Here is a 144,179-nt window from a genome sequence, read left to right as displayed (position 1 = left end):
AGTAAGTTTAATTATAAAAGCAATCCTATAAAATACAATGACTGGCCGTAGAAAGTGACGCTAGGTGCTGTAGTGGTGGTGGTGGTGGGAGCGGGGGGGGGTGTTAAATGTGTGAAGGAGTTGATCAACCTGGCGGATTGAGGCTTGCGAATCACACTGCGAAATAACTGGCCACTAGAGAGTCAGGGACACAGATTGTGAGTGAGCGTCACCGTTACCGGGCTCCCGGGCGGGGTCCAGCGGCTCGTTTCCGTTGTTGCTCGATTCAGAGCAACGCACACATACAAAATGCTGGAGGAACCCGGCAGGTCAGGCAGCTTCCCCCTTCCTTTCCAGTCCCGATGAAGGGACTCGACCCGAAACCTCATTTCCATATGTGCTGCCCGACCTACTGAATTTCTCCGTGATTTTGCTTTGGACTTTCAGCATCTACTAAATCGCTTGTATTTATAATTTCAGTTCAGAAATAGTTTTCCAGCTCGGGTTTTTTTTTGTTGTTTTGTTGCTGTTGCTCCCCGTTCCCGAGATGATGAGAAAATCCGGCCCGCCCCCGAGCTCCGCTGGCCGCTGTCGGTCACCGATGCGCACAGAGTGAAGCAGACTGCCGGCTCCCGGGGCGCGCCACCGGCGTGTCCGCGAACAATCTCTCAGTGTCAGCCGCACTGCTAAGAAACCACTACATTCCTCGCCGCTTTCCTGCTGAGGTCTGAACGCCGTCTTTTTAAATGAGCAGTTCCCGATTCACACCAAAGTTGGTTATGTTGCAGTGGAGGGAAAAACAATGCCGTCAAAGAGAATAGGATTGTCCGCGAGAAAACGAATCTCGAGGTTATATACGGTGACCTCCCGTACCTAAGGCAGTGGCCACTGAGTGTATGTTCAGCTGCTGTAGCCCATCCACTTCAATGCGTGCAGTGATGATCTTTTCCACCCGCTTCATCTCCCCAGTCTACCTATAAGCTAATCTTATGTATTTATACTTATTGTATTTTAATTGTTTTCTTTATGCTTATTATTTTTACCCGGAGTAACAACCATTTGCTTCTCCATTATGCTTGTGTACTTACCAATCTTCTTCCCAGAGGACCACAGCATTGTCTTAGGGTTTGGAGTCTTCCCTGGCTCAACGACCGGACTATGTAACAGTTTCTTCCCCCAAGCTATCAGACTCCTCGATACCCAGAGCCTGGACTGACACCTTACTGCCCTACTGTCCTGTTTATTACTTATTGTAATTCCTGCACTGTTCTGTGCACTTTATGCAGTCCTGTGTAGGTCTGTTCTGTTTTTTATGTAGTCCAGTCTAGTTTTTGTACTGTGTCATGTAACACCATGGTCCTGAAAAACGTTGTCTCATTTTTACTATGTACTGTACCAGCAGTTATGGTCGAAATGACAATAAAAGTGACTTGACTTGAGAGCCGTGTTGGCTGGACTCAGGGCTTTGTGCTTTGGTCCTCAGTAGGGTCACCCATGCCAAACAGGTCAAAGGGCAGAGGCCAGAATAAGAGTGGTCCACTGGGTCCTGCAGGTTCGGGGAGATTCAACTCAGGGCTAACAATCCTGACTGGTAAAACAAAATTATTATGGAAGATTCCTTCTGTATCTGAGTGTGAGGGAATCCTGAGTCTCCACCAGGGACTTGTACGACTGACAGTGGTGAAAACTGAGTGGAAGCTCCTGATATGACGAAGGAAGCCCTGAACACTGCCGGAGATGGTGGACCTTCACTGATGTCCCAAACGCCAGCGGCATACCGGGCCGCAGCTGGGTAGGTTACTTAAGAACCTTGAATGTTGCCTGGTTCCAAAACAAATCCAGCAAGTGTCATTCCTGTGGGTGAAAACGCCTTGTTAATGGGAACGGTCAGAGGAGAATAGTTCAAGCTGGCTAACTCAGATAACCTACCACACATTACAACAGTGGTGTGCTGAAGAGTGATGTGCAAAGCACACCTATCCTTGAAGTGGGTGGACCACGAGCATACACTCAGTGGCCACATTATTTGGTACAAGAGGTACTTAATAAGGTAGCCACTGAGCGCATATGTTAATAATGGTGAAGGCCATTATGATGTAGTTCTGCTGGGCATTTCAGCCAGTGCTTATGATTCATTCCCAGCATTGTCCCGCGTGGTGGCGCAATAATATCAGCGCCGGACTCCGGAGCAAAGGTTCCCGAGATCAAATCCAAGTCGGTTGAGCGTCGAGCGAGTAACTCGGCCTGGTAAAAACAAGAATAGCTTGCTACGGAAACACCGTCATGACGGTGCCCCGATAACTCCACTGCCGAGTTAAGGTCTGTTCCTCTTCTTCTTCAATACGAGCATTAGTAATGGGGTACCACGGTAGCTTGGCGGTTAGCGAGTTTGGAGTTCAGTTATGGCATCTTCTGTAAGTTTGTACGCCCTCCCCGTGAGTGCGTAGATCCCCTCCGGGTGCTCCGGTTTTCTCCTGCATTCCAAAGACGTACCAGTTGGTAGGTTAATCGGTCATTCTAATTTGTCCTGTGATCGGGCTAGGGTCCAATGGGTGCGCTACTGATCCATGTGGCTCGTTGGGCTGGAAGGGCCTGTAGCTCTAAATAAGTAAATAAAATCACCATTGCGTGAAAGGGGTCATTACAACATTATACACAGATGGGTATGTAGCGGTTAGTGTCATCACTTTCCGGCGCTAGTGCTTGCGATTGGGGTTCGCTTGCCCCTGTTGCCGGTTAAGGACGTTCTCCCTGTGACCGTGTGGGTTTCCTCTGGGTGCCTCACTCTCCTCCCACATCCCAAAGATGTACGGGTTACGGTTACCAAGCTGTGGGCGTGCTACACTGGTGTCGGAAGAGTAGTGACACATGCCGGCTGCCTCCAACGCATCTTCGGTCATCGGTGCAAACAGCGTCTTTCACCGTTGGTCCGAAGTGCATGTGACAAATAGAGCTAATCTTTAACAGAGGTAAATAGCAAAATAGAAAATGTTAATTACAATGTCTGCTGTGCAATTTGCTCTATCAAAAACAGCAGGAAAACCTCAAATATATACGTAGGGCAACTTTTCATTCCGTGGTGGAATTCTGTAGCAAGCAGCTCAGAGACCACCCAGCACTCATACGACACAAGCATTCAGCAAGCGGGGAAGTCTGTCGCAAAAAACCCATGTGGAATTGGTTATCTGACCCATTGCAGCTTATGTAAGTGATTGTGGTTGCTTTAATTAGGGCTAAATGCTCATAAAGTACAGACTGAAAACATGGCGTATAGAACTAGGAATTAAATGCAGACCGTTACTAGGACTTCAAGCCTGAGTCCCCAGGCTTCAGTGCTGATGGAAAATGTGATATCTTTTATTTAGAGATATGGCAGAGTAACGTGACCTTCCGACACAACAAGCCTTTGCCACCTATGCGATCAATGGCATGAACATCGATTTCTCAAACTTCCGGTAATTACCCCCACCCCCAACACTCCTCTCCTTCACCATTCACCATTCTTGTTTCCCTCTCACACCTTCTCTTCTTACCTGCCCATCACCTCCCTCTGGTTCTCTTCCCCCTTCCCTCTCTTCCATGGTCTTCTGACCTCTCCTTTCAGATCCCCCCTTCTCCAGCCCTTTATCTCTTCCTCCAATCAACTTCCCAGCTCCTCACTTCACCCCCCTTCCCCTCGGTTTCACCCATCCCCTGCCACCTTGTACTTCTCAATCCCATCGCCCCACCTTCTTATTCTGGCTCTACCCCACTTCCTTTCTAGTCCTGTTGAAAAGTGTCGGCATGAAACGTTGACTGCTTATCCCCATCCATAGATGCTGCCTGACCTGCTGAGCTCCTCCAGCACATCGTGTGTACTGTTCAACTGACCTGCCAACTCACAGGACTTTGAAATGTGAGAGGAAATCGGAGCACCTGGATGAAACCAACACGGCCACAGTGAGAATATACAAACTCCTTACAGATAGCAATGAAATTGAACCCTAGTCGCTGGTGCCGTTGTAGCGTTACACTAACTGTTACAGTACCATGCCACCCTGTATCAGTAAAACCACCTGTACTTCTCTCGTTGTACTTTGGAGAGTTTTCAATTAGACCTAAGATGAAGGAGCAGAATTCAGCCAGTTGTCCCACATTTCAACATGGCTGATCCATTTCCCTCTCAGTCCCAATCCCCTGCCTTCTCCCTGACCAATCAAGAATCTATCAACCTCTGCCTTAATGACTTGGCCTCCACAGCCACAGCAATTAGTCAATAGTGCTTTGATTGGTTGGTTGAATAGCAAAAGGATATTCTTGTATTTTTCTACAGAAAAGAATGCGTCTGGGAGTTCATGTACAGAATAATATTTGCTGGCTTTCTTCTGCAGAATTACTATCATTAATAGTTACCACAGCAATCAGACATGACAGAATGGTGGAGCTGACTCAATGGGCTGAATGGCCTAACTTTGTTCCTATGTCTTGTGATCCTATGGCCTTATATTTAGCAGGAACTCTATTTCTTCCTTCAACAAGTACTTCTGTGTTTCTTGGATTGCAGAATCTTTAGATAAGGGTATTAGAAACAGGACCAATGTTAACGTGAGCACTTGGCAGAAACAAGACTCAATTGCACACTGATGATGTCACCTCAACTGGCGACGAAATGTTTTGCGACCTAACCTCCAGGCTTGGCAAACAACCCTACAAACAAAACAGCCAAACCGAGCACCAATCTTCTCTTTCATTTCAGAACTTAGCAAAAAGTCACTTAGATTAGATTAATGGATTATCATAAATGCGAGAGTGCAATGAGATATCCTGTTTGCAACAGCAAACATAAATATAATAACAGTAAATATAACAATAAGTACAATGACAAGAAGATGTAATGACAAGGATGTAAGGGTGAGGTTTTATAAAACACTGAGGAGGCCCCACTTGGAGGATTGTGGGCAGTTTTGGGACCTCTTATCTAAGAAAGGATATGCTGACATTGCAGAGGGTAAAAGGAGGTTCCTGAAAATTATTCTGGGATTGAATAGTTTGTCATATGAGGAGCATTTGATGGCTCTGGGCCTCTACTCACTGAAATTCAGAGGAATTAGGGGTGACCTCAGCGAAACCTATTGAATGTTGAAAAGCCTCAGCTGAGTGGATGTGGAGAGGATATTTCCTATGGTGGGGGAATCTTAAACCAGAGGACACAGTCTTAGGGGTGTCCTTTTAGAATGGAGATGAGGAGGTATATCTTTAGCCAGAGAGTGGTGAATCTATGGAATTCATTGCCATAGGCGGCTGTGAAGGTCAAGACATTGGGTATATTTAAGGCAGATATTGAAAGATTCTTGATTAGTCCTGGCATTAAGGTATACAAGGAAAGAGCAGGAGACTGGGGCTGAGAGGGAAATGGATCAGGCATGATGAAATGGTGGAACACAGTCAATGAGCCCAAGTGGCCTAATTCTGCTCCTATATCTTGTGGTTTTATGGTCTAAGATGGAATGAATGAATGGAAGTGACGAGCCTGTGTTAGACTGTGCAGTGTTTGGACAGTCATGAGCAGAACAATTGCTGTACCAACCTTAAAGTTCAAGTTTAATTGTCATTTAACCCTACACTTGTATACAACTAAACAAAACAGGGCCAAGGTGCAAAGCACAGAACACAGCACATATAGTCACATAACACAGCACATCACCTATATAATCACGAGCACATATAGTCACATCACACATATAATCACGAGCACATATAGTTACAAAAGCACAAACAGTCACACAAATAATATTAGCACAAGTCTCTGAGTGACATGGCCTGAAGATTAATGGTTCATGGATGTTGTCCTGGAGTCATGTTTCTGCAGGAACAAGTACACAGCAGTTCCTCATCTCACACTGCGTCAGCTGCAGTTGAAAACAATCCAGCTTGTCTTCTGGGAGTGAACACTGGGAAGTAGCACCAACAGGAGGGTTCATCCCCCAACCCAGCACAGATTCCTGTACACATGCCGTGCCTCTGTTCTCTCCCGCAGCGCCTCTGGCGCCCCTATACCAAGTGGCTGTATCAAGCGACACCGCAGCCTGAGGGCATGATCCATGCAACAGTCAAGGCTGCATAGCACTCCACCTTCGGTCTTGCCAATGAACCAATGAGCCAGAGTTGCAGTATTTGGGCCTTGACCCCAGGACTCACCAGACATGAGTATGATCTTCAAGCCTTGACCACAGGACTCAACAGACATGAGTTTGACTTTTGGGCCTTGACCCCAGGACTCAATAGACTTGGGTTTGACTTTTGGGCCTTGACCCCAGGACTCAATAGACTTGGGTTTGACTTTTGGGCCTTGACCCCAGGACTCAATAGACTTGGGTTTGACTTTTGGGCCTTGACCCCAGGACTCAACAGACTTGGGTTTGACTTTTGGGCCTTGACCCCAGGACTCACCAGACATGAGTTTGATCTTCAAGCCTTGACCCCAGGACTCAACAGACATGAGTTTGATCTTCAAGCCTTGACCCCAGGACTCACCAGACATGAGTTTGATCTTCAAGCCTTGACCACAGGGCTCAACAGACATGAGTATGATCTTCAAGCCTTGACCACAGGACTCAACAGACATGAGTTTGACTTTTGGGCCTTGACCCCAGGACTCAATAGACTTGGGTTTGACTTTTGGGCCTTGACCCCAGGACTCAACAGACTTGGGTTTGACTTTTGGGCCTTGACCACAGGACTCAACAGACTTGGGTTTGACTTTTGGGCCTTGACCCCAGGACTCAACAGACTTGGGTTTGACTTTTGGGCCTTGACCCCAGGACTCAACAGACTTGGGTTTGACTTTTGGGCCTTGACCCCAGGACTCACATGGACATTCTGAATTTTCCTGGATGCCTCAAAAAGTGAACACCCTGATGCGCTTTCTTGATCAGCACATCGATGTGAAGCGACCAGTTGAGGTTGCTGATGATGTGGATGCCAAATGACTTGAAGATGTTGATCATCTCTCCAGCTGCTCTGTTGATGAGAACAGCATTGTGTTCACCCAATGCTTCCTTAGGTCAATGACCAACTCTTTCACCTTGTTGATGTTAAAGTCTGGGCTGTAGTTCTGTCACAGTGACGCAAGATTTTCATTCCCGTTCTGGTACTCCATCCCAACAACGCTGTTGATCAGGCCGATAACAACGGATTCATTGGCAAACTTAACGGGCTGGGTTGGCACTGTACCTGGCCACACTGTTGTGGATATAGAGCAGGAGACTGAGCACACAATCCTGAGGAATGCTAGTGCTGAGGGTCAGGATTGTCAAAATATTGGGACCAACTCTGGCAGTCAGAAAGTCTATAAGCCTGTTGCAGATGGGGCCCCAAGGCCAAGGTCTAGGAGTATAGAGATGAGTTTATTTGACCCTATAATATTGTTGGCCAGAAAGAATGACAATCTTCAAATCAGTGAATTCAAATGAATCAAGGACAGTGGAAGCGGTCTTTGTTCTTGCCGTGTGCTTGGGGGATGGAGGCTGCCACTTTGTGAAGACACTGTGTGGTAAACTACGTATACGTCTGGACACGCCCCCCCCCCCCCCCCCCCCGCTGACTGCTCCTGTGGCTCCTCCCACAGACCCCAGTATAAAGGCGATTGGAGCCTGGGCCCTGCCCTCAGTCTCCAGGATGTAGCATAGTGGTCAATTGCTGCTTGTTCTTTCTTCCAGTCAATAAAAGCCCATCTCTCGCCTCACGTCTCAGAGAGTTATTGATGGTGCATCAATTTTATTGGCTGGAAGTTTAAACCATGGACAGCATTTTACGTCCGGAAAAATTAGGCCTTGATCCTCGAGGCTCCGAAGCAGCTCTTGCCTTTGAACTCTGGCTTGCATGCTTCCAATCAGACTTGGAACAGATTCCAGTGACTGAGCCTGTCACAAAGTACAAAATATTACTATCTAGAGTAAGTCCGAAAGTATTCTCCCTTATCAGGGACCTACCGACCTACCAAGGGGCACTGGACATCCTCAAAAGACAGTACCTGCGGCCGGTAAGCCAGAGGGTCACCATGGCTTCTGGGTCGCATTCCACAGACATCCGGGTGGGTTGTGGGTTGGGACCTTGGTGGTGCAGGGCACAGAATATCGGAACTTTGTGCTACTGGTCATGCCTCAACTGTGTGTGCCTGTGCTATTGGGGCTGGACTTCCAGAGTCACGTCTAAAGTGTGACTATGGCATATGATGGGCCCCTCCCACCACTCACTGTCAGGAATCCTCAGTTTGGTGGGACTTCGTCATATACCCCACAACTGACCACACACACACACACACACACACACACACACACACACACACACACACACACACACACACACACACACACACACACACACACACACACACACACACACACACACACACCGACCTGCACATCCAACCCAGCACCATGCCGACAGCTGCGCTACTGACACCACTTGCAGCCTCTCCACCCTCAAGATCCCTCCCCCACCACTGTTCGCCAACCTGACCCCCGACTGTAAACCTGTGGCAACTAAAAGCAGAAGGTACAGCGTGGGGGACAGGGCCTTCATTCAGTCAGAGGTGCAGCGGCTGCTCAGGGAGGGGATCATTGAGCCAAGCACAAGTCCTTGGAGGGCCCAGGTGGTTGTTGTTCAGACCGGGCAGAAAAATAGGATGGTCGTGGACTATAGCCAGACCATCAATAGGTTCACGCAGCTTGATGCATACACCCTACCCCACATCGCGGATATGGTCAATCAGATAGCTCAGTACAAGGTGTACTCGACCGTAGACCTGAAATCCACTTACCATCAACTCCCCATCCACCCAGAGGACCGCCCCTACACCACCTTCGAGGTGGGCGGCAGGCTCTATCACTTCCTGCGCATCCCCTTCGGTGTCACAAATGGTGTCCCGGTCTTCCGGAGGGAAATGGACCGGATGGTGGACCAGTGCCAACTAAAGGCCACATTTCCCTATCTGGATAACATCACCATCTGTGGTCACGACTGGCCGGATCACAACGCCAACCTCCAACGATTTTTCCAAGTGGCTGAAGCCCTGAACCTTACTTATAACAGGGACAAGTGTGTGTTCGGTACCACCCGGCTCGCTATCCTTGGGTATGTCGTGGAGAACGGGGTCATTGGCCCTGATCCCGACCGTATGCGCCCCCTGTTAGAACTCCCTCTTCCCACCACCCTCAGAGACCTCAGATGGTGCCTGGGCTTCTTTTCCTATTACGCCCAATGGGTCCCTCATTACGCAGACAAGGCCCGCCCCTGGTCAAGTCTACCACTTTTCCCCTCTCTGCTGAGGCCTGTGCTGCCTTCAGCCGCATTCAAGGGGACATTGCCAAAGCAACGATGCATGCGGTGGACGAGACCATTCCCTTCCAAGTAGAGAGTGACACCTCCGATTTCGCGCTTGCTGCTACCCTCAATCAGGCAGGCAGGCCAGTAGCATTCTTCTCTCGTACCCTTCAAGGCTCTGAAATTCGGCACTCCGTGGTGGAGAAAGAAGCCCAGGCCATAGTGGAAGCTATTAGGCACTGGAGGCACTATCTTGCCGGCAAAAGGTTCACCTTGCTGACCGACCAGCGCTCAGTTGCGTTCATGTTCAGCAACCAACAGCGGGGCAAAATCAAAAATGATAAAATTCTGCGGTGGAGAATCGAACTCTCCACCTACAACTATGATATCCTGTACCGGCCTGGAAGGCTCAATGAGCCCCCTGATGCCCTATCCCGGGGAGCATGTGCCAGCGCGCAGCTCGACCAGCTATACGCCCTCCATGCACATCTTTGCCACCCTGGGGTCACCCGATTTTACCATTTTGTGAAAGCCCAGAACCTGCTGTACTCCCTTGAGGACATCAGGACGATGACCAGGGACTGCCAAGTCTGTGCTGAGTGCAAACCGCACTTCTACCGTCCTGAAAAGGCGCAACTTATCAAGGCCACCCACCCCTTTGAGCAACTGAGTGTTGACTTTAAGGATCCCCTTCCCTCCACCGACCACAATGTCTACTTTCTCAACATTATCGACGAGTACTCGCGGTTCCCCTTTGCCATCCCCTGCCCCGATACCACTGCCACGTCCATCATAAAAGCCCTGCGCCAGCTCTTCACTCTGTTCGGATGTCCCTGCTATATCCACAGTGATAGAGGGTCCTCCTTTATGAGTGACGAGCTACGCCAGTACCTGCTGGCTAGGACCATGAGCTATAATCCCCGGGGAATGGACAGCTGGAGAGGGAGAATGCCACTGTTTGGAAGGCCACACCCTTAGCCCTCAGATCAAAGGGATTGCTGGTTATTGATGGTGCATCACACTCTATTCTTCATTTTGTGAGCTTGAAATGCTGGGCTTAATTAGTGTTTTAAAGAAGGCACAAAGACTCTTCAGGTAATCTGCTGGACTGGAGGTCATTTCCAAATAAGGAGTTATTTGTGAGGTGTTCTTTGGTTGGCTATAACATGCAGGATTGTGAATGCCTGAGGTGATTCGATCTCATTGTTGACTGAGAACAAAGAACCATGAGTCAGCAACTGTCCCTTGATGGGAAGAGGACAATAGATGGATGCTGGCTTGGACCAGAACCAATGACCAGGTGTTAAAGGCCAGACACGTGACCTGCGGCCAATGACACGGGAATGCGACATTTGAATTGATAAGAAATGGATATAAAAGTGGGTGCTTTGTGGGTGCCGGTGGCGGTAACTTTGAAGAATAACCATCGCAGATAACAAGCGAGAAGAACCCTACGTGAAGCACGTGGAGAATGAATCGGGACCACGAGGAACAAGGAACGCCTGGCCAGCGTAAATTCTTCCGCCCGGGTAATACCTTTGCTATTCTTTGACTATCCAGGAGAGTCAGGGATACTTAGCAGGTGTGCGCACAAGGTATTTAGTGTATGAATTCACGTACTTGTTAGTTTGAACAATAAAGGTAATTGTCAGTAAATACAGATCTCCCTGTGCCTCACTCAGAATCGTTGGAAGACATAGCAGCGCTATCTCTCTCTCTCTTTCCAACAGTATGAAGGCTGAGTTGCAGTGTGTGAATAGCATCCTGATATACAGTATGTACACCACCCCTTCCCCTACCTTCTTACTCTGACTCTTCCCCTTTCCTTTTCAATCCTGATGAAGAGTTTCAACCTGAAACGCCAACTCTTCATTTCCCACCATAGATGCTCCCTGGCCTGTTGAGTTCCTCCAGCACTTTGTGTGTGCGTGGGAGAAGGCATCTTCTATAGATCAATTCTTCCACTATGCAAATGGAAAACAGGTCTGGATAGTCTGGGAGAGTGGCAATCATGGAGCTACTGGTGGGTAGTCACGGAGTGTGACAGCAGGTGGTTGAAGTGAGAGGGTGAAGGTTCAATTTAAGTTTATACAGGTCCCTGAGTATCAAAGGGGATATTATCCATCTAGAGCAGTGTTTCCCAAACCTTTTGAGTTACTGTCCCATTGGTTCCCAGACTATATCCCCAGTGCTTTCCTCTCCCTTTCTGGCCATTACAAAAGATTTTTTAAAGAATTTTGATTTACAATCCACAGTGAAAGAAAATAGAAACTCCAAATTCAAATTAGTGACAAATAATTGCAAAAATATTCAAATCTATTTAAAGCCAGAAATACAAAAATTTCTTTATTTACTTACAATAGAGTCAATTTTCATCAACAATTTTAGAGCGTGCATTAGTAGTCCATCTCCAAGAGGACTACGACCTTGTTGTTGGGTTTGGAGGCTTGTGTGCCTCAATGATCCAGAGCTATGTTGGCTGGAGTCAGGGCTTTATGCTTTGGTTCTTGGTAGGGTCACCTATGCCAAACAGGTCAAAGGGTAGAGGCCAGACTAAGTTGTCCACTGGTCCTCCAGGTTTGGTGGTTCTGCTCAGGGCTAACAACCGTGACTGGTATGTGGATGCTGTGTGTTGTCCCCGCCTCGCCCAAAAACAGACAGTACACCATAAGCGATTAAATGAGTACAATTTATAAAGGTTACTATAACTAAGTGATTAATAACGATACAGTATATATGAAGAGAAAAAAATAAAGAAAAGGCGCCAAACTTATCAAAGTCCAAACCACTTCATGCACAACCGTTGGAGCTCAGTTACTGAAGTCTTCTGGCCACCATTCGATCCCCTCCGAACTCCTCGACTCGCATCTCAGGACCCTCCAACTGGTCAACCAAGCACATCTAGCTTCATCCCCCCCTCGGAGTACCTCCTGGCCTCGGACCCCCGCTTGGGGTCCATTCCTCGCCCAGTTTACAGCATTGCGTCTTCTCTCTCAACCCCCTCGCGCCGATCTACCCAAAAGCCCGTCAACAAAAGCTTACAGACTCAGAAGAAAGAGCATTAATCCCCATTTGGTTTACAAAGGAATACAATTCTAGTTATCAATAAATTTTAACAAACAAGCTTCCAGCACTCTCTCACAACAAAGAAACATTCCTGCTTTTAACAAAACAAAGAAGCTCTTTCCCAACAGTAACAAAGAAAAAAGAAGAAACCCCCTTTACAGGTAGAACAAAATTGTTACAGAAACAATCTACCTCTGAGTGTGACGGTATTCTGGAGTCTCCACCCAGGAATTACATGACTGACAGTAGTAAAAACCAGGAGAAGATTTCTGACATGATGAAGGAAGCCCTGAACATCGCCAGAGATGGAGACCTTCACTGCTGCTCTAAAGGCCAGATACAGGCAGTAGTAGTCCAACTATTCACTATTTCATTGCATTTTCACCTTTCGATGAGGTGGATGGGCTTGGTACAGTGATATCAGCTTCTCAACATCAGGCTGAATGTCACTGAGAAAGAGAGTCAGGTCCCCATGTTCAGTAATTTGTTGTCTATTTCATTGCGTTAACATACCATTAAATATGATGTTGAAAAGACAATAAAAAACATCATGACCCTTTTCCACTGTGCAAGATAGAATTCAGAGATTCCTTTTTGTAACCCAAAGGCGATATGATTTTTTTTGAACCTCGGCTTCAGCTCAAAGTCATTTTGTAGTGAAACTAGTTCTTCCGCCGTCCTTCCTCTTAATTTCTCATTACAAGTGTTCAGGAATGGGTTTATTACCCAGTCTGGAATTGAATCAAGAGAAAATCCTGAAATCTCTCCAACATGTCTTTTTGCAGCTCGCCCAGGTTTGCATGGTAAACTTGAAGATCATCATCTGGTATTCTTTCTTTCTCTTCCAACTCAGAGAGGCTCAGAAACTGGAAAAGGTCAGGACAACCTGTCTAGCACTTAAATAAGATTAACCTGGACACAGAAATGTGGAGATGACTGATCTAACCTTGACTAGATTCACATCATCTCCTTTGCAGTTTTAGATTGACAAACAATGTCAAAGTAAGTGAAATTCAGTGTGGTTTCTGTGAAGGGAAATCTTGGCTGACAAATCTATTAGAGTTCTTCGATGAAGAAACAAGCAGAGCGGACAAAGGAGAGGCAGTGGATGTAATTTACTTGGATTTTCAGAAGGCTGCTTAACATCCTGTAGCATTGGGAAAGATACTGACATGGATAGAGGAATGGCTGACAGGCAGGAGGCAGTGAGAGGGAATGAAACAGACCTTTTCTGGTTGGCTGCCAGGGATCAGTGGTGTTCCTCAGGGGTCAGTATTGGGACTGCTTCTTTTGACACTGTTTGGATATTGGAATTGATGTCTTTGTGGCAAGGTATGTGGATGATATGAAGATAGGTGGAGGGGTAGGTAGTGCTGAGGAAGCAATGTGATTGCAGCAGGACTTAAAAATCGGAAGAATGGGCAAAAAAGTGGCAGGTGGAATAGAGTGTTGGGAAATATATGATAATGCATTTTGGTAAAAGGAACAATAGTGCAATTATCTAAATGGGGAGAAGGTTCAAACTGAGAGGTGTGGAGGGACTTGGGAGCCCTTGTGCAAAGCTCCCGGAAGGTTAGTTTACAGGTTGAGCCTGGGGTGAAGATGGCAAATGCACTGTTAGCATTTATTTCAAGGAAATTAGAATATAAAAACAAGGAGATAATGCTGAGCCTTTATAAGACACTAATCAAGCCCCATAAACTAATTGTTACGAACCCCGTAACTGGGTTACTTACCAGCAAAGATAGAGATGTCCGTTGAAGTCTGATGATACTATTTTTAACAGTATTTATTAGTAAAAATACACAAAAATAATATAAATGCTAATATACAGATATTATATGTTGTTAATACTAAATCTAAAAGTGCAGGTATAATAATAAGAAATAAGCTCTATCGTTATCTAGGGGATAATGTATTGTCCGATGGAAATATATAGTTCGTTCAGTTCATACAGGCTGCAGCTGTTGGGGACTGCTGTGTTTCAGTTGTTGGAGAGAGAGAGAGATTTGGAGAAAAACTTGCCGGCTTTCCTTTATGATTTCGATCCGTCAAGTGTCTCATTGTTGTGGCCGTTCAAGTGTGACCTCTCTTTTAGCTAAACTGTTCTTCTGTGGTGAGCCCGCCACCCCGGCAAGGGAGGACGCACACGAGTTCTCACCGGCTTTTGCTATAAAACGCTGTCACGGGATTTCTAGCGTTTCTCCTGGTGCGTCTAAAGGGATTGTTCCCCAGACCCCTCTTTTATCCTTACTCACTGGGTCTCAGATGTCAATCAGGTTGGGATGATGCAATCCCTCAACCAGACCACTCTGGTCGTCCCCTGAGGGGTTTCAATGAATAGTACAGTACTCAATACACAATTCCGTCTCCAAGAGACAATGGCCATTTTCAGTGGTTCCGTTCAGCTGAAGCCAGGACACATTCCAAACCTTGTGTATTCTGAGTGTCTCTCTCTCATTTCCTGGGTCCCAGACCTGAATTAATAGCGATCTTGCGATTCTCAAAAAGGAGGGGGCGACTTTGTACCCTTCGGCCCCTCAGAGTTGCTTCACATTCGTAACATAATCAACAGTTTTGGGCCCCATATCTCAGAAAGGATGTGTTGTCATTGGAGAGAGTCCAGAGGAGATTCACAAGGATGAGTCTGGGAATGAAGGGGTTAACATCTGAGGAGCATTTGGCAGTCTTGGGCTTGTACTCACTGGAATTTAGAAGAATACTGGGGGATCTCATTGAAACCTACCCAATGCTGGAAGGACTAGATCGGTGTACATGGAGAGGAGGTTTCCAAGTCGAGGGATCTAATTATTGACTTCAGGAGGAGGAAATCAGAGGTCCGTGTGCCAGTCTCATCAGAAGATTATTGGTCCTGGGTCCAGCACACAAGTGCAAATATGAAGAAAACACAGCAACACCTTTCTTCCTTAGGAGTTTGCAAAGATTTAACTTGACATCTAAAACTTTGACAAACTTCTATAGATGTGAAGTGCAGAGTGTATTGACTGGCTGTATCACAGCCTGGCATGGAAATACTAACACCCTTGAACAGAAGATCCTACAAAACATAGTGGATACGGCTCAGTCCATCATGGGTAAAACCCTCCCCGCCATTGAGCAAACCTACACGATGTATTGTCACAAGGAAGCAGCATCTATTCTCGGGGACCCCCTCCACCCAGGACATGCTCTCTTCTCATTGCTGCCATCAGGAAAAAGGGACAGAAACCTCAAGACTCACACTAGCGGGTTCAGGTACGGTTATTACCTCTCAACCATTAGGCTCTTGAACCAGAGTGGATAGCTTCGCTCAAGTTCACTTGCCCCATATTTGAAATGTTCTCACATTCTTCATCTCATATTCTCAATATTTATTGCTTATTTATTCATCATTATTTTTTTCTTTTTGTATTGGCGGTTTGTTATCTCTTGCACACTGGTTGAACACCTAAGTTGGTGCAGTCTTTCATTGATTCTGTTACAGTTAGTATTCTATTATGGAATTATTGAGTATGCCCACCAGAAAATGAATCTCAAAGTGGTATATGGTGACATCTGTACTTTGATAATAAGTTTAATTTGAACTTTGTTAGCTGGACTGCACAGTCTCTCAGCCCTAACCAGGTATGTTGTCCAGCCCCGTAGATTTGTATGGGTTTACCCTGGCTAAGATTCTCTTCACCTTAACTGTAGCCAAACAGGATGCCAGTTCCTCAGGAAGAGAAGGGGCTTTCCTCGAAACCACATCACTCAGTGAATGAAATCGTGCATAGGAAGCATTCAGTGTATCAGGAAGGGAGACAATTGCCGTCGTTGACACTCAGGGTAGGATTGTAATCGGTTATGGTCTGTATACCTTGCCACATGTGCTGCGTATCGCTGGTGTCATTTTCTGCGTGTGCTCAGGCTTTGCCTTCCTGAAGGTGTGGTGAGAGCCCTTGATGGGGGTGGTATGGACCCAAATGCTGGAGTATCCGAGGCTGGGATTGAGACACGATCTCAAATGGGAACAAGGAATTGAACGCAAAACAAACGCTAGCTGAAAACAGTGGTCGGCTTATGAGTGAGTGCTCAAACTACGCTCAGGTGTTCCTTTTATACTCAATTATTGGCAGTCAAAACGTGATTATCAATTAACGGGAACATCCTAAGCCCTTAAAGAGGCTATCCGCACACTCCATAGAGTTAGAGTGTTTAAATCTCAGAAGCTGCCGTGTTTGGGAGTGTCTCATACAGGTGACCTCCCTGTACGTGCTTTTGAAACTGTCCTGCAGCACTGAGGTGGCACCTTCTTACCAGGTCCTGATCCCTGTGAACTGCTTTGACTCGTTTATTCAGGGATTAGCAGAATGGATATGCGTTCTGAGTATCCAAGCTATAGCCTTGTAGGCTCCATCAACATTGGTATAAACCCAGGTCTAATATATTCTCTCTTCTGGTTGCAATGATGCACAATGTATCTTTCACATTTGCAGATATTTCATCTATTCATCTTTGAACAAAATTGTCACTGAGCAGAATCACTTTAATTATTTGGCCTGGTGACTTATGCAAAACCACACTCAGAACCTCCCTTACTGCTGGCAGAACCAGTTCTTCACCAATTGTATGGGGGTTTCCAGATTTAGCAAAGAGCAATGAAATGTTGTATGAAGCACGTAAACCATCACTGTTCTGGTGTGAAGTGCTGGCGAACATGCTTTGAGGTGTTTTCTGTTTCTGAAACTTTTCACAAAGTGACTGAAAATAAGCCAATTTTTTGTTTGCTTTATTTTGTTTGCTCTGCAAATGTTCAAGGGACTTGAAACAAAAACCTTTTTGCACAACAGGTACATGGGCTGCTGTTGGTTGCTTGGTGCTGGTATAAATCCCGATTTCAAATACTGTCTACACTTCTTTTTAATTGGGTCTGCTTCTGCTATTTTTATTATGGATTAATGACCACCCCATCAATCACCTGCTGTTTAAGTCCAACCTCAAGCACTGCAACCAATAAAGGGGAAAGTTATGATGTCATAATAGCTCAGGCAAACCCTGACTCAGCCTGAAGGGACAGAAAGTGGGGCAGCGATATCTCGGTTTGACCGTGGGTTAGAGAAATGCAGTCAAGACCATTCAAAAGAGCAGATTCTGAATTTTACTGCATTGAGTGCCACACGCTAATTCACAGGAACTGTCACTGCATGATTCGACTGTGGGAATCATACTACACTGTGTAGTGTAGGCCTCCGTTAGTCTCGATAGACCGTGGATTTGCACCTTGGAAAGTTTCCAGGGCACAAGCCTGGGCAAGGTTTTTTTTTAATGGAAGGCAGCAGTGAACAGCAATAATTGTGCTGGGCCCAGAAAACTGTAAAATAATTACTTCAGTTCAGATTTCTCATGATATGCCAAATACGAAAGTGTCACTTCTTTTTCAAAACTACTACAATGTGCTTCAGGCAAAGTCTGACAGAACAGCAGGTTAGCAAGAGATGAGGTGATTATGCGATCATTGTTATCAATTATGAGGCACTGAGGATTAAAAGCTTATAATAAGTAATTCACTTCTTAAATTAAGCCTGTGATCCTTCAGATGCCCCACTTGCTACCAAGCCCCCCCATCACCCCCATTTATCTTTATCACTCCCTCAGAAATTCCTATCATCCGGGGGGGGGGGGCATGATATTACCCACTTTGGAAACTACTGATCTCGAGGTACAGTAGATATGACCTTCACCATGGCAACTCCATGAGAAATGCAGGGAATGAAGCCAACAGCTGCATAATAGGACCAAGATCGAAAACCTTGGCTACTGTCAATCAAGAGACACGACTGAGAATCATCCTCAAAACGTGGACGTGGCTTTTATTTGTCTCCAGCTTGCATTTTACCTCATGACGCCAATGATTAACACTGCGGCAGCCCAGCAGCCTAGTGGATTGCACAATGTCGGCAACCTGGGCACAAATCCTGCCACTGCCTGTAAGGAGTTTGCACGTTCTCCCCGTGACCGTGTTCGTTTCTTCCAAAGCTCCGGTTTTCTCCCACAGTCCAAAGGCGTGCTGGTTGGTAGGTTACTTGCTCACGGTATATTGTCCAGTTGTTAGGCTAGGATTAAATCGGGGGATTGTCGGGCTCAGAGAGTCGGAATGGCCTATTCTGCACAGTATATCATTAAATAAATAAATTTGCATTATGATTGGTACTTTAATATGCAAATGGTGGGATTCAGAGTTACAAAATGTTTCTATTGGATCATATTTAGATGGATTAGGTACCAGTGTAGGAGACAGTGGCCATTCTCTTCTCATTCTGCACAAGTACGCCCTTTCCTCGTTATCTGCGGGGGATACCTTCCTCGCAGTCGACACACAGTATGGAATATGCATAATGTGAATAATTATTTAGATGGAGAAAACAGGGATGCGTCCTGGAGGACTTCCTAAATATGTTTTAATCTGCTTTACAAATGGAAGAGTTGCAACCTCTGAAAACACTTCGGCTGACTGGGAACTGGAAATAAATTCAAACAACGTTTTGTAATTTATTTACCGGCGATTGGAACAGATAAAAAAATCGAGAAAAACAAAAGCAGCGATCCTACTGCACGTAATAGGGGACAACGCAATTGAGGTATATAACCGTTTTACTTTTGAAAATGGAGATAATTTGAATTTAAAAGCGAGTTTGAAGTATTTTGTATACTGAAGTGCAATGTGACGTACGAACAGTACAAATTCTCTACATGCAAGCAGAAAGCCGGTCAAACGATTGATCAATTTGTTACTGAGTTGAAAAACTGCAGTAAAACATGCGAGTTTGCAGAGCTGACGGACTCTCTCATTAAAGACAGAATTGTTTGCGGCATTCTGGATAATGCTCTGAGAGAAAGACACTTAAGAGGACCAGACGCAAATTTGGAAAAAGCTTTGATTCTCTGGAAAGCTTCGGAAACCATTAAGTCTCAGGCTAAAGAGCTTCTTATTGAGAACTGTAATGTAAACTCTGTGAATATGCTAGAAAAAATAATGAAGCGGCAATGAAACCGACAGAGAGCAAGACGTCATCTGAAAGAAAAAATTTTTGTGGTCGCTGTGGGTGGCAACATCAGCCAAAAGAGTGACCAGCATACCGGAAAATGTGCCAAGACTGCAGTAAGAGTAATAATTTCTCACGCTGTTGCAGAAGTAAAGAGAAAATAAAACAAAGTAAATAATGTACAGTGCTTGAAAATGAATTTGAGGAGTTTTATATCGATGTGCTTTGTGAAAACAAACAAAGTTAGAATGACCAGACTGTTTCATTGCAAGTGAACCAAAACAATATTCAGTTTAACCTTGATACTGGAGCACAAGTAAATGTTCTTGCAGGATCGGAGTTTACTGCGTTAAAGCCAAGGTCAAAGTTACATCAGACGAATATAAAAGTGACTGGGTAATTCAGGCGCAGACATTCCAGTTAAAGGAACATGTGTGGCGAAACTATCACACAAAAATAGTGTGCACAAGCTTTCATTTGTGGTCATGCCAAAGAATGTACAATCAACACTTGGTTTATCTGCCTGTGAGAGACTGAATTTGGTGAAAAGAATATTAGTCCTGGATAGTGACACAGAGTTAGAATACAGAGACTTAATGAAAGAGCGACAGAGAACAGAATTTGATTCAAATGTGGCAAAAGTAAAAGAAGTCATAAAGGAAGATCCCAGACCCATCCCTTTGTTACCAAACTTGCCGGTACAGTACAATACGGATCTAAAGCCAAAGATTGACAAGAATCAGGATCCAATTGACGAAGTGAAAGCACAAATGAAGGAATTGAGAAGTTTTATTGAAATGATGAAGTTGCAGCATAAAAAAATGATTACACAGTTAATGAATGAATTGTAATTCTTTCTCAAAGACCTCAAGAACGAGCCAACTTCAGAGTTTCAGTTAACTGATGGAGACCAGACAAAACATGAAAATAACAACGAAACACAAGAACTTAGGTCTACTCATGTTTGTAAACTGCCAGAGATACTGACAGAAGCGTGTTAAATTACGCATTTGTTTTGATTAATGTTGCTAATTGTTTTTTCCTTTCAAGGAAAGGAAGATGTGGTGATAACACGTGTCACGTGTAAGAACGTGATTGGACAGAGTTTGGAGCATGCGCAAAAAATGACAGAATGATCTAGAAGTGTGGCAGTGTTAAACGTGGTTGCTGTTTGCTGTCAAGTAAAATTCCAGCTATGTTCTTCCAGAACATGTTTCTTTATGAGTAACCCACGGTACCGGTAAAGAACACAACAATGATGAGGGTGATTGATGAAGATAGAGCTGTGGACACTGTTCCTTCTCAGATTCGCGGGTGTGCGGCCACACAGTAACTGAAATGTTGCCACGCACATACCCTTTGTTGCCACTCAGACTGGAATTTTCATTTATATAATGTTTTATTAAAATGCTGCACTGTTTTTAAGCCATGTTTCCTACTCAGACCAATGGTTGGTCCACACATCTATAAACAAAATTAGAGGGAACATTGACTGTAGATGTTGTCTGCATGGATTTCAGTAAGGCATTTGACGAGGTCTCTCATGGGAGGTTGATCCAGAAGATTAAAATGCACAGGATCCATCGTGAATTGGCCACTTGGACGCAGAAATGGCTTTCCTACAGAAAGAGAGTGGTTTGTGGGCTTTTCTAGCTGGAGGTCTGTAATCAGTAGGGCGCAGCAGGGATCTGTACCGGGACTCTGCTGTTTGCGATCTATATAAATGACCTGGATGGAAATGTAGATGGGGGGGGAGGTTCGTTAGTTTGCAGATGATACAAAGATCCATGGTGTTGTGGATGGTGTAGAAGACTAGCAAAGAATACAGCGGGGTAGAGTCCTGTTGCAGATATGGGCAGAGAAATGGCAGATGGAGTTTAACCTGGCCAAATGTGAAATGTTGCACCTCAGTAGGTCAAATGTAAAGAGACAGTAAAATGCTTTAAGCAAGACCCTTAACAGTGTAGGTGACATGTGTGACCGCACTACTACTACAGGGTTGTAAAAACGTTCCATTTGTCAACAAAATAAACTGTAGCACAAATGGTTATAATCGGCTCTGGTTTCCCAGCAGATGCCAGTGACACCGCTTTAGCTACAGCGTCAATTTACACATGGTCAATTATTGTTAATCTACACTCATTTGTAGACCACTTTATTAGGTACAGCTGTGCAACTGCAGATTAATGCAAATATCTAATCAGCCAATCATGTGGCAGCAACTCAACGCATAAAAGCATGCAGGCATACTTTTAGTTCAGTTGTCATTCAGACCAAACATCAGAATGGGAAAGAAATATAATTTAAATGACTTTGACCATGGAATGATTGTTGGTGCCAGATTTCTGTAAAGAAAAGACTTGCCTGACAAATCTGTTAGAGTTCTTCAAGGAGGTAACAAGTAGGGAGAAGAAAGGAGAGGCAGTGGATGTCACTTACTTGGATTTTCAGAAGGTATTTGATAAGGTGCCACACATGAGGCTGCTTAACAAGATAAAATCCTATGGTGTTACAGGAAAGATACTGGCATGGATGTCAGAATGGCTGACAGGCAGGAGGCAGTGAGTGGGAATAAAAGGGGCCTTTTCTGGTTGGCTACTGGTGACAAGAGGTGTTCCTCAGCGGTCAGAATTGGGACCGCTACTTTTCACATTGTTTGTCAATGATTTAGATAGTGGAATTAATGACTTTGTGGAAAAGTTTGTGAATGATATGAAGATAGGTGGAGGGGTAGGTAGTGCTGAGGAAGCAATGCGATTGCAGCAGGACCTAAATTGGAAGAATAGGCAAAATGATGGCAGAAAGAATGCAGTGTTGGGAAACGTATGATAATGCATTCTGGTAAAAGGAACAATAGTGCAGATTATCTAAATGGGGAGAAGGTTCAAACATCAGAGGTGCAGAGGGACTAAGGAGTTCTCTTGCAAGAGTCGCAGAAAGGTAACTTACAGATTGAGTCTGCGGTAAAGAAGGCAAATGCAATGTTGGTATTAATTTCAAGGGGAATAGAATATAAAAGCAAGGAAGTAATGCTGAGACTTTATAAGACAGTTTTGGGGTCCATATCTCAGAAAGGATGTGTTGTCATTGGAGAGAGTCCAGACGGGATTCACAAGGATGATTCCAGATGTGAAGGGGTTAATATATGAGGAGCTTTTGGCAGCTTTGGGCCTGTATTCACTGGAATGTAGAAGAATGCACGGGGATCTCATTGAAACCTACCGAATGTTGAAAGGACGAGATAGGGTGGATGTGGAGAGGATGTTTCCTGTGGTGGGGGTGTCCAGAACTAGGGGGCACAGTCTCAAAATTGAGGGGTGACCCTTTAGAACAGGGGTAAGGAGGAACTTTTTCACCCAGTGAGTAGTAAATCTGGAATACTCCGCCACAGACTGCAGTGGAGACCAAGTCCGTGGGAATATTTAAAGTGGAACTTGATCGTTTCCTGATCAGTCAGGACATCAAAGGATATGGTGAGAAGGCAGGTGTATGGAGTTCAGTGGGATCCGAGATTTGCCATGTTGGAATGGCAGAGCAGACTCAATGGGCTGAATGGCCTCATTCTGCTCCTATGTCTTATGGTCTTATGGGGTTGTTTTTAGTATCCCAGAAATTACTGATCTCCTGAGATTTATTTATTTAGATATACAGCCTTTCGAGCTATGCTGCCCAGTTTAATCCTAGTCTAATCATGGATAAGTCACCATGACCAATTAACTTACCAACCAGAACATCTTTGGACTGTGGGAGGAAACTGGAGCGCCTGGAGGAAATCCGCACAATCACTGGGAGACCTATAAACTCTTTACAGGCAGTGGTGGGAATTGAACCTGCGTCACCTGTACTGTAAAGAACTGTGCTAATCACTACGCTACTGTGCCACAATCATGGACAACAGTCTCTAGAGTTTACATGGTTTGGGTATTCAATCCTCCATAATATTCTCAAATAACCACGTGTTACAACAGTTGTGTGCAGAAGAGCATCTCTGAATGCACAACACGTCAAAGCTTGAAGTGGATGGGCTACAGCAGCAGAAAACCACGAACATTAATTCAGAGGCTCTTTATTAAGTACAGGAGGTACCTGCTAAAATGGCCGCTGGGTGCAGTTTTCTGCTCGTCAACAAATGCTATGGGATTTTGTTTTCAGTTCAGTGATGGAGATGCTTCTGATTCTAAGTGCACTGGGCTTGAACCCTGCTCCAGACGGTCCTGCTGTGTGGAGGGGTCAGCTCTCTAATTCCTCAGTTCTGGGTGGCATCCAGTCAGACACATGCATCACATGCTCTGTGTGTGTCCGCACGGTGGTGGTCGGGGGCACCTCAAAATAACAGCTCTGGGAAACGTAAAGCCATTTCGGCTGTTCAGAGTGTTTTATATTATGTTCTGACAGACATGATAATTGCTCATTTTACTAATCTTTCTCTTTACTTGATCCTATTCTTTAAAGAAAAGCTAAGAAATTTGGCAGCACAAGAAAACAAAATGAAACAATACAACAATCCAGTTGTAAATATGTTTTCCCCTAATTTATGGAATGTAATTTTTCACAGATGTGACCAGATTGCTTCCCAGAAGTTTACAGATGACTTGGGTTTTCAGAATACAGTATATCGAAAACTTGATAGAGGTATTTAAGACAGTTTTGCACTTCAGGGTGGCATAGTAGCTTCCTCCTCTTCTTCGGTTCTCCATCGGAATCCAATGACGACGTCCACTCCATTAACGGTGAGATCTTTGATGACTGTACAGTCCTATCCTGGACCCACAAGCTCTATTGCAGGTGGGACATGTATATGAGGTAGTGGTGGCGGTCGTGATGGCAACCATGGCTGCATTTCTCCTGGCTCTCTTCTGCTGTCTTCTGGTTGTTCTTTCCATCTCCAGAACACGAACCCCGCCCCTACACAGCTGTCGCCAAGTGTTACGGTCAGCAGCAACATCCTCCTGGTCCTCGGGTCAGATCTTGCACTTCCTTAAAGCATTCTTCATCTGATCCTCATAGCGCTTCTTCGGCCCTCCAGCTGAGCGTCGACTATGATGTAGCTGGCCGTGTATCACTCTGCGGGGTAGCCGACATGGGGGCATCCTTACCATGTGCCCCAGCCACTGCAGCTGATGCTGGGTGACACTGGCACAGTAGCATAGTGGCTAGCACAACGGTTTATAGAACCAGCCACCAAGAGTTCAATTCCTGTCACTTCCTGTAAGGAGCTTGTACGTTCTCCCTGTGGTTGTGTGGGTCACAGTCCAAGACATATTAGGTCACCCCTCATTCTTCTGACTACCAGTGAATATAGTAAGCGTTTTAATCCTGGAATAATTTTTCCCAGGGCTGTTCACTCATCAGTTAATAGCTCATCAGGGGTGATTGATAAGTCTGTGGCCTGGTAGTAAGAGATGAGTTATTAACTTCAAACTTTCTGCATAATCACTCAAAGAGTTGACCTGCATGTGCATGTAATGAGAGCTGTATAACTCAACTCCTTCTACCTGAGGCCACGAACCTATCAATCATCCCTGCTGTGGACACTTGCTGGAGATCCAAGATCTGTATGCTCCACAACCGCTGGACTAAGTGTGTAAATGTAGGAGGGGACTATGTTGAAAAATAAACGTGCAAGGTTTTCTAAAATTGACTCCAACCTTAGGCCACAAACTTATCAATCACCCCTCATATTGGCCTTCATTCATTGGATAATTGTGTTGCAAAGTAATATTGCAGCTCCACCAAATTCTGCTTAAACAGCCCTTGGAATATTGTGTTCTGTTCGGGTCACCTGATCTTAGGAAGGACACAGAAGCTTTAGAAAAGATGCAGAGATTTACCAGATGTTGCCTGGATTCGAGAACAAGTCTAATGAAAGTAGTTTGAGTGATTTAGGGTTTTTCTCTTTAGGACAAAGGAAGGTGGAAAGTAACTTGATGGAGGTATACAAGATGTTAAGATGCATAGATCGAGTGGACAGCTAGAGACAATTTTCCAACGGAAACATCTAATATCTGGGCATAATTTTAAGGTGATTGGAAGAAAATATAGGGAGATGTCAGAGGTGAGAGTAATGGATGTGTGGAACGCCCTGCTGGGGTGGCTAGAGGCAAATATATTCCTTTGAGGAATATACTTTCCTGCAAATCATTTTCACAATTTGAGGTAGGTTCCAGAAAATATGGGATTGTCCTGCCCTCTAGTGGTAATAAGTATCTATTGCAGTCATGTATCCTGCTTCAGGATCATTGTAGACAAGAATCATTGTACAAAGTCTTTTAAGGAGTCTTTGAAATGAAGAACCGAGTGACTTGTACTTTTCCAAATTTGTTGTTTGACTTGTTGAATACATCAAGGTTTTCAGATGTCACCATAGTCTGTATTGTAATCAGATTAAATGTCAATGAGAGAAACAAATTGCTGTTAATTTTACCAAACTTCCTTTTAAAAATATAGTCATAGAGCTCAGAAACAGTCCCCTTGGCCCAAATTATTTGTACTGACTAAGTTGCCTAACTGAGCTAGTCCAACTCACCTGTGTTTGTCCCTTATGGCTCTGAACCTTTCCTGTCCATATACCAGTCCTTGTTGTTCCAAACGCAGGTTGGTCCCGTATATCGAGTCCTGTCCAATAAATTACCCTCCGTTTATGTTAAGCTCACCAGTCTGTTGTTCCCAGGCTTTTCCTTGTAGCCTTTCTTAAATACAGGTGCAACAATAGCCATCCTTCGGTCCTTCAGCACCTCAGTGATACAAATATGTCCACAAGCATCCCGTAGTTTCTTCTCTAGCTTCCCACGCTTAGTGAGCAAACATGACGAAATCTGCAGATGCTGGAAATTCAAACAACACACACAAAATGCTGGTGGAACGCAGCAGGCCAGGCAGCATCTATAGGGAGAAGCACTGTCGACGTTTCGGGCCGAGACCCTTCGTTGAAATGTCGACAGTGCTTCTCCCTATAGATGCTGCCTGGCCTGCTGTGTTCCACCAGTGTTTTGGGTGTGTTGTTCCCACACTTAGTTCTGTGTTCTATGCTCTGAGTGAAAGATGCTCTTAGAATATAGCACAGTACAACAAAGTTCAATGTTGTGCCGACCTTTTAAACTACTCCGAGATCAATCTGGCACTTCCCTCCACATAGCCCTACATTTTCCTTTCATCCATGTAAGAACGTTGCAGATGTCCCTGATGTACCTGCCTCTATCCACCACCACTCCTGGTAGCTCATTCCATGCAGCCACCACACTCCGTGTAAAAAAAAACCTACTTCTGACATCTCCCGTATAATTTCCTCGAAGCAAGCTCTCTTCTCACAGCTGCCATCAGGAAGAATGTACAGGAGCCTCAGGACTCACACCACCAAGTTCAGGAACAGTTGTTACCCCTCAACCATCAGACTCTTGAACCAGAGTGGGTTGCTTCACTCACCCCATCACTGAACAGTTTCCTCATTTTGAAGGACTCTTCATCCCACCTTCTCGATATTTATTGCTTATTTATTATTTTTATATTTGCACAGTTTGTTGCCTTTTGCACATTGGCTGATTGTCTGTCCTTTCATTGATTCTATTTATTGTTATTGGATTTACTGAGTATGCCCACAAGAAAACAAATCTCAGGGTTGAATATGGTGACATATATCCATGTCCTGAAATGTGTTATTTTGTGGCGGTGGTATAGTGCAATATATAAAATATACTATAAATTACAATAAGAAATGTATATTTTAAAAGACAAGAGGAGTAAAATCAGTGATGTGGATTCACGGTCCATTTAGAAGTCTGATGGCAGAGGGGAAGAAGCTATTTGTAAAATGTTGAGTGTGTGTCTTCAGCCTCCGGTACCTCCCCCCGATGCCAGTAGTAAGAAAGTGGCGTGTTCTGGGTGATGTGAGACCTTAATGATGGATGCCACCTTATTGAGGCATCATCTTTTGAAGATGTCCTTGATGCTGGGGAGTCTGAGCAGGCTGAGCTCTGCAGCTTTTTCTGATCCCATGCAGAGGCCCCCCTCCAGACACCAACATGCCAAATGTCCTCAAACTCCTAACAAAGTATAGCCCCATTGCTGAAAACTTCCACAAACTATGGACTCACTTTCAAGCACTCTTCATCTCACGTTCTTGATATTTATTGTTGATTTATTCATTATTACTTCTTTCTTTTTGTATTTGCACAGTTTATTGTCTTTTGCACACTGGTTGAATGTGCAAGTTGGTGTGGTCTTTCATTGATTCTGTAATGGTTTTATATATATATATATATTAATATATATTCCAGCAAACATCAACAATATCAAGTTTCATTAGAAAAGATTGGATAAAGGAGGCAGATCTACTAAAAGTCAGTCGTTTAAAAGAAGATCGGTCGAAAACAGGATCTAAACAACAGTTGAAGTCTCCCCCTAAAACCGGAGAATACAGACTAAAATCTGGTAAAAACAAAAATAAGTGTTCAAAAATAACCTGGATCCTGGAACAAATTACAGGAACGCAATTTCCTCATAATCCAATATTATTTTTACTAGGTGATATTGAAGGGATAAAACCGAAACTCAAACTAAATAAGTATCAGAAAGAATTTATAAAAATTGCACTGGCAGTAGCCAAAAAAGCTATTGCAGTTACTTGGAAATCGGATACACATTTAAGTATAGACTCTTGGAAGAAAGAAATCTATGGTTGTATTCCATTAGAAAAAATTACTTATAATTTAAGAGATAAATATGAAACATTTCTGAAAATTTGGAGCCCTTATTTACAAAAGACAGGATTAAATATATAGATGCTCTGAAGATGAACCAATTGGTTATTAGGGGAAAGAAATAAATATATATATTAAAGTTGTTACGAATTCCATGGAGCATGTGGAGATCTTCCAACAACCAGGTATTCTTTCTTTCTTCCTTTCTTTTTTTTTCTTTCTTACTCTTTTTTTTTCTATAGGGCAGTTAGGGGGGAGGGGGTAAGGGTTATATACATTGTTTTTTCATACTTTACTTTGTAACCATTTAAAAATGCAATAAAAAAAGTTTAAAAAAAAATAAAATAACCTGGATCATCTATATTCGGGGCATAAAAATTAGCAAAAAACATTAATTAATTATCTAATTTCCCTGACACTATAACAAAATGCCGATTGGTATCAGGCACTACATAATGTTGAACAAAAGAAACTGAATTGTCTATAAGAATCAAAACTCCTCTGGCCTTAGCCTGAAAGGAGGAATGAAGAGACAAGCCCTTGCTATGGCTGTAAAGATGTAAATTATCACATTTACAAACATGAGTTTCTTGTAAAAAAAATAATTGAGACATTCAATTTCTTAATATAATTAAATATTACGTTTCACAGGATGGTTTTATCCTTTCACATTTTAACTAAGTAAATTAATAGCATGATCCATTTTTAAATATTACTTAAAAGAGAGGTTAGAATAAAAACCACTGGAATAGATATTAAAACCAAACAATGAGCTTTAAGATGAAGCAACCAAGCAACAAATGAAGCTAAGAGAATCAAACAGCTGATAGAAAAGAAGAAATCCACTCCCCACGACCCACCCAAAGTCGACAGCTAATTCTACTTACACTACCTTCCCAAAACAACCTGCTGGCTGAGCTCCAAAAAGTTTTCAAGGCTAACTGCATTCTAACAAGAGACAACAAAAAACAGAGCAAAATTAAACTTTTTTAAAAAAAACACATGAAAAAAATATAGTATAAAATATTTTTTAAAAACTAAGAAAATTCAGAACATATTAACTTGAAAAGTATTAACTCAATGAAAACTTACTAATGTTAAATCTTTAATTTTCTAAGCAAGGAAATAAAAGTACAAAAAAATTAGATATGAAGGTAAACCAAAAGTGAAAAAAACAATTATTCATAAAAGGAAGTAATGAACAGTTAGACTGCTGATTCTAACAAAAGGATCCATCAGGCAGACGCAATATAGATTTACGTAGGGAATTATTGAACAGTTAAACTTCTGAAACTGATTCAGAAATTTAAAAATCCTGCACCTCTTGAGTCAAATGGAACCATTTCTAAGGGTCATTTTTCAAAATGATTCTAAAACGAGCAGGCTAATGAAGAGAAAGTTTAAGACCTTTATTATAGAATTCGGACATAACCTTTTTAAACTTGAAGCGTTCATTCAACACCTCGGGTGAAAAATCCTCCACAATTCTGATCTTCCGGCCTTCATAATCAATCATACCCTTCCGACAAGATTCACGAATTAAAGGTTCCTTTGTTTGAAGGTTGTGAAGACAGATTATCACTGAACAGGGTCTTTCTTCTGAAGGAGGTCTTGGTACTGGCGATCTATGAGCTCAGTCTATTTTAGGTGAAGATTTTAAAATATTCGGAAATAAATTCGGAAAAAATTCGGAAGGCTGATTGCTTTCCATTAACTCTTTAAAACCCAGAATTTGTAAATTATTTCTTCTGCTTCTATTTTCTAAGTCGATAAATCTTCTGTCTTAATTTTTCATTAACCTTTGACTGTTTATCACAGATCTTTTCCAGGTCATCAATCTTTGCATCCAACGTCGTCAAAGTGTCTTCATTCTCTTCTATCTGTTTATCGTGTTCACTTAAAGTTTTTTGAATAGAATCCAATTTTATATCCATTTTTTAAAATTCAGCACTGAATTGCCAGAATTTCTGCTGGAACTCCTCCAAAAGTTCATTTTTATGTTTCCAAAGTGCCTCCATAATAGATTCCAAAGTTATAGGAGGGTCCGCTTACTTTTTAGTAGCTTTGGAACCCCTCATTGTAAAACAATATTGTGTTTAAAAGTAAGTTTCCAAAACAAGTTGGAAACAGTAAATTAAGTAGAGTAGGAGCAGCTATAAAAACATTGCTACTCCATCGACAGCCAGTAGAGTTCTCGAGTCTGTTCATCTTGTGCAGATTTCTTCCTTCCCCTTTAGAAAACCCTCTCATTGTCCGTGTTTGTCTCTCTTCAGAGTTTCAGTGTGGAAGATTTAGTCCAGGAAAGTCGGTCAAGTCTGCAATGAAGTCCCACCAAGGGTCAGGAAGAGGCCCATCTACCGTCAAGGCTTGTACCCCTGATGCACCATCAATAACTCACACTGAGAAGTAAGGCGAGATATCGGCTTTTATTGACTGGAAGAAGGAACCAGGAGTGAGTGTCTATCATACAATGTCCTGGAGACTGAGGCCGAGCGTCAGGCCTCAGATCGCCTTTATACAGGGGCCTGTGGGAGGAGCCACAGGAGCAGTCAGCAGGGGGCGTGTCCAGAGAGGCACATAGTTCACCACAACCCCTTAAAGATCTCTGTGTACACACCAGCCAGCTGGTCAGCACAAGTCTTTAGTATCTTTAACTTTCTGTGGATTCAACTTCCTGAAGGCAGCCCGCACGTCAGTTTCAGATACTGAGATCATAGGATGATCTGGAGGTGTGGGGGTTCACAATGGTTCTTTCATGTTCTGCTGGTCAAAGTGAGTATAGAGGGCACTGAGCTCATCTGGAAGCGAAGCCCTGCTGTCTCCCATGTTGCTTGAATTTGCTTTGTAGAAGGTGATAACATTCAAGCCCTGCCAGTGCTGTCAAACATCTCTTGTTGATTCAAGTTTGGCATGGAATCTCCACTTCCCCCGTGAGGTGGCTTTCTGGATATCATGCCTGCACATCTTGCAGCATTCTTGGTCTCCAGACTTGAATCCCTCAGCAAATCTTGGATCTCATGGTTCATCCAGAGCTTCTGACTGGGGAAGACTCTGAATGATTTAGTGGGGTGTACTCATCTACAGCTGTTTTAATGAAGTCTTTTACAACCATGGTGTATTCATTCAGATCTGTAGGTGAGTGCTTGAACATGGCCCAGTCCATTGACTCAAAGCAATCCTGCAATCATTCCTCTGCTTTGCATGATCACCTCTCTGAGTTGTCCCAATTTCTAAAGCCTTGCTTTTTAGGCTCTGCCTGTATGCAGGTAGGACACAGCCAAGTGATCCGATTTGCCAAAATGTGGTCTGAGCAAGGAATGGTAGGCATTCTTTATCTTAATGTAGCAGTGGATTAGTACGTTGGGACCCTTAGTGCTACAAGTTATATGCTGGTGATAATTGAGTAGGGTTTTCTTCAAACAAGCCTGATGAAGTCTCTGACTATAATTTGAAATGGGTCGGGATGGGTAGTTTCTTGCCTGCAGACAACATGCTTGATTATAGTCAGCTGCTGGTGGTACACAAGTTACTGTCAGGATCATGGTTGAGAACTCCGGAAGGAAATATAATGGTCTGCATTTCATCACTAGCTGCTCCAAGCTGGGGGAACATGAGTTCAAGAGAACCACCCCTTCGGAGCACCAATGGGAGTTAACCATGAAACACACACCTCCTCTCTTTACCTAAGCAGTTCGGTCCATTCTGTAAATCATGAATCGTTCTGGTCTGACTGCTGCATTCAGCGCGTTTGCAGTTTCGATACAGGGAACAATTGAGATGTTTCTCATCTGCCTCTGATGGATCAGTCTTGCCCTCAGATCCTCAGTTTTAGTCTCCAATGTATGTACATTTGCCAACCAGATGCTGGGTAGTGGAGGCCTCATCCCTCTGCGTTTCAGCCTGGCTTGGACTTCCCCTCTCCTGCCATGCTTTCAGCCATGGCAATGAGCCTTAGGGTCCCTGCGTCTGACTGGTCCAGGTTCTTCAGTCAATCGTGGGATTTGAAGATCATTGAGGGATTTTAAAGTCCATTGTTAAGAGGGACATTTCAGATTGCACTGAAAGCAATTCAAAAGTATATTTGAGAGGAAGTTTGGAACAATTTGTTGCAGTGCACAGGAAGTCTATGATGATCACTGGAGCCATTTTTGGATTTGTGGGTAGAATTAAAAAACTCCATGGGTAAAAAGACCCTGATGGCGGTTATATACAGGCCTCCAAAAAGTAGCCACGATGTGGACTACAAATTACAATGGGAGATAGAAAAGGCACGTTAAAAAGAGCAATGTTATGATAGTCAAGGGGGATTTCAATATGCAGGTAGATAGGGAAAATCAGGTTGGTGCAAGATCCCGAGAGAGAACTCCTAGAATGCCTATGAGATGTTTTTTTTTAGTGCAGCTCATGGTTGAGTCCACTAGGGAAAACATAATTCTGATTTGGGTATTGTACGAGGGGTGATTGATAAGTTTGTGGCCTAAGGTAGAAGGAGTCAATTTTAGAAAACCTAGCACATTTATTTTTCAACATAGTCCCCTCCTACATTTACACACTTAGTCCAATGGTCGTGGAGCCTACGGATCTTGGACCGCCAGAAAGTGTCCACAGCAGGGGTGACCGATAAGTTCGTGGCCTAAGGTAGAAGGAGATGAGTTACACAGCTCTCGTTACATGCACATGCAGTTCAACTCTTTGAGTGATTATGCAGAAAGTTTGAAGTTAATAATTCATCGGGGTGATTGATAAGTTCGTGGCCTAAGGTAGAAGGCGATGAGTTATTGATCGTAATATGATAGAATTCACCCCAAGTTTGAGAAGGAGAAGCTAAAGCCAGATGTATCAGTTTTACAGTGAAGCAAAGGAAATTACAGAGGCATGGGAGAGGAGCTGGCCAGAGTTGATTGCAAGGGGACATTAGCAGCGATGATGACAGAATGGCAATGGCTGGAACTTCTGGGTATCGATACATCCCACAGATGAAGTATTTCAAATGGAGAATTAGGCAATCACGCCTGACAAGGGAAGTAAAAGGCATAAAAGCAAAGGAGAGGACATATAATGTAGTAAAAATTAATGATTAGGTAGAGGATTAAGAGGCTTTTAAAAACCAACAGAAGGGAACTTAAAAAGCCAAATAAGAGAGTAAAGAATAAATATGAAAAAAAGCTAGCTAATAATATAAAAGAGGATACAATTAGGTTTTTGGATATATAAAGAGTAAAAGAGACAAGAGTGGATATCACACTACTCAAAAATGTTAGATGAAGTATTGGGGACAATAACTGGTGGATGAACTTACTAAGTACTTCCCTGTGAAAGACAGCAGCAGTATGCCAGAATTTTGCGAGTTTTAGGGGTCAGAATTAAATGTTGCTGCTATTACTAAGGAATACGTGCTTAGAAAGGTGAAAGGTCTGAATTTTCCGATCACCAGTGTAGATGTTAAGGTAACATCTATACTACCATGCAGTCTGATAATACACAAGTATGTAATGTATAAGATTCAAGTGTGGAGACTGTTTATTGCCATTCTTCAGTACACGAGTGTAAAGGAGAATGAAATGATAGTTATTCCAGATCCAATGCAATTAACTGTTACATACAGTACATATGTGTATAAAATGACACTAGATTATGTGGATGTAATGGTGGGGTGGGTTAGTAGGTGGATGTGTTGATCAGCTTTGCTGCTTGGGGAAAGTAACTGTTCTGAGTCTGGTGGTCCTGGCATGGATGCTGCATTGCTTCCTCCCTAATGGGAATGGGACAAACGGCTCATCATCAGGGAGGATGCAATCCTTCAAGATGTTACTGGCCTTTTTCCAGCACTTTCAGTATATATGGTTTTGATGGCAGGTTGACTGGTCAGTTTTGTCTACCAGTTGTAGAGCCTTCTCATCTGCTGCTGTGCTTAAAAAGCTGTTAACTTCTACAGAAGCACAATTGAAACCATCCTGACCAACAGCACCACAGCCACTGAGCAAAAGACCTGCATCACGTGGTTAAGGCGGCCCAGCGAATTGTCAGGATGGAGCCCCCAGGACTGGACATCATCTATTCCAGCAGACTCAGGAGGAAAGCAATCAGCATAACCAGAGACACCACACACCCCGGCCACTCCCTATTTGACCTGCTGCCGTCCAGCAAAAGGTTCAGGAAACTGAAAGCCAGAACAAATAGACTGAGGAGCTGCTTCTACCCAAAAGCTGTGGCCTCTATCACACCACTCCCACAGAACAATGACTGAAACTGTGAGCACACACATGCACACAAATACTTGCACTAACGGCACTTTGTGCATTACTGTGATATTCTGGTGCTGCTGCAACTTATTTTCTGCTACTTATCTATTTAATATTGTTTTCTATTACTGTCATGTTTTTATCTACCGCTTTATTTAATTGCCTGAGAGGAAGCCTGAGAAGAAGCCAAACAGTTTCATTGTATCTATGTATAATGACAATAAAGATCATTCATTCAGTTTCAGTAACAGAACATCATATATAAATACAATTATAGTGTTCCGATGATCTCAATATTATACCACTTTGCCATTTAAGATTGGGTTAATTTTTATCTGGGTGTTGATTTATTGATTTATTCAGTATATCACAAATTGTTTTAAATATGTTCTTGCAAAAACATTTCAGTGCACCACATTCGACAATAAAAATGGAAACATTAACCAAATCTCAGGTTGGAGGGGCAATACCTCATAATATGTCTGGGTAGCCTCCAACCATATGGCACGTACATCAATTTCTCCAACTGCCTCTCTCCCAGGGTCTACTCTCCTCTCCTTTTAGATTCCTTCTTATCTGGCCCTTTACCTTTTCCACTTACACCTTCCCCCTTCTTACTTCATCACCTGGCTTCACCTATCATCTTCTAGCTTGTCATCCTACCACTCACCCCTCCTTATTCTGGCTGCTTCCCCCTAATGAAATGTCTCAGCCTGAAATGCCGGCTATTTATTCCTCTTAAAGATGCTGCCTCACCAGCTCAGTCCCTCCAGCATTTTGTATGTGTTACTCTAAATATACCTTAACTCTTTTGTTTATCAGGAAGTTGTTAGGCTATTAGGAAGTTATTTGGTTACAAGCACAGGAACTTCAGTTCTTTATCTGCAGAGGAAATCTGAGTTTGTAGTTCTGATACACAGCCAGCAGAGGCACCCCGAGTTGAGGTAGTGGTTTCTGTACAAATTTAAGCAGATTTTCTGCCAATGTAGAGCAATACACACAAAATGTTGGAGGAGATCAGCAGGTCAAGCAGCATCTATGCAGAGGAATAAACTGTCAATATTTTCGGCCAAGACCTTTCATCAGGACTGGAAAAGGAGTTAGAAGCCAGAATAAGGAGGTGTGGAAAGGGGGAGGAGTACAAGTCAGCAGGTGATGGGATATGAAATAAGAAGCTCCACACAGATTGCAAATGCGATGTTAGCATTCATTTCAAGAGAAGTACAATATAAAGACAAGAATATAATGTGGAAGCTTTATAAAGCACTGGTGAGGCCTCACTTGGAGCATTGTGAACAGTTTAGGGCCCCTTATCTAAGAAACTACATGCTGACATTGATAGGGTTTCAAAGGAGGTTCATGAAAATGATTCTGGGTTTGAAAGGCTTGTCATATGAATAGTTGATGGCTCTGGGCCTCTACTCACTGGAATTCAGAAGAATGAGGGGTGACCTCATTAAAACCTATTGAATGTTGAAAAACCTTGATAGAGTGTGTTTCCTTTGGTGGGGAGGTCCAAGATGAGAGGACACAGCCCTAGAATAGAGGGGTATTCTTTTAGAATGGAGATGAGGAATTTCTTTAGCCATAGAGTGATGCATCTGGAACCCTTTGCCACAAGCAGCTTGGAGGCCAAGTCATTAGGTACATTTAAGGCAGAGGTTGATAGATTCTTAATTAGTCAGGGCACAAAGGGAAATAGGGAGAAGGCATTAGATTGAGGCTGAGAGGGAAAATGGACCTGCCTTGATAAAATGGCAGAGCAGACTCAATAGGCCAAATGCCCTAATTCTGCTCCTATGCTTTAAGGTCTTATTCTATTTCATTAACACTGCAATTGCATTGAGGATTGTTTGCTTGCAGTTGAGGTGACATTGTAGTATAGCAGTTAGCAAATGCTTTACAGGAACCTGAAGACAACTAACATTTTATGAACAGCATCTTCCCTTTTGCCTCAGATTTCTGAATAGACAATGAAGTCATGTACATTATCTCACTGTTGTTTTCACCACTAATGTAATATATTTATTGTAAAGTTTTTAATTATGTATTGTAATGTACTGCTGCCTCAAAACAACAGATTTTAGGATACATGCCAGTGATATTAAATGTGTTTCTGAACAATTCACATTTTCTTTATTATTGGACCCATTGAGTTTATGCTGACTCTCAGAACAATCCTATTCCTCACTTTCACCTCTCTAACTAATTCATTTTTATGTGCTCATTTCCCAAGTTGAAAGCTACATTTTTGGGATTTGGAAAGAAACCAGGGCACTGGATGGATTCCCCAAAAATCACAGGCAGCACATGCTAATCCCACATGGACATAAAAGCTGGTGCAATCAAACCCAGATTGCTGAAGCTGTTAGGTAGCAGCACTACCTATGTCAATCCCGATGAAGGATCATGGCCTGAAATGTCACCCGTTTACTCCCCTCCATAAATGTTGCCTGACTTGCTGATTTACTCCAGTACTTTGTGTGTGCCAATTCACCAATGAGAACCATTAAACTTTCAGATATTTAATCTATATTCATTTTGAAGACATAAAGAGCAATCCCCAAAACAGGATTATTGATTACTCACTCAAACTTCTGTCAGCTTGTTGTGCAAGCTGCAGCTCCATAAAACCCTGGTTAGACTACACTTGGAATATTGCGTTGACTTCTGGTCACCTCATCATAAGAATGAAGTGGAAGCTTTAGAGAGGGTGTAGAGGGAATTTTAATAGGATGCTGCCTGGAGATGTTTCCCAAATGTGGAAATGTTTAATATGAAGGGACATAAATTTTAGCCAATTGGTGGAAAGTACAGGCAGTGTCCAAGGTAAGCTTTTTTTTAAATAAAAACAGGAAGTGATGGAAGAGGCAGATACATTACAGATATTTAAGAAACTCTTAGGCACATATAGAAAAATTGAGGTAAGTTGGACTGATATCAGAGTAAGTCACACAGTCAGTGCAACATCATAAGCTAAAGTGCCTGTATGAAGTTGAGTGTTCGATGTAAAATAAAAGACTATAAAAATGTAGCATTTATTGACTTGATAGGACAAGTAGGAAGCTAAAAGGGTGATCACATAACTACTAATACAAAAGAGACATACAAGTAGAACTCCATTAGCTTACATAATTATTGTCAACTTTAAAAAAAATATTGCATCTGAGGGGTTGTAACTTATGACAGCAAAAGAGAATTAGTCTCCACATTAACAGTGGTCTTTATAATACATAATATACAATTTTAGCTTCATAGAATGCAATAAATAAGTTAGCAATGTACTAGAATTTTATAAGTAGAAGGTAAACATAATAAGTTACATTTAAATGACAAAACTTTATAAGGAGGAAACAACTAAGAAAGTCAGATAAGTACTGTCATAAATAAAAGTGTAAGATAATGTTCAGCCAAACTACAAATAGCTGTAGATAAGGGAATAGTGATGAGACTCACGATACGATTATGTATAAGATGATGAGAGGCATTGATCATATGGATAATCAAAGGCTTTTTCCCAGGGCTGAAATGGTTGCCACAAGAGGACTTAGGTTTAAGGTGCTGGGGAGTAGGTATAGAGGAGATGTCAAGGGTAAATTTTGTACTCAGAGAACGGTGAGTGCATGGAATGGGCTGCCGGCAATGGTGGAGGCCGATACGATAGGGTCTTTATTAGACTTTTAGATAGGTACGTGGAGCTTAGAAACATAGAGGGCTATAAGTAAGCCTAGTAATTTCTAAGGTAGGGACATGTTTAGCACAACTTTGTGGGCCGAAGGGCCTGTATTGTGCTGTAGGTTTTCTATGTTTCTTAGGGCAGGTGGTAAAAAAGAAAAGATAGCATGTGGTCAGTCAGGAAGGACAGGGAGATGATAAAACTTAATTTCAGACAGTGGGATGATTATCAGTGAATTAGGGATGCAGAATCAAAAGGGGTAGCAAATACAGTACTCAGTGTTATATCTCAATGCACAAAGTACAACAAATAAGGTGGGTGATCTTGTTGCATTATTACAGATTTTCATGCATTCCTGAATCGTGGCTGAAAAAGTGGAAAATGAAATACAATGTTGGAAAATGCATAGTCATACACTTTGGTGATAGAAATAAATGTACAGACTATTTTCTAAATGGGGAAGAGATCCAAAAATCAGAGATGCAAAGGGACTTGGGAGTTCTTGTGCAGAACTACCTAAAAGTTTACTTGCAGGTAGAGATAGTGGAGAGGAAGGCAAATGTGATGTTAGCATTCATTTCAAGATGTCTAGAATACAAGAGCAGGGATCTGATTCTGAGGCTTTATAAGGCACGGGTGAGGCCTCACCTTGAGGACTGTGAACAGCTTTGAGCTCCTCAACTAAGAAAAGATGTGCTGCATTGGAGAGGGTTCAGAATGATCACAAGGATAATTCCAGGAATGAAAGGGTTATCATACAAGGAACATTTGATAACTCTGGGTCTGTACTCGCTGGAATTTAGAAGATTAGAGGACAGCTTACTGAAACCTTTCAAATATTGAAAGGCCTAGACAGAGTAGATGTGTAGATGCAGAGAAATTTCTTTAGCCAGAGTATGGTAAATTTGTGGAATTTATTATCACAGGCAGCTGAGAAGGCCAGGTTGTTGGGTATATTTAAGGCAGAGCTTGATAGGTTTTTGATTAGACATGGCTTCAGGGAGTACGGGTAGGGGGGCTGAGGAGATGGAAAAAAGGATCGGCCATGGTTCAATGGTGCAGCAGACTCGACAGGCCAAATGGCCTAATTTTGGTCCTATGTTTTATGGTTTTACACAGAATACAAGTGGTCTTGGTAATAATGAAATTAATAAAGAACTTAGGATGAATTTCCAGAGGCTAGAGTCATAACACAACAAAAGAATAAGTTCGTAATCCAGTCATTAACCTAAGCACAACTACTACTAAAATGAACTTCCTCCTACTACACAGATAATTGCACTTTTTAATTTCACTAGGTAAGCTACCCCAGCCTACATGCAACAAGACTTGGTCAGTGTAGAAGCTTGCTCAGATGCATGGTGTGAATATTAATTGCTAATGAAGTACTGGGCACTGTAACCCCCACCAAAACAGAGCTTAATTACACTCAGTGGAGGAACAACAACTTTTATTACACTTGGGTATTGTCCAACCTGATAGCATGAAAATGGATTTTCTAACTTCCAGTAATTTCTTCTCCATACCACCATCCCTCCTGCCATGCTCATCCTTTTTCCATTCCCATTCTGGCTCCCCTTTCACCCTTTTACCTCTTCCCCCTCTCCCCACCTCCCCTTCCAGTTTCTTTTACCTTCCTTTCCAGTCACGAAGGAAATCAACCCGAAACATTGACTGCTTATTCCCTTCCACAGATGCTGCCTGACTTGCTGAGTAACTCAAGATTTCAAGCATCTACAGAATCTCATGTTTATAAAGCAAATCTGAACATTTATGAATAAGCCACAATTTTACATTGTTTCCTCACATTATAATGGAGAGATACAAAGAAAATCAGCACACCAATGGGAAAGTTTGGTTAAGAGGACAAACTACAGGTATTCACACTCCTTTCACAGCCAAACTAAAGAAATCTGATCCAGTAAAGTACAATTATACCAAAAATTATAAAGGGCTATGAAATAATAAAATAACTATATTCATTGATGTATGACTTCATAAATGGAGGGCATAAATTAAATTTAAAAATAGCAAAATAACAGAATGAAAACTAATGATCAAACTCAAGGCTGTTCAGTGGAAAAAGTCATGAATACATAATCTATAAAAGCCTTGATAAGGGAGAAGGGGAGAAAAATTAAGCAGCAAAGACCGGGATGCTCTGGATGTGCAATGGGCCAAATGGTTTGCCTTTGGAGAATTCTACAAATCATAATTATCTGTACAGTTTCAATGATCAGTTGTAAAAATGGTAACAGAAATTAATAGAAAATAGTTCTCTGCAATTCTATGGTAAACAAATGAATACAAATAGATTTCACTGAAGTCAAATAGTTGTACATTATTAATAACAATCTCAATGAGAACTTTCTGATCATGCAAAACAGTAAATCTCACTAGATTATTCATAGATAAAGGTTTCAATTTCTTCCTTGATGGGTACTTCTGATCTCTCACAATGTGCATGAATATCACATTTTAAACCTATCTCACATTCACAGTTTCTAAACTTTGATATCTCTGCCTTGGCTTTTCTCCACTGTTTATTAATGTCCATTATTTTTTCCCCAATATATCGATTGACTTTATTTAATCGCTTATGGATCTCATTGTCATCTTTGGCATCTTGTCGTATTCTGTTCAGCAATTGCTCTGTAGAAGAAACAGAATTTTGGTTAGTCTCATTAATGTGAATATAAAATATCAAGTGGTCTGACTTGTAGGACTTTATCTGGTTTTGACAACAGTTCATCAGCTCAGCTCAGAGGGAACATTCTTGTCATTATCATAGTTGAAATTATGCTCAACTCCAGTACAGTGCACCTGGATGACAGACTTGAGTGGACTACCAACACAAAGGCTGCATACAAGGGCCAGAGTCACCTCTACTTCCTGTGGAGTCTGAGGTCTTTTGAAGTATTCAGGCCTCTCCCTCTTGTGTTCTACCAGTTTGTTGTCACCAGTACAATCTTCTTTGCAGTGGTTTGCGGAGGCAATGACATTAACAAGCACAATGCCAACAAGTTCAATAAACTGATTAGAAAGGCTGGCTCTGTTACAGGAGTCAAACCGGACACACTAGAGGCCATGGTAGAACAAAGGACTCTCTGGAAAATGCTGGCAATTCTGAACAATGTTTCTCACCCTTGGCATGCCACCTTGGCTGAACAGTGGAGCACTTTTACTAAAAGACTAAGACAACTGCATTGCTCCAAAGAGAACTACCTGAGGTCATTCTTACCCTCAGCCATTAGCCTCTATAATGAGTCAACCTATAGCGGGGAAGTGATGACCCTGCCCCCCCCCCCCCAAGTTAGACTGTTTGTGGGAACTTTTTTATTCTTTCTTTTCTAATATTCATATTTGTGCACTTGTAATACTACAGTGACATTGTAATTCCTTTGGGATCAATAAAGTATAATCCATCTACTTAAGCAGTGGTCCCCAACCTCTGGGCCGCGAAGCATGCGGGGCTGCAGTAGTAGCCAGAACGCACCCAGCACATCTTTAAGAAAAAAGCCAAAATAAACAAATTAATCAATTAGGTGCCACCCAGCACATAAATGTCGGCCAAGATCAGAGGCAATTGCTGATTGCGTAGAGCAAATGAAATCAGCAATCGCCTCTGATCTTCTGATCTGGGCCGACATTTACGTGCCAGGTGGAACCTAATTAATTAGCATGTTTATTTCAGCTTCATGTAACCTGGGGTCATCAGGTATTTTGGGTCTTTCAACATCAACAGCCTCACCCAGATGACCCAGCCAGGGCTGATCAGGTCCTGGCTTGTTTCCCAGCACCATTAGTCCATGGGTCACACCTCTTGATCCATAGCCATCTGGAGGCTTGCTCAGCAGCCTCTAGTTCAGTCTCAAAATGCTGGTAGAACACAGCAGGCCCAGCAGCATCTATAGGGAGAAGCGCTGTCGACGTTTCAGGCCGAGACCCTTCGTCAGGACTCACAAAATGGAGTGTTTGATGGCTCTGCACCTGTACTCACTGAAGTTAGAATAATGAGGGGGGATCTCATTGAAACATATTGAATATCGAAAGGCAAGAACAAACTGGATGTGGAATGGTTATTGCCTTTCATGGGGGTGTCTAGGACCATAGAGCACAGCCACAGTAAAAAAGGATGTCCCTTTTGAATGGAGATGGGGAATTTCACTAGCCGGAAAATGGTGAATCTGTGGAATTTATTGACTAGTATTCGGTGTTGAGACTGGTTCTTTTTATGCTGTATATCAATGATTTTGATAAGGAATAATCGAGAGAAAATCTGCAGATGCTGGAAGTCCAAGCAACACAAAATGCTAGAGATACTCAGCAGTCCAGGCAGCACCTATGAGGAGAAAAGTACAGTCGATGTTTCGGGCAGGAGTGGAGAAAAAAGATGAGTAGATTTAAAAGGTGGGAGAGGGGAGAGAGAAATACAAGATGATAGGTGAAACCGGGAGGGGGAGGGATGAAGTAAAGGGCTGATAACTGGTGAAAGAGATACAACAGTTGAAGGGACATCAACTGTCTTGACTTCCACACTCCTCTCTTCAATTCCAATCTCGTCCCTTCTGAATGCTCTGCTCTCCACTCCCTCCACACTAATCCTAACCTCACCATCACCACAGATAAAGAGGGTGCTGTAGTAGTCTGGTGGACTGACCTCTACCGTGTTGAGGCCCAGCAACAATTCTCAGAAACCCCCTCTTATTTACCCTTCGAATGCCTAAGGAGCACCACGCCATTGTCTCCCAATCACTGACCTTATTAGCTGTGGGATCTCCCATGCACTGCCACCAACCTCAGTCCCTGCACTCCACACCTTCCGTCTTGACCTCCTTCCCAAGATCCACAAACCCGCTTGTCCCTGTTGACCCATTGATTCAGTTTGATCCAGCGCCACTGAATTTGTACCTGCATACCTCAACTATATCTTATCCCCCCCCAGTACAGTCTCTTCCAACCGACATCCGTGACACTCAAACACTCTGGGTCTTTTCAATGATTTCAAGTTCCCTGGCCCTGATCATTATCTTTTCACTGTGGATGTCCAGCCCTTAAACACCTCCAAATCCCACCAGGAAGGACTCAAAGCTATCCATTTCTTTCTAGACACCAAACCCAACTGGTTCCTCTCCACTACTGCTCTCTTCCGCCTAGCAGAACTTGTCCTCAGTCTTAATAATTTCTCCTTGGGCTCCTCCCACTTTCTCCAAACAAAAGGTGTATGGACCCCAGCTCTCTGCCTTTTTGACAGTTACATGGAACAGCCTATGTTTTGCTCACCCCACCCTGCCACCTTATCAAGGAGATGGTTCCTCTTGTCCTCACCCACCACCCCACCAGCCTCAGCATCCAGCACAATATTCACCAGAACTTCTGCCGTCTCCAACGGGATCCCACCACCAAACACATCTTTCCCAACCACAATTTCTGCTTTCCACAGGGATTGCTTCCTACACAACTCCCTTGACCAATCGTCCCTCCCTCCTGACATTTAGCCTTGCAGGCGGAGCAAGTGCTGCACCTGCCCCTCCGTCACTACCATTCTGTCCTCGAACAGTCCTTCCAGGTGAGTTGACACTTCACCTGCAAATCTGTTGGGGTCATAGACTGTGCCCATGCTCCCAGTGTGGCCTCCTGTGTATCTGTGAGACTTGACGTAGATAGGAAATACACTTCGCCCAGCACCCACGCTCCGTCCTCCAGAAGAAGGGATATCTCCCAATGGCCATCTATTTTAATTCCACTTCCCATTCTGATATGTCAATCCATGGCCTCCTCTACTGTCATGAGAACACCACCTTGTATTCCATCTAGGTAGTGTCCAACACGATGGCATGAAATTTGATTTCTAGAACTTCTGGTAATGGCCCCCCCTCCCCTCTGCCACCAGTTTGCATCCCCTTTTACCTCTCTCACCTTATTTCCTTGTGTGCCCATTGCCCTCCTTTTCTTTCTTCCATGGCCTTCTGTCCTCTCCAATCAGATTCCCTCTTTTCCAACCCTATATCTCTTTCACCAATCAACTTCCCAGGTCTTTACTTTCTAGCTCCCCCTCTCGGTTTCACTCATCACCTTGTTTCTCCCACCCCTCCCCCATCTTTTAAATCTACTCATCTTTTTTCTACAGTCCTGCCAAAGGGTCTGGGTTCAAAATATCAACTGTACTTTTTTTTCTATAGATGCTGCCTGGCCTGCTGAGTTTCTCCAGCACTTTGTGTGTGTTGCTTAAATGATGGAATAGATGGCTTTGTTGCCAAGTTTGCAGATGATATGAAAATTGGTGGAGGGGCAGATAGTGTTAAGGAAACAGGAAGGTTGCAGAAGGACTTAGATTAGGAGAATGGGCAAAAAAGTGACAAAATATAAATTTGGAAAATGCATGGTCATGCACTTTGGTACTAGGAATAAATGTGTAGACCATTTTCTAAATGGGGAGAAAATCCAAAATTCTGAGATGCAGAGACTTGGGAGTCCTTGTACAGAACATCCTAAAGATTAACTTGCAGGTTGAGTCAGTGGTGAGGAAGGCAAATGCAATGTTAGCTCTCATTTCAAGAGGTCTGGAATATAAGAGCAAGGATGTGATGCTGGGACTTTATAAGGCATTGGTGAGACCTCACCTTGAGTATTGTGAACAATTTTGGGCTCCTCATATATGAAACGATGTGTTGGCATTGGAGAGGGCTCAGTGGAGGTTCATAATGATGGTTCCAGAAATGAAAGGGTTATCATATGAGGAATGGTTGGCTCTGGGCATGTACTTGCTGGAATTTAGAAGGATATGTCGTGGGGAATCTCTTTGAAACCTTTCGAAAGTTGAAAGGCCTAGACACAGTAGATATGGAAGGGTGTTTCCCATGGTGGGGGAGGCTAGGACAAGGGGGTACACTCTCAGGATAGAGGGGCATCCATTTAAAACAGAGATGCGGAGAAATTTCTTTAGCCAGAGGGTGGTGAAATTGTGGAATTTCTTGCCAAAAGCAATTGTGAAGGCCAGGTTGCTAGGTGTGTTTTGGTGTATTTAAGGCAGAGATTAATAGGTTTTTGTTTGGCCATGGCATCAATGGTTGCAGGGAGAAGGCTGAGGACAGGGGGAAAAGGATCAGCCATGATTGAATGGTGGAGCAGACTCGATGGACCAAACAGACTAATTTTGCTCTTATGTCTTATGGTCTAAAAATAAAGAAAGAAGAGCTTGGACTTGAGGTATATTATGAGGGTAGCAGAGTTGTTGAACTCCAGTATCTGGTCTGTGTTGATGTAAGCTACTTGCAGAAGATGTGGAATTGTTCTTTAAAAATTGTACAGGTCTTCATTCTTGCAGTGTGGGATACCAGGAAATGAGAGGTCAGAAGAGTTTGTGCTACATACAAATAGAATTTTGAGTATAATTTTGAGCTGAATGGGGATGTTCTGCAAGGCAAATAACTAATATGCCTTTTGTATCCCCATTCTTTCAATTATGAGCAATAAATACAGTATGCTAATTTCAAAGGAGAGCACAAAATTATTTTGCTTGCAAAATACATTTGAAGTCATTGGCAATGGAATATGCAAAGGTAATGCATGTCATTCTTTGTATAAGCAACTATTGTTAGCTTAAGGGCTGAGTTGTGGGGAGTGGGTGAGGGGTTGTGATGCTGGATGTTGATTGTTGAGGTTTCTTTTTAAATGGTTGGTTTGGGATTTAATTTGTACATCCATCATGAGTTGTAGCCTATTTAAATGCTCTTGAAAGGGAATTTATTGTGATAGTTGGTGTCAAGTTTGTGTAGAAGGCACTGTTATTAAATTGCATATTTTTTGATCAGTTACCTCATAACATCCTGTAGAATTTCTTCTGGCCCATTTATACATTAAGTGCTGATAGCATGTTCCTTTCTGCTCTGATCAAACTATTACTCATCTTACTACAGCCCAAAATCAGTTAACTCCAATGTCGGGTAGGAATTGGATGTGTTCTCTAAATCGCAGTTTCACCCCATGTTCTTGATTGTTAAAGATCATTTGCCTCTAGCTTTCACTCTCCCTTTAAATTCCCTGTCGATTTCTAACACGTCCCTTCCCTTTCTCTATCTCTTTCTCCATCTCTGAAGACAAGCTGTCAATTGACATTTTATGAACTTAACAGTACCCACAATTATCTTGACTATACCTTTTCCCTCTAAGTTTCCTATAAAAATGCTATTCCCTTTCCTCAGTTCCTTTGTCTCTATCACATCTGTTCCCAGGATACTGCTTTCCTTTCCAAGACATCAGAGATGTTGACAGCATGTTCCTTTCTGCTCTGATTAAACTATTACTCATTTTCATAACAGCCCAAAATCAGCAAACTTCAAAAATCAAAGATGTCCTCCTTCAAAGAACAGTTTCCCCTCCACCACTGATGTTCACTCGAATTTCCTGAATGTCTGCATTCACCCCATCTTGCTGCTGCCTTAAGTGATAGATTTCCTCATCCTTGCTTATCACCCCATGAGCCTCCACATCCAAAGCATCATTTTCTGCAACTTCTGCCATCTCCAAAGGTATCGGACCACTAATCATATCTTTACCTCCCCCTCTCTCTGCTTTCTGAAGGACCTGTGATTCTCCTGTTCATTCATCCCTCCCAGCACTTATCCCTGAAGTGTCCAAAGTGCTACATTCACCTACAAATCTGCTGGGGTCATTTTTTGTATCCAGAACTCTGAATGCTGCCTCCTCTACACTGGTGAGACCCAAGGTAAATTGGGGGACCATTTTGTCAAACACCTCCGCACCATCAAATGTGGAACTTCCTAGTAGTGGAACATTTTGATTCCAACTCCCATTCCCATTCCAATGTATCAATCCATGGACACCTCTTTTGCCACAGCGAGACCATCCTCAGGGTGAACCTTGTATTCTGTTGGGGTAGCCTCCCACCTGATGGCATGAATATCAATTTTTCCTTCCGGTAAACATATTCTCCTCACTGCTTCCTCTATCCCTCACTCTGACCTTTTACTACTCACCTCTTTTTAACATCTCTATGGTCCTCTCTCCTCTCCTTTCAGATTTTTTTATATTTCCTATCTGCTTAGCTTCATCTATTGCCATGTAGCTGTCTTCCTTCCCTCCCCGCCCCCCCCCCCCCTCAGCTCTTATTCTGTTGTCTTCCCCTTTCCTTTCCAGTCCTGAAGAAGGGTCTTGGTCCAAAACATTGACTTGCATAGATGCTGCCTGATCTGCTGAGTTCCTCTAGCATTTTGTGTGTTGCTTGTAGTACAAAGATTTGAATAGTATCGAGCTTTTTCATGAATCCCTTTTGGTGTTGTCCTGGTTTCTTGTGCCCCACAAACAACCAGGAGACGCAGAAGATTCTTCAAGAAGTGTTGAACTTTAATTTGCAAATCAAAGCTGAGACAGTCAGTGAGCTAGTCACTGCCCACCGATCCTTGTACATAGCATTTTTTATAGCAATCTCCTAGTTTAGTTGCATTAGCATATCCAATCGGTCTACAGTTGCTTATCACCAGTACATCAGCTCCCGACTTCCCACTATTGTTTCTACCCATTAACTTAATCATGTTCTAATCTACTTTTTGGGCCAAGTGTTACCTCATCCCTGGCCACAGTTATCTCTTAGCTAGCCTCTCATTAACACACCATTACCTTCTTATTTGGCTACATTCTTAAGTCACAGATGTGTTCTCATTAACACACCATTATCTTCTTATTTGGCTACATTCTTAAGTCACTGATGTGTTCAATAGTACAGAGACAATACAGAGATTACATTCTCCTACAAAATTGGATACATACATAGCAAATAGCAAATACAAAGCTGACTACATAGTTTTGGTTACACAGCAAACAATGTAACTTTATACTCCAATAGTGTCTAAAATGCTATTTAGATCATGCTTTTGGAGGTGCTGTGGTGTGTTATATGCATGTCTACTTTTATCTTGTCAGGAAAGGTACAGTTTTGAAATCTGTTTTGTCACTGTGTGGAAGGGGGGATATTTTGCTATGTTTATCCAAAAACAGTCAGTATTGTACAACTAAAAAATGGGTCCTTTGGCCCATTTGTCCATGCCTTTCACACTAACTTCCTGAGCTAGTCCTGTTGGCTTGTATTCCCCCCTAATACTTACCTGCCTTTCAACCTGTCTAAATGTCTTTTAAACATTGTAATTGTACCCATCTCTACCACTCATTCTTGATACCCATTATCCTCTAGCAAAACCTGTCATTGAGATACCCTTTTAAATCTATATCCTGCTCTCTTTAAGCCTACGCCTTTAGCTTTAGACTCCCTCTAGGCTGGGGAAATGGGCTGTGACCATTCATCTTGTCTCGGATTCTCTTTATTTTAGAAAGATCTATAAAGTCATCCCTTAACCTCCTATGCTCCAGGCGGCAATATCCCAGCGTATCCTTGTAATTTCAGCTCTATAGTCCCTCAGTTTATAAGCTCAAGTTCTTCAGTTTCGGTATCCTCAATGGATACATCCGAAAGTGCACACCACCAAGCTCAAGAACAGCTTCTGCCCTACTGTTATCCATCAATTGAACAATTCCCTATGATATGATGGACTCTTGACCACACAGTCTACCTGGTTATGACCTTGCAGTACACTTTTTGTACTCTTTTATACTATCTTGACATACTGTTGTTGTGAATTGAGCTGAATGAACTATATCAAGATAAGTTTTTCCCCTTACCTCAGTACATGTGGCAATAAGAATTGATTTGCCTCTAGGGCTCATTGTCCTACAACCCTGCATAGGGCCCTGTCATTTACCGTGTAAGTTCTGGACAATCTAGTGTATACAAGAGACACTCCTGAACAATCAAAGAAAAATATAGTCATCAGAACTGAGAAGTCATTTTTATCCATACTGTTTATATAAATGTGGATTTCTCTCTTTGTAGCAGTTACATTTTAGTCATGCTGTCATATAGCATGGAAACAGACCCCTTGGCCCATTGTGTCTGTACCAGCTCTCAAAGCCTCAAATGCACACTGCAAGGTTCAAAACTTATCTGCTGCCACTTAGTGCTGCACTATTCTGAAAGGTTTGTTTCTGGTTTTGGACCGTTAGTCATTTTAATCTGATCACTTTATTAATTGTTTGGTTATGAAGGTCTCCATGCTCTGTTGTGGCTGCTTTGTGTTTATTGATCGAGGTCTTTTCAGTCATTTAATGAAATTCTGCCTGTTTTTGGCAAGGTGGCTAGCATTATCTATAGCTTTTACTGATCTGAGATTAGTATAATTGGGTATTGAAAGAGCTTTGGAAGACCTTTTACTATTTTGCTTGAACTGTTTGTCTTTGCTGTAAATTAATCTTCAAAGATTCAAAATACATTTATTGTCGAAGTATGTATGTTGCATACAACCCTGAAATTCATCTTCCCCATAGACAGCCATGAAATAGAGCTATCGAACCAATCCGTTCAAAGAAAAACAAAAACATCATGGCCCCCCCCCCACCCCTCCAACACCAGCAACCTTGAATAGGGTAACTAGCGTTGCTGTGCTACGCACTGTAGCAGTCAGTCAGTTTTCTTCCTTCACTCACCCCACCCACTCACATCACCATTGCTGTCCTGTTTCATAAATTTCATAAGGATATTATGACAGATGAAAGATGACCTTGAAGCTTATACTTCTAGCTCCTCTAAAGATGAATTACAGAGAACACAATTTCTTTAAAGAAGGCACTGCAGTCAATTTCTGGTAAAAATATCAAAAAGTATATTTAAGAGGAAAATTGGTACAGCTTTCTGCAGCGTGCATAGTGTTGCCCATGTTGTTTTATGCTAGTTATTTATTACTGTTTATTTGCATTTGCATTTGCATTTGTTGTCCATTGATCCTGTCTACAGTTACTGTTCTCTAGATTTGCTGAGTATGCCTGCAGGAAAAGAATCTCGGGTTGAATGTGGTGACATATATGTTGAATAAATTTTGAAATATCCTATCTTAACTAAAGGCTGATAATCAACCAGGCACGACATGAGACAAATTTGTACATTTTTACCCTTTCTAATTTTATGATCTATGTATTTTGTTTATTTTAAACTTATTTTCATGCTAATTAGTAGTTGTTTGTAAGTTGCTTAGTTTTTTTTCTGTCACTTGGTTAATGTTTGTCTGCTTATCTATTAATTCTTCCATGCATCATTGCTTTTTGTTTTGTCTTTGTAGACTTTGTATTCTCCTCCAGATAGTCATTGTCTTCGATTCAAACAACATAAACAGTCCCTGCAGCCCACCATTTCATGTCAACCATTAAATACAAGTAAATTATTTCCATTCAATATCACTTGGTTTATATCCTTCCATGTCTTGGGGATTCAAGTGTTTATTTACATGCTGATATTAGTTGTGAGTGCTGTCTCCATCACCCACTGAGCAATGCCTTCAGATTGCATTCGCCCTCTTGATGGAAAAAGCTCCTTCTCAGACCCTTGTAAACCTCATTCTGTTCTGCTCCTTTCTGTTAAAAACACTGGCCCACACCTCTGTTCTAAGAAAAATATATCCATAGAACTTGACTCCCCATAATTGTCCATTTTCCCAACTGAACAGTCTTGCTGTTCCTTACAAATACCTCCTTCCAAATAATTTGTTTGCAAATTTACTGATCATCCCTCCTATACTAGTATCTTAATTTATTGAAATACATAGCAACATAATGAAGATTCTTTACTGATCCTTGTGGTGAATTTCTGATTACAGGTTTCTGGTCACAAACACTCATTTGTTCCCTGAATCAGTCTCCTCTGGACCCTCTCTAGTGTCTGGACATCTTTCTTTTAGATAAGGAGCCCAAAACTGTTCACAATGCTCCAAGTGTCTTATAAAGCCTCAATATTACATCCTTGCTCTTATATTAGACCAAAAGCCACAGGAGCAGAATTAGGCCATTTGACCCATCAAGTCTGCTACACCATATAATCATGGCTGATCCTTTTTCCCGCTCTTCAGCCCCACTCCCCAGCCTTCTCCCTGTAACCTTTCATGCCGTGTCCAATCAAGAACCCATCAATCTCTGCCTTAAATACACCCAACGAACTGGCCTCCACAGCTGCCTGGGGTAACAAATTCCATAAATTCACCATTCTCTGGCGAAAGAAATTTCTCCACATCTGTTTTAAATGGTCACCCCTCTATCCTAAGGCTGTACCCTCTTGTCCAAGACTTCCCTCACCCTGGGAAACATCCTTTCGACTTCCACTCTGTCTAGGCCTTTCAACATTCGAAAGGTTTCAATGAGATCCTCCTCCGTTCTTCTAAATTCCAGAAAGTACAGACCGAGAATTCTCAAACGTTCCTCATATGATAACCCTTTCATTCCCGAAATTATCCTTGTGAACCTCCTGAACCCACTTCAATGCCAGCACATCTTTTCTTAGATGAGGAAAGTAAAAATGTTCACAATACTCAAGGTGAGGTCTCACCAGTGCCTTACAAAGCCTCAGCATCACATCCCCACTTGTATTCTAGACCTCTTGAAATGAATGCTAACATTGCATTTGCCTCTTCAGCACCAACTACCTGCAAAATAACCTTCAGGGTGTTCTCCCAAGTCCTTTTGCATCTCAGTTTTTTTGATTTCCTCCCCGTTTAGAAAATAGTTCATACAATTATTTCTTCTATCAAAATGCATGACCATGCTTTTTCCAATATTTTATTTCATTTGCCACTCTCTTGCTCGTTCTCCTAATCTGTTCAAGTCCTTCTGCAGCCTTCCTGTTTCCTCAACACTACCTGCCCCTCCACCAATCCTCATATCATCTGCAAGCTTGGAAACAGAGTAATGTATTCCATCGTCTAAATCATTGATATATAGTGCAAAAAAAAGCGGTCCCAACATCGACCCCTGCGGAACATCAGTCACTGGCAGCCAACCAGAAAAGGATTCTTTTATTCCCACTCGCTGCCTCCTACCAATTAGCCAATGCTCCAACTATGTTGGTAACTTTCCTGTAAGCAGCCTCATGTGTGGCACCTTGTCAAAGGCCTTCTGAAAGTCCAATTACACAACATCCCCTTTATCTATCCTACTTGTAAACTCCTCAAAAGAATTCCAAAAGGTTCGGCAGGCAAGATTTTCCCTGAAGGAAACCATGCTGACTTCGTCCTCTCCTGTACTGTATCACTAAGTACTCCATAACCTCATCCGTAAATGACTCCAACATCTTCCCAACCACTGAGGTCAGGCTAACTAGTCTACAATTTCCTTACTGCTTTCACCCTCCTTTCTTACAGTGAAGGGGACATTTGCAATTTTCCAGTCCTCCAGAACCATGCAAGTGTCCAATGATTCTTGAAGGATCATTAGTAATGCCTCCACAATCTCTACTGCTGCTCCTTTCAGAACTCTTCAGATGCAGTTCATCTGGTCCAGGTGACTTAAGTAGCTTGTGGTCTTTCAACTTTTTGAACACCTCTCTTGTAATAGTAACTGCAGTTACTTCTCCTCCCTCACACCCTTTAATACCTTACACACTGCTGATGTCTCCCAGTGAAGACTGATGCAAAATACTCATTTAGTTCACCTGCAATCTCCTTGGCCCTCGTTATTATTTCTTCAGCCTCATTTTCTAGCAGTCCTATATCTACTCTCATCTCATTTCTATATACTTGAAAAAGATTTTTCGATCTATCTTGATATTGTTTGCTGGCTAGATTTCATATTTAATCTTTTCCCTCCTAATTATTATTTTAGTTGCTTTGTGGTTTTTAAAAGCTTCTGAATCCTCTATCTTCCCATTAATTTTGCATTGTTGTATGCCCTCTTACTTTTACATTAGCTTTGACTTCCCTTGTCTATTTTGCCATTTGAGTATTTCTTTGGTTTTGGAATACATCTATCCTGCACCTTCCTCATTTTTCCCCAAAGCTCAAGCCATTGCTGCTCTGCTGTCGCCTCTGCCAGCATCCCTTCCAACTTACTTTGGCCAATTCCTTTCATATCACCATATTTTCTTTTACTCCACTGAAACACTGCTATGTGTCTTTACCTTCTCCCTAGGAAATTTCAAGTTGAATTCAATCATATCACTGTCCCCCAAGGGTTCCTTTACCTTAAGCTCCCTAACCACCTCTGGTTCATTACATAACACCATGTCCAGTATAACTGATCCCCTAGTAGACTCAACGACAAGCTGCTCTAAAATGTCACATCATAGGCATTCAACAAATTCACTCGAGATCCATTACCAACCTGATTTTCCCCCAATCGACCTGCATTTTTTCCACTAACCATTATCTTTTGCCTTGCAAAATGTTCGCTCAACTTTTAATGTTTGAAGTTCTCAAAAATCTTCACTGATCTAAAATCTTAACTGTTTCTTTCTCCACGTTGTCTTTGCCTCAGAATTTGCAGTAATTTGATCAGTTTTAATTTTCCCTAGCATAAATTAGCTTTAAGTACCTTTAATATTTTTATTATGAAGAGAATGCTAGACTTTTAACTAAAACCAAGATGAGGAAGCGTATCACTCCTGTCCCTGTTAATCTGCATTGGCTTCCTGTGTCTTTTTTTGAATGTAACATTCTCTTGTTTTTAAAGCTCTCCATGGTTTGGGACCACAGTGCATCACAGAATTGCTTCTGTTTTATAACCCGGCTTGAGCTCTCAGGTCTTCTTTCATCGGTCTCTTAACTTTAAACAATCTCTCTCAAGATAATTGACAAGTCTGCTTTCTTATGAACTACACTACACCGGAATACCTAAAACTAAAGGGATGAAGACTCCGTTTACACTTTTAAACACCGGATCGAAGTCTATTTAATGCTTTTAACTTTGCTTTTAATTAACATACTTGTCTTATTTTCATGTTTGCACTTTATTCCATTGAAAAAGCACTTTGACCTGCTAGAAAGTTTGTGAACCCTGTAGAATTTTGTCTATTTCTGCATTGATGTGATCAGACTAGATCACATTTAAATAAAGAGAACCTAATTTAATAACAAAAAAATTAGACTTGTTCATTTATTGAGAAAATCCAATATTCCATGATTTGTTAGCAAAAGTATATGAACCTTCGCAATAACTTCAACCAAACATTTCCAGTAACCGTTGATCAGTCCTGCAAATCGGCCTGGAGAAATTTTAGGTCATTCCTCCTTACAAAACTGCTTCAACTCTAGCATGCTGGTGGGCTGCTTTGCATGAACTGCTTGCTTCAGGTCCTTCCACAACACTTCTATAGGATTAAGATCAGGACTTTGACTCAGTCATTCCAAATGTGAAATTTCTTCTGCTATAACCATTCTTTGGTAGACTAACATGTGTTTAGGGTCATTGTCTTACTGCATGACCCACTCTCGAGCTTTACTTCACTGATAGATACCCTGATATTTTCCTGTAGAATTTTCTGGTACAATTCAGAATTCATAGCTCCATCAATTATGGTAAGCCACAGTGATCCTGATGCAGCAAAGCAGGCCAAACCATGACACTGCCACCACCAAGTTTCACAGCTGGGGTGAAGTTCTTATACTGGAATGCAGTGTTTGTTTTTAGCCAAACATAATGCTTCTCATTTAAGCATTGTCACACCTGATTGTCATCCTATTGATTGAAACACCTGACTAATTTCCCCCTTAAATGAACTGATAATCCTGGAGGTTCACATACTTTTTCCAAAAAATACATATAATACTGGGATCATTTTTTTCAATAAATAAACAAGTATAATGCTTGTGTGTTATTTATTTAATTGGGTTCTCTTTATCCAGTTTTAGGACTTGCATAAAGATCTGATCATATTTTAGGTCACATTTATGCAGAAATAGAGAAAATTCTATATGGTTCACAACCTTTCTAGCACAATTATACATCGTCTGTATGAAAAATGCACTATAAATTAGTTATTTTTGTTTGATAAAATAAGCAGAGGTGATATATCATTTTGTTTAGTTTTAAAACAAAGTGCTGATTACAACTGTTTCTGAATTTTGTTGCAAATTTAATGTTTCATTTGCAAGTAATCTGAAAATAGACACACCTTCACATGTAGTCATTTATAATGGAAAAAGATAAAAAGTGATTCAAAAAAATTGTGGCACCATCCTCATCAATTTGATCTGAAGCAAAATGACACAATTATGTTTCGATGTACATATGACAAATAAAGCCAATCTTATAAAACAAACTAAGCAATAGAAAACTTTCCTCAAGCTTACCTTTAATAATCTGTACTTTGTAGGGAGAAAGAGGTGGTTTAGGGGATGATTTTGTTGAATTGCATGCAATTCCAGTGACACTTCTGTCCTTCAGGGTATCCACTCCCCACACAGCTACAGCCAAACACTTTGTAAATCTTGAATCACTTGGCTGACGTTTCACTGTTTCCCACTTGTCCTCATCAATCCATATATTAGCTCCTATGTGAACCTATAAGCAAATAGTGTTAAAACAATAAATTCAACTTGCATGTGCAAAACACAGGCTTATGTAACAGAAATATTTTCTATTACCTTGCCATCCTGAACAGAATAAACACTGGGCTGGGCCATAGCAATAGCTTGTGTTGCAGCCCATGGACATGACACCATGCTGTTTCCATTTTCAGTCTGACTCTCCAGGTGGTCACTAGTACTTGGAGCTGGAAGGAGAGGATGAGGACTTTTCTTGCAGGGATAAATTCTTTGTTGCATGTTTAAATGGTCCTGCAGAATTGAAGTCACTGGAGGACTGGAAATTAGCTGATGGGCAGATGTGTTTTCAATCAACTCCTCTTCGGGATTGGAACCATGGTACTGTTCTGGAACTGAAAATGGAAAAGCAAGCAAATATGTTTTAATGGTTAATCAATTACTAGTTCAAGAAATACATTTAATTCTGCTTTTGCTGTCTTTTCCTTTAACAGTTAAAATAAAAATAGAAAAATCTATATGGACTGCAAACACTCGATTTAAAAGGACTAATGAAAAACACTTCAAATAGGATAAGGGGAAGAAAACCAAGGATGGAATAGAGAACCGAGTATGCCACAGCAGTCTGAAGCACAGAACCACTAACAACTTAATATCTTCCCAAATGGAAGCTGCTGTGAAAAATTAAGTCACAAAGAAAATGCCCGTATCATTGAGCTTCCCATGGAGCTCAGCCAGACATACTCACACAAACCAATTTCTTACAACCCAATTGTACAGAAGATTAGCTATTTACAAAAATGTTCCAAATACATTAGTATGGGCAAAAGGAAATTTAATCTCAGCTAAATTCACATAGTGGTGCTAAAACATTTGTGAACCCTGTAGAATTTTCTCTATTTCTGCATAAATGACCTAAAATGTGATCAGATTTCATAAAACTAGTCAGAGAACTCAATTAAATAAATAGACACAAAAGGGAAAAGTATGTGAACCTCTGGGGTAATGCCTTCTACTAATACTATTTGGAGTCTGGTGTTCCAATCGATGAGATGAGATTGGAGGTGTATGTTGTAGAGGTGCCCTGCCTGTATACAAAAAAAGACAAAGTCAGGTTCTAAAGAAAGACCTGTTTATGTGCACTATGCCTTGAACTTTCATAGAGATGTATGAAGTTGGAAAAGGCTACAAAAGCAATTCTAAAGACCTGAGTTTTCATCAATCCACAGTAAGAGGAACTGTTTATAAATGGAGGAAACTCAGTACTGTCACTACTCTCCCTAGGAGTGGGCAACCTGCAAAGATCACACAGAGCACATGATGCAATATTGAAGGAGGAGAAAAATAACTCAGGGGTAACAGCAAAAGACCTGCAAAAATATCTAGAACTGACTAAAGTCTCTGTTCATGTATCCACTATAAGAAAACACTGAACAAGAATGGTGTTCATGGAAGGACACCACTGCTCTCCAAAAAAAATATTGTTGTATGTCTCAAGTTTGGAAAAAACCACCTGGATGTTCTACAATGCTTCAGGGACAATGTGGATAAAAGTTGAACTTATTGGCAGAAATGCACATTGCTACGTTTGGAAGAAAAAGGGCACTGCACACCAACACCAAAATCTCATCCCAACAATGAAGCATGGTGGAAGGAGCATCACTGTTTGGAGCTGCTTTGCTACCTCAGGGCCGGGACAGCTTGCAATCATTGAGGGGGCAATACATTCAAAATTATATCAAGACATTTTACAGGAGGACGTCAGGGTAGCAGTCTGTCAGCTGAAGCTTAATAGAAGGTGGATAATGTAACAAGATAATGATCCAAAAGACAAGAGTAAATCAATACAGAATTGTTTAAAAAGAAGAAAATTGTGTTTTGGAATGGCCAAGACAAAGTTCTGACCTTAATCCCATAGAAGTGTTGTGAAAGGACCTGAAGCAAGCAGTTCATGCCAGGAAACCCAACAACATCCCAGGGTTAAAGCAGTTTTGATGGAGGAATGGCCTAAAATTTCTCCAAACAAATGTGCAACACTGATCAACAGAAACCAAAAATATTTATAACCATATAACCATATAACAATCACAGCACGGAAACAGGCCATCTTGGCCCTCCTAGTCCGTGCCAAACCCTTAATCTCACCTAGTCCCACCTACTCGCACTCAGCCCATAACCCTCCACTCCTTTCCTGTCCATATACCTATCCAATTTTACCTTAAATGGCACAACTGAACTGGCCTCTACTACTTCTACAGGAAGCTCATTCCACACAGCTATCACTCTTTGAGTAAAGAAATACCCCCTCATGTTTCCCTTAAACTTCTGCCCCCTAACTCTCAAATCATGTCCTCTAGTTTGAATCTCCCCTACTCTCAATGGAAACAGCCTGTTCACGTCAACTCTATCTATCCCTCTCAAAATTTTAAATACCTCGATCAAATCCCCCCTCAACCTTCTACGCTCCAATGAATAGAGACCTAACTTGTTCAACCTTTCTCTGTAACTTAATTGCTGAAACCCAGGTAACATCCTAGTAAATCAAATTTGGTTCACATTATTGCTGTACAGGGGAGGGGGAGGTCACACCAATAGGTAATAGGTGCAGAAGTAGACCATTCGGCCCTTTGAGCCTGCACCACCATTCAGAGATCATGGCTGATCATCTACTATCAATACCCGGTTCCTGCCTTGTCCCCCGTATCCCTTGATTCCACTATCCATAAGATACCTATCTAGCTCCTTCTTGAAAGCATTCAGAGAATTGGCCTCCACTGCCTTCCGAGACAGTGCATTCCAGACCCCCACAACTCTCTGGGAGAAGTTTTTCCTTAACTCTGTCCTAAATGACCTACCCCTTATTCTCAAACCATGCCCTCTGGTACTGGACTCTCTCCTTAATTCCGGCGTGTACAAGCCCAGTCTCTCTAACCTCTCTGTGTAAGACAGTCTGGACATCCCAGGAATTCACCTTGTGAATCTACACTGCACTTCCTCTACAGCCAGGATGTCCTTCCTTAACCCTGGAGATCAAAACTGTACACAATACTCCAGGTGTGGTCTCACCAGGGCCCTGTACAAATGCAAAAGGATTTCCTTGCTCTTGTACTCAATTCCCTTTGTAATAAAGGCCAACATTCCACTAGCCTTCTTCACTGCCTGCTGCACTTGCTCTTTCACCTTCAGTGACTGATGAACAAGGACTCCTAGATCTCTTTGTATTACTCCCTTACCTAACTCTAAACCGTTCAGATAATAATCTGCCTTCCTGTTCTTACTCCCAAAGTGGATAACCTCACACTTATTCACATTAAACGTCATCTGTCAAGTATCTGCCCACTCACCCAGCCTATCCAAGTCACCCTGAATTCTCCTAACATCATCACGTCACACTGCCACCCAGCTTAGTATCATCAGCAAACTTGCTGATGTTATTCTCAATGCTTTCATCTATATCATTTATGTAAATTGTAAACAGCTGTGGTCCCAATACTGAGCCCTGTGGCACCCCACTAGTGACCACCTGCCATTCCGAGAAACACCCATTCACCATTACCCTTTGCTTTCTATCAGCCAACCAGTTTTCTATCCATGTCAATATCTTCCCCCCAATGCCATGAGCTCTGATTTTACCCACCAATCTCCTATGTGGGACCTTATCAAATGCCTTCTGAAAATCAAGGTACACTACATCCACTGGATCTCCCTTGTCCAACTTCCTGGTTACATCCTCGAAAAACTCCAATAGATTAGTCAAGTATGATTTGCCCTTGGTAAATCCATGCTGGCTCGGCCCAATCCTATCACTGCTATCTAGATATGCCACTATTTCATCTTTAATAATGGACTCTAGCATCTTCCCCACTACTGATGTTAGGCAGACAGGACGATAGTTCTGTTTTCTCCCTCTCTCCTTTCTTAAGAAGTGGGATAACATTAGCCATTCTCCAATCCTCAGGAACTGATCCTGAATCTAAGGAACATTGGAAAATCATTACCAATGCATCCGCAATTTCCAGAGCCACCTCCTTTAGTACCCTAGGATGCAGACCATCTGAATCTGGGAATTTGTTAGCCTTCAGTCCCATCAGTCTACTCATCACCATTTCCTTCCTAATGTCAATCTGTTTCATTTCCTCTGTTACCCTATGTCCTTGTCCCATCCATACATCTGGGAGATTGCTTGTGTCTTCCTAAGTGAAGACAGATCTAAAGTTCTTATTAAATTCTTCTGCCATTTCTCTGTTTCCCATAACAATTTCATCCAATTCATTCTCCAAGGGCCCAACATTGTTCTTAACTATCTTCTTTCTCTTCACATACCTAAAAAAGCTTTTGCTATCCTCCTTTATATTCCTGGCTAGCTTGCGTTCGTACCTCATTTTTTCTCCCCGTATCGCTTTAGTTAAATTCTGTTGTTCCTTAAAAATTTCCCAATCATCTGTCCTCCCACTCACCTTAGCTCTGTCATACATTTTTTATATAAATGCATTGCAATCTCCGACTTCCTTTGTCAACCACTGTGGCCCCTTTCCCCCCTTTGAATCCTTCCTTCTCCGGGGGATGAACTGATTTTGCACCTTGTGCATTAGTCCCAAGAATACCCGCCATTGCTGTTCCACTGTCTTTTCTGCTAGGATATCCATCCAGTTAACTTTGGCCAGCTCCTCCCTCATGGCTCCATAGTCTCCTTTGTTCAACTGCAACACTGACACCTCCGATCTGCCCTTATCCTTCTCAAATTGCAGATAAAAACTTATCATATTATGGTCACTACCTAATGGCTCCTTTACTTCAAGATCGCTTATCAAATCCTGTTCATTACACTACACTAAATCCAGAATAGCCTTGTCCCTGGTCGGCTCTCGTACAAGCTGTTCCAAGAATGCATCCCGTAGGCACTCTACACCAGTTACTGAAAGCAAAGGTCCGCATGCTTTTTCCAACAAATACATGTAACATTGGATCATTTTTCTCAATAAATAAATGGACAAACAAGTATAATTTTTTTTGTGTTAATTAGATTCTCTATCTAGTTTTAGGACTTCCATGAAGATCTGATCACATTTTAGGTCACTTATGCAGAAATAACAGAAAATTCTACAGGGCTCACAAACTTGTAACATCATTGTAAATCAGCTGAGTTCACTTATTTTGCTTCCTATTCTGGCAAGAACATAACCCCAGCTCATGAGATACTGCTATTTTTATTTTGCATTTCAACAGAACAGATGAACTAGCTGGATTAATAAGAAGCCCTTTTTAAATAAACACACTCCAACGTGTCTATTTAATGTTAAAGCCATTAAGGTCACCTGGCACAGATTCTTTGGAAAATTTCTATGGCAACACTTGTTTGAAGAAGCATTTAAAAAGCAAACAGTATGTAAACCGTGTTGGAGTATCCTATATTCTAGTTCTAGTCAAATAAAGGAATTCTGTGCCTGCCACATTATTGCACAAGGATAACCCTGGAAGGAAAACTTCTTCATCTTATGATTTAAGCCACTGTTTGCACAAAGTATGCACTCTTTAGTTACTAAGAGATTCAAACCTCCTCTGACACAAGTCCAGAAAATGAAAGGCATCCTAGTAAGACTTGGGGACTATCCTCTATGTTCATTAAATAGGTATTTCAGAATCAGTTTTAATATCACTGGTATATATTGTGAATTTTGTAGCAGCGGTACATTGCAATATATAACAAAAACTACAAATTACAAAATGTGCAAAAAGAGATGGAAAAAATACAAAAGTAGTGCTCATGGGTTCATTGTCAATTTAGAAACCTGATGGCAGAAAGGAAGCTGTCCTTGAAAACTTTTGTGTCTCTCTTCAGCCTCCTCTTTGATGGTAGCAATAAGAAGGCATGCCCTGGGTGATAGGGGTCCTTAATGATGGATGTCATGATAATTATACTTTAATTATCAGAGTAACTATAGGTCCTCCCCAGTTTTGGGCAGCCTGTATATACATGTTACAGCCTGCAAGGATTTTCTACCAGGTATGGGCAGAATGGGCATTCACAAATGACTTCTTTCCTCAAATCACACCACAAACTGCAAGAATCAAATTGACAATAGACAATAGGTGCAGAAGTAGACCATTCGGCCCCTCGAGTCTGCACCGCCATTCTGAGATCATGGCTGATCATTCACTATCAATACCCAGTCCCTGCCTTGTCCCCATATCCCTTGATTCCCCTATCCATCAGATATCTATCCAGCTCCTTCTTGAAAGCATCCAGAGAATTGGCCTCCACCGTCTTCCGAGGCAGTGCATTCCACACCTCCACAACTCTCTGGGAGAAGAAGCTCTTCCTCAACTCTGTTTTAAATAACTGACCTCTTATTCTCAATCCATGCCCTCTGGTACTGGACTTTCCCAACATCTGGAACATATTTCCTGCCTCAATCCTATCAAATCCTTTAATTATCTTAAACGTTTCAATCAGATCCCCTCTCAATCTCCTCAATTCCAGCATGTACAAGCCCAATCTCTCCAATCTCTCTGCGTAAGACAGCCCTGCCATCCCAGGAATCAACCTAGTGAATCTACGCTGCACTTCCTCAATTGCCAGAATGTCCTTCCTTAAACCTGGAGACCAAAACTGTACACAATATTCCAGGTGTGGTCTCACCAGGGCCCTGTACAAATGCAAAAGAACATCCTTGCTCTTATATTCAATTCCCCTTGTAACAAAGGCCAACATTCCATTTGCCCTCTTCACTGCCTGTTGCACTTGCTCATTCACCTTCATTGACTGGTGAACTAGGACTCCTAGGTCTCTTTGCATTTCTCCCTTACCTAACTCGACACCGTTCAGACAATACTCTGCCCTCTTGTTCCAGCTTCCAAAGTGGATAACTTCACATTTATTCACATTGAATGACATCTGCCAAGTATCTGCCCACTCACTCAGCCTATCCAAGTCTCCCTGTATTCTCCTAAAGTCCTCTTCGCATGTCACACTGCCACCCAGTTTAGTATCGTCAGCAAACTTGCTGATATAGTTTTCAATGCCCTCATCTAAATCATTGACATAAATCGTAAAGAGCTGTGGTCCCAATACAGAGCCCTGTGGTACCCCACTAGTCACCTCCAGCCAGTCTGAGAAACACCCATTCACTGCTACCCTTTGCTTTCTATCTGCCAACCAGTTTTCTATCCATGTTGAAACCCTGCCCCCAATGCCATGAGCTCTGATTTTGCTCACCAATCTCCTATGTGGCACCTTATCGAATGCCTTCTGAAAATCTAGGTACACAACATCTACTGGCTTACCCTCGTCTAACATCCTTGTTACACCCTCAAAAAACTCCAATTTGCGTTGGTGGGAATGAACGGAGAACAGCCCTCACTCAGTTAGTGAGGCCAGCTGACAGTGCCTCCTCCAACTCCTGCTCACTTTGTTCTTATGATCCTCTCCCTCACTCTGCTTTTGTTCACTTCCAGGTTATGGACAGCTCTCCAGAAAAATACCCTGTCATATATGGAAGAGGGTCTGTACAGATCCGTCTATGTTATAAATTGCTGGTTGTTCAGAAAAATAACAATTACTTGTTTTTAATACTGGCATCTCGGACCTGAAGTAGAAAACTGATGCCAGCCTCCAAGAACATAATCTGCTGTGTTCGCTACAAGTCTGGCTAGCAAGTTAAACACAAACAGCGTCCCAACTCTCTGTAGCCATGTTAGAAGGTGTACTATCAAAGTGTAAAATTTCAAATGTCCAAAGTCAGGCATGTCAAATAGAATAAACCTCAACCACTGAAAGATACTTTCTATGTCTTTTGCAGGTCAATCACATTTAACTTGTCCATATAATCCCACCTACATTTTCAGCAGATACAAGAAACTCCTGAAAACTAGAACATAGAAATTTTTCTGCAGCAATTATTAAGTACACTGTCCACAAGTGCACAAGCCAGACACTTCCAAATGGTGATTCTGTTAACTGAAGGGATGAAAATGAAGGAACTGCCTGAGGCTACATCCACACTAGACCGGATAATTTTGAAAACGCTGGTTTCACATAAAAACGATAGGCGTCCACACTATGCGTTTTTGAAAATATCTCTATCCACACTGAAACGGAGATTTCGGCAATTCTCCTCCTACTGGGCATGCATAGGACACATCTAACGAAAACAAGTGACATGTTTGGTACCAAATCTCGCCGTAAAGTGCGCATTTGTGTAGTTGCAGGCTAGAAAAACCTACGATGGACTTACGTGCAGGAGAACTTAAAAGTTAAAAAAAAACAAATACTGGAGCATAAGGAGGCAACTGACAGGGAGTTCACTGACTGTATGAAACTGGCTGATGACGAACACTGAAAAACTGACTAACTGTTGCATTAATAAAGCACCTTGTTAAATGTATAAAACATGTCTGCATCAGTGTTATCTTGTATTTCCATACAATGTTACATTAGGCTGTTACACATCTATTGTCAGAGAAGTACTTGCATAAATAGATTAACCACCTTTATACGAGCAAGGACAGAAAACAGGGCAAAGTGAGTACACTTATTTATTCAGTAAGTTATGGGGCAAAGACCCATCTTTGGTGAATACATTTCTAACTCATCTGGCTTCAGTCTCATTGCTGTCTGTTCTGTAATTGTTAGGTTGCGTTCAAGAAAACAATGAAATAGCGCGTTCCCATCTGATAGCATTTTCAGATTTCTCCGGTTACACCGTCCACACTGATCTGCCCAAGCAGCGTTTTCAAAAATACCCAGCCTGGAAAGCGTTTCTGAAAAGCTCCGATTTCGGGGGATGAAAACGCCGTTTCAGTATGGACGGAGGATAAAAATGAAGAGAAAAGGCTTTGGTTATGGATTTATCCGGTGTAGTGTGGACATAGCCTTAGTAGATTGTGTTTGGTACCAGGTTACAAGCGCAAGTTCTAGTGACTGAATGCAACTTTGATGACAAGATTAATACTCCATCATAATCAAGGGACTACATTCTGCAATGGAGTTCAGAATCATCTTCAAAAACTCACTGAGTTCAGTGGATTACAACATTAACTGCATGTTCAATTTTAGTTACCACTGTTAGTTACAATAAACTTGTACAATTTATATTATATGGCATGATAGAACTCTGGTGTAACAAGGTAAACATCAGTTTACTTTTCCCCACTCTACACTAAAAATCTCATGACTCACTGTATAAACATATCAATTCAAGTTCAAGACTGTTACTGAAGATAATTAGAGGTCATGCTTCTTTGACATTTTTGATTTTGTGATAACATTCAACGTTGACTATGCCAGCTCTCAAAGTAATCCTATTACCCCTCGAATTTCCCCAAAACCCATTTGTCCCCTGCTTGCCAATTAATTCCCTCAAATCTACCTTCCCTACAGAAGGGATAATTTACAATGCCCAATTAACCCTACAACCACTCACACTTTTGGGATTTTGGACGAAACCTGGGCGCCGGCAGAATATTGTAGTACATTACTGCGTCAAAACTTACTTTCCAATAACAGCCTTGTTTTGGGCCACATACAAGGACAAGCCATTTGACTCTCCAAGCATATTTAGCCTAGACATTTTATTTCAGTTCAAATTCCATTATTTTCTCCATTGTAGAAAGGAGTTAGGAAAAAAACCAATGAAATTCCAAATTATTAAATGTAGCATGTCCTTTCTTTTTAAATAAAATTGAATATTTGGTAAATAACAAGAATGCAGTCAAAAACAGTGCTACAAAATGATTAAGGGAAGCCTTTGGAAGATAGCTGGAGAACCACAATCAACATCAGAATCAGGTTTATTATCACTGTCTTATATGATGTGAAATTTGTTGTTTTGCTGCAATGAAAATGTAAACTACTATAAATTAGAAAATAAATAAAAAGCACAAAAAAGAATAAAGAAGTGTCACACAGTTCAGAAATCTGAATGCGGAGGGTTAAGAAATTGTTTTGGTATCATTGAGTGGTATCATTGAATGTTCCTGTACCTACTGCAATTTAAAGTCTTAGAAGAAATACAAAGCAGATTCATGAGTATGGTGCCTGATAAAAGTATAAACACTAAGAAAGACTTGTAAAATTGATGAGAGGAGGAGATTAAGTGATTAAGTTTGAGGTACTTTCAAATTATGAAGAGATGAAACAAGTATTTTAAACATGTCAATTAAAAACCTCATATTATACTTCTTGAAATATCCAAAGTAGAATGTCCCAACATAATCAAGACAGCAGCTCCAGGACATCACCAGTAATTTACCCCCATATCTACATGGCCTTGGGAGTTTGAGGAGAGCACTGAAAAAATTAACAGCAAAAGGTGACAATTTAAAGAGAAGGTATATTTTGTAGGAAATGCTCCTTTAATAAAACTAATAAAAACCCTCCTATATAAAAAAAATTCACATCCACGCTAACTACAAGTCATTAGGTCTGGAAAATGTAATACTAAATTGGTAGCAAAGCAACAAGCACTTTTTAAAAAAAAGATTACACTAACAACCAGATTTTAATCATCCAATCAGATGAATTTTAATAAGCCTTACAATAGGTATGAAAGGTGTATGAAGATGAAGATAACAGAACACTAAAATTTCATTACATTCATCTTTCCAAACACTAATAGCTTGCTTTAGCTAGCTTTTTATTTTAATAAAGACTTACGTCTAAATAACTTCAAAAGCAGCGCATTTTGAAGATCCATATTGAGATCCCTCAGCCTTTGTAGCTCAGAAGCCATATGTTCATAATCTTTTTGCTTTTCTTCAACAAACCGAAGTTTTGTTGTAACTCTTTTAAGCTCCAAGATTAACTTTTTATTGTTAGCCTTGGCCCGGGAATATTTGTGTTTAAGTTCATCAAAAATCTTCAGTGTTTGGTCATCATCATCGTCACTGCTATCTTCAAAGCAGGAGATATCTTGCTCCTGAGAGAAACAAAAATAAATGATTTTCAGTATTCATTCAGTCAGGGAAACAGATAACTGAAGTAATCAGATTCTCTACTGGAGGGAATTCGGATTCTTCCAGATATAAATGAGGAGTAATTTAAGATGACTAGCACATTTGACAGATGGCAAATTATTAAAATTTACATAATACAAATGACATTACATATGAATTTCCAGAGTAAGCATACTAATTTAAAAGAACAGAATCTTCATTGCACAGAATGCTAGATCGTTCAATTTCTGTTTTCCACTTCTCCTTTGCAGTGTAATTGCACACATTGTCTGAACAGAATTAGCTGTCATAGGAAACAAACAGCAATGTGCTCCAAAAGCTAACACATTTTCTTGCAGCTTGCATTAGACAAATGCATATGCCAAAATAAATTCTGGCTTTCTAGAAATGTCTATCAAAAAGGTAGAGGTCAAAATCCAGTGTTAATTAACAACTCGGCATCTAAAAAAAATGTTACCAATATTTCCTAATAGTTCAAATGTTGAAATCGGAGCTCATGAACAGACTAAAAACTGGTTTTCACTATATTAACTCTTTCACACGAAGGGAATACACTCAATTTAAATTCTCACAAAATAGAGAAGGGATAAAATCTTGAGATTTTCCTTTTTTTAAAATTAATTATCCCATGAAAACTGAGCAATTCACCAACAGTTGAACCCAAAAGAGACTTGCCTTTCTACAGTACGAGCTATGTACCATCAATGAGCCACTTCTGAAATGTAGTGACTGCTGGAAACACAAGAACTTGGCCTTTACATAGAATGGCTAAGCACCAGAAGACCCAGTTGCAATCATCACAAAAGATGGAAATCTTGGGGGGAAAAAGTGGGCAGACTGAAGATAGAAAATAATTTGAGGCCATAAGTTTGCCCAGAATAGAAATGAGTAAACAGTAAGCTATTTGTCACATGCCTGTGCAAAACAGTAAATAGAATAAAAACCAGGTTCAATTCTGTTGTTTTCTCCTCATTTGTTTCCAGTGCTATGTCAATTTACAGAATTACTGTGAAATATCAGCAGAGTACAAAACATGTTGGCACATGGAATTCAAAGCAATTTGAGTAGTGAAGTCATTTGGATCAGTGACACATGTTGAAATGACATACAATTGCAAGAAAAAAAAGTCTGTGAACCCGTTGCAATTATCTGTTTTCTGCATTACTCATAAAATGTGGTCTGATTTTCATCCAAGTCACAATAATAGACAAACACAATCTGCCTAATCTAATAACACAGAACCAATTGTACTTCTCATCAATACTGAGTACACCATTTAAACAATCACAGTTGATGCTCAAAATAAATATGTGAACCTCTGGGCAATGTCAGGTTACTACCAATACCTGCTCTTCTCAAGAAAGATCTGCTTATGTGCACCATGCCTTGATCAAAACAACTTTCAGAGGACCTTAGAAGAATTGTAGAGATGCATAAATCTGGAAAAGGCTATAAAAACATTTCTAAAGACCTGAGTGCTTATCAGTCCACAGTAAGAGAAACGGTCTACAAATGGAGAAACTCAGTATGGTTGCTACTCTCGCTTGGAGTGAGCGTCTTACAAAAATCACACCAAGAGCACAACATGCAATGCTGAAGGAAGTGAAAAGAACCCAAGGGTAACAGCAAAAGACATGCAGAAATTTCTAGAATCTGGTAAATTCTCTGTTCATCTGTCCACAAGAAAAACACCGAACTAGAATGGTGCTCACTGCTCTCCAAAAACATTGCTGTATGTCTCAAGTTTAGAAAAGACCAGCTAGATGTTCTCAATGCTTCAGGGACAATGTTCTGTGGCTAGACGAGGCAAACGTTAACCTTTTGGCAGAAATACACATTGCAATGTTTGGAGAAAAAAAGGGTACTGCACACCAACACCAAAATCTTAACCCAGCTGTGGTGGGAGGAGTACCATGGTTTGGGGCTGCTTTGCTACTTCAGGGCCTCAACAGCTTGCAATCATTGAGGAGACAATGAATTCAAAATTGTATCGAGGCATTTTACAGGAGAATATCAGGGTTGTAGTCTGTCACCTGAAACTTAATAGAAGATGGATAATGCAACAAAACAATGATCCAAAAGACAACAGTAAATCAATAATAGAATGGTTTAAAAAGAAGAAAATTTGTGTTTTAGAATGGTCAAGTCAGAGACCAGACTTTTAACCAAATTCAGATGCTATGGCATGAGCTGGAAGAGGCTATTCCTACAAGGTATCACAGAAATATTAATGAACTGAAACAGTTTTTGTATGGAGAAATAGTCTAAAATTCCTCCTCACCACTGTGCAAGTCAGCTGCAGGAAACATTTGGTAGAGGTTATACCAGTTAATAAATACAAACGTTCTCATACTTTTTCCAGCCTAGAATACAGATGATTAAACAATGTTCTATAAGACATGAAAAGTACGATTGCTTGTATTATTAGTTTAAGCAGATTGCGTTTGTCTATTACAAAAAATTCATTGCAGATGCTGGGGTCAATGCAACATGCACAACATACTGGAGGACCTCAGCAGGTCAGGCAGCATCTGTGGAAACGAGCAGTCAACGTTTCCATAGATGCTGCCCAATCTGCTGAGTTCCTCCAGCGTGTTGTGTGTGCTGTGTTTGTCTATTATTGTGGCTTAGATAAAGATCAGACCGCATTTTATGAGTAATTAATGCAGAAAACCAGGGAATTGCAAAAAGGTTCACAAGCTTTTTCTTGCAATTGTATACACACCAGAACACCTCTCAATTCCAAAACCTCTATTAAGTACTGCTTAAGTAGAAAATTGCCTCTAAGCTTTAATATAATTGATAATCACCTAGTAAGGAGACAAGTGTGTTTAACTACCCCAATAAAGGCTTACAACATATAACTTCACAAAATAATAATATCAGTCTCCCCACCGATTCTATGATTAAATACTGACTTGATAAGCAGCTTCAGGTACATGCAAAAACAACCAACGGAGTAACGCTGCCTGGATAAAAAAGATGTATTGTAAAATTTACTGTACTATCAACCTTATTAGTTCAGTTAATCTTTGAGAAAACACTGAAATATGTTGCAGAATGGAAGCAATAAGCAATGGATAATAAAACAAAATGTTTATTTAATCCCTTTGAAGCTAGGTTAATTGCATAACAGTTTAGGCTTAGTAAATTAAACAGAAAAATAAATAAAACTGCCCAGAACAAGTTTACCAAAGCATAAATTTGCTTTTCTTCCAGCCCAACATTTATCCCTTTGCTTCAATTAACTGAGGTAAAGTCAAAATAGCTTAAATTGATCCAGAAATAGAACCTGTTTCCCCCGTTAAGGTAATAAACAAGTTATGCAGCATGGCAGTCGAGTTACTAGATTAATACCATGAGGTATGTACTGCAGTTTCAAACACTAAAAGTTAAAATCCCAGTACAGTGAATACAGAATCTAAATTCAATATAAATAAAGTTTGTATACAAAACTAGTATTAATAACTGAGTTAAAAACTCAGCTGATTCGCTAATGTCCATCCTTACCCGATCTGTCCTACATGTGACTCCAGACCCACCAATGTGGTTGACTCAAAGTGCCCTCTGAAACGGCCCAGCAAGCCACTCAGTTTAAGGGGCAATTAGGCATGGACAATAAATGCTGACTTTGCCAGCACTGTCCACATCCTGTGAATGAATGAAAATAAAAGAAACTTTAGCTTTTTATTCACATCACATTTGTAAATAAATGCTGTGGCGGCTGGACAAAAGATTAAAGTTGATTGGAAGTGAATAAAGTGGAGGCAAGAGCTGCCACAAACAACATTCAAACACCACCTGAAGGAGACCATGTGCTGGCCAGCCTTTTCAATCTTTATCAATATATAGAACCACAAATTGATGTTGCATGATTGAACTATTATGTCATAAATTGGGCATAACTTGTTTGATCCAACTCTAAAGGAAATATTTCACACAAAGAAAGAATTCACTCAAGTTGCATATATAAATTTTATTGAATTCAATGACGAGTTACATAGAAACATAGAAAACCTACAACACAATACAGGCCCTTCGGCCCACTAAGTTCTACCGAACATGTCCCTACCTCAGAAATTACTAGCTTACATATAGCCCTCTGTTTTACTATGTACCTATCTAAAAGCCTCTTAAAAGACCCTTTGGTATCCACCTCCACCACCATTGCCGGCAGCCCATTCCATGCACTCAGCACTCTCTAAATAAAAAAACTTAGCCCTGACATCTCCTCTATACCTACTCCCCAGCACCTTAAACCCATGTCATCTTGTGGCAACCATTTCAGCCCTGGGAAAAATCAGCCTCTGATTATCCACACGATCAATGCTTCTCATCATCTTATACACCTCTACCACGTCACCTCTCATCCTCTGTCACTCCAAGGAGAAAAGGCTGAGTTGACTCAACCTATTCTCATAAGGCACGGTCCCCAAGCCAGCCAACATCCTTGTAAGTCTGCTCTGCACCCTTTCTATGGCTTCCACATCCATCCTGTAGTGAGGCGACCAGAACTGAGCACAGTACTCCAAGTTGGGTCTGACCAGGGTCTTATACAGATGCAACATTACCTCTCAGCTCCTAAATTCAATTCCATGATTGATGAAGGCCAATACACCATACGCCTTCTCAACCATGGAGTCAACCTGCGCAGCTGCTTTGAGTGTTCCATGGACTCGGACCCCAAGATCCCTCTGATCCTCCACACTGCCAAGAGTCGTACCATTAGTACTATATTCTGCCATCTTATTTGACCTACCAAAATGAACCACTTCACACTTATCTGGGTTGAACTCCATCTGCCACTTCTCAGCCCAGTTTTATCAATGTCTCGCTGTAACCTCTGTCAGCCCTCCACACTACCCATAACACCTCCAACCTTGGTGTCATTAGCAAACTTACTAACCCATCCCTCCACTTCCTCATCCACGTCATTTATAAAAATCACAAAGAGTAAGGGTCCCAGAACAGATCCCCGAGGCACTCAACTGGTGACTAACCTCAATACAGAATATGGCCCATCTACAACCACTCTTTGCCTTCTGTGGGCAAGCCAGTTCTGGATCCTCAAAGCAATGCCCCCTTGGATCTCTTGCTTCCTTACTTTCTCAATAAGCCTTGCTGAAATCCATATACACTACATCCGCTGCTCTTCCTTCATCAATCTGTTTAGTCACATCCTCAAAAAAATTCAATCAGGCTTGTAAGGCACGACCTGCCCTTGAGAAAGCAATGCTGACTACTCCTAATCATATTATACCTCTCCAAAAGTTCATAAATCCTGCCTCTCAGGATCTTCTCCATCAACTTACCAACCACTGAAGTATGACTCACTGGTCTATAACTTCCTGGGCTATCTCTACTCCCTTTCTTGAAAGAAGGAACAACATCCGCAACCCTCCAGTCATCTGGAACCTCTCCCGTCCATATTGATGTGCAAAGATCATTGCCGGAGGCTCAGCAATCTCCTTCCTCGCCTCCCACAGTAGCCTGGGGTACATTTTGTCCAGTTCCAGTGACTTATGCAACTTTATGCTTTCCAAATGTCCAGCACATCCTCTTTAATATCTACGTGCTCAAACTTTCCAGTCTGCTGCAAGTCATCACTACAATCACCAAGATCCTTCTCCATAGTGAATACTGAAGTATTCATTAAGTACCTCTGCTATTTCCTCCGGTTCCATACACACTCTCCCACTGTCACACTTGATAGTTCCTATTCTTTCAGAACTCATCCTCTTGCTCTTCACGTACTTGCAGAATGCCTTGGGGGTTTCCTCAATTCTGCCCGCCAAGGCCTTCTCATGGCCCCTTCTGGCTCTCCTAATTTCCTTCTTAAGCTCCTTCCTAGTAGCCTTATAATCTTCTAGATCTCTAACATTACCCAGCTCTCTGAACTTTTTGTAAGCTTTTCTTTTCTTCTTGACTAGATTTATTGCAGCCTTTCTACATCACGTCTCCTGTACCCTGCCATAACTTCCCTGTCTCATAGGAATGTACCTATGCAGAACTCCACACAAGAATCCCCTGAATTTCTTCCATACTATTCCGAGAACATGTTTCCAATTTAAGCCTCTAATTTCCTGCCTGATAACCTCATAATTCCCCTTATTCCAATTAAACACTTTTCTAACTTGTCTGTTCCTATCCCTCACCAATGCTATTGTAAAGGAGATAGAATTATGACCACTATCTCTAAAATGCTCTACCACAGAGATCTGACACCTGACCAGGTTCATTTCCCAATACCAAATCAAGTACAGCCTCTCCTCTTGTAGGCTTATCTACATACTGTGTCAAGAAACCTTCCTGAACTCACCTAACAAACTCTACCCCATCTAAACCCCTTGCTCTAGGATATTTGGGAAATTAAAATCTCCCATCACAACAACTCTGTTATTTCACCCTTCCAGGATCTGCTTCCCTATCTGCTCCGCACTATCCAGAGACAGAGAAGCAGCTTCAGCGGCAGCTTGCTGTCAATGCAATGCTCCTCAGACAGGATGAAGAGATCATTACTCCCCAACGCCATTCAGCTCTACAATTCAACCACCAGGGGCAAGACATGTTAAAGTGCCTGGGTTTGGACTGGGCTTAAGTTACCACTCAATGCACTTTAGTAAACTATTTAAGAACTTTTTAAAAGCTATTTATTAATGCTTTTTGGGAGGGTGATTTTAGATGCATATCATATTTATACTGAGTTAAATACTGTATGTAATTAGTTTTGCTACAATAAGTGTATGGGACACTGGAAAAATGTTGAATCTCCCCTTGGGGATGAATAAAGTATTTATCTATCTAAGTTATTGACCCCTTCCTGTTCCTAACCTCCACCCACAGAGACTCCATAGACAATCCTTCCATGGCATCCACTTTTTCTGCAGCCATGACACTCTCTCTGATCAACAGTGCCACACACCCACCTCTTTTGCCTCCCTCCCTGTCCTTTCTGAAATAGCTAAACTCCGGCACTTGAAGTAACCAGTCCTGCCCTGAGCCATCCAAGTCTCTGTAACATCTCCAAGTACTGATCCACGCTCTAAGCTCAACCGCTTTGTTCACAACACTCATTAAAATAGACACATCTCAAGCCTTTGGTCTGAGCACATCCCTTCTCTATCACCTGCCTATCCTCCCTCTCACTCTGTCTGCAAGCTTTCTCTATTTGTGAGCTTATCTCCTCTCTTCTCCAGTCTCTTCAGTTTGTTTCCCACCCCTCCAACAATTCTCATTTAAACTCTCCCCAGTAGCCTTAGCAAACCTCCCTGCCAGGATACTGGCCCCTCTGAGATTCAAGTGCAACCCGTCCTTTTTGTACAGGTCACACCTGCCCCAAAAGAGGTCCAAATGATCCAGAAATCTGAATCCCTGCCCCCTGCTCCAATCCCTCAGCCACGCATTCATCCTCCACCTCATCCTATTCTCACTGTCACGTGGCACAGGCAGTAATCCCGAGATTACAACCTTTGTGGTCCTGCTTCTCAACTCCCTACAGTCTTTTTACAGGACCTCTTCCCTTTTCCTACCATGTCATTGGTACCAATATGTACAACGACTTCTGGCTTTCCCCCCTCCCACTGCAGGATATCTTGGACGTGATCTGAAACATCCCAGGCCCTGGCACCTGTGAGGCAAACTACCATCTGAGCTTCTTTCCTGCTTCCACAGAATCACCTGTCTGACCACTAAGTATAGAGTCCCCTATCACTACTGCCTCCCTCTTCTCTTCCCTACCCTTCTAAGCCACAGGGCCAGACTCTGTGCCAGAGGCATGGCCACTGCCGTTTCCCCCAGGCAGGCTGTCCCTTCCCCCCCCCAACAGTACTCAAACAGGAGTACTTATTGTCAAGGGATACAGCCACTCTCTAGTACCTGACTCTTCCTCTTCCCCCGACTGTGACCCACCTGCCTGTCTCCCATGGCCCAGGCAAGACCACCTGCTTATAACTCCGCTTAGTCAGGGAGAGCAAGGAGGTGACAGAGAGAAGATCATAGAGCTGCATCTCCAGTTCCCTAACTCAGTCCCTCAGGAGCTGCAGCTCAACACACCTGGTGCAGATATAGCCATCCGGGAGGATGAGAGACTCCAGGAACCCCCCATATCTGACACCAAGCACAGAACACTGGCCTCACACACATACTTCCCAACTCGCCTTGTCCCGTTACCACCTAAGTCCGTTGAGCCAAAGCCTACCACTCTGCTGCCTCTCACTCCACTGCCCGCTGGATAGGGTGGCCTTTTTAAACCTTTCGCACTCTACTGGCTGATGTCACACACCTGCGCAGTCTTGCCTCTCTTTTACCCTGAGTAGTCAAAAAACTCCTTTAGCTCCAAAATATCAGCGGTTCACTCGCAGCCTTCTTGCTCCGGCTGAAATGAGAGTTTATCTTACAAAAGATGGGCTAACTTGTAATTTATGCAGGCGAATATCTGTCTTCTTGGGAGGGGAAATAAACAGTCGATGCTTCAGGCCAAGATCAGCTGGGTTATTTCTCTCCACAGAGGTTGCTTGACTTCCAGAGTTCCTCCAGCATTTTGTGTATTCAGCATCTGCAGAATTTTCATCTGTACATGTCCAAATGTTACCTTCCCAACTATACAACCAAATACGTCATTCAACTAGCATTTCAGAGATCAGCTATTTAAACTAGAAGACTGCAGTTAGGTCAAGCCATGAACAGTGATCCACTTTATTTTGCATAGAGATGTCACCAACAATCCAAAGGACTAGATTTAACTTAAACATGACTCAATAATTTAGTCAAATCAATGCTTTAATTTATTCACATCTTAATTTCTATTTAGACTTTGTGCAGAAACAACAACCTAACAGTGGGTTCCTATTTAAAGTGCTGGGCTTGAGTCAAGAATTCATGTGACCCACAAGCATACTTTGCTGAAATTCAATTTCTTGAAAGAGATTTACAGCAGTCAAGACATCTCAAAATAAAACGATATTAACAACTAAAATATTCATCGACTCACTTGTTACCACCAGTATTAATTTGTTTGCCTTTTGGGTCTTTTGAACAAACATTACATCAGCTGTCAGACTCCAAACTAAGCATATGAAAGAAACAAATCTTTAAAAATTTGCAGTTACTTGGCTGACTGTGATTATCACAACCATCTTCCTAGCCAAGGTTTTTACCAATTTAAAGATTATGCATTTTGCACTTAGTACTGCCTACTTCCATTAGGTTAACAGAAGATTTGGATGTAACCTAAACATACAGTGAATATTCATGCTCTTGTGCTGCTGTAGCCCATCCACTTCAAGATAAAATGTGCTGGGTGATCAGAGATGCTCTTCTGCACACCACTGTTGTAATGCGTGATTACTTGAGTTATTGTCGCTTTCCTGTCTGCCTGAACCAGTCTAGCCATTCTCTTCGGACTTCTCATTAACAAGATGTGTTTGACCACAGCACTGCCACTCACTGGAACTTTTTTGTTGTTTTTCCCACACCAATCTCTAGAGACTGTCCTGCATAAATATCCCAGGAGATTCAGCAGAATCTGAGATACCCAAACCACCTCATTTGGCGCCAACAATCAATGTCACTTGGATCACATTTCTTTCCAATTCTGATGTTCGGTCTAAACACTGAACCTCTTGATCATGTCTGCATGTTCTTATGCATTGAGTTGTTGCCATGTGATTGGCTGATCAGATATTTGCATTAACAAGGTGTACCGAATAGGGGTGATGAGGTGGAAATAAGGCTTCGTCCACACTAGACCGGATAATTTTGAAAACACCGGTTTCCCATAAAAGCGATAGGCGTCCACACTATGCGTTTTTTTAAAATCTTTCTATCCACACTGAAACGGAGATTTTGGCAAATCTCCTCCTCCTCCTCCTGCGCATGCGCAGGACACATCTACTAAAAACAAGCGACGTGTTTGATGTCAAATCTTGCTGTAAAAGTGCGCGTTTGTGTAGTCACAGACTGGACAAACTTAAAACGATAGACAGCTGTTGGCTTTCGCGCAGGAGAACTTAAAAGTAAAAAAAAACAAATACTGGAGCGTAGAGGCAACCGACAGGGAATTCACGGACTGCATGCTGATGACAAACATTGAAAAACTGACTAACTCTGTTGCATTGATAAAACACCTTGTTAAATGTATAAAACATGTCTGCATCAGTGTTATCTTGTATTTCCATACAATGTTACATTTGGCTGTTACACATCTATTGACAAGAGGAGTACTTGCATAAATAGGTAAACCACCTTCATACGAGCAAGGACAGAAAACAGGGCAAAGTGAGTATACTTATTTATTCAGTAAGTTATGGGTCAAAGTATTTGGTGAGTACATTGCTAACTCTTATGGCGTCAGTTTCGTTGCCATCTGTTCTGAAATTGTTAAGCTGCGTTCAAGAAAACATTGAAATAGCGCGCTGCCATCCGACAGTGTTTCCAGAAGTCTCCGGTTACCCTGTCCACACTGATCCGACCAATCCGGCGTTTTCAAAAATATACACTTTGGAGAGCGTTTCTGAAAAGCTCCAGTTTCGGGGGACGAAAATACCGTTTTAGTGTGGACAAAGGGTAAAAACGAAGAGGAAAAAGCTTTGGTTATGGATTTATCCAGTGTAGCGTGAATGTAGCCTCAGTTTCTACCAGAGGAAGTGTTGAGGTGCTCCTTTCTGCTACTACCCTGCAGATCACCCTTGGGCAAGGAGTAGCAGCTAATTGGCACCCCCACCACCCTCCCAGACCAGGGCCACATGAAGCCACAGGTGGTGGTGCATGATTGTATGAGCAGCTGATGTAAATCACAAGTCCTGGTTATGCAACCACTGACGCTAGGCAGGAAGTTTCTGAAGAGTATCAATAATGGCTGGAGTCACCAATCTTGTAAAGACACTGAAGAAATGTTCAGAAGAAAGTAACAGCAAACCACCTCGGTAGAAAAAAAATTGCCAAAAACAATAATCGTCATGGAAAGACTATGATTGCCTATGTCATAAGACACGGCACATAATGATGATGATCTTGATGCACCTAATAAAGCGGTCATGAGCATACATTGGATTGTGATAAGAAATTACTGATTATGACACAAAAAGAGCAATCCCATTTACCCCATCCTTCTATTCAAGTACCCTGCAAGTTTTTTCCTGAAATACAGTTTCATGTTGTTATATTATTGCCAAACCTGTGCTTTAATTTTAGCAAAGCATAAGTATTCAAGGTGTAAAAGGTAGTTAATGTACTAATACAGCCAAATTAAACAAAATGTAAACAGAATGAAAACCAAAGGGATGTGTAACAAAATGAAAATACACAAGTAAAACGATGACTAACATGAATGTGTTGTCTGAACAAACACTGATTTAACTTTATATAAGCACAAACTTTCACTACCAGATCAGATCAATGCCTTCTATGTCCACATTGAAGAGGGAAATATAACTACCGCTAAGAAGATCCCTACTGCACATGGTGACCCTGCAATCTGTCTTGGAGGCTGATGTCGGGCTGTCTTTCTGGAGGGTGAACCTCACAGGTAGCAGACCCTGATGGAGTAAGGCTCTGAAAACTTGAATATTCGAGGATATTTACAACCTCTCACTGCTATGGTCAGAAGTTCCCACCAGCTTCAAACAGGCAATAATTATACCAGTGCTTAAGAAGAGTATTGTAAGCTTTCAAATAGCACTCACATCTATGGTGATTAAATGCTTTGAGAGGTTAGTCATGGGTAGAATCAAATCCTGCCTCAGCAATGACCTGTACCCACTGCAATTTGCCTTATCAGCACAATAGGTCTACAACAGACACAATCTCAATAGCTCTTCACATGGCCTTAGATCACTTGGACAATACAAACATCTATGTCAAAATGCTATTCTCTGACTATAGCTCAGCATTTAGCACCATCATTGCTACAGTGCGGATGGATAAGCTACTGAACCTGGGCCTCTGTACCTTCTCCTGTAACTGGATCTTCAACTTACTAACCGGAGGTCTGGTTGATAACACTTCCTCCTTGCTGACGATCAACACTGGTGCACCTCAGGGGTGCGTGCTTAGCCCACTGCTCTCTTCTCTGTACAAGCATGACCATGTGGCTATGTATAGCTCAAGTGACATCTATAAATTTGCACATGATAGAACCATTGTTTGTAGAATCTCAGATGGAGATGTACAGGAGCAAGATATACCAGCAAGTTGAGTGATGTCGCAGCAACAACCTTGCAATCAACGTTAGTTAAGACAAAGAGCTGACTGTAGACTTCAGGAAGGGCAAGACAAGGGAACACAAATCAATCTTTAAAGGATCAGAAGTGGAGAGAGAGAGAGAGTAGAGTCTACTACAAGACTGAAAGCTACAGAAAGTTGTAAAATTAGTCAGCTCCATCTTGGGTAAGAGCCTGTGGTATACAATTGATCTTTAATGAGCAGTGCCCTAGAAATGTGGCGTCCATTATTAAGGATCCCCATCTCCCAGGACGTGCCCTCTTCTTACTGTTACTGTCAGGATGGATGTACCGAAGCCAGAGAGCACTCACTCACTCACAGCTTCTAACCCTCTGCCATCCAATTTCTAAATGGACATCAAACAGAAACACTATCTCACTTTTTTAAAAAAATATTTGTTTTGCCCATTTTTAATCTAACTACTTCACATATGTTGGCCTGAAGAAACTACAGTCTACAATTAGGGGATTTGATGAATCAAGGAAAGGGGAAGCAGACAAACCAAGTATCTTTGTTTCCCCCCATTTTGTGGACTCCAAACTGATTCTTGCTGTAGGATAATCCAATCAGAGCAATTGAATGTGGACACAAGGAGCTACAGATAATGACCTACTAAACCGGAGACCATTCTCAGATAATTACCCTACCAAAGAAGCAATCAGTAATCTTATTAGGGTCACTTCATTTAACTGGTTTGGACCAGTCACTGTTGTGTACAAATACACAAGGCTGGGGTGGGCAGAACCATGAACCAATGTTGGTTGTAGCTCTGAACTAGAACCAGTTAAGAAGTTGATCCAAGTGACACACACAAAATGCTGGAGGAACTCAGCAGGCCAGATAGCATCAATGGAAAAGAGTACAGTCAACACTTCTGGCCAAAACCCTTCAGCAGGAATGGAGGAAAAAAGGTGAGTACATTAAAAAGGTGGAGGGGAGGGGAGAATCGCAATGTGATAGGTGAGACTGGGAGAGGGAGGAGTGAAGTAAAGGGCTGGTAAGTATATTGGTGAAAGAGATACAGAGCTGGAGAAGGGGTAATCTAATAGTAGACAGAGGCCATAGAAAGAATAAAGAAAGGGGGAAAGAGCACTGGAGGAAGGTGATAGCAAGCAAAAAGGTGAGAGGGGGAAAAAGGTGAAGAGGCAGGGGAGGGGGGCATTACTGGAAGTTCAAGAAATTGATGTTCATGCCATCAGGTTGGAGGCTACCCAGACAGAATACAAGGTGTGCCTCCAACCTAAATGTGGCCTCATCATGACAGTAGAAGAGGCCATGGATTGACTTAGCAGAATGGGAATGTAAAGTGGAATTAAAATCTGTGACCACTGGGACATCCTGCTACTTCTAGCAAACAGAAGTGCTCGGCAAAGTGGTCTCCCAAACTAAGTCATGTCTCACTGATAATACAGGAGGCCATACCAGGAGCATTGAACACAGTACATAACCCCAACAGACTCATACGTGAAATGTCACCTCACCTGGAAGGACAGTGTGGGGCCCTGAATGACAGTGAGGAATGTGGTGCGGGGCAAGTATACCACTTACTCTGCTTCCAAGGGTAAGTGCCAGGAGGGAGAAAAGTCGGGAAGGACAAATGGATAATAGAGTTGTGTAGGGAGCAATCCCTGCAGAAAGTGGGGGGAGGGGAAAAGACATGCTTGGTGGTGGAATCCAGTTGGAGATGGCAGAAATTCTGGAGAATTATGTGCTGGTGGAGGCTGGTGGGATGTTAGATGAGGACAAGATAAGGTGGCTGGAGGATGGGGTGAGAGCAGATGTGCATGACATGGAAGAGATGCAGTTGAGGGCAGCATTGATGGTGGAGGAAAGTAAGTTTCTTTCTTTGAAGAAGGTGACCTTGAGCCAATAGGATGGAGATTCACCAGTTCAACTGATGAGGAACACTACAAGAGTGAAGAGCTCCAAATGCACAAGGACAATAACTCTCCAACAACCAGAGACCAACCATCACGGATAAGGAGGACACCACAGACAGATGGAGGTAGGGACCACTAGGAATGCCTAGCCAATATAGACACTCCTTTTCTTTTCATTGACTATTCATGGAGGGTCAGGGATTCTTGTGAGGTGTAAACAGGTAGTTAGTTTGTGAACCCACATGCTTTTTAATCGAGTCAATAACAGTTACTTTCGGTAAATACAGATTCTCTGTGCCTCACTGATTCTTTCATTCCTATAAATAGCAGAACAAGTTTTCTTCCTTTCTCAACTTCAGTAATCCTTCCTAAGAGCAGGGTGAGTTGCCTTAATGGCCATCATCCAGTAGCACTCACATCTATGGTGATGAAATGCTTTGAGAAGTTGGTAATGGCTAGAATAGCTAGCCTGTGGGATGGATGTAAACCAGAAGGTGTGAGATTTGCATGTAGTTTCAAAGACAGCATTATCTATAGTTTGTAACTATGAATTGTCCTTCATGTTAAGCATATAAAATACCAAGTAAATGTATTGTGGATTCAGTTTGGAACAATGGATTCCTGAATACCAGTCCAGATGCTGCTGGTGCCGGTGGGATGGATGTAATCAGGTGTGAAGTTTGTATGTAGCTTCAAAAGAAAGCATTGTCTATACTTTATAAATATGGATTGCTCTTTGTGCTCAGTAAATAAATAGAGCTCCACACTGGGCCAGCAGACCTTTCCACTGAAAGTGTCTTGATGCCTGCTGTACCTTGTTTTGTCGAATAAAGAAGCTGCTTTGTATCTACCAGTAACTCTCTCTCCAGTGATTTCATTCATGCAACATATTTTTAAAAAGTAGTGAGGTTGTGTTCATGGATTCAGTGTCCATTTAGAAATCAAATGGCAGAGGGGAAGAAGCTGTTCCTGAATCGCTGAGTGTGCACCTTCAGGCTTCTGTAACTCCTTCCTGGCTATAACAATGAAAACACTGCATATCCTGGGTGATAGGGGTCGATAGACATTGTCTTCCTGAGGTCCTGATCCTTGAAGATGGCTTAGATATTACTGAGACTAGTTCCCGTGAAGGATCTGATTAATTTTACAACTTTATGCAACTTACTTGGATCCCATGCCATAATCCACCTTCTCTTTCCCCCCCCCCAACCCCCAACCACTGGAGTGATGCCACCAGTCAGAATGCTCTCCTTTACATCTGTCAAAGTTCTTGAGTGTTCTAAGTGACAAACCAAATCTCTTCAAACTCTTAATGAAATATAGCTGCTCTCTTGCCTTCTTTATAACTGCATTGAAATGTTGGGTTCAGGTTAGGTCATAAAGATATTGATGTCCAGGGAGGAATTTCAAGTTCCTGGGTGTCAGTATCTGAGGACCTAAACTGGATCCAACATTTCCATTTTTCTTTTTCTCTTTGTTAAGATGTGCTGCTGTCGCAAAGTTAACAACTTCCACATCATGTGCCAATGATATTAAACCTGATTCTGTCAGTCTTGTGTGTTTTTTTTTTAAATGGTATTCATTCCAATGCTACTGCAGAATTTGTTACTGTACTGAGTGATGTGTACCTTCAGACAAAATCAACTTAAGGATATCTGTATAAAATGTAACCCATTACTAAGGACAGCTTCTACCCAACTTCAATCATATGCAACAAAGCAAGCAACAGATTTAATGCCAGTCTCAGGAAAATTCACTGAGAAACATCAAACTTGCAGTGTACCTTGCCTATCATCTCTTGGCCAGTTTTAAATCAACATATTTGATTGCAATGAGCTATTTTGCAAAGAAAGCCATTACACAGTTCTTAATGCAAGTCTGCATCAAAATCTGGTCAATTACTGGTCCATCATCTGATATTAATTCACAAAATGAAACAAAATACTGTAAAAGTTGCAAATCTGGTAGAACAGAAAACATTGGAAATACAGAGCTCATCAGATTCTTGATACTAATGAACTGAAACATTATTATCAATGTTACTGCAACGGCTATTTAGAGTAATCTACTTTCCAAAGCTATCTTTAGGTTCAATGCTCTGAATCTCTTTGCAGCTTTCAAATTTGAGGAGTGGAATTTCAAAAAGAAACCAGAGACAAGGGTACTTGACAGCACAACATCACTTTGACCAAATTGCTTCCAGGGGCCTAGTGAAATAGCAGTTAATAAGAATCAGAATGGGAACTTAGGCTAGAGTCTTTGATATTCAGTTCCAATTGGATCTCATAACAAAGTAGCCAAAATGCAATAAGTTTTATGAACTTCACCTCAGTTTGCATTAATAAAGGGTACTAACATAATCCTCTACATTAAGGAAGAGAGTCTAAAGACCTTCCGGTGCTATTCAGTGGCAGTATTCATTATCAACAAGGATAAGACAAATAAATAAAGTGGATACAGAAGCATGTCAGAAGCTGTTAATAGGTGTGAATGACTTCCTAACACACGTCAATAAAGACTTGCACCACTTACAAGGCACAAGGTGGAAATGTAAAGTAACACTTGCCTTGAAGGGGTATAGCTACATTACCCATAACAGTTCAGCCCTATCATGCTACCACAGTTTATTTGAATAACCATTCACATAACATGCTGAACATTCGTTTTCACCACTACTTAACTATGATAGTCCTGCTTGATGGCGCAATAATATCAGCGCGGGACTCCAGAGAGAAGGTTCCTGAGTTCAAATCCAAGTCGGGTTGAGTGTTGAGCGAGTAACTCGGCCTCGTAAAAACAAGAATAGCTTGCTACGGAAACACCGTCAAAAAGACGGCGCTCCGATAACTCCACTGCCGAGTTAAGGGTTATTCTTCTTTTATGTATAAGTGTTCAAAGGTACAACACATCACAGGGTCCCTCCAAAACAACAGCTTCTTCCCATTCTCTACCCAATAGATAGGTTCCATCTACATACCATCCACTCATCACCTCCTCTGGCACCATGCCAGAGTCCAATGATTTTTGAAAGATAATCTCTAATGCCACCACAATCTCTAACACTACCTCTTCCAGAACTCTAGGGTGCAGTTCCTATGGTCCAAGTGAGTACCGTTCAGTCTTTCAGCTTTTTGAGCACAATCTCTCTTGTAACAGCAACTGCACCCACTTCTAGGCCTTCACACACTACAACATCAGGCATACTGCTAATGTCTGTGCTAATACTGCTAATACAGTGGTAAATCTGTGGAATTCTCTGCCACAGGAAACAGTTGAGGCCGGTTCATTGGCTATATTTAAGAGGAAGTTAGACATGGCCCTTGTGGCTAAAGGGATCAGGGGGTATGGAGAGAAAGCAGGTACAGGGTTCCAAGTTGGATGATCAGCCATGATCATACTGAATGGCGGTGCAGGGTCAAAGGGCCGAATGGCCTACTCCTGCACCCAAATTCTATGTTTCTATGTCTTCCACATTGAAGACTGACGCAAAATACTCACTTCGTTCATCAGCCATTTCCTTGCCCGTTATTTCTCCTGCCTCATTCTCTAGCGGTCCTATATCCATTCTCATTTCTCTCAATTTTAACATAATTGAAAAAACTGTCACTATCCATTTAGATACTATTTGCATATTTCATCTTTTCCCTTCTATTTTTGTAGTTGCTCTCTTAGGTTTTTAAAAACTTACCAATCATCTGATGTTTGCATTGTTGTATGCCCTCTCTTTTGCTTTTACAATAGCTTTGACTTCCCATGTCAGCCAAGGTTGTACTATTTTACCATTTGATTTCTTCTTCATTTTTGGAATACACACATCCTGTAGCTTCCACAATTCTCCCCTGAAACTCATGCTATTGCTGTTCTGACATCCCTGCCAGCAGCTCCTTCCAATTTACCTTGGCCAACTCATCTCTCATACCACTGTAATTTCTCTTACTCCACTGAATTGCTGCTACATACTTAACTTTCTCCCTAACAAATTTCAAGTTGAACACAATCATATTGTGATCACTGGTTCCTAAGGATTCTTTTACCTTAAGCTCCCTAATCACCTCCAGTTCATTACATAATACTCAACATTACATAACACTACTATTATCACCTACCATCCTGTCTCCAACAATCCACTTCTACCTGCCCATCAATTCCACCCTCCCCATCTAATTCCACCTATTGCCGAACATCCTCTTATCTCCACTCCATATCATGTTTCAGGAACAGCTTCTATCATCAGATTTCTGAATTGACAATTAACTCATCAATACTACTATTTTTTCTTTCTTCTGTACATTTTATATACTTGTTATTTATTGTATTTTAAAATTATGTATTTCAATGTACTGCTGCTGCAAAAAACAAATTTCATAACATATGCCAATGATACTAAACCTGATTCTTGTCTTGTCCATACTCATCAACTGCCGCCACTGGGATATAAACGTGCAGGAGCAGTGTATAGTTAAGTGCCTTGCTCAAGGACACTCATGCTGCCATGGCTGAGGCTCAAACTAACAACCTTCAGCAGTTTGCCAGCCCAAAGCCGTAACCACTTGGCCACGTGCCAACACACTGGCTATCTTCCCTCTACATTCTCAGTGTTGATGCAGGGCCTTGACCTGAACTGTGACCATCCTTTTGTTTCCACAAATGCTGCTGGATCCAAGTTTACCCAGTAGTTTGTTTTCACTCCAGTTCTAACATCTGCACTCACCCATGTCTCCTCACAACCATTCGTGATCTCCTGACCAGTCTTCCATCTTCTAGACTCAAAGGACTGATTCTCCTAAAACTTGTCAACTACATAGTAACAACAAACAAGTCCCATTCATCCATCATCCCCATACTTACTGACTTTGCTAAGCTCATCACCACCACCATCATAAAATTTAAAAATTGATGTTTGCCTGTAGAGAACTTAAACTCCCCATGACATCAAACAAGCATGACTGTAAAAACCATTTCACAAAGGGACTAGTCTAAAAGCTGTTCAGCCCACCGATGCTAATAGATACAGCACTCTGAGGGGGATAAATTCAATCATGATCAAAGAACTTCTTGCAAGTCGAGTGAAATTCTGAAGAGACATGAACAAAGGTTAATCAATCATTTCAATAGGAGAAAAGGAAAGGGAATAGAGAAACATTCTGTTTCCAGACTAAAGGAGATAAAACATTATTCAATTTAATACCTGAATGTTGTTGAATTGATGTGGTTCATCTTCAGCACTGCCACCATCTTCTGATTCAGACAGTTCAATGAAACTATCAATTACTTTTGGCATTTTGCACTTTTTCAATTTCAAAAATTTTTCCAGTTCTTGTCTGCTGTCTAAATAATAAAATAAAAATGATGAATGCTTTTGCAGTATTTGCTGCAGTAGATTCCATCTATTAAGTTCTAATGCACAAAAAGCACATCTATTAGTTTCAAAACATTACTCATTTATTAAAGCACAATTTGTATTTCTTTAGCCTCGAATTCTAATCTCCAGAAATGTAACCATGTTACGATATTTAACCTGAATATACTCACTAACATTTGTGTGGAGTATTTGTTCAAATAACTGAGAATTTCAAAACTTGTGAGGAATTGGGGGTATAAAAGATAATTTTGAACCTCTAACCTCTGGCTTAAAGAATAATTGGGACTGAATAGAAATTTTTGAACTGAAGTAAACTCTGTCTTCAGCAGTCAGCTGAAGGCAAGTTCTCCCCAGCTTGCAGAGAGACTGAGAGTTTGATAACATTGTACATTGTATCTTCATTCGAGTAGGGGAAGGAGGGCTCACCGATAAGGACAGGAATGAACATCTATCTGTAATTATGTTAGAACTTAGCAAAGGGAAAAACTGATAAAGACTGGACAGCACATCCATCTGTAATTAAGCCTTGATCTAGCAGACTCTCTTATCTGTAACTAAGTTTTGCACGAACAGACTTGGTGAGCGTACTAGTTCAAATAACATTTTGCAACAATGTATGGTGCTTACTATGTATAAATATACGGCCGTAACCTGAGGGTGGAGGCCCATTTGTCAGATGGTGGCAGTACTTACGTGCCTTCCATTTGACAAATGGGTCTCAAACTCCTGCAGGAGGGTTCACAATGAACTGTGGTAGCTATAAAAAGCTGGTCTCCCAAGTTTTATTCAGATTCAACTATAACAGTTAAATTGTAAATGCCCATTATAATTCAGAAAATGAGGAATTGGAAATGCATCATACATTTTTCTACATTAGTTCTTCCACCAGAACTCCTACAAAATAATAGCAACATAAAAGAAATGGCTGGCTCTAATCCATCGGATGGTAAATGCTTGCAATGCAAATTGCGAAATGCAGCAGAAATTTGTTGTTTACCGGTACACAAGTATCATCACGAATGACATACACCACATGGTAGTCTTCTTATGTGATGTTGTAACAGCTCTTACCAATTGAGAGTTAACTATCTTATATAAGAATTATACAATTGGTGGCTCTTTTGCTTGCCTTTCTGTACAGCACACTGAATAAATAGGCACTGCATGAGTTCAGAATGTTGCTACTTAAACTAGAAGTCAATAATTAAGTGTTAGACAAATTGTGGTGCAGCTGTGATAATGGCAGGCAGCATAAATGCAGTGACATTGGTGTGCTTGAGGATTACATAAAGACTTAGCTTTTTGCTCTGTCCATGTATGGGAATATTCTGAGAGCAAATGTTTGGGCACAGAAGACAATAAACCAACAACAGATTGACAAATTTACTTGCACAATGAAACGAGTTGTAAAAACATTGAAAAGACATTTTAAATCATTAGGACCTTTAAAGATCTTATGAGCTACATATTTGGAGCAATCAGGGATCAGAAAAGATGCTTGGCAAATACATGGTAAGGCTAAAGATACTGGGAAAATGTGCTATTTTCAGACTGTTTTAGATTTTGACTAACTACAATCTAGAAAAAAGGGAATTTAGATAAAACTGTTTTATATACAAGGGATGTATATAAAGTACAGACTAGTGCTGAAATGGCAATGAGAAGCATAAGACTTGACCCAGCTATAATTCCAAGGTGCAGACTGGAAAGAAGCACACAAAGACCTTAAGATACAAGAGCAGAATTAAGCCATTTAGCTCATCAAGTCTGCTCTGCCATTAACCATTTCACCATTAACTAATCCATTTTCCCTCTCAGCCACAATCTCCTGCCTTCTCCATATATCCCTTCATACCCTGACTAATCAAGACTCTACGAATCTCTACCTAAATATACCCAATGACTTGGCATCCACAGCTAGCTGTGGCAACAAATTCCACAGATTCATTACATTCTGGCTAAAGAAATTCCTCATCTCCATTCTAAAAGGACACCCTCCAATCTGAGGCTGTGTCCTCTGGTCCTAGACTCCTACCTATAGGAAACATCGTCTCCACCCACTTTATCAAGGACTTTCAACATATGATAGGTTTAAATTAGGTCGCCCTCATTCTTCTGAATTCCAGTGAGTAGAGGCCCAGAGCCATCAACTACTCTCCTCACATGATAAACCTTTCAATCCCAGAATCAATTGTGTGCACCTTCTTTGAACCCTCTCCAATGTCAGCACATCCTTTCTTAGATAAGGGGCCCAAAAATGCCCACAATGGTGACCAACAAAGTGACCACGATGGAGTTGATTCTTTCATAGCCAAGTCTGTTGGTAATAAAATGAGTTTGGCCAGAAACCTACAAGTTCTGTGGGTGCCAGAAGCAGAAAGGTTGAGAGTATAAAAAATATTATGGGTGTCATCCGGCCTCAGATTACTATTGTGTATGTTTTTTTTAAATGGCGACAGAATAAGCCCCATTGAATACACAACACGTTGCCAAGTTGAACGGCATGGAAAGCAGTCCCATTTGAAACAAATAGTGTTTTTTTTAAAGCAATGGCAATAGTGCTTTTCAGAAGCTGGGTATGTAATTTGGTTTCTGAGAAAACCACCAATATTAATGGAAACATTCACCAAGATGGCATATTCAAATTAGATGGTGCTGCAGTGGATAAGTGTGACAAGTCTTAGGCAAAGGTGCATGGTTTCTGCTGTTTGGAGAGAATGAAAGAACTTTTCAGGGTACACTAGAAACCTTGAGGGAGAGTTGGAAGTCTGAAATAGAGATTGTTTAAAAGTTTCAAAACCTCAATACAACATAGTCAAAATGCAACAAGAGGCTGAAAATGTCAGTCAAGCTGCAAGCACTGAAAATAACAGATCAAAAACAATAATAACTTAACTTCAGAAGAGACAGCAAACAATTCACAGGAAGTAAAAACTTAAATAAGAACATGTGCATGAAGGTGCAATTCTTAAAGGTGGATTTTATTTGTAAATTAAAGATACACTTACAACTGATACACAAAAACTTCTACTAATGTCCCATGGAGAGCACCCTGTCTGGCTGCATCACTGTCTGGTATGGGAGGGGGAAAGAGTACCGCACAAGATCGAAATAAGTTGCAGAAATGTACAAAATTAGTCAGCTCTATCATGGGCACCAGTCTCCACAGTATCCAAAACTTCTTCACGGAGCGAAAGGTGGCCTCCATTATGAAGGATCCCCACCACCCAGGATATGCCCTCTTTACACTGTCAATCAGGAAGGAGGTACAGAAGTATAAAGGCTCACAGTCAGCAATTCAGGAACAGCTTCCTCCCCTCTGCAATCCGATTTCGACACTACCAAGCTACTTCTTAAATTTCTGCTATTCTGCACTACTTATTTGAACTTAGCTATTTAATAGACATATATAACCTCAATGCAACTCATTTTTTCCTCTATATTTATCATGTATTTAATTGTACTGCTGCCATAAAGTTAACAAATTTCACAACATATGCCAGTGATATTAAACCTGATTTTGACATTTATAGCAAATGGACATTATTGGTTTGTTGGAGTTCTATGAATTAGACACATTCAGTTATCAATTTGTATGAGATGAAAGATTAGTCACACATGAAGCCAGTTAGAAAAGTGATCCCATAAGGTATAGGAGCAGAATTAGACCATTTGGCCCACCAAGTCTGCTCAGATCCCCATTATCAAATTTGAATGTTAAACTTTCATTTATAGTTTAAAGTTGTAGCTATGAAGACTGGAAAAGTAGGTTAAGTTAAATGCCTGTTTCTTAATATCATATTATGCTTATATAATGTAATACATGCACGAAGGTTCTCAAACAGAAACGTGGGTTTCATTTCCATGGATATTGCCTGACCAGATAAGTTCCTCCAACATTTTCTATGTATTACTTAATATTCGAGATGATTTTGCCTGTATACGTTATGTTACTCAAAGGGTAAAGCAGTGCATTATATGGTGCACTCAATACAACTTCTAATATACACTTGTACCATGGTTGAATGTTAACCACCTTCAATAAAAGGTAAGTGATTCTTAACTGGGTCCTCGTTTCTTGTCTTATGAAACAGAAGAGTCAGATGAAGGGATTCCTCCATATCGGAAACCGAAATGGGCGTGGGAGGAGAGTGCAAAGGTATTGAATGAAGAGGCGCCCAGAATAAAAACAATGAACAGCTGTTACCCGGTACGGTAGGGACGGAGATGGTGCCACGTGTTTCAGCAATATGGTCACCGGGGAAAGAGGGTAGTGGATTGAATCCAAACGACCGGAGGCCTTCCACTACCAATACAGCACTAAGCATCCCGCGTACTCTGTGCTGCGACTTCAAGGCCCGGGTTGTGTTACCTACCTCCCAGAGCCAGGATCTGGGCCTTGCGGCATTGACCCCCTTTAGCCACGGCGCCGATCTCCGGCTCTCCCGCCCCGGTGCCCGGACACGTCGCCGGCAGCGTCAGCCGGTAAACTTGCTTCTTGTTGAAGTCGCTCTTGGAGGTCGGCTGGAAATTTCTGATCTGGGACACGGGCACGATGTGGTGCACTTGGCTCTGCAGGAAGCGCACGCAGGCCAACATGTCGGCGGCGGCGGCGCCGGCCTCGCGCTCTGGTTCGACAGACGCCGCGAGACCAGGGCACGAGCCGCCCGCCCGCAACCCGGAGCCTGGAGTCGCGAACAACCCAGCGACCTCAGCACCCGCCGCCTGCGACTGACGTCAGAAACGCTCCGCCCATGCCTTACGTCAGGCTGATGATGGACAGCCAGCAGGTTGCCGCAAAGACTAGGCATTAATTTATTATTGTCACATGCACTGAGGGAGAATGAATAAGTTGTTTTGCACATAGGTCAATTAATTACATTGAGGTAGTACAAGGTAAAATAATGCCAGAACGCAGAACAATGTGTTATACAGAGAAAGTGCGGTGCAGTGCACAAATACAAGAAATTCTGCAGATGCTGGAAAACCAAAATAGCACACGGTAAATGCGGGAGTAGTAACTCAGCAGGTCAAGCAGTTGATCTGACCTGCTGAGTGCAGGGAGACAAGATGGTTCTGTTACGTACCCCGTAACTGGGTTAACAAACCAGCAGAAATGGAATGATACTTTGGAGTCTGGTGGTACTGTAACTAAAGGTGTTTATTAGTAAACTAAGCTATACTGTACCCAAAATGCCAATACACATATAAAACAGGTTAGCAATGATAAATACAGAAGCGTAGGAATAAGAATCAAAACTAAGCTCTATCAAAGTCTGGGGTAAATGATTTGTAATAAGAGAATATAGAGTTCAGTTCAGTTCGTGCTGAGGTAGTTGTTGTGTTGCAATGTTGGAGAGAGGGGGAGAGAGAGAGAGAGAGAGCAAGTGAGAGATGAGCAGATGCGGCAGGCAAACCTTCCATCGTCTTCTTGTTCCGTTGTACCGTTGGGGTCATCGATTATGACCCTTCAGTTCCAGGCTAGACCACTCTTCAGTGATGGACTAGTCACCCAGGCAAGGGCAGACACACACACAAGTCCCCACCGGTCTGCCTTCATCCACCATGCTCCGGACCGATTCTCCAGGCCCCCACCTTCCTGTGGGTGCACAACACTCTTTCAGTGTCCACTGAGGGTGTCTCCCCAGATCCGTCTTTCATCCCCACTGATGGGGTATCAGCCATCCATCAACTCAATATGTCCATGTCCATTAAACTAGTCCACTCCCTGCTGTCTCCTCAGGAATGTTAACGAGCAAAAGGTCCTTGCTGCAAAAGGTAAATAATCAGTGAAGAAGCCATAATACATAAATCATCCGTCTCTTGCTCTCTCTCTCTCTCTCTCTCTCTCCTATCTGTAGTAGATGCCTCCATCTCTGTTGTTCATCTCTCTCTCTCAATAGCAGCATAGTTCCCGGGGGGGGGGGGGGGGGGGGGGTCAGCTCTGGACCCCCATTTCCATCTGGTTTGAGCACACATAACAGTTCAAGAACATAACCAGGTGGATTACGAAGTCTTAAATATAAGGAAGTCTGCAGATGCTGGAAATCCAAAGCAACACATACAGAATACTGGAGGAACTCAGCACATCTGACAGCCTCTAAGGAAATGAATAAACGGTCGATGTTTCAGGACAAGACCCTTCTTCAGAACACAGGAATCAGAGTCCTTAAGTCTTATCGGACGAGGAAACCATTATAAGAGCAGAGTAGAAGCTGTTCTTGGGCCTGGTGGTTAAGAACTTTCAGGCTTTTTGTATCTTTTGCCCGATAGGAGAGGAGATAGGAGAGAATGTCCAGGGTAGGTGGGATCTTTGATTACGCTGGCTGCTTTACTGGGGCAGCGAAACGTATAGACAACAGATTCCCGTGATGTACTGAGCTATCTCCAGAACTCTGCAGTTTCTTGCGGACATGGGTAGAACAGTTAACATATCAAGCTGTCGTGCATCCTGACAGTACGCGTCCTATGCTGCATCAGAAAAAAAAATTAATAAGGTTTGATGGGGACATGCTATATTTATTTGTTTTCCCGAAGAAGTAGAGACTGAAAGAAGTAGTTCTTAGCCGTGGCATCTACATGGCTGGATCAGGACAGGCTTCTTGGTAATGTTCAACTTCCTCGGAACATGAGGCTCTCAACCTCAGCACCACTGACGTTGACAGGCGCATGTGCACCAACTATCCTCTTCCTGAAGTGAATGGCCAGTTCTTTGGCTGACATTGGGAGGAAGGTTGTTGTCAGGACTCACTGTCTGATCTCCTTCCTGTACCCTGACTCCTTACTGTTTGGGATACCGGCAGATGAGTGAATGAAGTTGCAGCAGAATCTGGCCACCCTGTATGTGTACGGGGAGCAGAGCAGAGGGCTCCGGACGCTGTCTGAAGAACCAGTGCTGAGAATAATGGTGGCAGAGAGTTTGGTTGTCTATCCTTACTGATTTCTGTTGGTTAGGAAGTCGAGGACTGTAATTATATGATGATGATAACTGTGGTGAACTATGTGCCTGTCGGGACACGCCCCTGCTGACTGCTCCTGTGGCTCCTCCCACAGGCCCCTGTATAAAGGAGACCTGCGGCCTGACGCTCGGCCTCAGTCTCCAGGACCTTGTATGATAGACACTCACTCCTGGTTCCTTCTTCCAGTCAATAAAAGCCGATATCTCGCCTACGTCTCAGTGTGAGTTATTGATGGTGCATCAATAACAATCAATTTAATCGGGTATGACTTGATTATTTATTTCTTTTATTATTGAGAAACCGCACGGAGTAGGCCCTTCCGGCCGCTTTGCTCAACAACCCTTGGTTTACCCCCAGCCTAATCAAGGGATAATTTACAATGACCAATTAACCTACCAATACCGTATGTCTGTGGGAGGAAACTGGAGCACCCAGAGGTGCTGGAAAATGTTTGAGAATGCACAAACTCCTCACAGGAGGAGAGGTGGGAATTGAACCTGGGTCACTGGTACTGTTAAGCGTGGTGCTAACCATTAATGTACCCTGCTGCCCAATCATGCTGCTTCTTCAGCAGATAAGGCACATAAGAAGTCATAGTCATTCACTTTCACCAAAGATGACCCCTACTGTGACGACTGCTCATACCACTGGACCCTGACATCTGCTGTCAAGAGAGTGGAACTAACCCAGTGCAACAGCTTTTCCTCTTTAAAAATCTCTCCTCCACAGGTTTCCTGTGAACATCGGATACAATTGGACATCCAATCTATCTACAGTATGCAACTAATAATATTTAATGCATTATAAAGCTATTTATAATTTGAAAGTAGTAATCAAATCATGCATAAATTAGCACATAAATGTACAGCAAGATGTGAAACAAGTACAGAGGTGAGGCAGGAGAAAACCTAATTATTTTAATACACGGAGAGTGACAGGGATCATTCAGAAATTTTTGAATGTATTGAACAAAACATTATTGGTCTGTGTATTACCAGTCCAACAAGAAAGCAGAATTGCATTTAATTCAGGAAATGAAGTGAGATAGCTGAGGTGTGATTCACTAAAATTGCATTTGGAAACATGAATCGTAATATCATTCAATGGTTCAATGTAATATCAGAGAATATTTCCAGTATGCAACCTGAAATTCTTACTCTTCACAGACATCTATGAAACAGAATGACAGAAATGTCAGAATCCCTGTTTAAAGTCAACAAAATTAAAAATACTTATATGGCAGAAGTATAATGAGAGATTTATTTATTTTTTAATTTTATTGAGAAACAGTGCAGAAAGATCCTTTTTGCTGCGCCACTCAGCAACACCCAATTTAATCCTAGCCTAACTATGGGACAATTTATAATTGTCCAATTAAACTATCAAAACTAGTACAGTACGCCTTTGGATTCTGGGGGAAAACTGGAGCAGCCAAGGGAAACCCATGCAGTCATGGGGAAACGTACAAACCCGTTACAGGCGGCAGCAAGAAAGATTTGAGGAAGAACATGACTCGAGTAGATTGTTATCAAAAGTTGTTAGGCAAAAGCAAAAATTATGCAATAAAGGATCTTAAAAAAAGGAAATATTTCGAATGTAGACTTATTACCACAAAGTGTAAATGAGAGCTTTGTGGTTAACTAAATATAACTACTAAAATGAGAAAAAGGAAGGTTATCACAAAAATTTGATTGGTGAGGTGGAAGACAGATAGAGAACAAAATGGAATATGAAAGTAAAATAAGTATGATGAGCTGCAATTCAGAAAATGGGATTCAAAGTGTTTAAAAATGTAAACAATAAACACAAGTCAAAACATGAATGGTAGAGAGCATTGAACAGCATGTCAGAGGAATTTCCAAGAACACTGCTGTGCTCAGCAGAGTCAGGACCCTGAATGCAGTTACCAAAGACTAGATTGAAGCATTCATAACCAGCTCAGCCAAAATTGCCAATGAGGTGATCCGTCTCTTAGATAATAATGCTGCTGCTGAGGCCTCCATTGGTCAGAGTTGACCGTGGATATTGCAACCTAGCTGTCTACATATGCAAGCCTGAGGCAGTATTATATGGAACTCAATGTAGGACTGCCATACAGGCTCCAACTCTGGAATTTTCCCTCGAGGTTTATTCCCAAAGCCTTCCCCATGAGTGGGCCTAGTCACAAGGCAGTGGAGGTTTGAGACTGGAGTTTGCCTTCTACTAGATGAGCTGCCAACTGCTGTTGATGAGCTCCATCTGCCCAAAGTGTCTGGTTTTAAGGCGCCAGTAACTTGCCTTTGCCTGTTCTCCTGTCAATAGAAACAGTTCCACTGGGCTTAGTAGCAAAGCCACACGTGAAGGGCAGGAGTTGGATTTGGTTGACAGACACTATTTGAGACCTTTCAAATAGCCTTGATTATTAAAGTATTATTAACAAACTTGGTAATAATAAAAATATTTTTGGTTCCTTAAGTTTGTCATTGCCCGGGGTGTTAGTGGGAATAAGCTCTCAATACCTATTAAATGCTCCCAATGGCAATTATTCAAATAGCCTCTGAAAACCAAGTCTAGCTCCTAGCCTTCATATGTGGCTTAACTACTAAGCTTGGCAGAACTATTTTTACTGACAGGAGAAAAGGCAAAGGCAGGCTACTGGCACCTTAAGAAAAACAGTTACTTCAGGCAGATGGGGCTTGTCAGCCATGATTGGCAGCTCATTCAGAAGGAAAGTTTTGATCTTAAACATCTGTTGCCTTGTGGCTTTTCACACTTGGGGAAAGCTTCAGTAGTAACCCCAGAGGAAATATCTGGAGGTGGAGTCCCTTAGGCAGTCTTGCATTGAATTCAGTGCTGACTGGCAACACCTGCAATGCCAGTGGTGCCTAATTGTATCAGTCTCTGTTGTTCCTTTGGATACATCAGTTGCGTGGAGAAGGGAAACCTGCTGCATAGACAACATTGAGCTCTCCTTATCATACCGCCCTGGTTTGTGTATGACTGCTGGGACATCATGCAACATCCATGGCTGACCCCAACCGATAGAGAGCCTTAGTATCATGCAATGCACACAAAATGCTTGTGGAACACAGCAGGCCAGGCAGCATCGATAGGAAGAAGTACAGTCGAAGGGTCCTGACGAAGGGTCTCGGCCCGAAACGTCGACTGTACTTCTCCCTATAGATGCTGCCTGGCCTGCTGCGTTCCACCAGCATTTCGTGTGTGTTGCATGAATTTCCAGCATCTGCAGATTTCCCCATGTAGAGCCTTAATATCATTTTGTTTTGGGTTTTTTTTGTATTTGCACAGCTTGTTGACTTTTGCACATTGGTTGTCTGTTTTGTTGTGTGTTGTTATTCATTGATTCCATTGTGTTTTTTGTACTTACTGTGAATGCCTGGAAGAAAATGAATCTCAGGGTTGTATATTGTGACATACATGTACTTTGATAATAAATTTACTTTGAACGTTGAACTTGGGCCCCACGTGGAGTATTGTGTACCATTTTGGTTACCCCATGACAAGAAAGACTTCACTAAACTGTAAGGAGTAAAAGGAAGAAGAATGTTGCCAGGCTTCAAGGGCATGAGGTAGTGGGAGAGGCTGGGCAGGCCAGGACTTTGTTGCTTGAAATGTTGGAGCCTGAGAGCTGAACTTCGGAGGTGAGCAACATCATGAAGGAGCATAGATAAGGTGAATTTCACACATTCTTTTACTCAGGGAAAGGGAATCAAGAGCTGGAGTGCAAAAAGGTGAGACATTTAAAAGGGACAACAACCTCTTTCTGCAGAGTGTAATGAGAATGCGTCATATATGGAACAAGTGGAAGTGGTAGAGGTGAGTACAATAGCTACGTTTGGACAGGTGTATGAGATTAGTTTACTAAGACGTTTTGGTCAGCATGGACAAGCTGAGCCAAATGAGCTGTTTCTGTTCTGTTTCACTGTACATCTCAGCTTCCAGCGGTGATCCTTGCAATCACAGAAACTAGTGTCCAGGCTCTCCCTCCCTCCCCTTTCCCTCTCTTTCCTCTCTGCCTCTCACTCACCTTCTTTCTCTGCTGTATTGGTGCCAGAATATATTGAATTGAATTGACTTTATTACTTACATGCTTCATATACAAGAGGAGTAAAAATCTTTACGTGAAGTCTCTGTCTAAATGTGGAATGTGCAATTTATAGTCATTTATAATAAGTAGTATGTACAACAGAATAGTCAATATAATATAGAAACACAATTGTATCAGTATGAATTAAGCAGTCCGATGGCCTGGTGGAAGAAGCTGTCTGGGTGCCTGTTGGTCCCGACTTTTATGTTGCTGTACTGTTTTCCAGATAGAAGAACCTGGAACAGTTTGTAGTTGGGGTGACTCGGATCCCCAGTGATCCTTCGGGCTGTTTTTACATACTTCTTTGTAAATATCCTGAATGGTGGGAAATTCACATCTACAGATGGGCTGGGCTGTCTGCAGAGTCCTGTAATTGAGGGAAGTACAGTTCCCATACCAGGTAGTGATGCAGCCAGTCAGGATGCTCTCAATTGTGCCCCTATCGAAAATTCTTAGAGTTTGGGGGCCCATACCAAACTTTTTCAACCATCTGAGGTGAAAGAAGTGCTGTTGTGACTTTTTCACCACACAGCCATTATATACAGTCTATGTGAGATCCTCAGTGATGTGTTTTCCAAGGAACTTAAAGCTGTTCACCCTCTCAACCCCAGAACCATTGAAGTCAATAGCCTGTCTTCCTCCTGTAGTCCGCAATCAGCTCCCTTATTTTTGCGACATTGAGGGAGAGGTTGTTTTCTTGACACCATTGTGTCAGGGTGATGACTTCTGCTCTGTAGGCTGCTTCGTTATTATCTATTAGGCCATCAATGGTGACATTTGTGGGCTGACCCAGCACATCCTGAGGTTATGCTGGTTGTTAACACAGTGGACTGTACTTCATATTGGTTTCCTTAAGTTTTTTGTTGTTTTCTTTCTTGTGGATAATTGGCAGGTGAGTGATCTGTTAATTTTTTGTGTGTAAGAGTGGGAGAGTTGGGGGTTTGGTATTATAGTTGTTACGAAACCCGTAACTGGGTTACTTACCAGCAAAAGTAGAGGCGTCCTTTGGAATCTGGTGATACTATTTTTAACAGTATTTATTAGCAAAAATACACAAAAATAATATCAATGCAAATATACAGATAATATCCGTCGTCAATACTAAACCTAAAAGTGCAGGTATAATAATCAATAAGAAATAAGCTCTATTGTTGTCTAGGGGATAATGAATTGTCCAATGGAAATATAAAGTTCGTTTCAGTTCACACAGGCTGCAGTGTTTGTTTGTCGCTGTGTTGCAATTGTTGGAGAGAGAGAGAGATAGAAGAATGGGAACAGTTACCGCTATTGTTTTTTTGCCAACCTTCATTTATGATTTCGATCCGTCAGGTGTCTCATTGTTGTGGCCGTTCAAGTGTGACCTCTCCTTTAGCTAAACCGTTCTTCCGTAATGAGCCCGCCACCCAGGCAAGGGAGGACACACACGAGCTCTCACCGGCTTTCACTATAAAACGCTGTCACTGGATTTCTAGCGTTTCTCCTGGTGCACCTGAGGGGTGTTCCCCAGACCCGACTTTTTATCCTCACTCATGGGGTCTCAGATGTCAATCAGGTTGGGATGATGCAATCCTTCAACCAGACCATTCTGGTTGTCCCCTGAGGGGCTTCAATGAATAGTACAGTACTCAATACACAATTCCTTCTCCAAGAGACAATAGCAGTAATTAGTGGTTCCGTTCTGCTTTGTTAGGAGACATTCCACCTTGTTGTGTATTCTGCATTGTCTATAACAACTGCCTTTGCTGTGATCCTGCATCTCTCTCTCTCATTACTGACATGATGTGTATCTCTCTCATTTCCTGGGTATCAGACCCAAAATAATAGCAATTTTGTGGTTCTCAAAAAGGAGGGGGCGACTTTGCGCCCTTCGGCCCAGCAGAGTTGCTCCACATTCGTAACATAGTGCTGTTGTTTTTTGCAAATGAGGGGGACAGGGATTGTTACTGTTGCTGTTCTTTTCTGTGGGTGAGGCAGTCAGAAATTGTTATTTTCACTGTTTTATTTGCCGTGGGGTGGGATTTTGGAGTCTGTGAGTTTTGTCTCTTTTTCTTTTTCATGCCTTAGGGAGGGAGTTGATATCTTTTCTTTCATCAGCACCCATAGTCTTTCTGTATTTAATGGCTATCTGGTGAAGGCAAATAACAGATTTGTAAACATACCTGCTTTGACAGTAAAATGAATCTTTTAACCTTTGAACCCTGAGATCCATTTTCTTGCAGGCATACTCATTAAGTCCATAGAACAATAATTTATCTTTCCTTCTTTTGCTCATTCTCCTTCTGTCACTCTGGTTCCCTCTCACTCTTTCAGAATCAGATTTATTATAAGTGACATATTTCATTATAATGAAATTTGTTGTTTTCTGGAAGTAGTACGGTGCGAAGACATAAATATCTGTAACTTACAAAAACAAATGGTGTAATAAAATTAGGTTGTGTTCATGGACTGTTCAGAAGTCTGATGGCAGTGGAAAGAAATTGTTCCTAAATGTGGGTCTTCAAGCTCTTCTGACTGGTAGGAATGAGAAGAGGGTACGTCCTAGATATTGAGGGTCCTCAATGATGGAAACTGCTGGTTAAGTGGTGCCTCACGAAGACATCACCCATAATTAAAAACCCTAATAATCTGGAAAATCTGGTGTCCTGTCGAAGGGTCTCGGCCCAAAACTTTGACAGTGTTTCTTCCGATAGATGCTGCCTGGCCTGCTGTGTTCCACCAGCATTTTGTGTGTGTTGCTTGAATTTCCAGCATCTTCAGATTTCCTCATGTAATCTGGAAAATGCCATTTTTCTCATCATCAGGTCTCCTTCCCCTCACTTTGCTCTCCTATGACTTAAATCCTCCCCTCACCCTCACTTGTCTGTTCCCTCTCATCTCACTCATGACCTGTCTATTCACCTTCCCCTCACTTTCACCCCATCTGTTCTCCTAACCTCACTCTTGCCCCATCTGATATCACTCTCTCCCCCTCCCCTCCCTCAGTCTCTCCTCGTGTATTCATCTGACCTCACTCTCCCCATCCCCACCCTTCCTCTCTCCCCTTATCCGCTCTGACCTCATTCTTGCCATCTGACACCCTTCTCTCCCCTTCCCCACCCTCACTTTCCCCCATTCCCCCCGATGTCACTCCTGCCCTGTCTGACATCTCTTACCTCTCCACTCTCCCTCCTCTATCCCATGGCCTCACTCTTGCCCCACTTGCTGTCACTCTCTCCCCACTCTCCCTCCTCTATTCCACCTGACTGCACTCTTGGCCCATCTGATGTCTCTCTCTCTCTCCTTCCCCACCCACCCCACCTATCCCCCTGACGTCACTCTTGTCCTGTCTGACATCTCTCCCCTCCCAACTCTCCCTGCTCTATTCCCCCCTGACTGCACACTTGCCCCATCTGATGTCTCTCCCTTCTCTATCCCCCTGACCTCACTGTTGCCCCGGCTGACGTCACTCCCCACCCTCACTGTTGCCCCGCCTGACGTCACTACCCACCCTCACTCTCCCCTCCTCCAGCCGTCGCACAGTAAACATCCGGTGCGTTTGAACCTCTTTGGGCGGGAAGTGGCAGCGGCTGCCGCCATCTTGTCGAGCGCAGGCTGCGGGTACCGCGGTGTTGTGCGGAGCGGCGTCTGCACCGACGGGCGAGGGGAAGCAACGCAAAGCAAGCAGTCTGGCTGCGGTCGTGCAGTGCACCTTTCATCGTAAGTGACGGCTGCAAGCGTTCGTGTTTTGTGGTCCGCAGCAACCGGACGTTAAGGGTTTTATTTGTGGTGGAGGAGGGACGCGGACGTCAGCGCCTACGCGGAGGAGTGAGGGCCCGGATTCGGGCCTCGGCCTGTCTCCCGAGTCCGGGGCTTCTGCGCTGTCGTTTAAGGGCGGGAGGAAAGCTGAGCAAACCGGCAGATAGAGTACCCTTTCCTCTTGAAATAGCCTTAGCGTTGCGGGTAAAATGGCGTCAGTGGATGAGGCCTCGACCTCGAGTTGCCGCGTTATTCTCTATTTCTCGTACTGAGAAGCAGCTGAGCCAGGAGGAGAGTAACTTATTTTATTGCGGCCTATGTTGTTTTTGTATTGGAAAACTGGTTTAGATAGCGGTCTGTGCCAGCGTTAAATCTGTAATTGTTGGATACCTCTTGTGTTATCGCCGCACACGGCTTCCTAAAATGTCTTTTAAGTTATTTCTCGCGTAATTGCGACGCTGACTTCGATTATGCGGCTCTGCACGGATTTTACACAGTTTAACAGTTTAAAGATTTTCTCTTCAGCCCGCGCTTTATTCAGGCTGGTTTAGATTTGTGCCCATTGCAATTAAGCTATAGTCAATTACAGTACAGTCTTTTCGGCGCCAGAATGGCAAACCCGCAAGGTTACAATTCTGTTAATATAACATTGTTCGTTGTCACTACTGAGCTAGTAGGGTTCCTGATATTTCTATGTTGACATTCACATCTCATATTAAACTTATCGACATTGCAACATTGTAAGACTGTTCTCTTATTTTGATCTGTTCGTTCATAGCAACGAGGGGGTGGTGAGGGAAATCACTTAAATTTACCTATTCCTTTTATGTGCAGGGTGTCACAGAAGTACCTTTGTTCACGAAATAAGCCCCAATAGCGCAGGTTAATTTAAAATAAATATGACGGGTTGGATGTATTTTACTGTAAGGCTGAAGTGAAAACTTTATGGTATTACCGCCTAGGTCGCTTTTTTTTACTTTCTAAACATAAGCTCAATTTACAATATGTAAGTTTGTTTGGAAGGTCCATCTATCATGCTTTGAAAGATGCCAGGTACCAATATTTTAGAATTGTAGTGGAAGGCAGAATCATTATTTTGGTGATGACCTTTTTATAAAATGTAGTATTTGGTGTCAAATAGGATTTATAGACTCAAAATATTTTCTTAATAAATTATTGGTTGTTTAAAACAATTTAATTATGAATTCCCATGTTACCCTCTCTCCTATGGTCTACTATGCTCTCCTTTCAGATTCCTCCTTCTCCAGCCCTTTACCTTTGTTCACTATGGCTTCACCCTCACCTAGCTAGTCTTCCTTATCATCCCCTCACCTTTTTATTCTGGCATCTTCCTCCTTCCTTTCCAGTCCTGTAGAAAGATCTTGGCCCAAAATGTCATCTGTTTTTACTTCCAGCATTCTGTGTATGTTGCTCAGGATTATTTCATGCTTATTTGTGATTAGGAGAAATAATAGTGCTGTTTTTCCTTTGGGATTGAAGTGGACTTGTTCAATCTGTTTTTCAAGGTTCCAGAGTAGCTAATGAGGCCAGTTAGATACTCTTAGATAGGTGGAAGATAGTAGATGGGTGCATTGCTTTCACCATTTACACAGCTTCTGCATTGCCCTAATAAGAAAATGTAAGGTTCTCAGTACCATCCTGAATATTTCTTCTCTGACTTGAGGGGTTGTGAGCCAACAATACTCAGGAGTCAATGGGGATCTTGAATTTACAACAGGATTCTATACATCTTTTCAGACGAGATTGACATTACATATGTATTTGTGCTTTATGTTTGGAGAAAACTTGACTTGCAGCAAGGGCTATGTGAGTGAGAGAACTTTAGTCAGAGTAATTTTCCCTTCTGAATATTATGTTTAAGGAAAAAGCTAGGAGTTAATCTAAAATTCACTTTATTTTATTGATATATTATGAGTGACCATGACTGTTCATTCGATATTTAAGGATGATTGTGGTGGATCATTTAACTGTGCATACAAATCTTCCTCTACCCCCACCCCATCAAAATGCTAATTTAAAACCTCTCTTCTTGCAAATGTATTTCTGGGAAATTTGCATTTATGACAAATCCTCTTTGACAACCCATTTGCTGACAGATATTGCACTAAAGCTGACTGTTGAAAACCAGTCCTGATGAAGTGTCTTGGCCTGAAATGTTGGCTGTTTACTCTTTTTCATGGATGCTTCCTGGCCTGCTGAGTTCGTACAGCATTTTGTGTGTTGCTCTGGATTTCCAGTATCTGCAGATTTTCTCATGTTTATTCATGGTTTCATTACAAAGAATTTCCTCATTTATAATATACTGTATTTACAATGTACCAGGTTGATCTGCAAACACTTTTACTAGATACGGAAGTTTTTGGTAGATGAAGGACTGGCAAAAGTAATCAGAGAAAAAAGTCTTTAACGATAGTATTATAAAAGCTACAAGTTTGTTAACGTTTTTCAGCACTGAATTGTGTTTTTTGAAAAAATTCAGAAATGTGTTTTAACTAAATATTTGGAAGTAAGCAACCTAATCAATGAAAATACTACACCGGGGTAGGCAACCTTAAGCACAAATGATTTTCTAGCATGCATTATTCATTAATTTGAGGCAATACATAATTAGATGTATTTAAATGGATAATTCCCATATTTCAAATTTTTTTTTGGCATTTATCTGGCCCACCATCCGCTCATTAATACGCGATCTGGCCCACAGAGGCAAAAAGGTTGCTGACCCCTGTACTACACCATTCTACTGCTGAAGGTGTATTGCATACCTCTGACTTTGGAGTTGTACTGGAGAGCTTTTGTTTAAAGTAATGAACTTTAAAGAATATGCTCTATTCCAAAAGATACTTTCAATAGGAGGAAGAATATGATGCAAACAAAATTTGATCTTTAGTAAAAATATTCAGTTGAAGACATTGAAACTTTTAAAGTTAAGAATTACAAATATAGGCTGCAGCATAGTTTACATGCCGAATATCAATGGTACAAGCCTGATTCTGATGCTTGAGTTAGGTTCTGTATTACCTGGCAATTCCTTGTTTTTCCCATCACACAGTTCATTTCCCTAAGGTATGTAGTCAATGTGTTCTCTTAACCTGAGCAAGTACACAGGTGTCTTTTTTTGTTTGTTTTCACACTTGGTGATATGATTTAATTTTCCATTATAACCAATCTGTATTCAAATTTATATTCTTGATAACTGAAATTACCCATGAACTGATACTGTCAAGATAGTAAATTGGCTAAGTCATGCTGTTGTTGTTCATAATCTCAGGTTTGCAGTGCCTGATTGTCTTTGATGATGAGGTCCAAGTAGTCCATTACCAGAGTTGAATATGCTCTAAAAAGCAAAGCAGTTGATCACGTATTACAGGAAAAACAGACAGGCTAGCCCCTATTGACATCAATGGGACTTGTAGTTGAGAGGATGAGTAGTTTCAAGTTCCTTGGTATACACGTTACCAAGGATCTCACCCGAACTGTATGTACTGCTTTGTGGTGAAAAAGGTACAGCAGCGTTTCTTTCACCTCGGACAGCTGAAGTTCAGCATGAGACCCTAAATCTTCAGGACTTTCTACAGGGGCACCATCATTAGCATCCTGACTGGCTGTGTCCTTGGCTGTTATGGAAACTACTACCCTTAATTGCAGGGCACTGCAGAGAGTGGTGTGGATAGCCCAGTGCATCTGTGAATGTGAACTCTCCTCTATTCAGGACAGTTACAGCAGCAGGTGCGTATAAAGGGCCTGGAGGATCATCAGGGACTCCAGTCACCCTAACCACCAACTGTTTCAGCTGCTACCGTCTAACAACTGTTACTGCAGCATTAAGGCCACGGCCAACAGACTCTGGAACAGCTTCTTTCATCAGGCCATCAGATTTATCAATACACGTTGATCTGATTGCACATCTGACTCTGCATGCATGTATACATTTCTCCAGTCTTGCTGAAGGATCTTGGCCTGAAATGTTGACTACATTTGATCTCAGCCAAAAGGCCAAGAAGCGACTGTACTTTTTTCCATGGATGCTGCCTGCCCTGCTGAGTTCCTCCAGCATTTTGTGTATGCTACAATCAAGTGTTTGGGCAATATCCTCCCACATTTACCCTCTTCATTGCTTGTACATTGTGAAGGCGATGCAACATTAAGATTTTTTACTCCCTTGGATGTAAGAAATAATGTAAATACAAATACAAGTACAAATATCTTCGATTGAAACAATTAATTGATTTTCCCCTTCGCCTCTATCCCACTAGTTGCATCACCCCTACTTGCTCCTCCCCTCCCTCTCAATGTGCCCATTACCCACACATTCATTTCTCCAGTTCCTCTCAGCTCAGTGCATTATCCCACTGTCCCAACAACCTGTCCTGTTCAATTCCATTTACTTCAGCCCTTTGTCACTTCCACTTATCATTCCCACTCTACCCGCTCTTTCACCTAGATCCATTTGCCAACTCTTGCTCCACCTTCCCTTCCCCCATCACATTTTTATACTGGCTGTTCTTTTCTTTCTAGTCAAAGAGAAATACAGCACAGAAACAGGACCATCTGCCCATCTAGTCCATGGCCATACCATTTCAGCTGCTTACTCCCAACGATCTGCACTGAGACCACAGCCCTCCATATCCCTACAATCCATGAACCTATCCAAACTTTTCTTAAATGTTGAAATCAAGTCCATATGAAGGATCTCAACTTGTAAAGTTTGTGTCCATTTCCCACCATTGATGCGACCTGACGCACCGTGTTGCTCATCTGATTATTCCTCAAAAATAGTCAAAACTGCCAAATGCATCATCGGCACCATTATCAAGACGTATTTGTAGAAAAATGCTGGGAAAGGCCAACGATTCTATGAAGGACCCCACCCACTCTGTTCATGGACTGTTTGTACCACTTCCATCAGAGGAGTCTACGTGGCAGGGTCACCACACTCAAAAAGAGTTACTTTACCGAAGCAGAAAAGCTGAGCAAAATCTTCCCACTCTTAACTCCCCACCACTACAACTTTATCATTTCCTTTCAGTGTCACCTTCTGAACATCACTCCTGTGTCTAGCATCACTTCATGGACATACAATCAGTGTATAGAAGCTATTTAATATATTTACACCTATTGTGTTTTATTTTACTAAGGTGCTCCTTAGTGTTTTTTGTTTGCGGCATTGCATCTGGAGTAACAGTTCAATCTCTTTTACACGTGTACTGGAAATGATATTAAAAACTGTTGAATCTTGAGTTTGTATTATGTGGGACATTGTGAGTAAATTGGCTGTTGCAGTGAGTGCTCTGCCAGAACATAGATGCCATTCAGGGACCAGAGTTGACTTTCCAGTTTCTTTGTTAATACCCTGCACTCTATGCTTTCTGCTGACATTATAGAATTTCCCTGCATCTTTTCAGAATAAATAGGCTTTTATCAGGGAAAGATATTTTGGAAATGTATTGTTTACTGTATCCATACTTTTTACATAGAATCTGCAGCCTGTTTGCTGTAATGTTTTGTTTAAATAAATGTTTGCTGAGTAATTTGATTAAGAGTCCAACTCCTGGTTGACAGTACAATATCAGTAGACATTATGTATTTTAAAGATAAGTTATTGTCTGTGGAGTTACGTGAGGTCCTACAAAGGAACCATATTTACGAGGGGTGATTGATAAGTTCGTGGCCTAAGGTAGAAGGAATCAATTTCAGAAAACCTAGCACATTTATTTTTCAATGTAGTCCCCTCCTACATTTACACACTTAGTTCAGTGGTCGTGGGGCATACGGATCCCTTCTTTGTAGAAGTCGGCGTCGTGGACCTCCAGAAGTGGTCCACAGCATGGAGTGATTGATAAATTTATGGCCTAAGGTAGAAGATTAGTTATTAATTTCAAACTTTCTGCATAATCACTCAGAACTGCACGTGCATGTAACTGGAGCTGTATAACTCATCTCCTTCGTCCTATGGCCACAGACTTATCAATCACCCCTGCTGTGGACTACCTGGAGGTCCAAGACACTCTCATCACATGCAAGTTCACTTGAACATATGAAAGAAATTAATTAGGTTGCAATTATTTTATGTCAACCAGTTTTATAGTTAGTGGTGATTGCCGGTTTCCAGAGTGAATAGCAGAAATCAGTAAACTCATGAGAACACGTGGTAATCCTCACTGTAAAAGAAATCATGACGCACCCTTCCATCCTATTCCAGAACAATTTGAAGGTACTATTCTGATGCAATTCTGCTTCACTGTTCCATATTCACCAACTTTCATTCCCCTTTCATACAGGAGATGCAGCACATTTCCTTTTATTTGTTTTCACCCTTCATTGGGGCACTTGAACACTCCTTCCTGCAGAACCCTAGGCTTTCAATTTAGCATAAAGCAAATTGTGCTCACCTTGGAGAAAAGAAACCACAGATCCACCTTTTGCGCTGTTTTATTTGCACGAGCTTTTAGTAAGGCCACAAATTTGGCCATTAATGTGTTAATTAAGTTATAGCCATGAATGATTGTGAAAAATTCTGATCTCTTTGAGATCAAGATTGAAGTTTTCAATAAAGGTTTAAAAGTGATAAAATCAGAATAATTTATTACCAGTATGTGAAACATTCCCGAATTCATTGTGATTCAGTGTCAAGCATAAAACAGGCTAATACAGTAACAGACAACAGAATAGCAACCAACAATTTACAAGACAATAGTGCAAACAGCAATGAGCAAACAACAATTAGCAGAACAGTCACCTACACAAATGTCAGTAATCTTTCAGCTCAGAGGACAGAAGAAGTGACACAACAGACTTTTAACACCTCTCTAAATCAGCGAGTTGTTTGTTATGCCTCCCCACTTGCTGATAGGGGAAACCTCTTTTCCCCTTATTAGGGGAGAGAGCGCATGTGGTATGTCGAATACTGGGTGAATGAGCAGTCTGGGGTACTGCGTTTATATTGATGCTTTGCTGCATGCTTGTGTGGTCAGTGGAGGATGCTGAAGCTTTTTGGCTGGTGGGTGAGGGGGCCGTCGCTTTGCTTCTGCTTGGAAGGGGGTGCTGGGGAGCTTTGGGGTTCTAGCATTTATCTGTCATTCATTCTTTGGGGCACTCCTCTGTTTACGTGGGTGTTCATAGAACATAGAATAGTACAGCACATTACAGACCCTGCGGCCCACAATGTTGTGCTGACCCTCAAACCCTGCCTCCCATATAACCCCCCCACCTTAAATTCCTCCATATACCTGTCTAGTGGTCTCTTAAATTTCACTAGTGTATCTGCCTCCACCACTGACTCAGGCAGTGCATTCCACGCACCAACCACTCTCTGAAAAGCCTTCCTCTAATATCCCTCTTGAACTTCCCTCCCCTTACCTTAAAGCCATGTCCTCTTGTACTGAGCAGTGGTGCCGTGGGGAAGAGGCGCTGGCTGTCCACTCTGTTTATTCCTCTTAATATCTTGTACACCTCTGTCATGTCTTCTCATATCCTCCTCCTCCAAAGAGTAAAGCCCTAGCTCCCTTAATCTCTGTTCATAATCCATACTCTCTAAACCAGGCAGCATCCTGATAAATCTCCTCTGTACCCTTTCCAATGCTTCCACATCCTTCCTATAGTGAGGCAACCAGAACTGGACACAGTATTCCAAGTACTTTACGAAGAGAAAGAATTTCAGGATATGTATTGTATACATTTCTCTGACATTAAATGTACCTATTGTAACCTATCAAACTTAAATATTAACAAATGAACAGATTCAATAATTAACAGAACAAGGAGAGCAGGAAAGACCATTTAATGGATGTCGTGCAGCGACAGGGTATTTCACCTGAGTGAGTTTTGTTGTGAAGCTGGATAAATACAGGAAATAAGTCTGGGGGTTTATGTATTCTAAAGCGCCTAGGCACGACTCAAGTAGCAGCAGTACTCTCAATGGATATGATTAAATATTCCCATTTCAGCCTGTTACAGCTAAAAAGCACAACTACTTCCAAGGTCAGTACAGTCAACAAAGATGTCTTAGTGCATTTAAACAAACTATCACTGCTTTAAAAAGATGGAAACAACACAGTCTGTGGTTGGAAATGCCCATGGAGAAAACCTTAGAGGAAGCGCGGTCGCAGATCAGGATTACGAGCGTTTGAGGAAACGGGATTTTAAGCTCCCTATACTGACTATCTTGCTGGCAAACATGTAGTCTCTGGTGAATAAAATCGATGATCTCAGAGCTAGATTGCTGAATCAGAGGGACATTAGGACAGCGTGTGTCCTTTCTTTCACGGAATCCTGGTTGACCTTCTCCCGTACCAGATGCAGCGATTCAGATTGACGGGTTTACTATACACCATCAGGATAGATCTGTAGAGCCTCTAAAAGAACAGAGATGGAGGAGTATGCCCCATGATCAACTCTTCTTGGTGCACAAATATATCAGTGCTGCCACAATTCTGCTCACCAGACCTGGAATATCTAGCAGTAAAGATATTCCACCTCAGGCCAATGTCAAGCAGGCTTTAGATGATCTGAGCAATAGGATCAACATGCATGAAACGGTGCACTCTAACACCTTCACCATCGTTTTGGGAGATTTTAACAAAGGCCAGTCTGAAAAAATCACTAAGCAATTACCATCAACAGATCACTTGTAATACCAGAGGAAACAACACACTGGACCATTGCTACAGTACCATCAAGAATTCCTAACATGCTCTTCTACGCCCTCACTTCAGGAAGTCTGATCATCTGGCTGTTCTTCTACTCCCTGAGTATAGGCAGAGACTGAAGACTGCAGCACCAGTAGTGAGGACCAAGAAGGTTTGCACAAGAGAAGCACAGGGGCACCTACAGGACTGCTTTGAATCGGTGGACTGGTGTCTGCAAGACATTACTTCCTACAAAGCAAAACCCAATAGTATGAATGGCAGCGATGCTTCACTGCCAGATGAACTCAATGCAAGAGTAAACCCTCACAAGGCCCAAGGTCCCGATAGGTAAGGCTCCGAAAACCTGTCCCAGCCAACTAGTGGGAGTATTCAAGGATATTTTCAACCTCTCACTGCTATGGGCAGAAGTTCCCACTTGCTTCAAAAAGGCAACAATTATACCAGTGTCTCAGAAGAATATTGTGGGCTGCCTTGATGACTATCGCCCAATAACATTCACATTGACAGTGATGAAATGCTTTGAGATGTTGTTTATGACTAGACTGAACTCTTCCTCAGCAAGGACCTGGACCCATTGCAATTTGCCTATTGCCACAGTAGGTCAATAGCAGACGCAATCTCAATGGCTCTCCACACAGCTTTAGACCACCTACAGAACAGAAACACCTATGTCAGAATGCTGTTCAACTATAGCTCAGCATATAGTCGATCAACACTGGCTCACCTCGGGTGCGTGCTTAGGCCTCTGCTCTACTTTCTTTGTACACATGACCGTGTGGCTAGGCATAGCTCAAATACCATTTGTAAATTTGCAGGTGATACTGGTAGAATTTCAATGGTGACGAGAAGGCGTACAGGAATGAGATATGCCAACTAGTGGGATGTGCCACAGCAACAACGTTGCACTCAACGTCAGTAAGACGAAAGAGCTGATTGTGGACTTCAGGAAGGGTAAGGCGAAGGTGCACACACCAGTCCTCATAGATGGATCAGAAGTGGAGGGAGTGAGCAGCTTCAAGTTGAAGAGATCTGGCGTATCAACAAATACACTCAAAAGCTTTGGTAGTTATACCATGGAGAGCATTCTGACAGGCTGCATCGCTGTCTGGTATGGAGGGGTTAATGCACAGGACCGAAAGAAGGTTGTAAATCTAGTCAGCTTCACCTCAGGCACTAGCCTACTAAGTACCCAGGACATCTTTAGGGAGTGGTGTCTCAGAAAGGCAGCATCCATTATTAAGGATGTCCAGCACCCAGGGCATGCCCTTTTCTTACTGTTACCATCAGGTAGGGGGTACAGAAGCCTGAAGGCTCACACTCAGCGATTCAGGAACAGCTACTTCCGCTCTGCCATCTGATTCTTAAATGGACATTGAAGCTTTGGACACTACTTCACTTTCTTTTTAATGTACAGTATTTCTGTTTTTGTACTTTTTTAAATTAATCTATTCAATATACATAATTGATTTACTTGTTTACTATTTTTTATTTATTATTATTTTTTCTCTCTGCTATATTATGTATTGCATTGAACTGCTGCTGCTAAGTTAACAAATTTCACATCACATGCCAGTGATGGCACCAGTGTCGTCACAGAGGTTGCCAGAGTGAAGTTGTAATCTACATCAAACTGCCTTAGGAACCCTGGCTCTGGATTTCTTCCTTGGGATTTACTCCCGAAGCCTTTCCCATGGGTGGGAATGGCCGCAAAGCAGCGGAGGTTTAAAATCAGAGTTTTTCTTCTCCAAGGCGGCTGCCGTCTAAGGCTGATGTGCCCCACCTGCCTGAACCATATAGAGTGCACTTAAGTGCAAAATAGCGCATAATTTGAAAAGAACTCCATATTTTCAGAGGAAGAATGAGGATAAGGGAAATGATAACACTGGATTGGATAGATTGCTCCTTTTGAAGAGTCAGTACATTAACTGCCTTTAAGTTTTGTTGCACCGATCATTTAAATTTTGGTCATCTGCTTTTTGCATTGTGAGGCCACATTACTTAATAGAATCCTTATTTTCTTGATCATTCCCCTTTGACCATTATTCAGGAAGTATTTTAGAATAGCTATTTTTATATAATCATTTCATATATTTGTGATATTTGGGGAATTGAGGGTTATGGGGAAAAGTCAGGTGGGTAGAGATGAGACTATGGCGAGGTCAGTCATGGTCTAATTGAATGGCGGAACAGGCTCGACGGGCCAGATTGCCTACTGCTCCTATTTCTTAAGTTCTTGTATTTAAAACCTCTAAATGAACAATTCCATTAGTTTCCTTTTCCTAGTTTAATTTCCGTTTCTTAGTTGTCACACCTCCTTGATATAAGGATTAAGAGCAGAAATAGATCACTGGCTCTCTCAAACTCACTTTGTCAACTTAATTAAAAAAAAGTCCTGTTTATCTGTCAGTAACTACAAATTTACATTCCTGTGCTCTTATGGTAATGATGTTCCAACTATCTCTGTCATTAAAAATATTAAAACCTCTGCTTCCATCTCCTTTGTGCAAGAATTCCAAAGGCAGGTGCTCCGGTTTCTTTCCATATTTCAAAGTCGTACTGTTAGGCTTTGTGAGTAGTGGGCTTGTTACGTTGGAAGCGTGGTGACACTTGCAGGCTACCCAGAACAATCCTCTGATTTAATGCATAATATATTCTTCACTGGGTGATTTTTATATACATGTAACGAGTAAAAGCTAATCTTTTAGCAGTCTCTTACCATTTCAGCAGTAATGTTTTTCGTTTGTTCCTGCTTGAGGGACTGTTTGCATCTTTCTACATACAGGCAGTCCCCGGGTTACAAATGAGTTCTGTTCCTGAGTCTGTCTTTAAGTTGGATTTGTATGCAAGTCGGAACAGATACTCTGGTATTATTTAGCGTCAGGTAGTCAGACATTTGTCTTAGTATATAGTATATATTTTACCTTTCTATGCATATAAAACACTAAAGAAACATATGTATTTCAATAATTAAACCACTGCGTTGCTTACTAATAATTGTAGCTTTCATCGGGGCAGGGCCTTTCACATGCTCCATTATTTTCACATTATCCTTTAATTGGACTGTTCCAATCATTGACCCACCGCAGGGACATTACTAAGAATGGTGGCGGGGTTGGGGGTGACAGGATGTAAAGGTTCAACTGTTTCATTTATCTTCCATAAATCTTGTACCAGGCGCCACTCCTGTCTATCCAGATTTGGGGACGGGTAGAAAAGGGTGTTACAAGGTGATTGGCAAGGGACCAAGATACCCTGTTTGCAAAAGGAGTACACCAGGGAAGTGACACTCAATAGCATCCTTCCGAAGGGGGTATTGTGGAATGGGGGGCAGCTGTACTGAATTTGCACTGGGGCCGTAGAGGTTAGTCCTACCTCAACCTTCGATGCAGCCCATAAGTCAGGGCTGGCTCATCCGAGGCGAGACGGTGAGACTGGTGACAATGGACCCAGCCTGTAACCGAGAAAGGGGTAAGGTAATAAGTCAAAATTCCATCTGGTAACATCTGGGGAGTTCCAAGGAGGCTTGGGTCTGCCTGTTCCTGCAGTCAGCAGGTTAGAAACCCTAACTCCTTTGGCTTGTGTCCCACAGCCACTGATAAGGTTATGTGGGGGGTGGGGGGGAACACAAGACCCAACTGACTCTGTATCTCAGTAGGCACCTGAACTAATAATGCTGCTTCCTCTTTACCCTTTATGTCTCCAGAACAATAATGCTGACCATGCTGCCCACAAAGGGGTTTTGGATTCCTGTGAGACCCCTGAGGGGTCATTCCCAGTGTTGCATTTGGGTCAGGCACCTCAGGGGTGGGTTGAAATCTCCGGACCGAAGGTCTACAGCCCACCACTGAGGAGAATGGTAGACCCAAAAAAGTCCTTCTGGAGTCAGGAGCACTAATAGTAATTCTAGCATCAAGACATTTTAATTTAAGTCAGAGGGAGCACAGCAGGGTTCTCCCTGCTAGGTTAACTCCGAAGTCTGGAGTTTGGGTGAACTGAATTGTTACTCCGTCGGACCCCAAATTGGACTTGTAGGGGTTTCGTCAGTGGGTAGGATTTTTCTTGGTCCATTAAGCCACTCAGAGTCACTGAGGTGTCTGACATCCTGAAACCATGTTGATTGATACAGGAAGATTCAAGCGTTGATGTAGCTGCTCCAGTATCGAGCAAAAAGGGGATACTGTTGCCTTCCACTAGTAGGTTAAATATGTGCTGTTCTTCAGGGACAGAGGGGACAGGGAGGACAGGGAACATCAAGCCAGTATCCGGCTGATCAACTAGTCAGGCAGAAAATGGGGTATGGGCAGTGAATGGTCGCTGCTGACCCAGGGGCCTGGACTGTTATTGGCGATAGGGACATTCCCCTTGCCAATGATCAGAGGCGCCACAGAGGTAGCATCCTGTAACCCTAATGTGTGCTAAGGGTGGTTGTTCTGTTTTGATTGACTCCTGGTCTGTGTTGCAACAGGGTCACAGTACTGTTCCTAGGGTGGGGTTGTTGTGTCCTTTTGAGAGGTACGTGGGATCAGAGGGTATATGGGAGCGGTGGGGTGGATCATCCAATTCTCCTCAGTTTCATCCTCATCACCATTTTGAAACAACGGGCAAACCAAACATGTCAGGAGGTACCTCCGCTTCACCTTTGCGATCACCACTTTTACTTCCCCGCTTCTCGTTCCTTTCATGTCTTTCTCCCTGTTGACATTAATATTTTCCACCTTTCTGCAGACCCGTTTCCACAGTGCTTCCTCTGCTTTGGTGCATTTATCCAGATCCCAGCTGACACCTAGTGGCTATATCTCATTCCCTAGTTTTTTATTCAGTGACGCTGACAGTCTGCAAAAATCATTTTCATCCCCCAGGTTGTCTTTATAAAGATCAAATAAAGGTGTGTTAGATCCTGATTTATCAAGGTTCTGAACCATTTCAGAATTCAAATTATTCACCCTTTTTTAACCTAGTGCTGTGTTGCACCCACTTCAGGGTCCTGACCTTCGTGTGGGGGATTTCCCCTCTTAACAACCGGTCTAAGGCAGGGTGTCTGAGACAGGCACTTTCAAACAATATTATCCACTATACTTCAAAGTATTGAGGACTCTAACCCCAGGTACCTTAAGATTGAGGACTCTAACCGCACCCTCTTAGTTACTGTAGTACTTGGGTAGTTTAACTGTGGTTCTTCAGGAGCTCGTCAGAGGGTCACCCGTCAGACAAAAGGGTCACCAAAGTGGTCAACTAATGAGAGGGATCAAGGTAAATCTTACCTCGTGGGCCCATCCACCTCAGGTCGTTGCCACAGAGTCAACCACTGACACCGTCTGTATGGATGTACCTTGTCTTGAGCTCCTGGCTGGCTCGCCAAATTGCTGTAAACTTCTTTCGATCTACCCGATTCAAAGACACCACGTACTACGGTGAAAGTAACTTTAACTCTTTGTTAGCAAGTTACTCGAGAGAACCCTCCTTAAGCACTCTCCCTCAGAGGCTGCTTGGAGGCTCTCTGTCTCCTGAAGCAAATGCAGTTCTTTTTATATCATGCAGTCACATACATAGATGTGGGTTCACCCCCCCCCCCCTTAACAGATGAGTATTGTTAAAGTTATCAATCATAAATTATTTGTTTAACAGTTTTAATTGCTGCTGTGTCTGGATGCAGACAGGCACAGTCTTACCATCCAAAGCTTCCTGCCCTTGGAAATAGCCACTTTTTTTTATGCTTATCTTGCAGGTCCCATTAGGAATACAAGGCACAATAGGTTTCTCACAGCAATTAATCAAGCAATGATACGTTACCCTAAGCAAAACCAAAATTAAGCGCAGATTGCATATACTTAGCTTATTTTATGGGAAAGCATTTGTGCATCTATACTCTTTTTTCTCAAGCTCATAGCTGCTACAACCCTTACAAAAAATAGCCAGGGTCACAAGCAGCCTACGAGATGCTAACTTTTTAATATTACACTGGGACTGTACTCACTGGAATTCAGAAGAATGAGAGGAGAACTTATAGAAACATATATAATTATGAAAGGAATAGATAAGATAGAGGCAGGAAAGTTGTTTCCACTGGTAGATGAGACTAGAATTGGGGGACATAAACTTAAGATTCGGGGGAGTAAATTTAGGACGGAGATGAGTGTGTTTTTCCCAAAGAGTGGTGAATCTGTGGAATTTTCTGCTAAATGAAGCAGTGGAGGCTACCTCAGTAAATATATTTAAGACAAGGTTGGATAGATTTTTTGCATAGTAGGGGAATTGAGGGTTATGGGGAAAAGGCAGGTTGTTGGAGATGAGTCCATGGTCAGATAAGCCATGATCTTAGTGGAATGGTGGAGCAGGCTTGACAGGCCAGATGGCCTACTCTTGCTCCTATTTCTTATGTTCACTGATAAGCAGGGTAGGCTTGTAGTCTGTAATCCTCTGAATTCCTTACCACATGTGCTGCGTGTCTCTGGTATCGCAGAAATGGCTGTAAACTCTCTGGAATGTCTGTAAATTCTCTGATGGAGTGGGAAAGCACTGTTCCTGCTTCCCTGAGATTTGTTGCATCCCGATTTAAAAGCAGCATCACGATCCCTCAGCCTGGCACAGACCTCTGCTGTAAGCCATGGCTTCTGATTTGCCCTCACTGGGATGTGTTTTGTGATATTAGCAACCTCAGAACACTTCTCTAATGTAGCTGGTCACAGAATCCACATATTCCTTGATATTAACATGGTTCCCATAGGTAGCAGCCTCCCTGAATATTCTCCAGTTCTTATGATCAAAGCAGTTTTGCAGCGCAGAGATTGCACTCTCAGGTCAGGATTTCACCACCTTCAGAACTGCTTTGACCGTTTGCTGGAATTAACATTACAGCTAAGTGATTTGAGAGGCCAATGTGGGATTTGTAGGCACCTGCTATGCTAGTATAAACCAAGTCTCGTGTATTTTTACCTCTGGTAGAGAAATGAATATGCTGGTGGAATTCAGGCAGAACTGTCTTTGGGTTCACTTGGTTAAAATAGACCTCAGTGATGAAGGTAATATCAGTGTGTTTGGTTTAGAAGTCACCGGCACTGTGGAGCTCCTGCAGTGTCTCTCTGGAATTAGCAGTGTGTGTGGGGGGAGAAGGATGATGTGCAACTACCAATACAATAAATGACCAATGATTATCATTGCCTTTTTGCCAAGTCCCCATTATTTCTAACCGTTAATGCTGCCATACTGTGGGATCCCAATTAGAGAGTCTGTACATCACTTCCATTATGAGCTAACATGGCTTCTTCTGCTACTAGTATTAATTCTTAATTAAATTTCATAACTAATTTAGGTAGTGCTGGAAGGACTTTTTCAGATGTTTTAATTCCATGTACTTTTGCTGTAAAAGATGCACCAACATTGCTGCCTTTCTGGGAACTTCTGTATTAAGCTGTGCTCTTGTCACATATTTATTGTATTCTGGATGTTTCCATTACACTCAGCTCTTGCCTATAGTTAGTATTCTATTTGTTTTTTTTCCATACCTTACATATCCTGCTTAAATTCTTCAAAAGCAGAATAAATATATTTAATCCTTCTCTGTCTCCGACTGTCTGGTTTATTTTTTTGCCTCATAAGTGGGCTTTTTTCACTTTCCTAGTGGTAGTGATTTTTGTAACAAATGAGCAAAAAGTAATTACAACAGAATTAAGTTATTTTTCTGTATGTTTTTCATTTAATTTAGATTTGTGCAGTTATATAAATTTGCCAGTTAACCAGGTGAGTTTAAAGAAAGTTTATGAGCTGGGTATAAAGGGAAGGTAGCAGACAGACTCCTGGCAAAAAGGAGCTTGAGGAGTGAGAATCCCCATGAGTTTAAAGGCAGTGTAGCAATTGGGAGCATGTGATTTTAATGGGATCATTTGGATATGCTTATATTTAAAAGATGGAAGAATTGATGATTACAAGGGAAGTGGCAAATGAGGAGTTGAAGACCCATTGATCAGCTATTGATCATGCAGGCTTGGCAGTCTACAGCTATTTTCTTGTGTTCTTAAGGAGTATGTTAGAGATAAAGCAGTTAGTTTATAAGGAGTACTGGTAATATCATCCTGCCAGAAGCCGAGTAATTCAAATTACTTATTAGAGTTTTACTCGTAACTCTTCTAAACATTTAGAAGAATAAGTTGCATTGTCAAAATATGCATGGAATTTGTTTCCCTTGTCTGAGGGACTCCAACCAGGGAGTGTAGTTTTAAAGTAAATGGTTGAATGGGTTCAAAGAAAATTTCTGGAGATATGTTTGTTTTTGACTCTGAAATTAATTTGTTTACCAGAAGTTTGCCGTTTGTTTTAAATGTGCCAAAACAAAAGATGTTTGTGCCTATTTTCAGTTATTTTGAGATCACTTCTCTATGATATCTATGTGTAATTTCTTCAAAATAAGATATTGTGAATCCTTATGTGACTTGTTTACCATTGATAAAAATTTAAGTTGAATGGTTGATGTTTTCTGCTTTGCGCATATTAATCTACTAAGTACTGTTCTGGCAAACATTGTTTATTTTTGTGAACATTTTGAATAGTTTTTCTTGCATTGTTTTTATGAACACTAGCACTTGAATTTAGGATGGGGACATTGGGGTGAAATATTTGCATTGTAATATGGAGTAAATCTGTTCTTGACAAGTTTTTGATATTTTACTTTTATCTAGATTTATGATCCTGTGCTGCAAGTGATCACGCAAGATGTTCTACGCTCACTTTGTGTTGAGTAAAAGGGGACCGCTTGCCAAAATTTGGCTTGCAGCCCATTGGGACAAGAAGCTGACGAAAGCCCATGTATTTGAATGTAATCTGGAGAGCAGTGTGGAAAGCATTATTTCCCCGAAGGTAATTCAGCCAATATTTGAAAGGAATTATTAACATGCTTTTTTGTAAATGCTGATCTCCGCTGTCTACATTGTAGCATGTGGTACATGTTTGCTGCTTGTTCAGGTAGCTTAATTCTTTGCTTGCACCTAGAGTGCATGGACCAAGTGCTTCAATGTAGGACTTCCAAAATCTGTATTAACGTCCACCTATATTGTCTACCAGGACTCCATAATTCCCCTGCACTAAAAGCGGAGTTCTCTGACAGGTGGATCATTTGAAAGGGTAGCCTGAGCTCAGCTAGCCATTTCTTCAGTACTGTCAATCCCTCTAGCTACCCTGGCACAGTCTGTTTTGTCTCTCCCTAGTACTCCATCCACAGAATGTGAAAATTTGTGAAGTGCTGGGTAACTGAGCAGTTACTGTATAGAATTTAGAAATGACAGTGGTTTAATCTTATATTGTCAATATTGTTATGAAAACCTAATGCAGCTGAGTAACAGTTTGAATAATTTTTTTTCTGTTGCATTTCTTTGATCTATTGTGAATGTTTGCAAGAAAACATTTAGGGTAGCAGACGGTGACAATTTGATAATAAATTTACTTTGAACTTTAAGATAAAGATTGTTTTGATAGACTAGTTTTAATTATTTTAAAGCATTTTTATCTTATACATCCCATTGTTTCAGAAATCGATAGATTTGGTGCTTGATAATTTGGAAAAATTGTTAGTGTCAGTTTTTTATGCTCTGTTTTCCAGGTCAAGATGGCCTTGCGGACCTCTGGGCATCTTTTGCTCGGTGTGGTAAGGATTTATCACAGAAAAGCCAAATATCTTTTGGCAGACTGCAATGAAGCCTTCATAAAGATTAAAATGGCTTTTCGTCCAGGTAGAATATACTTTATTTGCATACTAATAATGTTTCTGGTATCTTAAAAAGTAAAGGACGGAACACAAAAGAAATAGTTGTATTTAGAAATGACAGGATTACACATTAGAACCTTGGAGAGGCAGCTTATACAATTTTAAACTGGTTTGCTTCTTGCTGTATATTTATTAATTGGTTCTCATTTAATATAGATAGATCAAAGAGTGATCCATTGGTGCAATATTAATTCTTTACAAATGGAGATAGGACGAAAAAAAAACTGCCAGGCTTGTTGAATTGCTGAGGCTCTTGTGTGTCCTGTTATTTGTTGGCATTATGGTAGAATGTGAATTGCTGCCAATGTCAATTATTCTGAACAGCTGCTTTTTAAGCTAGTAGTTATGGCGTACCCAATGATATCAACATTTCACATTCTAATACATTGAGTAAAATTGATGCAGAATGTAGGAATGTGTCTGAGACTTTGTTTATTGTCTTCAAACGGAAGAGAGAAAATTAGAAAGCCCATACCTGCATTTATAATTTACAGTCTAAAATAATTGCCACATTTTATCATCATGCTAATTGCAAAACTTTCACTTTGGAGGTTCAAACTAAACTCTTCTTAAAATATACATTATACCATATGTAAGTTTAGAACGGCAGCACTTTTTTTTTGTCCTTTGCTGCATTCCAGAAATGGAGCGAGCAGACTTAGTAAAGTTAGCAATCGTATGTTGGGTCCAGTGAAAATTCCTTCTGCAGTTTGACTCTTCTGTGATTAACATGATTTCAGTGTTTTCATTATTGATGCATGTGGCTGCTGAGGTCAGACTGAGAAGCTTCAGTCTGGAGTCACAAAGTCAATGTGGTTCGATCTCAGAAGACAGACAGGCTCAAATCATATTCAAATTTCTAATTGTGTTATTTTGAACTGAAACTCTAAAATTGCCTAATGAATATGCATTCAATACTATTGTCTAATTGTACATTATGATTCATTCAGTCATGGGTCACATTTGGAGCTCATCTTAAATCTGGTAATTAATGGTGGCCCTGTGATACTTTGGCATACCCTTTCTAGTTTCGCTTTTCTCATTTCATGTGCAGTAACAATGCTGAAATTATAAATGGATATTTTCCAAACTTATTTACATTTTATGTGCTTTATAGGTGTGGTAGATCTTCCAGAAGAGAACCGAGAAGCTGCGTACAATGCTATCACCTTGCCCGAAGAATTTCATGATTTTGACCAACCACTACCAGACTTAGAGTAAGTGCTCGAAATTTTTAAGACCATTTCCTAGATATCACACAAAACATTTGAGAACTGATCATGACTCAAGAGAACATCATAGTCGGGAATAATCTTAACATTAAAATTTGGTTGTCAGATTGGGCAGAATAGATTAAGGGAAACAAAAGGTGCAGCAATTTGTTTTAGATGGTATGAAATAATTGTGCTTGAGTTAAAATTCAGCCAAGATTCCTGGCTTAATTTTAAAACATTCCACTAATTACTTTGTGAAGCTTGAGATGTGATACAGTTTGAGCACTCCTTATCTGAAATAACAAGACCCAAAAACCTAAAATGTTTTGAGCACTGATGTGAATCACAAATAGAAAATGCTACAAGGCGTTGGGAAGGATCAGTGTGCCATAGACAGTTCTGAGAAATGATCTCTATGTAATGAACAGAAGTTAATGAAAAAATAGAAAAACAGTGCAGTAAGTGAGAAATGAAGATCTTGATCGTCTATTGAAAGAGTGGATTTGTCAGCATTTGAGTGAATATATGACACTTAATGGTATGCTAATTGTGAAACAAGCAGTGATCTATCACAACGAACAGAAAATTGAAGGCAATTGTAAATATTCAGCAGGCTGGTTGCAGAAATTTAAGAAAAGGCGTGGCATTAATTTTTTGAAAGATTTGTGGTGATAAAACATCTGCTGATCATGACACAGCAGAGAAACTCATTGGGCTTGTCAAGATTGTTGCAGATAAAGATGTAATAGGCTGAACAGCTGCAGCAGTACGTGTGTGATGAACAAATGTAAGACAAAGACTGTTTTGCATATAAATTCAGTCAGGGGTGATAGTGATCACAAGCAGCCACCTGTGCATGTGAGGTAGAAAGCATACCTTTCTGATGGTTCAGTATACACATGCAAAATTATTTAAAATATTAAGGATATACGTATAAGCTGAAAATGTATTGAAAATGAATTTTGTGTTTAGGCTTGCATCCCATCCCCAAGCTAGCTCATTATATAGGTGCAAATATTCCAAAATATGAAAAGATTCCAGAAATTTGAAACACCCCCCCGAATTTTGAATTCGTTTGAAGGAAAGCAAAATGGAAAAGCTGTAGATGAGATCATGCCCCCTCGTCATTTTAGGCAGAGAAAGTGAATTGAGAAAGATCGACCAACTGTTCTTGCTATAGGATATTGAGGCGATACCCAAATGTCTAATAGAAAGAACTCATTGCTCATTTTGAGGATCTGATAAAATTTACAAATTATAAGCTATTTCAAATCTTCAAAATGCATAATTTAGTAATTGAATTGATTTTTTTCCCCCTGAGCTCTGCAACTCAAACTGCAACACAAATTGTAAATAGATTTATTATTGTCACATGGACCAGTGAGTCTTACTTCAGTGGTTGGTGAGTTGATAGAGAAGATCCTGAGAGGCAGGATTTATGAACATTTGGAGCGGCATAATATGATTAGGAATAGTCTGCATGGCTTTGTCAAAGGCAGGTCATGCTTTAGGAGCCTGATTGAATTTTTTTAAGGGTGTAACTAAACACATTGAAGGTAGAGCAGTAGATGTAGTATATATGGATTTCAGCAAGGCATTTGACACGGTACCCCATGCAAGGCTTATCGAGCAAGTAAGGAATCGGGATCCAAGGGGACGTTGCTTTGTGGATACAGAACTGGCTTGCCCACAGAAGGCAAAGAGTGGTTGTAGGCGAGTCATATTCTACATGGAGGTTGGTCATTAGTGGTGTGCCTCAGGGATCTGTTCTGGGACCCCTACTCTTCATGATTTTTATAAATGATCTGCATGAGGAAGGGTTAGTAAATTTGCTAATGACACAAAGGTTGGGGGTGTTGTGGATAGTGTGGAGGGTTGTCAGAGGTTATAGCGGGACATTGAAAGGATGCAAAACTGAGCTGAGAAGTGGCAGATGGAGTTCAACCCAGCTAAGTGTGAGGTGGTTCAATTTGGAAAGTTAAATATGATGGCAGAATATAGTATTAATGGTAAGACTCTTGGCAGTGTGGAGGATCAGAGGGATCTTGGGGTCCGAGTCCATAGGTAGCACAGGTCGACTCTGTGGTTAAGAAAGCATACGGTGCATTGGCCTTCATCAATCGTGGGGTTGAGTTTTGGAGCCGAGAGGTAATGTTACAGCTATATAGGACCCACTTGGATACTGTGCTCAGTTCTGGTCGCCTCACTATAGGAAGGATGTGGAAACCATGGGAAAGGGTGCAGACGAGATTTACAAGGATTTTGCCTGGATTGGGGAGCATTCCTTCTGAGAATAGTTTGATTGAACTCGGGATGAGAGGTGACCTGATAGAGTTGTATAAGATGATGAGAGACATTGATCGTGTGGATAGTCAAAGGCTTTTTCCCAGGGCTGAAGTGGCTAACACAAGAGGCACAGTTTTAAGGTGCTTAGAAGTAGGTACGGAGGAGATGTCGGGTAAGTTTTTTTTTACACAGAGCAGTGAGTGCTTGGAATAGGCTGCCAGCGACGGTGGTGGAGGCGGATATGATAGGGTCTTTTAAGAGACTCCTGGACAAGTACATTGAGGTCAGCAAAATAAAGGCTAGAGGTAACCCTAGGTAATTTCATGTTTGGCACAGCTTTGTGGGTTGAAAGGCCTGTATTGTGCTGTAGGTTTTTTTTATGTCTCTATGTACTGAGTTGAATTTATTACACACTGCTTTGAGGTTGTACAAGGTAAAACAAGAATGTTGCAGTTCCAGAGAAAGTGCAGTGCAGGTAGACAGTAATATACAAGGTCATTACACGATAGATTATAAGGTCTAGAGTCCATCTTATTGTATGCAGGACCTATTAAATATGGTCATCTTCTAAATAGTCTTGTAACAGCAGGATAGAAACTGTTCTTGAGTCTGGTAGTATGCATTTTTGGGCTTTTGTATCTTTTACCTGATGGGAATAGGGGAAAGAAGAGATTGTTTGAAGTGGTTATTGTCTACTTAAAACTTCGATACTGAGGCAGTGTGAAATATAACCACAATTCATGGAAGTAAGACTGATTTCTGTGATATGCTGAGCTATAGCTACAACTCCGCAGTTTCTTGTGGTTACATGCAGGGTAGTTGTGATTTGTCCAGATTGGATCCTTTCTATGGTGCATCGATTAAAAATTGGTGAGGGTCAAAGCTAACTTCTTGAGGAAGTAGAGGTGTGGTGAACTTTCTTAGCCATGGTTTCAGGACAGACTATTGATGATGCTTACTAAGAGGAACTTGGCAGTTCACAACCTCAGCATTGTTGATTTTTACTCTAATTTTTTAATGCTATTGTTTCCAGTTCCTCGATCATATCTAAACCTTGATAATGAGCATCACAACAGACTGTAGGAAAACCTGGTATTACAAAATTGGTAATGATCATTTTCAGTGTCAAGTGGGAATGCACAACAAATGTTTACTTGGAGTCATGCCCTCAATACAGGGTATGGCATTTAGATTTTAGATCAGGTGAAATTGCTTCATCTGGAGTGGTGAAACCTAATAAAATTCTCTACTAGAAAAGACAGTGAAGCCCAAGTCATTGAATATATTCAGGTGGAGGTAGATGTATTAATGCCAGATGAATCTAGATGTATTAATGCCAGATGAATCTAGATGTATTAATGCCAGATGAATCTAGATGTATTAATGCCAGATGAATCTAGATGTATTAATGCCAGATGAATCTAGGGATGTGAAGAGAAGGGAACTATTACACTGTGTTGAATGTTTGTGCAGGCCCAAAATGCTCTTTAGCGTACACCTCTTCTGATGTTATTTCTTTATATAAGGAATTATTTAGCCTTTTGGAGCAAAACACTTAATAGTTTTCTTCTATTTTATTTAACTGTGGGACACACAGATACAGTTCAAATTGTTGTGGTTTTGCTTCTAATTGATTTTAATCATTTGCCTACTAAGGGAAGCTGTGTTACTCCAGAGTGATTATCTCATTTTGAGTATGTATTTTAAAATGATTGCTTTACACTGAAAATAAGCTAATTTTTTTTGTATAAAGATGAAAACTTAGTTTTGTTAAGACTATTGCATATTTCAGTAAAGGAAGATTAGGATATGATATAGTACCATTGCATATCAAAGATCAAGTGTGTTTTAGTGTCAAATTTTATGGATTGTGTCCACGTTTTTGCAGTCCTAAAGTGACAATATAAAATTGTTCAATAGAGAAGCTCTCAAATTTCAGTTTTTAATACAAAAATTGAAAGACTTTAAAGTTGAAGCAATAATTAAGTTGCATACCGTGTGCAGCATAATTTAAAAAACTAAAATTATCCACTAAACACTGTCAATTTTTTTGTCCAAATAACAGAATATTATGCAAAGAAAAAAAATTGTTTTTGTTCTTTGTTCCCATCATAAATTCAGAGATCCTAAAAAACAACTATCTAATAGTCACACCAGAGAAACTTGTCCGGTCCTGTTTCCTAAACCACTGGTTTTGCTAGATAATTTTACTACATAACATCTTCTTTGGAAAAATGAACTACAGCTGTGTTTGTATATTAAGAGAATGAGATCTCTCAATATCTCAGAGCCACCAAGATCCCAAGCATACTGAATTAACAGATGTTGTCTGTATTTTGATTTACTGCTTACTCTTCTGGTATAGTTACCAAACCTGAACGTCTGGGGGGGTAAATTCAGGAATTGCTTTTCTAGAGTTATGAGAAAACATTAATTATAATACTTGAAACCTGATTTTTATAAATCCTATAGGCATTTGTTTGTTGACTCGACATTCAAGAGAAATTTGGATAAGTACATTCCTGAGAGGTAGTCATGTGTGGGTTGATAGGACAGGCAGAATAAAAGTTCAGCACAGACTAGATGGGCAAAGGGCCTATTTCAATGTTCCCTATGACTCCTATCTATTTGATATTTTTTCACTCTCAATGTTTTCTCTGAAGTAAATAAATATGATCTATTTTATAGTGATATTGATGTGGCTCAGCAGTTTACCCTGAACCAGAGCAGAGTGGAAGAAATCACAATGAGAGAGGAAGTGGGTAACATCACTTTAATTCAGGATAATGACTTTGGTAAGAACTGAACTTTATCATTATTGCACCAGAAAAGTTTGTAAAAATCCGGACAAATCTCATGCATACGTTTTTCTTTTATTTGGTCACTTAGAAATTTTGTTCCTTACATTTCTGCAGTTGTGTACTATGTTAACAGCTAAGTAAAATTGTTGAGTGATAGCTAAGAAGAGCCATCAGTTTTTCTGCTATTCATTGGTTGCTTCCTTAATGTACCACAAGGTGATTTCAGTTGTGAACCAAATAATTACAGTTGCCAGTAATTAATTATTTTCTAAATACTTGATTTTTAATTTGTAATTGCCATTTTAGAAAATATTACATTTGTGGTAAGAGTGCTCTTGTGAGTGCTTACTTAGTGAGTAGATTGGTCGAGTGATTATATCTGTCACACAGAATTGTGTTGTCATATGGCTAAGGCTTTAATCACGGCTGCTCTTTATCCCACTCATGTTTGCATCTTAATAATAGCATTTCAGCCAACTGTCAGTAAGGTGTTCGGCACAGCTTTGTAGGCCAAAGGGCTTGTATTGTGCAGTAGGCTTACTGTTTCTGTTTAACATTGAAATGATTGTTAGTTGTTTTACTGAAATAAGTTAGCCACAAGTTGTTAATGCTTTTGGCTGTGATTTTGACAATGTAAAAATAAAAGATGAAACATTACAATTTCAGAATTCTATGTTCCAAACCACTGTGGGCAAGGCAGCTCTATTAAAGTTAGGTAGAAGCCTACATAATATAAACAAGAAAGTCTGATGACGTTGTCTCCGTTGCTTTTTTGGGACTCAGCTCTGATCCATATTTATAAAAGGTGACGAAGCCTGGAGCTGAGCAATTCTGGCTAAACTAAAATTAAAATGAAGTTGTTGCAATGTGCCACTTGATGGCCCAGGAAGTCTACAGTTCAATAACTAAAGGAAAGTGCATGTTGATTATTCTTGAGGCCTTGATGCAGTTAAAACACCATTATTGTAGAACACCCTACAGCCATAAAAAACAGAGTTCATTGTTACAATTCTGAAGAGTTGTACTCCAAAGCTAGCAACCTCTAGCTATACAGGTACTACACTTGCTTCTACACAGTGTATCCTATTTGCGAAAAACAAGGCAAATAAAAGTCTGGCTGTTGATGGATGGATTGATGGATTGAGATGCAGCACGTAGGCCTTTCCGGCCCTTTGAGCCACACCATTCAGCAACTTCCAATAAAACCCTTGCCTAATCACGGGACAGCTTACAATGACCAAATAATCTACCAATTGGTACGTCTTTGGAATGTGGGAGGAAACCACATTCATCTGGAGGAGGCCCATGCAGTCATAGGGAGAGCATACAAATGGACAGGAATTGTATTCAGGTTGCTGGTACTGTAAAGTATTGTGCTAATCACCATGCTACTCACAATGTAGTGGAAGGTATTGTTGCAATACAGTCAAATGGCACCACAAACTTGCTCATTGGCGCCCAGGTTTGCCTGAGTTGATCATCTTCAGCCTTCATTGTCTTTTACAAATGTGGATCAGAGCTGAATTCCAGCAGTGAGGTTAAGATGACTGCCAGCATTTGATAAAGTATCCTCAAGGGGCCCTGGTAAATTGAAGTGATGGGAAAAAAGTAAGGGGAAAAAATCTTGTGGCTGGAGTCATATCTCACATAAGGGCCATTCATGAAGGTGAATCATCTCATCCCCAGGACAAAATTGCAGTATTTAGTGCAGTATCTTAGACCCAGTTGACTTCAGCTGTTTCATAGCCAATGAAATGGGGATGTTTGCTTGAGGTTGCACATTGTTCAATCATGTTTGCAACTTCTCAGCTTATCTGCATGCAGCAAGACAGCACTTAGGCATGAGTTGAGATTGGCAAGTAACATTTACACTACAAAAATGTTAGGTGGTGACCACTGTAACAGAGAGAGACAAACCATCTAGCCATGACATTCAGAGGCATTGACATCTATTAGTCTGCTATCATTGGGAATCATCTTTGATCACACATTTAACCAGATTAACCATAGAGCGATGAGGTCAGTGATTCTCCTCTGATCGGAGCTAATTCGTTCAGGAAACATTTAAATCCATGACATGGGCATTAGTCTTGTGGGAACATCAAGAACTCCAGGTGCTCAAGTTGCACACGATAGTGATTTGTTATCCATTGCTCCTCCTTCATGGTCACTGGGTCTGAGTCCTGGTATGGTCATGCACTTTGGTGGAAGAAATAAACGAGCAGACTGTTACTTAGACGGAGAGAGAATTCAAAATGCAGAGATGCAAAGGGACTTTTGCAAGATACCATAAAGAGTTAACCTCCAGGTTGAGTCATTGGTAAAGAAGGCAAGTGCAATGTTGGCATTCATTTCTAGAGTTACAGAATATAAGAGCAGGGATGTGATGTTGAGGCTCTATAAGGCACTTCTGAGACAACACTTGGAGTATTGTGTGCAGTTTTGGGCTCCTTATTGTAGAAAGGATATACTGACATTGGAGAGGGTTCAGAGAAGATTCATGAGAATGATTCCAGGAATGAAAGGGTAACGGTATGAGGAACGTCTGGCAGCTCTTGGGCTGTATTCCGTGGAGTTCAGGAGAATAGTGGGGGGGGGGGGGAACTCTCAGAAACGTTCCAAATGTTAAAAGGCCTGAATAGATTAGATATGGCAGTTATTTTTACAAGATGTGTGACCCAAGCAGCCATTATCAGACTGTTCAGAGATTGTCTGCCTGACGTCTGTGGTTGCATAACCAGGGCTTGTGATATGTACCAGCTGCTCATCTGACCATTCCAACACCTGCCCCCAGGGTTTCATGTGACCCTGATTGGGAGTCTAAATAGATGCTACACCTTGCCCAAGGGTTACATGCAGGCTAGTGGAGGGAAGGGGTGCCTAACACCTTGAGTAGAGATGTATCTTCACTCTGCTAGGGTATGCAGTAATTTCTGGGCTTAGCAGTAATCCCCATGCCTGAAGAAATGAATGGGTTAAAACAAAATGGTTAAGCTAGAAATACTTCAACTTTTCATAATCTGCCCTCCCATCCTTATGTTCCCCATATCCATTGCCTCTTCCAGATTCCTTCTCTTGATCCCAACCAGTTTTTTCAGTAAAACCTTATTTAATTCTGTATTTTCTATTTTGTGCTCCATATCTAATTTTCTGAGCTGTTTTGAGAAACAGCTGATGTGCTGGTATTTTATGAGAATGATCCTTGGAAAGAAAGGGTTAATGTATGAGGAGCATTTGATGGCTCTGGGCCTGTACTTGGTGCAGTTAGAAGAATGAGGAGGCTGAGGTAGTGGATGTGGAGATAAGTTTCCTATAGTTGGGGAATCTAGGAAGGCACAACCTCAGAAAAGAGGGATGTCCTTTTAGAATAGCGATGAGGGGGAAATTTCTTTAGCCATAGGGTGGTAAATCTGTGGAATTCATTGCCATAAATAGTTGTGGAGTCCAAGTTATCGGGTATATTTAAAGTGGAGTAGTAAGGGCATCAAAGGTTATGGGGAAAAGGCAGGAGAATGGGGTTGAGATGAAAAATAAATCAGCCATGATGGAATGGTGGAGCAGACTTAATGGGCCAAATGGGCCATTTCTCCCTTTGTCTGATGCTCTAAGGTCTTGTGGTTGTGCTGGAAGAACAGGTAAGGAGTCTTCTAATAGGTTTCAGTTGTGAATATTTTTTAAGAATTTCTGTGTTTTAAGAGTTTTTGATTTCATCATTCTAGGAAAATTCAGGTTGATGGCAAAATTGAATGTTTGAGGGGAGGAATATTTTTCAATGTTCAGCAATTGTGAATCAATATTGGATGTCCAAATGTAATAAAAATTAATTCAGTGGACCTTGGTTAATTGGGACACATTAAGACTGGTACATTTTAGCTCAATTAAGCAGCTGTGTCAAATTGTTGAAGTTTCATGGAAATACTTAAAAGCTGTATTTTAAAAAGAAGACAAATTGAGTAACAAATGGTGTATTTAAATGAAATGCAGAAAACTTTGAACAGTACCAGTAATTTAAAAATGCATTAGTATGAATACTTATCAACAGAGAAATTGATGTAATGTTGATAATGTACTGATACAATGGTATTGATGATAGCATCCTCCAATTCTTCATTTTCACTGTATTGTCTAACTTGTTGAAGTAGTGAAATCATTTCATTACTCTCAGCTGTTTTTGACATCTCCAAGCCTGAAAGTTTGATACTGTAATGAGCAAAATATTCGATAAACAGTCGCAGCAGTGTGTACTATCTACAAGATGCACACCAAAATTCCTAAAGCAGCACCTTCCAGACCTATCTCAAAGGACGAAAACAGTAGATACCTTGGAATACCATCACTTGGAAATTCCCCCCCCCCCCCCCCAACCCCCAAGTCACTTACCATCCTGACTTGGAAACATTTTGCCATTCCTTCATTGTCATTGGGTCAAAGTCATGTAATTCCCTCCCTAACAGCGCTGTGGGTGTACCTACACCTCAGGGACTGCATTAGTTCAAGAAGGCAGCTCAGCAGCACCTTCTCAAGGGCAACTAGGGATGGGCAATCAATGCTGACTTAGCTGGCAGCACCCACACCCTGTTAATGAATTAAAAACATAATTTTTAAAATTGTAGTTATCTTACTGCTTTTTGAACACAAGCACAGGCAACTGATGCTGCTGTAAGCAAGGTGTAGCATCTAAAGGCACACAGTGCATAGTTTGAACCTGTTCGGCAAGAGTCTTCTGTCCTAATTAAGCAGCATGGTGTCCCAAATAAATGAAGGGAATCTTGGCTATTTTCTCGATTTCTTTCTGAACCGTAAGTATTGTTCCAAAAACGAGGTTGCCCATGTTAGCTGAAATCCACTATATAAAGGCTTCTGAGTATCATATAATATAAACAACACACACAAAATGCTGGTGGAACACAGCAGGCCAGGCAGCATCTACAAGGAGAAGCACTGTACATTGGCTTCCCAGTTTGAGAACTGGTTTTATGCAAGTTCTCCCATACATTCTCAGAGCATTTTTAATATGATAATAATGTTTCGTGGTGATCATTAATGACTGGATATATTAGATATTCCATTAGTTTGATTGTGGGCAATAATTAAAACAAGTGAAGCTGGAACTGCCTGTTGCTGGAACTATGTATGGCACTCTGTTTTATTCTTGCATTAAAAATTGAACAAAGTCAAACTGTAGCATCAGAACCATTTCTGCTTAACAAAAATTTTGTTTTAATATGCTTGACGTCTGGCGGATAACACAATTTATTGTTGATGTGGAATATTTGTCTTGTTTAAAGGTGACTTTGGAGTAGATGACCGAGAGATTATGCGAGAAGGAAGCACATTTGAAGAAGATATAATGGGAAGCACGAGTGACTCCAATCTGTTGTTGGAGCCGGTACAGAACACCACATCTCAGCTGGCTGAGAAAAGTAATCATCTGGCATATGATGATCCCCTCAAAAATGATGGATTTGGGGATGGTATTGATGGTGGAATTCTTGGTATGTTTTACTTACTACACACAATTCTAGAGCAGTAAAGTAATTATAATGTGAGTGCTGTCAAAAGTGTTTTAAAAAATCGTTTGTTTATTTAGAATTTCACTTTATATAGCTTTTGTGTATGTACTTGAACGTTCTTAAACAGTATGGCTTCTGATCAGAATTTTCACATACGAATGGCATATTAAATATAGAATCAAATAGCAATTTTTCTTTTACTGATTCTCTTACTAGGCAAATCTGTTTCTCCATATTTACTCAATCCTTTCATAAGGTTCAGTTATTAAATCTCTTGGCCTTAATTTCTCATGAGAGTAGCACATAACTACACTTTCTTGTGGTTTTTATATTAAATATTGCCGAGCCCTTGATTTCTTACCTGAAGTTTCAAGGTAACGATTTATAGCATTTCAAATAATCTATAAGTCTTCATATAACTTCCTTGTTTTTGTGCCTCAAGGCCAAGGTGGTCGGTTGTGCCTTTTTAACAACTTTTAACACCTTAAAAGATAGTTTGGGAATCTCCAAATTTTGCTGCTCTGTTAGCTTAGAATAGTGTCAGTATTATAGCTCTTTCTGACCATTTTCATAAATATTTAACAAAAACAATTTACTTGCCAGATGATAAACTTTTAAGTCACAACGATGGTGGTATCTTTGATGATCCACCAGTGTTAACAGATGGTGGAGTACTGATGCCAGAAGAACCTGTACATAATGATGATGAAGATGATGTCATGTCCAGTGAGTATTTGAAACTCCTGTAATCCTTGTAAGATGCTAAACTGAATTTGAATTGCTTTGGATCAAAATTCTATGAGTATTACATTTATGGATAGTAAAATAACATCCCAAATTTATTTTAAAACAGTCGGTGGACCTGACAGTCCAGACTCTGATGATCCTGTTGAACCTCTTCCAACCATGACTGATCAGACAACCTTGGTACCAAATGAAGAGGAAGCATTTGCATTGGAACCAATTGATATAACTGGTAAGCTTTTTTGAATTTTACTTCAGAGCCGTGATCAAATATCGAAATGAGGACTTTACAAACTCGTGTATAAAGCAGGCCGGATCTCACAGGCAGATGTTGCATTTAGCTTGCTAGTCAAGCTCTTGAATGTCATCTTCCTGTCTTCTCCAAGGTTACCTTTACCACGTCTTTGAGAACTCTTAAGTCACATATGATTGTTACGTTAGATTAGTTATGGGTGCTCATTATTTCATGGTAGCTTGCTTGATGGCACAGCTGCTATTTGAATGGTCAACAACTATAACTGGCAAGGGTTTCTATGCTGTGTTTTTGTCACCCAAAGTGATTTACATTTTAGTCTTCCCTGCTACTATCCTGGTGCCAGTATTTATTATCAGATCTATGCTGTGCCATTTTTCATTACCTGGACCTGGTATGGGAGCATCAGTGACCATGAATGGAAAACTATACGAAAGTATAGTTAGTTAATCACAGGCAAAGCCCTCCTGACCATTGAGAACATTTACATGGACACTGCCGTGCAAAAGCATCATCAAGGACCCCCACCATCTGGTCATGTTTTTTCCTCACTGCTGCAATCGGGAAGGCGTTGCAGCAAACCTGGGTCCCACACCACCAGGTTCTGGAACAGTTTTTACCCTTTAACAATCAGGCTCCTAAAATGACTGTTAATAACTTCATTCATCTAAACTTTGAACTGATTCCACAATCTATGGACTCACTTTCAAGGACGCTACATCTCATGTTCTCAGTATTACTTAATTACTTTTTTAAAATTTGCGCAGTTTGTCTTTTGCAGATTGTAGTGTTCCATTGATTTTGTTGTATTAGTTTTATTATGAACACCTGCAAGAATGATTTTCAAGGTAGTGTATGGTGATATATGCATACTTTGATATATAAATTTACTCAGAATTTTTCTCCAACATCTTGCATTCTGAGTATATTCAGTTCTCCAGCCTGAGTTCCTTTGCATACACTTCTTTTTATCCTGGTGTAAGGGAATGGCTCTGGTTACTTACATAAACAAAATACATATGTAGTTTTCTCACTCACTGAGTATTTTTAATAAATTGATAAATTTGGGATGATTTATTTCAGTTAAGGAAACAAAAGCCAAGAGGAAGAGGAAGCTGATTGTAGACAGTGTTAAGGAACTGGACAGTAAAACTATTCGGGCACAACTAAGTGATTACTCTGACATTGTAACAACGTTGGATCTTGCACCACCAACCAAAAAACTTATGATGTGGAAAGAGACAGGTGGTGTGGAGAAGTTATTCTCACTTCCAGCTCAACCTCTCTGGAATAGCAGATTGTTGAAAGTAAGTAGTGGTTTAAATATTCATGCTCGGACTGTGATCTAGCATGTTTATAGTAATTACTGATACCCCCCCCCCCCCTCCCAAATCAATATCATCATTTTGACGTGGGGGATCATGGGCTTTCCATGATCGCGATTGTTGGCAAATGTTTCTACAGAAGTAATTTGCCATCACCTCTTTCTGGCCAGTGTCTTTGCAAAACAGGTGATCACATCTATTATCTTCAGAGATTGTCTGCCTGGCATCAGTGGTTGCTTAACCAGGACTTGTGATATGTACTAGCTGCTCGTACGACCATCCACCACTTGCTCCCGTGGTTTCACATGACCTTGATTTTCTTTGGGGTGGGCGTTACACCTTGCTGGAGGGTTACCTGTAGGCAAGTGGGGGGGAAGGAGCGCCTTACTTTGGTCGCAATGTGTCTCCACCCTGCCCCCGTTTTTAAAAAAAAACAGATTAAAAACTTGATTTAAAAAAATCTCTAAAGTTATGAACATGAGATTCTGTAGTTGCTGGAAATCCACAGTAACACATACAAGATACTGGAGGATCTCTGCATGATCTATGGAAAGGAATGAAGAGTTGATGTTTTGGGCTGAGAGTGCAAATCAGGACTTTCTAGGGGGGGAGGGAGAAGAAAATGGAATAAGAAGGTGGCAGGGAGATGGGGGAAGAGTACAAGATAGAAGGTGATAGGTGAAGCCAGGTGAGGGGGAAGGTAGGTGGGTGAAGAGGTGGGGATTGAAGTAAGAAGCTTGGAGGGGTGGAGGGGATAGGTAAAAGGGCAAAAGATGAAGGAATCTTGATAGAGGAGAGTGGACCATGGGAGAAATGGGAGGTGGATGGGCACCAGGGGGAGGTGATAGGCAGCTGAGGAGAATTGAAGGGGTGAGAGGGAAACCAGAAAGAAGGGGTGAGAAATTACCAGGTTAGAGATGTTGATGTTCAACTTCTAAAGTTGAATTTTTATACTATATTTTGATTATTTAATATAATTCATATTGGGACTGCAACACTAGTTTCTACCACTAAATTACTTTGGTTAGCAGGCAATCTAATTTTATGCAGTTTTGTGTTATATTTGATAATACAAGGTACAGTGATTGTATGAATTCATGTCTTTTCAGATTATTTGTTGTTTATCATGTTATTTATAATTCTCTTCATTTCTGCTTAGCTGTTCACACGTTGCCTCACTCCAATTGTACCAGATGAGCTGAGAAAAAAGAGAAAGGGAGGTGAGGCAGACAATTTGGAACAATTCCTGAAAGAGATTGAAAATCCAGAAGTGCCAAGGGAAGAGCAGCAGCCACAACAACAGCAGCAGCGTGATGTAATTGGTAGGAATTGTTGCTCATTTATTTTGCTGCTCCTCTTTGAGAGATTGGGTATCTCTAATTCAATTGCATAATTTCCCAAAAATCGCTTATCTCTCTCTCTGAATTGTTTAGGCTAATCTGCCAGTATTCAATATTATAAATGTAATTTAGTCACAGCTTAATCGTGACTACTTTCAAGAAAGACAAATTTGACTGCAGTAACTACAGAATGATCGCTTTTCAAATTATAATTAATACTAGCTCAATTTGAATTTTTTTTGTGAACAGATATATATTTGAGAACACGGTAAAAGTAATTAGCAATTATGAGATTAATTTTCTTAAATGTTGGAGCATGTGTCCGTGAAGCCCATCTACTACGAAACTAAGAATATTATAAATTTAGTTTGCCCATTGTATTCTTATTATAAGGTAGTGCAAAATTTATGATTTGTCTTTTGGATGCTGGTATTTAGTCAGCATCAAAAAATTCTGTTTCACCAGTGGCAAATATTTTTAAAGAATTCAGTTTTCAGTCCAGGTTTAAGTAAATCACTTGAAGAATTGAGGCAGTGAAAAAATTAATTGTGCTCCTGCTAATGACAAAGTCAAGATCTGCACAGTAACCATGATTGATATTCTTTCTATGATCTCAGATGATTTTTGATGGCTTTAAGTTGAGTTTCTTGCTACTATCATACTTGATGCAGCATTGTCACCATGTTTTACCTAATACTTTTATACACAGGTGTCCCCCGCTTTATGAATGTTCGCTTTACGCCACTTCACTTTTACAAAAGACCAGTTTTCGCATTACAAAGAGGATTTTCGCTTTTACGAAAATTTTTCCCATATAAGTAAATGGTTCTTTGCTTTACGCCATTTTGGCTGAAGAAAGGTTTCAAAGGAACGCTCCCTACCTTTGTGGGGGGGGGGGAGGGGGGGAGACGACGACACCTGTATTGTAAATGCACATGGTAGCTTTAAGAAGGCAGTTACAAAATGGAATTGAATTTGTCTGGCAAAATAAGTCTGTTAAAATTTTCAGTGTTTTTTGGAATCTAGATGAGCCCATCTTGGAAGAGTCCAGTCGCTTGCAAGAATCCATGTTAGAGAGCAGTAGGACTGCATTAGATGAATCAATCATGCCACCGCCACAGAGAATTGCCAAGCGTAAATCAAAGGAAATGGAACCTGAGCCTCCATTACCAGTAAGTGTACACATTTAAAATGTTTTTAAAAGAAAATACTTCTGCACGTTATCACTGTTATTAAGTATTATTTTAAAAGGTTATATTGGAAAATAGTGTACAGTTTGGAGTAAAACAGCTGATGATTTAGTTCAGTATTACTTAGTGTAATGTGGCATTGCTGTGGTACCCTTTTGAGATTTGTGTTTCCCATTTCTAATGGTGGTTATGAACCTCTCTGCAGCAAGAAGAGCAACAACAGCCACAGCAACAAGAACAGGAACTACAGATTCCACCTGTAGAGCTTCCTCCTGAGGAACAATTGCACATCACTGACCTTGTCCCAGAACTTGCAGTTCTGCCAGAGAAAAAAGAAAAAGACGAAGAGGAAGAAGAGGAGGTGGGTCAGCTATTTGCTTCCAAACCATAGAAAAATCATCTTTTTCACTTTTTCCTGAAGTGAATGATTTAAATCCTGAAGCAGATCTTTTGAATAGTGATAAATATATGGGCTATATGCTTCACAAGAGTGAAACAAGCCGTTAGTCCATCTCTTCAAAATTAGACCATCTTAAATTATGTATAACTTTTTCCCACAAATATAAAATACTTTATGTGAAAGTGGGAAGTTGCTAGAATAACACGCCTCAGTGCCTCAAATAATTTAAGGTTAAGTGGTAAGGTACAAAGCTAAGGAATCTCCTTTTCCTCGAGCTATTTGAGCTTGCTGATCTTGGTATAATTCTTCTGGGCATCCTTGTATCAAAGATTTAAAAACAAATTCCTGAGGCTCACTTTAAGCAGTGAGCACATAATATCAAGTGGGAGTTGATTTAGTTCACCTACCCTGTTTGTCAGATACTGAGATAATGGTCCAAAGACATTTTGCTGTCTTGGGGAAAGGAAACAGCAGTGAGGGAGGAGACAAGATCAAATGCAGTTCCTTATTTATCTTCTCCAAAGCTTACTCCAGACAAAACTCAATTAAAATGTCTCCAGTATATCTGGAAGTATTGATTGACCGTTTCAAAGATTCATTTGGGAACTTTCAAGTTTGCAGAAATAATGAACTACAATTGGGAGCAATAAGACGCTGGATTTGAGGATCTCTTCTGCCTTTTCCATTAGTTTTCTCTATCAAAATTTCTTACCATGGGGTAATTATGTAATGAAAAAGGACATGAATTTGATCAACAAAGTGATCTTCACTTTATTTTAATTGAAGTGAATAATAAATTCTGAAAAAATTCTGTTCTGTGAAGGATTCAAGCAGAATGATATGAGCTGCTTTGCTGATCTATCTGATACAAATATAAAGATTAATGATGGAAGTTGTAGCTTGGTTAAAACAAAACTTGGCCATAACCCAAAGTAGATCTGCAAATGATGGTCATTTATCTTTGAAAATCTGTTATGGAGCAACTCATAATTCATATATTTAGGCAATTTGAGTACTTGATAGTGTTATTATTTGATGAAGGTCTTTATGAAAGCCTTTTGGATGAAGTTTGGGTTATTGGTTTTTCTTCTTCCATACTTAAAATGTCATCACTAAGTAAGTCATAAAACTGTTTTGCTCTCAGGAAGAGGAAACGGTAGGAGGTGAACAAGATCAGGAAGAAAGGCGGTGGAATAAGAGGACTCAACAAATGCTTCATGGTCTACAGGTAAGTTGATTAATATGTAATTTAGAAATAATGTTCAGTAGCGATTTGAGCAATTGTATAAAATGATTCAGATGTTAAGCTGTGATTCACTCATACAGTTAATACAATAAGAGATGTCAAGACAAACTATTAAATGTGTTCAGCCAGTTAGAAGATATCGAGTAAAATCGGAGTTGGATGATTAAGTCTTGCCGAAGGGTTTCGGCCTGAAATGTCAACTGTTCTTTTTTCCATAGATACTGCAGTGTGTAGCTTAGATTTCCAGCATCTACACATTCTCTCTTGTTTTAGATGATTAATTATTGGATGGCATCTTTTGGATTGAAATTTGATGTTTTTCATTAGATGTTTGGAAGGCTTCTAGAGATATAGAATAATTTGACAAAAGAAAACCTTTTCAATTCTAAGCAACAAGCTTTAAGAAGGATATTAGAAGTTATTAAGATTTTCAAGCAACACACACAAAATGCTGGAGGAGCCCTGCAGGTCAGGCAGCATTTATGGAAATGAATTAACAGTCGGGCTGAAGCTCTTCATCAGGACATCATAAGAACCACCTTCCTGGCCATTTGTTATCACTGTAGATCTCTTCTGCCGAGTCGACTGAAGATGACTTCGTGCTAGGGCAGGCAATGGTAACATTGAAGATGATTGTCAATGTCTTCAGATTCTTTGCATTTCCTAATTTGTTGAAGTAATTAAAGTCTTATTTTCACTCTGGGCTTTTTCTGGCATTTCCAAGCTTGAAACTGCAGTGAGCAAAGCAGTCCTTGAATTGTCTTACTGCTTATTTCTCAAACTTTCAGTGACAAAGATCACTGCTTTTTTAATACAAGCACACCCAACAGAAGTTATTTAAAAACTGTTTGCTGTAAGCATGGTGTACTGTCTGATGGCCACAGAAATGCACACAATTGATGCTAATTAGCAACAGGTGGACAACAGTCTCCAGTTCCAATTAAGTGTCAGTGTCCCAAATAACTCAGAGAATCCTGGTTATTTTCTCGACTGGTGTTCTTTTAAGAGTTGTCCCAAATAACCAGCTGTCCCCGATTAACTAATAGCTCAATTAACGTGGGTACACTGTATAGCCCTCCATCGAAACTCAAGAAGTTCTGGATTTTTTGTGTGTATTATAGGCATTAGATATTAGGTTCTCTTGGGTTCAGTGCTGTTTAATTGTTTACCCAAGAGCTCTAAGTCTTCACAGGGATGAAATCCGTTTTGATAGGGTGCACTTGGTAAATTTTAACTGCAGTATTTTGGTTAAACGAAGGTTTTTTTAATAAAGTGTCCTTGTGTTACAAAAAAAAGTTGTAACTTTATTCTAATGAAAGCTAAAACAGGTAACTCTAAGACTGGATATGTAAGTATTCAATTACAAGCTTTTTTGAAAGTGTCAGAGTCAACCTGAAAATGTAAAAAATAGTTCTTAAGTTACTATACATCATTTTTGCTGGTCTTCTGAATGCATTTTTATATTGAACTTGATGTAATCCAGTGAGAGCCCAAAATTACAATAATTCACTCCTTGTAGCAGAATCTTTTTTCTCAGTGGAGGCAGAAATGTTGCAGACTTCTAGAAGACATTTAGATAGGCATATGAATGCGAGGAAAATGGAGGGATAGGGGTATTGTGTAGGCAGACAAGATTACCAGATAACCATTTGGTTACTAATTTTCCAAGTCAGTTTTCTTGACTTATTGAGCTGTGACTTTCTTTCAGACCTTTCATAGTTTTCCATGTTTTCAGTGGTCATAGTCATAGGTATGTGTACCATAGAACATTACAGCACAGAAACTGGCCTTTTGGCCCTTCTTGGCTGTGCTGAACCATTTGTCTGCCTAGTCCCAGTAACCTGCACCTGGCCCATATCCCTCCATACACTTATCATCTATGTACCTGTCCAAGTTTTTCTTAAATGTCAAAAGTGAGCCTGCATTTACCACTTCATCTGGCAGCTCATTCCACACTCCCACCACTCTCTGTGTGAAGAAGCTCCCCCAATGTTCCCTTGAAACTTTTTCTCCTTTCACTCTTAATCCATGCCCTCGTTTCTTTTCTCCCTTAGCCTCTGTGGAAAAAGCCTGCTTGCATTCACTCTATCTATACCCATCATAATTTTATATACCTCTATCAAGTCTCCCCTCATTCTTTTACGCCCCAGGGAATAAAGTCCTAACCTATTCAACCTTTCTCTGTAACTCAGTTTCTCAAGTCCTGGCAACATCCTTGTAAACCTCCTCTGCACTTTTTCAACCTTATTAATATCCTTCCTGTAATTCGGTGACCAAAGCTGCACACAATAGTAATTTGGTGACCAAAACTGCACACAATTCGGCATAACAGCTTACTGCTGAAAACAAATTCTTGGCTGACATTTAGCTTATCAAATAACTAATGAACCTGCTTTCCTGTGTGTGCTTTATGCTTCTGAGAGGAGCCCAGTATAGTGACACATTAGTGTAGTGGTTTGTGTTGTCCTCTCTTAGCTCCAGGGCTCAGGTTAACTTGTGACCCCAGGTGCAGTCTGCACAATTTGCAAGTTTACTCGAGTATCCTCTGGTTTTCTCCCACATTCCCAGTACTAAATTTCCCTTTACTGCAGTGCTAAATAATAGCAGTAAATAGCTATTTTTGATAAGCCCGAAATTAACAGGGAACCCCATGGACACTCTGATTTAACCAAGAAAATTTTCTTCCTCCAATTTTTTTTTTAGATATATCATAAGATTATAGTGTTTGTCTAGTTACTCTGAAACTGCTGCTGCCATTTTTGATCCACATGGATGTGCTCCCTGTGGGAAATATTATTGGAGTTGCTCAGTAAGAAGTGAGCGTAATATTTGAGCCTCTATGTAATAAAAACTAAATATCAAAAATATTTTGTTGATAATGTTCACTTCCAATAGCAACTTGTCGTTTAATGGAGAAGTCTGCTTTTATGCAAGATCAGAGCAGTATTCAGGCATGCATTATTAAGAGGCATCCAGCTTTATTGACAAAATATCTCAGGCAATCTGTCCATGTTCTCTTTACGTTCACTTCCATTGGCAGAACTTACATCATCAACAAAGTTGGTGACATTGTTACTGGAACTTAACTAGACATTAACTGCAATTCTTGGTGTTCTGCAGCAGCTGACTTCTCTAATTCTCCAAGTACACGCGTGGGAAGATGTCAAATTCATAATGAAATATACTCTCATAATTTCTGGATCTGCAGTCTAGTCAGTCAGTCAACATTTAGTTGAGCTGTGTCTCTGGTTGACATGTCATTTATCACCAAAACATTGTCTTAATCCCAAAGGCGCACTATGGCTGCAATGTGTTCATTTGTATATTATCTTGCAGTAGCTGCTATGTTTGATCCATATCAAGAGACATGGGTCCAGCAAGGTAATGTTACCATCATGACTTGTAGCAACCCCTGCAAGTTACTATTGTTCGGATTTGGAACACCGTCATTTTTTCTTCATAGTTCCTAACGCAAAATACCAGAAATCCTTAGTAATCATGTGAGAACATCTTCACCAGAGACATCAAGATTCAAGTAGTCAACTAACCACAAAGGTTAAAAAGAGATGACCAATAAGTATTGGCTTTGCCAATTAGAGACATTACATTGTTATATAAAAATCCCTTTCATCCTTTGAAGTGGCTTTAAGCTCAGCTTTTCAAGCAATTTTTTTGGTCCTTTATCAATAACAAGTTCCTTTTTTGTAGTGTGTGTGTGTATGTATGTATATATAAATAATTTAGTGTGACTTAAATAATTTTTTCTTTTTGCAGAGAGCTTTGGCTAAAACGGGAGCTGAATCCATTAGCCTGGCAGATTTATGTCGGAAAAATAACAGAAAACAGGCAGCTGCAAAATTCTACAGTTTCTTAGTACTGAAGAAGCAACAGGCAATTGAGCTTACGCAGGCTGAGCCTTACAGTGACATCATTGCAACTCCAGGACCCAGGTTCAATATTGTCTGATCTTATGGCTAGTGTTTATTCACTAGATATGTATTGCCCCAAGTGGGGAATTGAGACCATTGCAACTCTTTGATATGATGGTTTTATGTATATTGACTATTAAAAGATTATTTTGGACAGAGAAACTTCAATATTTGGGATAGGTGTGTTATTCCAGTGTTTATGACAAAGAAAAATAATTTTCACTCCATGGCGGGTTTTATACTGAAAAAAAAATCATGATTGGAGAAATACTAAACATTCAGATTATGAACACATTTAGTATGTTTCTGTGCAGATATGATTATGGGTTTATTGATAGAATTATTCAAGGAAGTCATGTGTACCACCATTGCTGGTAGCTTATCTCAATAAGATGTATTTTTATTAAAATTACAACAAAGTACTATAGAATTGGTAGTGAACATTTGCACTTAAGTTAACTTTTACAATTGTGTGCTGGTTCCTTTGTATTGAGATTTTATTTTAGAACACAGGCTATCAGTATGCCCATTCTGCACTGGAATTTCAAATTATTTGTTAAGATACAACCAAGGACATACAAAATACTCAGATAATTCTAATGTCATGCTCATAACTTTAGGATGCTCTAACTGTCTGGAGTGTTAAAAAGCTGTTTTCATTTTAAACATTACGTGCCTGTAAGCTTCAATCCACTTTTTTGTATAAAATGTGTAGATAATTTTTAATGAATGTCTAATTATGGAAAAGATGACAGCTTTCATTTGAAGCAGCATTTTGCTGATGCTACTGAGTCTTTAGTTTGTTGCTTAATTAGGTCATTGCTAAATGTTGCTGAACAGTGATAGTTCTTGCTGTTATGTATAACTTTTTTAATAAAATACTTGTATCAGTTTTGAGTGTTTTGTCTTGTGCAATGCCTTTATTTTTTTTTACATATCATGTGTAGTCGGCCCTCTTTATCCACGAGTTCTGCATGCGCAAATTCAACCAACCACGAATTGAGAAAACTCAGAAGTGCTCTTCCAGCACTTGTTTGAGCATGTACAGACTTTTTTTCTTGTCATTATTCCCTAAATAATGCAGTATAACTATTTTACATAGCATTTACATTGTATTAGGTATTATAAGTAATCTAGAGATGATTTAAAGTATAGTATATGGGAGGATGTGTGGGTTATCGTGGATTGGAATAGAAAAAAATTGGAAATTTTCTTACTAAGTCGGAACAGGTACATCGGGTATTATTTAGCGTCAATTAATCAAATGTTTGTCTTAGTATATATTTTACCTTTCTATGCATATAAAACACTTAAGAGCGTATGTTTCAGCACCGGGCTTGGGAAGTTCCCAAGTTCGATCCAGTGACAGATCGCTTCCAAGCGCGTGCTCCACTGTGCTGGTTGATGTGGAGGATCGAAAACCCAGAACCCAATAATTAGTAATAATAATAGCTTTCATCGGGGCAGGGCCTTTATCACTTTATCCTTTAACATTGTTCCAATCGTTGACCGACGTAGCCTAATGCTTTTCCAATGACCGATGGCATTTCACCTCTTTCCGATCGCTTTATTATTTCCACTTTATTTTCAATCGTGATTGTGATTATTTTCGTGAACAGAAACACTGCGGATTCAGAGCTCCTCCATCGGGTCCTAATGTCCACCGCATTGAGACCGGTTGAATTAAAGGACTTGAGCATCTGCGTTTTTTGGTATCCGCGAGGGGTCCCGGAACCAATCCCTCACAGATAAGGAGGGCCGACTGTATCTACTCGTGTCATCATCATGGCTTGGTTTCGCGAACAAAGTTTTAGGAAGGGGGCTGCCCACATCTGCTACAGGCTCTCTAGTTGTAGACGTGTGCATGGTACTGGCCCCACCGTTTACACCCGCAGTTCATCTGCCATAGCCTAGCAAGCTGGGACGGTGACAGTGAGTTACGTTGGAGTATCCTACTCCTAGGTAGATGACCTGTCAAGGCTGACAAGCCCCACCTGCACAGGTTTGGAGTCAGTGTTGTCCTTCTCTTAGGCTGGCTGCCAACCAAGGCTAATGAGCCCAGCCTACCCATCCATTTATACTGCCAGACACTTGGTCACGCCATGACGTAGCAAACTCGGTGGAAATGGGGGGCACTGACGAGAAGGTGTTGGTACAGACGTAGTAGTGTAGGAGAGGCCATTTGCAGTGGCCTCCTGCCTAGCAAGCCAGATAGTAACCACGCAGTGATCACTATACAGGGAAAGGAGAGGCGATGTATTGCATGTGCACTTTCCCTGGGTGTGTGGGACCTCAGGCCCAGACCTCACCCACCACCCCCCCCATCTACTTGTATAGATATAAGCTAATTTACATTGACATTATTCCATTTGTTTTTAATTGGGTATGATCATTTTTGATCCATTTCATGAGGGCAAAGTTGAGTTTCTGTTTCTAATCAAGTGAAATCCTGAGGCATTGTCCTAGCTTTAAGGAGCAAGAAGAATTTCTTTCCCACGTGTGTAACTGAAAGTAATATACTAGGAAGACAATATTTGGGAATTAAGCATTGATTAGTAAATTATAAAGATGCTATTAAAATATGTGGGTTTTTCTTCCCAATGGAAGGGGGAGGGTTTGAGGAGAGGATGTCCGGTGTAGGCTGTCCAGAGAGGGGAGGCTGATGTTCGTGATGGATGGAGCTCTGTAACAACTCTGTAGTTTCTTGTTTCTTGGGCAGAGCAGCTTCCGTACCAAGCTGTGGTGCATATGGATAGGGTGCTTTCAGTGCTGCCACAAGAAAGCAGCATCCATCATCAAGGAACCCCACCATTTAGGCCAGGTTTTCTTCTAAATGCTGCCACTTGGAAAGAGGTCCCACACCACCAGGTTTGTGAACAGTTTCTACCCTTCACCCATCAGTCTCCAGAGTGGATAAGTGAACTGATTCCACAACCAGATGGACTTTCAAGGACTCTACAACTCATG

General features: G+C 41.2%; 2 protein-coding genes across 2 annotated transcripts; one reads left to right on the top strand and one right to left on the bottom strand.

The window, feature by feature from the left end:
• Window positions 1–37,327: 37,327 nt before the first annotated feature.
• Window positions 37,328–90,489, bottom strand: bend5 (BEN domain containing 5). Its single transcript, XM_059984078.1, has 6 exons — window positions 90,144–90,489; window positions 85,594–85,733; window positions 66,008–66,269; window positions 55,456–55,748; window positions 55,162–55,372; window positions 37,328–40,636 (listed from the first exon to the last, which is right to left on the bottom strand). The coding sequence occupies exons 1-6, from the start codon at window positions 90,364–90,366 to the stop codon at window positions 40,386–40,388; spliced, it is 1,380 nt and encodes a 459-aa protein (XP_059840061.1). The 5' UTR covers window positions 90,367–90,489; the 3' UTR covers window positions 37,328–40,385.
• A 9,762-nt stretch (window positions 90,490–100,251) lies between these two features.
• Window positions 100,252–142,109, top strand: rad21b (RAD21 cohesin complex component b). Its single transcript, XM_059984066.1, has 14 exons — window positions 100,252–100,509; window positions 117,890–118,067; window positions 118,807–118,936; window positions 120,089–120,188; window positions 125,160–125,266; window positions 130,561–130,767; window positions 131,389–131,511; window positions 131,639–131,761; window positions 132,866–133,089; window positions 134,267–134,429; window positions 135,474–135,619; window positions 135,843–135,998; window positions 137,182–137,265; window positions 141,058–142,109. Exons 2-14 carry the CDS (start codon window positions 117,924–117,926, stop codon window positions 141,247–141,249), a joined length of 1,899 nt encoding a protein of 632 aa, XP_059840049.1. The 5' UTR covers window positions 100,252–100,509; window positions 117,890–117,923; the 3' UTR covers window positions 141,250–142,109.
• Window positions 142,110–144,179: the final 2,070 nt, after the last annotated feature.

Source organism: Hypanus sabinus, chromosome 1 (genome assembly GCF_030144855.1).
Source record: "Hypanus sabinus isolate sHypSab1 chromosome 1, sHypSab1.hap1, whole genome shotgun sequence".
Classification (NCBI taxonomy): Eukaryota; Metazoa; Chordata; class Chondrichthyes; order Myliobatiformes; family Dasyatidae; genus Hypanus; species Hypanus sabinus.
The sequence above is the reverse complement of the archived record's forward strand: the minus strand, read 5'-3'. Positions and strand labels throughout refer to the sequence as shown.

Coding starts and splice junctions, on each gene's coding strand:
- bend5 (XM_059984078.1), bottom strand. CDS start 90,366: ATGTTGGCCTGCGTGCGCTTCCTGCAGAGCCAAGTGCACCACATCGTG. Junction 85,734..90,143: donor CCAGATCCTGGCTCTGGGAG/GTAGGTAACACA, acceptor TTTATTATTTAG/ACAGCAGACAAGAACTGGAA. Junction 40,637..55,161: donor CAAAGTACAGATTATTAAAG/GTAAGCTTGAGG, acceptor TTTCTTCTACAG/AGCAATTGCTGAACAGAATA.
- rad21b (XM_059984066.1), top strand. CDS start 117,924: ATGTTCTACGCTCACTTTGTGTTGAGTAAAAGGGGACCGCTTGCCAAA. Junction 134,430..135,473: donor GCAGCAGCGTGATGTAATTG/GTAGGAATTGTT, acceptor TTTGGAATCTAG/ATGAGCCCATCTTGGAAGAG. Junction 135,620..135,842: donor AACCTGAGCCTCCATTACCA/GTAAGTGTACAC, acceptor ACCTCTCTGCAG/CAAGAAGAGCAACAACAGCC.